The following is a 144,179-nucleotide window of genomic DNA, read 5'->3' on the forward strand; positions in this document are numbered from 1 at the left end:
CCTAATTTTTAGTTATTGCAAACTAGTTTGAGGAAACCAGATAGTCTTCTTTTAAGGCAAGAGAGGTAAGTCTTTCTAACCATGGTATGGAGAATTGGAAATGTGATGTCTGTGCCTGGTATTATAATGCACTACATTCACTGTTCTGAAATGTATTAAATCAAAATAGATCCCTAGGGGTTGATTGGTTTATTTTGACTTTAGATAGGCTAGAGCAGATAACTTTGATGTTCCAGTAGGTCAAGTCAGTGAAGTCAGTGCAACCATGAAAGATCAACAGTGAAAGGAACAGTTGCCAGCACAGCAATGTCAACTGAGTAACAATCCAAGAAGATGAATTTTTAAAAAATAATTACAAGAAAAGATAACATCCAGCTCATAGCAATGACAATTTTTTATATACGTCTCTCCTAAAATGGTGTTTGTCCTGAATTATAACCTTATTATTCAAAAAATTATGAGTAAAGATTTCATATATTAGTCTAGCTTTTTACCAAATATCTACTCACTTTAAATAATGTATATAAAATAAGACTTCTAGTGAAATTTTGAGGATTCTGCTTCTTTCTCCTTTTTATTTTTAATTCTTCGCTTGTAAAACTGTTATTGCTTCATTCTGTTCAACTTAACTGCAATTGGTAGCTGTATGTACATTTGAATGTGTACATTTTATTCCTGGTAAAGGATAGGCTAAAGAACTATATAATGCCGTGGGAGAACTAGATGGATTATTGTGAATGTGAAGCACACAGTGTTTACAACTGGGGAGACTTTTGGCAACATCTGTCATTAGACTCTCTTTATATTTCAGAACAGCAGCCATCTAGATTTTTCAAATATTACGGTGGACAAGTGCTGAATACAGCCGTTCCCTCTTTGATATTTACCCACAGTTCATATGTTTAAAAGTTCATGCAATCAGACATTAAAGGGTACCAGCATGTTGATGCAACCATAGTATTACAGGCACCAGTTGCACTGAACCAGAACTTCCTAAGGGAATCAACAGTCACTTGAACCAACATTTCCCTAAGAAGGCTGCCCATGTGTCCCTTGCCTTTCATGTATTATGGATGCATGAGCAAGGGAAGACTCTTGTAGTCATATGAATTGTGGATGCCTTGTCGACAGTGGCCATGTAAAAATGCTAGTCATAAATTGATGCCACTGGGCCATAAGCCTGACACAGTTTTGCAAACCATGCAGAGGTTTTAAAGAAACTGAAGACCATTTGCAGAAAGGTTTTTAATCAAAATTTAATTTATCTCTTAAATTGTGTTACAGATTTGCTGCATCTGGTGATGTCCAGCGCCACATTATTATTCACACTGGTGAAAAACCACATCTGTGTGATATTTGTGGTCGAGGTAGGTTGGAGATAAACTCTCTTAATGATTTAGGAACAGACTAAAGGCAGTCCTGATCAACAGTCCCACAGCCTGACAGCATAGGTACTTGTCTCTAGTCTAATTTTGCTCAGCCTAAACATACTGTAGCTAAATCTTGAAATTGGAACATAGAATGGAAATACTGTTTGGTAGCAGTAGGTAATGTGTGTGTGACTGGAAGGAAAAGATTTATCAACCCAAAGTGAATCATTGCAGAATTGAGATATCTAGTTCACTGGCTGAAAACATTAGCAAAAGCAGTTTGTTACAGGATAAGTGCACCATCTACGGTTTGTACCTTGTAAACAGTCATCTTGATCCTTTTTCTATTACATCATTTCAGGTTTTAGTAACTTCAGTAATTTAAAGGAACATAAGAAGAACCATACAATAGAAAAAGTTTTCACCTGTGATGAATGTGGAAAGTCATTTAACTTGCCACGAAAGTTAGTAAAGCACAGGATCAGACACACTGGAGACAGACCATATAGTTGCTCGGCTTGTGGTAAGTCTGTGCTTTAAGAAAAACCCTAAATCATTTATTGTCGTTGTTTTGCTTGCTCTTGTGACTTTCTGGACAGTGGAATAATAGTAACTGGATCCAACAGCTCAGCAGCATTTCCTCTTCCTGTGATGATGAAGTTGTCGCATTGGACATTTAAAACAATAACCTCTTCATTCTTCATGTTTTCAAAACATACCATTAAAGCAATGAAAATAATGAAAGTATAGGGGGCATGCTTATCAAATTTGTGAATGACACAAATTTAGGAGGAATACCTAATACCCCAGATGACAGGATGAAAATTCAAAGTGACTTAGGCCCCTTACAGACAGGCCAAAATAAAGCTGCTTCGGGTCACTTTGGAAGTATGCTGTTTCAATGATGCAGTCATACTAAGAGTCCGGTAGCCTCGCCAAAGCCATGATCCAGCCCTAAGGACTAGAGCGCAGCTTTAGCGTGGCTTCCAGACTCTTAGTATGCATGCATCATTGAAACAGCATACCTCCAAAGTGACCTGAAGCAGCTTTATTTTGGCAGTCTGTAAAGGGCCTTAAATAGATTAGAAAAGCTGGGCCAAAGCTAACAAAATGAATTTTAACATGGAGAAATAATATAATGTACTGCACTTAGATGTAGGATGGGAGGCACCTGGTTTAGTGAGACTACATTGGAATTTCAACTTTTTTATTATTTTCAAGCTGTGGATGCTTGAATCCATGGATAAAAAAATCTATGGATAAGGAGGGTTGACTTTAATAGTGTCACTCTATTCCACTTTGGTCAGGGCTCAGCTGGAATACTGAATAATGGATGCAAGCTACAGGAAAAGAGATTCCAGCTCAACATTAGGAGGAACTTCCAGACAGTAAGGGCTGTCTTGGAGAGTGGGGGAGTCTCCTTCTTTGGAGGTCTTTAAACAGAGGCTGGATGGCTATCTGTCGGGGATGCTTTGATTGTGAGTTCTTGCATGGCAGGGGGTTGGACTGGATGGCCCTTGTGGTCTCTTCCAACTCTATGATTTCCTAGTCAGTAGCATATGTTCTGTCCCAACATGGTGTTTCGGTTATAGTCTGATGCCCTAAGTGTAGTTATGAATTTGTTCTTTATAGAACTGCTATCAACTGATCAATCCTAATTCCTTGTATCTGTGTTTGATTTGTTGTCATTTATAGATCTCTTCCCTCTGGCTTTGTTCTCTTCAGTTTTAGTGACTTTCTGGTGTTTGAAGGGCCTTGTACACACATCTCTTTTTTGCTTCATCCTGCCACTCATCCTGCCATTCTATGTTTCCCTTTTTTTTACTAAGTTCCACAATACAGTTTAGTTTTTGTTTATATCAGCAGTTGGATGTGAGTTAACTATCTGGATAGACATACTGCTAAACACAATGTATGTTGAGGTCAGAACAGTAAAAAGAGATAGGAGGACAGGCACAGAATCTGTGCTGGTCATATCTGTTCAGTGTTCCACTAGCAGAAGAAAAAAGGAGGGCATTCTGACAGGCCCTAAGCAGTAATTCAGAAGAAAAATATCTAAAAGGTTTCAACAAACTGAGAATTGACTCATAATTTAAAAAAAACCCCTCAAGGTTCTATAGCCCATATTATTAATTGAGCCACCTTTAAATTTATGAATGATTATACAAATAGTGATTTAAATGTAAAATTCCAGCTTAATTTTTGCCACAGCAATTTATTATATGAATCAAGGGTTTATTAAGTGTACCTTGTTTTCCTGGTTCATTATCTGTCATAGTTGAATGAAATACTAGAAACTGTAATCAGCGGACTAAATCTGGTATTACCCTTGTAGCCCTCCACACTATCTGAAAACTGGCTCTGAATATTTTTCCAGCCCCCCCCCCCAAAAACCATTTTATGAACACACCTTGGAAAGGGTGTCCTTTCCTATCCAATTCAACTGGAATCTGCTGATTTGTTGAGAGAAATCCAGATTCTGTCCAGTGAATTTGTTTATTTTTTTTATGATCGTACTGAATTATTGGTTTTGATCTTTGCACTCTTTGTTTTTAACTAATTCAAAATTAAATTCTATGGAAAATTCCTATTATATCAAAGTACTTGAACTGTTTGCAAAAGGATTTGAGTCTGTCAGAAAAATTTTACAAACTGAAGGTACCATTACTATCTAAGTTAAGGTACAAGGTAACATACAGCATACATAGTTGATGCTATTTTGCCTGCCTTCTTTTGTAGGAAAATGCTTTGCAGGATCTGGTGACTTACGAAGACACATTCGAATACATACTGGGGAAAGGCCATATAACTGTGAGACCTGTAATAAATGTTTCAGTCGTTCAGCTGTTTTACGTCGACACAAAAAAATTCATTGTAAAGATGATGATGGAAGTCCAAATACTCTAGATGATTTTACTCAAGCAATGGAAATCTCTGATCTTGAGAAATCCCAGAGCTCAGACTCTTTTACACAAGAACTATCAGTAACTTTATTACCAATGTCAGTGAAGTTTCCTGTCCAGCCAAGTGGAAGTTCATCTAGTGAATTGAACAATTTCCGCAAGGTGCAGCCCCTAGTACAACAGAATGATTGTACAAATCAACAGAAACTGAATTTGGATCTTGTTAAGCTCAGCAAGTCTCAGCAAAGACCTAATCGGACATGCTCTTATAAAGAAATAGACCCATCAACTGAGGAAGAACCTTTGCAGTCTGATGGAATTCCCTTGCTTCGTTCCTCTGTGAGCACTGTGGGTGGCAACTGTAGTAGTGAACTGAATAATCATATGTCTTCTATTGAATGCAGAAATAATGAAGGCCCATTCTTCTCTAGTGTAACCCTCTGGGGTTTAGCAATGAAGACTTTACAGAATGAGAGTGAATTAGGTCAGTAAAGGGTAGTGAAAACTTTGTGTGTTTTGTACTTAACGAGAGATATGGCTACAACTATTACCTTTGTTGATATATAGTACTTCAGCCCTTATATAGTACTTCAGCGTAGCCAATGTGTTTGACATATACACCTTTTAATTCTTACTGATCATACCTTGACTGGCCTACCTTTATAGGATTGTTGTATAATATCTGTATTAGAGATAGAGGGCAAAAGAGAAGAAGAACAGCTCACCCATGGTCAGTTTCTGATAGATGAGCTGTTTCTTAATTTTGGTTCATTTCAGTGAGGTTTGCCAGAAGAACATCTGTTTGGAGTTGCACCTGTATGCATCAGAAAAGCAGCATTTGCATTTTCTGTATCAAGTGTTATATAAAGAAAATGTATCTTCTTCAGGTGGACCTGTCCCCCTTTTTGGAGCCTAGGCCACATAAAAAACTTAGGTGAAAAATTGCCCCTCATATGTCCAAAAATGCTTTCCAGAACAGTGGTAACACTTTAAAAACATCCCCAAACTCCTAAAATAAGCTTACAATTCAGGGCATAAAAAAACGGGTGTGATCCTGGGGCTAATTTTTATGCAGGTACAATTTTGGGCTGAAAATCCCAAGGAGTGGCCCACCACAGGGGAGCCCAGGCAAAAATTAGCTCTCTCTGTACTAACCCACCCCTGCCATAATGTCTTAAGTCCAAAACACACTTCAGAAATAATCCAGTTTGAGACCGCTTTAAATGCCCTGGCTCAATGCTAGGGAATTCTGGGAACTGTAGTTTTGTGAGACATTTAGTCTCTAAATGTCAGGGCAGTTAAAAGTGCTCTCAAACAGGATTATTTCTGCAGTGTGTTTTAAACCTTAGATTACCCCAGCTACTGGTAACTGGCTAATTCCCTGAGAATCCAGCTGTTTCACAGTGACAGATAACCATGTCTAAACATCCCTCTGGTTGTTGTGAAGCTCTTGTGAGAAATTTGAAGAGAATTACACAGTTCTGGTTTTGTCCCTGATTCTCCCCAACTTAACACCTAAAGAGAAAGAAACATATAAGAGGAGAGAAAAAACATCCGGCTTCCTTTTTCTTAGAGAACCTTCATAGAATCATAGAATTGGTAGAGACCGCAAGGGCCATCTAGTCCAACCCCCTGCCATGCAGGAAATCCAAATCAAATCATCCCCGACAGATGGCCATCTAGCCTCTGTTTAAAGACCTCTAAGGAAGGAGACTCCACTACACTCCAAGGGAGTGTGTTCCACTGTCGGACAGCCCTTACTGTCAGGATGTTCTCAGAATGCTCAGTTGTCAAAGTCTGGTTTGCTTGAGCTCAGAGCAATTGGTAGGCATTTGACAGATGTGAGCCCAGGCCAGAAGAACATAAATCTACATAAAATGTGCATATTTTTACACTTACACAAACACGTACACACATGCATATTTAGAAAGAATTACTAGGCTCCAATTAAATTTTACAGAAGGTGATATCATCCGGTTAGTTTCTCATCCAAATTGCCCAAAATAAATTATTTCATTACTTTGCTCTCCATCCCCTGATAAGTAATATCTCTTCAGTTACAATTAATGTGCAAGAGTGAGAAAGGAAGAAAATGAGTTGTTTGGTAGGATTTTCAGCAGATTCCCACTCTGTGACACGTGTGTGTGTGTGTGGTGTTCCTCAAGTTGTTTCTGACTTAAGGTGGCCCTAAGGTGAGCTATCATGGGGTTTTCTTGGCAAGATTTATTCAGAGGAGGTTTTCCTCTGCCTTTCCCTGAGACAGACCATGTGAAGGTTACCAGTGGGCTTCATGGTCATGATGGGAAGTGAACCCTGGTTTCCAGAGTCGTAGGCCAACCCTCAAACCACTGCACCATGCTGGCTCACCTGTCTAAAGTTAATCATTGTTTGCACCAAAATGAAGTTTAAAAAAATTGACAGAATGTTAATCCAAAAGCAGGCCTCATTTATTGGCCATAAATTCATATTATGGATTATATAAATTAAATTCAAAATTAGATAAAGAGGTATAAAATTTATTTGGAAGTGGGATTGAAAATGCTGGGTCGGAGGGCAAGAAGATGGAGTAAAGGAGATAAAATGAAAGAAGGAAGATTTGGGAGGGGGATAGAGGGGAAAGCTGGAAGAAAGAAAAGGAATGATTTGAGAGACAGTTGGAGGGAAAGAAGGATTGGGCTCCATGGAGGAGACAGAGGGAACCTGGAAACAGGAAAAGCCGGAAGAAACAAGGAGTGTTTGTGTGCTTAGAATATAATTATTTTCCTTTCTTTGGCAGTTACTGGAATGGTTGTAACTTCGAACTTTTCTATCTCACATATTTAGACAAGAGAAGGATAAAAGGATCAGAATTGAAAGTGCACTTAGGGTATTGGGGAAGCATGTCCTAACAAGATTTATATTCTTTTAGAAAGGCAAGGTAGCTTCTTCAATTCCCACCCGCCCCTGCTCTTGACCAGCTACTGCAAAGGAGTAGCTTTGCCATCTTATTCTTCCATTGGTTCCCCACTTCCCCTGACAGACCCAGAAGTTGAGAAAGGAAAGGAGGCAAGCAGAGATGGCCTTGTGTTGTGGTTGTGTTGTAGGCTTCAGCCTAGGGCTAGGTGGCACTGTGGAACTTTACTTCCAGACAGCCTCAAAAGAGTAAACGGAGTATCTCCATTCTGTAGGGATGCTTGGAAGCCTCCATCTCTTCACACCGGCTGGGAGAAAAAGAAGAAAAAAGAGCTCTTAGCTTGGTACGGGTTGAAACATAATGGTAGAAAAAGTGCAATTATAACAATTTGGATAATATGCAAATTAGATGCCCAGATATGAGGGACTAGAATATGTCAACCTTACACAAGAAGAGCTGCCAGACTGATGTTTATTTTCTTTTCATCCTGACTTCATTTGATACAATTCCGTGTAAGGGGTGAGTGCCAGGTTTAAAGGTTACACCTTCATTTCAGAGAACTTGTCTTGCCCTGGCAGGCTGAAGAAACTGCTCACAGGAATACAGTAAGGATCGTGAGAAGTGGTCCAGATAAGGTAGTTATTCTTACCTTTTAGGACAAGATGGAGTAGTCTGGGATCGGCAACTGGGAAATCCATCCCTTTTCTTCTTCAGGATGTCAGCAGGCCACACTTGCCCCTCTTGATGAAACTGAAAGAACATACCCAGTTTTTTAAAACATTTTATGGCCTGAACAGGCTGTCGAGGTACTATTATTAAGATTAGTAGGAAAGTTGTACTCTCTCCATTTTTTATTGAATTTCCCTCTTATAGTCTTGAAGTTCAAGTCACACAGTCCCCACTCCTGCAATACACAGAGAACCTGTTCCTCCTCCTTCCCATGGCAGCATCAGTGTAGATCCCTTGCGCTCTCTCCCTGACACTGCAGAAATGCTTCTGGTGATCATGCCAAGGCTTGTCTCTCAGTATGTGCAGCTTTGAGATACCATAGCTTAAGGAGAGGGAGCCAAGAAGAGCCTTCCCTGCCTGGCTTTGGAGCCCCCTGTGCATGATATGGATTAGTTGAAAGCATAAAATGTTAAGGATTTTGGGTGCTTCAGATGGTACTTTGCTACTTCTTCACACATATCACAATCAAAATTGGGGCATACATTGAAGGGTAGGTTGAAAAGTGCTAAAGGACAAAAATCTCTCCCTGCTCCCATAACATCCAAAGCTCTTCAGGTGGTAGGTTAAAACTGAAGTTCATTTTCTGTTCTGTCCCTGCTAAGTCATGTTTGGTGTGGAGGAGCCAAGAAGAATGCATGAAGGGATGGGACAAAGTTGCAAAGGAGCTAGGCTGTCTTGGTACTTCCAGCCTGTAAGGCAAAGCTGGTCAGACGAATTGTGGGACCCTTCTCTCAGCAAATCAGTTATGGTACCTTCATTTGGAGAATGTGTGTTCTTATGCACCCCTACTTAAGACTACTTATTTTAGATCAGGAACTTTAGAGGAAGGTCCCTCTTCTTAGAAGAGGCTTTTAGCCATGCCTTCCAGTACTAGAAGACACAGGACCTAATGTACACAATGTACTCTTATTGATGAGAGCAGAAATTTATTTTTCCTTTCATAACTGGGTATTCACAAAGGTGAGTAATAGCAAGCTAAAAAGGAAGCACATTTAATAAAGAAGCTAAAAATAAATGCCAAAAAGCATTTCTGGAAGTTGTCCCTATGAATTCCCAGAATGATATCTGTGTTAAATATTGGGTAAATTTGTCAATAGTGCAATAGATACAGGTCTATTTTTGTATAAATGATATGTTTTATATTTTGCACCACTTATTTTGAATAAAGGTTTTTTGTTTTTTTAAAATATGTTACCTGAATACATTAGCTAAGTTGGAAAAGTGCAGCGGTTTGTAAACAATTTCAGTATTTAACTTGCAGAGTTTTCTTTCTATGGACCTTCTTTGCATCATATTAATTTTTCAAATGTTTGTTTTATATTTCAAAATTTCAAATGTTTGTTTTATATTGCAAACTTGCTGGATTTAGACAAGTGATACAGTGGACCCTATATATATATATATATATATATATATATATATATATATATATAAAAAGATCCCCCGTGCATAATAAAATCCATGGATGCTCAAGTCCCATTAAATATAATGACATAGCAAAATGGTGTCCTTTATAAAAAATGGAAAATCAAGCTTTGATATTTGAAATTTATACTTTTTTTGAACATTTTCAAACTGTGTATGCTTGAATCGCTGTATAAAAATCTGTGTATAAGAAGGGCCGACTATATATATCTTTCAGAGACTTGGGATAGCTAGCTGTCTTGATCCTTTCTAGGTAGCGTTTCTTTCCTTCTTCAAGAGACATTCACAACTTTGAATTGGTACACTCCTCCAGTGCTTATGCTGCTAAAACATAACCATGGATGGAAGTAGGCTTTTGGACATACTGGTTTTGCTGGGTTCTTGGCTAGCCTTGTGCAGCTCATCCTTGTTTCCTTAGGTCTTGATGCTCCATTTTGGAAACATGGTTACAGGATTGCAATGTGCAGTCAGTGCCCTTTTAAAATACCTTGAATAAAAATGTATCAGCACACTGTTTTCAATAATAATAATAATAATAATAATAATAATAATAATAATAATAATAATATTTATAATCCGCCCCTCTATGAAACGCAATCGGGCCAGCTTAGAGCATTAAAATATACATTCCCAAACCATAATTCCCACCCCCCTTAAAATACAATTAAACAGATTAAAATTAAAACATACTTTAAATTCACAAATAATGATAAGCAGTTGCTATAGCGAGGTCAGGTCAGAAGCTGGATTTCCTTATTTTGGTGGCCGGGAATTTTTTTAGGAAAGGCCTGCTGGAAGAGATCCGTCTTAAGGGCTTTCTTAAAGCCGTTTAGGGTGGTAATATGATGGCTCTCATTTAGCAAGCCATTCCATAATCGAACTGATCACAAAGACTGACAAAAATACTAACAAAGTGCTCAGAATTTTACTTCTGATTTTGAAAAATAGGCATTTTGTAAGTTAAACAGTGCAGGGGCTCCCTGAAAGCAATTAAAAACGTGTTTGCTGTTCCTAGCAGGTTCCAAGAAACGCAACTCACATTTTCAAAAAATCTGTGAACATCTTGTTTTTTGCTAGCCCAAGGATTCAAGGCAGCTAACAAAAATGAGATACAGAGAAAAGTTTGCATTATTAAAAGTATGCAAAAGTGAGAAGGGGCCTCTCTGGAGATCTCAAAACCTTGGCAGGTTCTTAGAGGCGGTCTTTCAGATAGTTTGGATCCAAGCCATATAGAGCTCTATAGGTAATAAACTACACTCAGACATATTATCAGAAACAGACTAGTAGTCAACAGAACTGTTGTAACAAGAGGATTATACTGTATGTTCCCTTTAACTAGCCATGGCCAGAAATCTGGTGGCAACTCTTTGAACCAGCAGAAGTTTTCAAATACTTAAAGGCATTCCCACTTAGAGCAAGTTACAGTAATCCAGACTGGCCAATAAAGGTATCACTGATGGAATTTTGTTTGTATTTGCTAAATGGCCAACACAGCTACCCTTGCATGTTTTTTGTATTGTGAGATACCGCATTGTAGCTACAACAGGGGAACCATAAGAGTAGCCTGTGGACTGGGACTTGAACCAAGGTAAAACAATTTTTTTCTTCTTAAATTTGGACCGAATTCATATGTTTTACCTCTACACCACCAAAATGTTTCTGATGCAAAATCATGGAGACTTCTTGAGGAATCCCTTGTCCTCTGCTTACAAAGAGGCCTGTGACCTTACTGGAATGAAGACATATTGGATTGGCAAAGAGGGGTCCCTGCTCATATCCTAATGGACTTTAAATTTCCTGGACTTTGAAAAACTTCCTATTGCTGCATGACCAGAAGGAGGAAGAGGAGCGTGCTTGCAAAAGATATCCTCCCTATTATAACATCTTTACTAAGGACTGAAACAACATGCAGGCATCTGACTAACACCTCCAATTGCTTTTTGCTCCTGTTTGGCTTGTAACATCTTGCCTGATGAAGAAGCCCATGGAGCTTCGAAAGCTTGCAACAAGTATATTGTGCATTTCGGTTGTCCAGTAAAGGTATCACTGATGGAATTTTGTTTGAACAAATATGTTCTTTTATCATTAGTAATAGTTAAGGGAGTCTTCCTTAACTACCAAGCTCTCAATAGCTTTTTGCTTTAAACCAGATCTCATTATATTCTGTCCCAGGCAACACCTTGCAGCCAGGAATGGATGCTGTGCAGCAGTCATCTTCTGCCTCCAGATGTCCTTTGTTGCCAGTGGTATGACTGTGTTGCGCAGGCTACTTTCTGAAGTTTCCCCATGTCAGATACCTGCCTGTAATGTTTTGGTGCATGGTTGTCCTGCCTGCTTGAAGCTTCAACACAACCTTACAGCTTTCTTCTCATCAGACATCATCTCATCTGATCATTTGAAAAGATCTTTCAGTAGGATCCTCTCAAACTCTGAAGACTGTTCCTTTTCCCCCAGTATGAAAAAAGTCCCTAGTAATGCTCCTGTATTGATTCCACCACTTACAGAACCACAGTAAGACCTCACCCACCCCACCCCACCTGCTTGGAATGGAGGCAATTGCAGAACATCTCTTGGCAGCTTTCATAAGGCTTCAAGTGGTTTCTTAAAATGGTATCCCTCCATTGTTTTTGGTTGAAGAAAGGCTACAGTCAGTAGAGTTCATGGGGAACCTTACATGTTCTTGGTAATATTGATCACCTGCATTTGGATCAATCTTGCCAAGCCCAGCTGCATTTTCCTGAAACTAGTGTTGCTGGATGTAACCTGGCCTGACGTGACCTTAACAGGAAGGGACTTGACCTAATGGGACCTTAGCTAAGCAAGTCTGATGTCACTTTTCTCAGTGAGCACAAGCTCTGGCTAAGCAGAATGTTAGAACTAAATGGATGTTTGATCTGATTCAAGGCAATTCTTGATTCAGGGCTCCTTTTTAATATGATAAAATAACCTTCAGAAGTATGTGGATGACAAAAGATAGCAGTGAGGAAAGCTCATGTTTATAATATAGTGGATCCAAAGTCTTAACATGTGAAGGTTTTTGGAAAAATTGTCCTTATAGTTAGATTAGGAACAATTGTTTGAAATTCTACCGGTTCCCATTGGTGGATATGTTCCACACATAATACACATGTTGTTATTGTAGATAATGGTTACAAGCATGCCTAAAATAAATAACTTTCTACAGAGTAGGCAATTCTCTTTCTCATGGTACTCATAAAATACACGACGTACTGCAAGTATGGAAAAATACACCAACTTTCTGCAAAAAAAGACTAGAAGCAGGGGTGTTGCTGAATCCAAGAGCTCCCAACTAAGAAGAACCCATTTCCTAAGCAGGCCTAAAAGCACATTCAAAACAGGCTCTGCCCAGGTTCACCAGACTCTCCACCAAGAGTAGTCCAACTCGTGGCAGTCTGGTTTTTTAAATATATATATAATTTATTTCTCTTTTATTATTATTATTTAAAAAAAAACCAAGACCCCAGAACATTGTTGCTGGTCTGCTCTGAAGGATTCGTTACTGGTGTTTAAAATAAAATAACAGATCTTAGCTGGATTAATTATGTTTGTTCACCCACAGCTATTCCATCACTGAGTTCAGAACGTCTACCACCTCTTTAGGAGTCAAAGGAAAGGATGGTAAAATGATGATATCACAGCCCAAGTCTCCAGATAATCTCATCCAGAGGTTTTATACAGATGTTTGCACATTGGGATAGATCAGCATGCCCTTACCATATACCGCCAGCCATACAGTGGAGAAGTAGTGTTCCAGCATTTCCTTTGGGGGGGTCTGTTAGCCTGAAACATTCTGCTTCCAGGCATATACTAATGGTCAAGAATGTCAAAATCCTTTGAATGAACTAGAAGAATAAGTGGCATTACTTATTCTCTTATCCATCTCTTATCTCTTATCCTTATCCATCTTGTAACACAGATAATCAGTAGCATGACTGATAGTTTAACGCCAAAAATATCTGAAACCAAACTTCCAGATAATTACTACCTCCAGTAAAATTGAGAGTTTGGCTGTTGCAATACATACAAGCATCTTGTTGAGAAGCAATATGTTTGCAGGAATCCAGTACGTTTGACTCAGAGGGGTTTACTGATTATTACTTAAAGGAGCTTTATTGAATCCTTTGTATAGGCCTAATTCTAATCACTCTGATTAATTTAGGTGGGAAGGAGCAAAACAATCACATGTTAGGCCTCGCTTATATTCAAATATTCTCAGGTCGTGCAAACTACAAAATATCCATATAAATGTGACAGGAAGGAACTATAAAGATTTTGAGGCAAAAATGGACCCCCCCCCCCAAAAAAAAAAAAAACCCAAACCCAACTACTTGCAAGACAAGGGAGGATATGATTTTTATCAGGATCAAAGCTAGGGAGGCAAAGATTGAGGACTATATCCAGTTGCTGGTTCCAGTGGAAGGAGACCCATTAGATCAACTGCTTAATGATAAGACGACATGGATGTAAATCCCATTGATTCAGTGGGTCATCTCTTGTTGGAGCTCACAATTGGATTTAGATCTGTATTTTCACTTGCTGTACACTGTGGTCATGATGAAGACTGGACCCTTCAATGCTTCGTCATTGTTATTGACTGCCCTCAAATCGATCCTGATTCATGGCAACCCTGTGGATGAGACACCTCTAAGCCCCCCCCCCCCCCCATCCTTCACTGCTATGCACAGTTCCTGCAAATCCAGGCCCATGACCTCCTTGACTGCATCCATCCATCCATCTGGCATGTGATCATCCTTTCTTTTTATTTCCCTCTACCTTTCTTAACATTACAGTCAGCCCTTGGTATCTATTCCAGACACCACCCATGAATACCAAAGTCCATGGATGTTCAAGTTCCATTGTCCCCAGTGTGGCTGCACCGCCATTAGGGGCAACAGGACTTCAATGACAGCATGTGCACATGACTGTGCCACCATTAGGAACAGCCTCCGTTGTCCCCAGTGGTGCAGTCGTGCTGCAATTGGGCGCAATAGGGGCTGTTCGTAATGGCGGTGCAGCCATGTGCACATGCCACCGTTGGGGACAATGTCTTGCCTTCTAGAGATACTCAAATCCGCAGATGGCAGGTCCACTTATAGCAAGGGCTGACTGTATTGTTGTGGCTCATTCTCTCATAGGATGTCTTTTGTGAAGTGATAAACCCTGCATTGAATTGGCTGCTTTGTTGAAGGCACATTTCTGCCAAAGGTCTTCTGTTACCTCATGCAGGTTTCCCTTTGAAAGCCTGGCCAGCAAGTCAGTATAATTTTAGCTGCTTATGTAACATAGTTATGTTGTCTTGGTGAATTTTGTGAAAGTGTGAATTGCTAATTAGCCTGTTATGTGATTGCCACGTTTGCAGAGTTGAAAATAAAGCCAATACCATATTCTTTCTGAATCAACCCTGACTTTTGTTATTTCACAGCAGTGAGCATTAGCCACCAATGCACTTTCTTGCAACTTCAAACAGATTTGCCATGTGCACCTCTCTGATGTTCATACTTTCTGAGAAGACTAAGAACCTGACGATCAGCAAATTCTAAGAATCATGCTTTCATTAACAAGATTACATAAACCAAGTGATAACAAACATGCTTAAGTTGTGGGGCATAGATGAAATGAATGCCTACTTAGAAATGCGAAGTGTCATGACTGTAAGAAAAAAGGTCTGGGAGAAAAAGTAATCCATCTCAATCCACTCTATATGGGCAAAACAAAATACAGATTTAGAAGTTGGTTGTGTTCTCTTAGTTCTACATTTTTGTATTTGATGTCTCATTTAAGCAAAGCCTCTTTAACTCAGGGGTTGAGATTCTAGCAGCTGCACATAATTCTCACTGGACCCCAGGATGCTACACCCTATTTTTTGTTTTATTTTAATTTTTAATCAACTGCCATCTGGACTACTTTAGATGTGTGAGTGTGAAACAGGGGGTGGAGAATGTTTTGCCATGATTCCCTGGGTGGGTTTGCAGCACCTGAGAAGCACCTGAGCACAGCAGTGGAGGACAGGGCATCTTGGAGATGTCTCATCCACAGGATCACCATTAGTTGGGGTTGACTCCAGGGCAGTTAACAACAGTTAACAACAACCACCCCCACCTTCCCTCCAAAGTAGATTCAAGGCATCAGACAATTAAAAAAAAAAATCTAGTGCAAACATTAATTTGTTGTATTTGAAAGTGCCTTCAAACGGTTTCTGTTTTATGGTAATCCTAAAGCGAACTGAACCCTTTCACTGGGTTTTCTTGGCAAATTTCTTCAAAACAGATTTTTGCCACTGCCATCCCCAGAGAGTGTGACTCGACCAAGATCACCCAGCGGGCACCCATGCCGAGCAGGGAGTCAAACCCTTTTCTCCATAGTCCAACGCTCAGATCACTAAGCCACAAAAAATTACTGTTATTAAAAACATGATTAAAAGCAGTTAAAAACTCTCAAGCCTATTTAAAACATTGTTTCAATAAAAAGAAATAAAAATAAAGAAGGGGACAAGATAGGGTTGTCCCCTTTCCCCCCCTCCTCTTTGTATTAATAATAGAAATTTTGAATGACAACATCAGGAAAAACCCTAAAATCTGTGGACCCAAAATAAAAGGACAAAGTTACAAGCTAGGTGCGTATGCAGATGATGTAGTTATTTATTTGGAAGACCCACTAAAAGGTGTAGAAGAATTAATAAAAGAAATTAGAGACTTTGGCCTATTAGCAGGATTTAAATTAAATATGGAAAAAACGATGGTAATAACTAAAAATCTTAACAAGACGGAAGAATGTGAATTACAAAAAAAATCGGGTTTTATGATAAAAAATAAAGTAAAGTACTTGGGTATAGTAATATATAAAAAATGTAAATTTATTTGAAGATAATTATAACCAGATGTGGAAAGAAGTAAAGAAAGACCTTGCAAATTGGATGAAACTTAGACTTTCATGGTCCTGAAGGACAGCGGCAATTAAAATGAACATATTGCCCAGATTTTTATTTTTATTTCAGAGCGTGCCAATTGTAATTAGTGATAATTGTTTTATGGAATGGAAAAGAGAATTGACAAAGTTTATTTGGGCAGGTAGAAAACCCAGGATCAAGTGGAACATACTAATAGATTGTAAAAACAGAGGAGGATTGGGAGTACCTGATTTAAAATTATATTATTACGCCATTACAGAATGGTGTACAATACAGCATGAGAGAATATTAAATTTAGAACATGATAATCTCAAATTTGGATGGCATGGTTATATTTGGTTTAACAAAGCAAATGAGAATAAGGAGTTAAATATTCATTATATCAGGAAAAGCTTGATGAAAATTTGGTCAAAATGTAAACTAAGATTTTATCAGAAAATACCCTTTTGGGTATCACCGGAAGAAGCTCTATTGGGAAAACGTAGCTCAACAGAGGGATAAAGACAGTGGGTTACGTATAAGGACTTAGTGAAGATAACAAAAGAAGGTAAGGATGGAATGAAGTTAAGATCAAAAGAGGAATTAGAAAAGTTAGGAATAAAAGTACATTGATTTAGATATGAACCATTAATGGGAATAACAAAAAAGAGCTAAAAAATATAGGTAGGGAAGAGAGTGCAAAAAAACTAGAAAATATAATTTGGGGAGAATCAAAGAAAAATATTTCAAAGTTTTATGAACTATTGTTAGAAAGAGAGCTTGAACAAGAAGCAGTGAAAGAAACGATGATAAAGTGGAGCCAAGATATAAACTGTAATATAGATTTAGAAACCTTTTAGAGAACATGGAGAATAACAAGTAAATTTACAATGTGTCAAAACTTAAAGGAAAACTATTATAAGATGTTGTGTATGTGGCATTTAACCCCACTCAAGCTTGCAAAGATGAATAAAAATAAGAACTTTAACCCAAAATGTTGGAAATGTAAGATAAAGGAAGGTTCTTACATATACATGTGGTGGAACTGCAGGAAAGCTAAGGAGTATTGGAAAATGATATTCACAGCGTGTATGGAAATTTTGGGAACTTTTTTTAATATGAAACCAGAAATGTATTTATTAAATGTGACTTCAGTAATTGAGAAAGAAATAGAAAACAAGTATTGGAAAATAATATTGTATATGGTAACATCGGCCAGATTACTCTATGGGCAAAAATGGAAGTCATCAGAGATACCAACAGAAGATTGGATGGAAGAATTGTTAGACATGAAAGATTTAGATTTACTTACTAGAAAATTAAGAGGGGAAGATGATGGAGAGACCCAGAAAGGCTGGAATTTAATATTGAATTATTGGGAGAATAAACTAAAGAAAAACGAGGATGGAAAATAGATAAGAAAGAATATAATACGTTGTAGAAGAGATATTTAGACAAAAATGGAAATAAAAAGGAAATAAGGTTGTGATCTGATATGTGGATTGAAGAGTTAGAATAAAGTCAATAGTTACTTATATTCGTTGTGATATAATTATATAATAATTGTGAGAAATAAAGCAGCATAACTAAAATTAAAAGATAGAAGGAAAGACCCAAAGTTGGAGGGAAAGAGGGAAAAAAATGGGGAATGATAAGTAATTTGAAATATGGTGACTATATAATCCAGGACATAACTGCGGAAAACTCATTCGGATCAGAAGAAATGAAGTAAAGATAATCATACTTTAGTAAGAAATCTTTTAAATTTCAGTAGTTGAAGATGCTCTCTTTTTAGAAATAAAAATGATAATATCTAGAATGAATGCTACATGGTATGGGATGTAAGAAGGTAAAGGTTGTTTAGTTGATGTTTAAGTATGTGTTATGTGTGGTATGTATGATTGTATTTGTATTTATACATTAATTTTAAAAAATTTAAAAAATAAAACATTGTTTCAATAAAAGGGGTTTTATACGCGTGCACATGAACACACACACACACATAGTCTTCCTTTCCCATTTGTGGCTTTGACTTTTGCAGCTTTGCTTATTCACGGATTTGACTCTCTAGGAATCTCTAGGTCTCTTGGAATCTCTAGCATGATTCTATGGTCAACATTGGCCAGATGTCACACTTGAGGACCGAAGAGATTCTTAGAGAGACCAATTCAGTCTAGGCATTTGTAGGTCCTCCTACAATTCAAGAAGCATGTTGAGATGCTGGACTGTGTCCAGAGGAGGATGGCCAAAATGGTGAAGGGTCTGGAAACTATGATGTATGAGGAAAGACCTAGGATGCTGGGTATGTTTAGCCTGGAGAAGAGACAGTTAAGAGGTGATATGATATCCCTGTTTAAATATTTCAAGGGGTGTCATATTGAGGATGGAGCAAGCTTATTTTCTGCTGCTCCAGAGAATACTACACAGAACAATGGATGCAAACTACAGAAAAAGAGATCCCACGTAACATTAGGAGGAACGTCCTGACAGCAAGAACTGTTCAACAGTGGAACAGTCCCCTTCTTTGGAGGTCTTTAAACAGAGGCTGGATGTCCATCTGTCAGGGATGCTTTGATTGTGAGTTCCTGCATGGCAGGAGTTGGACTGGATGGCCCTTGTGGTCTCTTCCAACTCTATGATTCTATGACTCCAGTGCAATTCTGTGCTCAACTTCCAGCAGATGTCGACCTTAGAGTTGCACTGGAGGATCTAGAGATTTCTAGAGAGGTGCTCTTTCAGGTTTTAATATTTTTTATTTTCACTTTTGCACTTTCATGGGGGTCCTGCACCTTTAACCTCAGCGAATGTTGAGGGCCCAGTGTATACACACATACACAGAGCACATCATGTTAATAATAATGTATACATGTACCCTTCAGAAACCATAGGCAATAGCAAATAAAGACCAATGTCTGCCTGTGTTAAAGATTGAGGGCAGTTGCTCCAAGATGGGCCCTTGCCAGACCAAAGGAAGCCCACTGCCCTCCTTGCCCCATCTGACACCATTCTCTAAACAGGATGAAGGAAAGGCCACCCCAGCTCCGGTGTACATGGGGTTAGGAGAGAGGCATTTTCTCACAGGCAAGTGTTCATTCCTTCCTAAGTGCAATACGCAATGATGAGTGCTACCTATGAGTGGATTATAAAAGGTTCATATTTGCCCACATTGTTTCAGCTGTTTCACAAAACTCCACTGTTATGATTCCACTGTAACTGCAACTGCGGCGCCCCATTGGATGCTGGGGCTTGTAGGCGACTCACTGGGACTCTCCGGCTGAGAGTTCTACATTCACCCTCCCTAAACTACAAATCCCAAGAGTCCATAGGATTTATATTTTATATCTATATTTTTTATGAATTGTGTTTACATTTATATTCATATTTTACTGCTGTCCATAGGTGTATGTACCTTACCAATGATTATGGTATGTATGCCCATTCTCTGCTGGCCTTTCGCTAACAAGCAAAAACATTTGTATTCCAGCAAGCTTTCTAAAACCATGCAGGCCTGGTTTTATTGGTTTAGATTATTTTTAACCTTTGTATGTTTTTAATTTTGTATGTTTAAATTTTTAACTTTTTAGTGTTAAATTAGGATATTTTAATTGTTTTTTTTAAAAATGTTGTTTTAATGTTTTTATATTGGGAGCTGCCTTGGATCCCTTTTTGGGAGAAAGGCGGGATAAAAATAAAACAAACAAATAAATAAATGAATTTGAGGTCATTTAATACGGTCACTGACCGCAATAAACCGATTGGCTGATTGATTGAAGGTTCCCTAGGAGGCAGCCATGGGAGTTTAAAGTGGAATCAGACTATACTGGCATATAAAAAGGTCTTCACACAGGTTTCATTTCAATCCACAACTGCTTACAGATGTGTGGCTCAAAGGTATCTACAAAAATTCCATCAGTGATACCTTTATAGGCCAACTGAAATGCACAATACTCTTGTTGCAAGCTTTTGAAGCTCCAGGGGCTCTTCATCAGGCAAGATGTTGCAAACCACACAGGAGAGGAAAAACCAATTGGAGATGTTAGTCAGATGGCTGCATGTTGTTTCAGTGCTTAGTAAAGATGTTATGCTAGGGAGGATTTTTGTTTGCATTTATTAAATGGCCAACACAGCTACCCTGAATGTTTTCTGTATTGTAGCTGCAACAGGAGAACCATGTGGTCTGGGACTTCAACTGAGGTAAAACTATTTTTTCCTTAAATTTGGACTGAATTTGCATGAATCATAGCATTGTAGAGTTGGAAGAGACCACAAGGGCCATCCAGTCCAACCCCTTGCCATGCAGGAACTCTCAATCAAAGCATCCCTGACAGATAGCCATCAAGCCTCTGTTTGAAGACTTCTAAGGAGACTCCATTACACTCAGAGGGAGTGTGTTCCACTGATGAACAGTCCTTACTGTCAGGAAGTTCCTCCTAATGTTGAGGTGGAATCTCTTTTCCTGTAGTTTGCATCCATTGCTCTGGGTCCTGTTCTCTGGAGCAGCAGAAAACAAGCTTGCTCCCTCCTCAATATGACATCCCTTCAAATATTTAAATAGAGCTATCATATCACTTCTTAACCTTCTCTTCTCCAGGCTAAACATCCCCAGCTCCTTAAGTCGTTCCTCATAGGGCATGGTTTCCAGACCTTTCACCATTTTAGTTGCCCTCCTTTGGACACGCTCCAGTTTCTCAATGTCCTTTTTGAATTGTGGCGCCCAGAACTGGACACAATATTCCAGATGTTTTACCTCTCCATCACCAAAATGTTCCTGATGCAAAAACATGGGAGACTTCTTAAGGAATCCATTGTTCTCTGCCAACAAAGAGGTCTGTGACCTTACTGGAATGAAGACATATTGGATTGAAAAAGAGGGGTCCCTGTTGACATGTCAATGGACTTTACATTCCCTGGACTTTGGAAACCTCCCTATTGTCGCATGGCCAGAAGGAGAAGGACGCTGCTTGCAAAAGATATCCTGCCTATCATAACATCTTTACTAAGGACTGAAACAACATGCAGGCATCTGACTAACATCTCCAATTGTTTTTGGTTTGTAACATCTTCCCTGATGAAGAACCCCATGGAGCTTCGAAAGCTTGCAACAAGTATATTGTGCATTTTGGTTGGCCAATAACAGTATCACTGATGTTTGTTAAATGGCCAACACAGCTCCCCCTGAATGCTTTCACAAGTATCTGGATGTTGATGAAGATTATTCTGGATGGGAGGCTGCTGTCCTTTCCCCACAGAAGGACATTCCTCTGACAGAGGGGCACTATGTTTGGAGCCAAGGCCTAGGAGGAGCACCAGGGTTAGGCCTCATGGACCACTCTCCCTGAGGAGCCCTTCCCTGAGGCTCCTGCTCCTCCATGAGGGGCAGCAGAAAGAAGGGGCTGCGCTGCGGCTGCGTCACGCCGCCCATCTTCCCTCCTCCTCCTCCTTCCCTCCTTCTCTCCTCCTCCTCCTCTGCCCTTCCATCAGCACCACCATCATCTTCGCCAGGGAGGAGCGAGAGAGAGGGCCCCTCAGAAGGCACCCTTGAAGGGAAGAAGGCGGCTGGGACCCCGGGAGGGAGAGAGAGAGGAAGAGAGCAGACAGCCAGTGGAGGTATGGCTTCCCTGGCGCTGCCTGCGGAAAGGAGGAGGAGAGGGAAGGGGAGATGGAGGAGGAGGAGGACAAAGGGGCAGCCAGGGTCCCACAGAGGCCCCCAAGGGGCACCTCAGGAGGGGCACTTGGGGGCTGCACTTCCCCAGAGGAGGAGGACCACCAACCCCTTTGTCTCCCTCAACCCACTCCACTGCATCCTTTTAGGAGGCTGCTGCCTGGGTGACCATTTTGTCCATCTGGGTTTAATTTGCCCATTTGGGTTTTGGTGCAGTTTTTGTGTGTGTGCCCATAGTGGTGCAGGGGGTGAGGACCACGCTGTGTGACACCCCAGAATTGGGGTGACACCCCACAGTTGTGTCCTCCTCCCTCTTCGGCACACAGTGCCCTTCGCCGGTGACCCATTCCCCACTGGAGGACACCCCACAATGGGGGTGACACCCAGTTGGGTCCTCTTCATCCTTCGGCACAAGAGAGAGGGGAACGCATGCTCTTCCCCGGTGACAACCTCCACACTGCATGACACCCCACAGTCGTGTCCTCCTCCCTCTTCGGCACACAATGCCTTTCCCCAGTGACCCATTCTGCACTGTGGGACACCCCACAGTTGAGGTGACACCCAGTTGGGTCCACTTCCTTCTTCCTCGCAAGAGAGAGGGGAACGCGTGCCCTTCCCCGGTGACACCCTCCACACGGTGACACCCCACAGTTGAGTCCTCCTCCCCCTTCGGCGCACAATGGGGGGATGTGCGCCCTTCCCTGGTGACATACTTCACACTGGGTGACACCCCACAATTGGGGTGACACCCAGTTGGGTCCTCCTCCCTCTTCAGACAAGAGAGAGGGGAACTGGTGCTCTTCCCCTGTGACACCCTCTGCATCGGGTGACACCCCACAATTGGGTCCTCCTCCCTCTTTGGCACACAATGAAGGGGGAATGTGTGCCCTTCCTTGGTGACACCCTCCACACCCCACATTTGGGGTGACACTCAATTGAACCCTCTTCTTTATTCAGCACAAGAGAAGCAGCAATGTGTGCTCTTCCCCAGTGTCAACCTCTGCACCGGGTGACACCTTGAATAGTGACGCCACTGGCTTTGGCATTGTCTGCACATGTGCATATACTGTATATATATATATATATATATATTGCTTCCCCTCCCAGGGCTCCCTTTCGTTTCTTGGAAAGAAAATGGTGAAGCTGGGAAATAATTTTGGTGAGAAGACAACCAAGCAACCCCTCTTGGAGGATGGCTTTGACACCATCCCCTTGATCACGCCTCTGGACGTCAATCAGCTCCAGTTTCCTCCGCCTGATAAGGTAGGGCAGGTTTTAAGTCGCCATGGGGGCCGTTTGCACCCCAAGATGATGGGTGTTGTCCCTGGCAGAGGTCTGGTGAAGCAGGGTTTGAAAACAGTTTTAAATGATCAAACACCAGTGTGTTTGCTTAATGATTTTAAATGATAATGAGATTTGTTTGTATTTCCAGTGAATCATCTAAACTGTGTATTTGTCTCGAATGTATAATTTTTCTGTTCATCTAGCTGCACCTTCAGATCCTGCCATTGTCTAAATTTACTGTGGCCTGCAGTCAGTCTAATCCCTATGTGTATGAACAAGGAGGCTAAGCTGAATAATGAGGCTGCGCTCCTCTTTTCCGGTTGCTTAAGGCAGCTTGAGAGCTATCCTTGGACAAAGCAAGCAAACAAAGAAACCCCTTCTCATTAGATTTCCCCAGTGTAAAGAGCTTAGCGCAAAGAACGGTCCCACAAGGGATTTCCACATCTCTTGCCTGGGATGAATTTGAAGGTTTCTTATACAAGTGATGCAACCTGTGTTGGTGAAAGGGCCAGAGAGCTGCATTGATTGCGGCGTATGAATTCATTTTCAGTGCTTCATTTCTAGTGTTCTGGAGTGACACATTTCCTAGCATCTAAAAGGTGTTCTTAGAGCATACTTGTGTGAATTACACTGACAGATTGGACCTGATTTCATATTCATTCCCTCTCCCCTAGGAACTGCAGCTTATTCAGCAGATTTGGGTGGAGGAATAACTAATAGATAATTTCTAGCACCATCACCAGACTACAATTCCCAGAATTTTGCAGGTTATTCATGATGGTTGTGTTGGCTTAACATTAATGCACCCTGTGTGCAGAATCTCTTCCCAAAGGTGTTGTTAAGTTTTTGGATATCAGACAAATTCTCAGCTTTTTAAGTTCAATGGTTTTGAACTGTTCTGTCCTTTTATTACAGTGCCAGAATAAGTGTCCTGTGAGGAAGCTCAAAGGATAGAGAAAATATATGTCAATTGGGAGAAACTCTAGAGTCTGTACTGGCCCATTTTAAGCACCCTGTTATGGAAAGCTGCTGACTGCCCAGAGGAGGACTTTGGGTGTAATGGCACACTCACTTAGGGGCATGGAAAGTCTGGATAGCAGGTCTGAATAGCTCTTCCAACATAGCACACACCAAGTCTTTGTTGCAGCTGCTCTGCATGCTTTTGTTCACCGATGGGTGTGGCTTTTATTCAACAGACACCTACTTTTTAACACATGTACATCCTAAGCTTAGCTACTTAGTCGCTGTTGCAGAATGACGAAGACAAAAAGCTCTTCAATTTTATTAATAATAGCTTTTTCAAATAAGGAGTTTGATAAGCCATCTCAGCAGAGTTGGATATGTGCCTTGTTCCTTGTGAAATAGTATTTTGCTTGAATAGCCTGTAAAGCTCATTGCTTTGGATAAGTACCGCCCTCTCTTTTTATTGGCAGAGTGACCTCAAATATATCGTGGTAGCTGTGCTCTGAGCTGATTTTATTTCTTAAAATTATTGTAAAAGCTCTGTTCTGAAGTTAGTTCATTGATGAAACTTGACAAAAATAACATGATTTTAAATCTATAGTCCAAGAAAGGAAGGTTTTTAAAATGACCCTACTAGTCCAGGTAAGAAATGAAACACACACACATGTTCCAGCCTCCTTTGGTATAATTTCGGATCACTCTTCATACTGATAACCAAACTGAATTACCTATCCACGTTAGGAGCCCTTGAGTCATAAGCTTTTCAGTCCTTCCTTCAGTTCTAACAGTTCTTTTACAGCTGACTATAGAACTGGGCCTTTTGTCTTTACAGCTATAGTTACTACATGAATTTTTTCCCTTCCCATTCACATTTGCCAATACATTTTTCTCCCACTGACTAAAAGACTGTATCCAGTTACTAAGTGAGAATCATGATGCCCAGGATGAAATATTTCCTGCTGCTATACGAGGAAGCCAATACTGCAGGAGTGGTTTGCTACAACAGTGGCTCTTTCCCTTAATATGTGAGTGGTCTTTGCTTCTGGGTCCCACCTGCTCCCTCCTGAAAGCCCCTATGCTGCTTATTGGTTGCACTCTGACAAGACTAGATTTTCTGAAGCAAAAAAATAACAGTTCTCTAGTCATCCACCCAATGCATCTACAGATTTATTGTTCAACCTTTTACTCAGCCTGTACAGGTTCCTATAAGATATTCTGAACCTCCATCTGCCTGTCTAATCTACAAAATAGTTGTCTTCAGCACCAGTTTCCTGAACTTTTAAATGCAACATTTAATGTGTGCTGCATTTAAGGATGACTTTAAATCTTGAGCATATTTAGATGCAGTGGGCAAGACTGAACTCGCTGTAGGCAATTAACAGTACAAAGTCCCATTGTTTTCAGTGGGACTTGCTCTGAAAAGAGTGGGTTCCAGGAGTTCAGATGAAGTATGTCTACTCATAAGATCCAAACAGTTTGATTGTTCATGAAATTACCTAAATCAGAAATTTGAATAGTGGCTTAAACTCCACATCAGACTAAGGCTGGGACATCATGAACATTTTTTTAAGGCTCACCCTCACCATTTTAGATGACCAGAAAAATGAGGGGAGCACTTGTGGCACAATCATTAAATTGTCTGAGAAAAGTGAGATGTCTTGAAGACATCAGAGACATTCAGGAAGAGCTCTTTTCATGCAGACCTGCTTGGGCTTTTCTGATTGGCTGAAGTACAGCCTGTGGGACTGCAAGATGCAGCACAAGGGAATGAAACATCTTCACCAAAGAACCCCGCATGTTTTCTTGAAGACTTACTGTTTAAGAAAGTACCTGGGTTAATTTACATTGCTGCTGTAAAGTCTTTATATATTGTCAATCTTTTTGTTGGGTTTTTCTTTTATTGATTCAGTGCTTTTTATTGATTTAATGCTTTAAGATGCTTTGAGAAAGTTTGATGGAAAGTTGGCTTATAAAATTACCATCATTCATAGGGACTTCTCATGCTCAATTGAAATGAGCTGGAGTCATCTTCTTGTGTATTTCCTATTCATTTCAGCTGGGCACATGCAGGAGAGTTTCCTGATAGATTGTGGTGCTAGCTTTCATGTCCCTAAGGGTTGAATAAGGATTTTGGTAACTTCCCAGATGTTGTGGTATATGAATTGACAAGAGACATGGATTAGGTTAATTAGGCTTGCTTTACAGCATTTGACTACATTTTAATCTATAGTTAATTATACAAATACACGTGCAAAGGGGGAGTTTTATGTATTTTGCATGTTTAAGACTCTGGCTGCACTGACTGAGCAAGTATGATAACTTGCCATTTTTTGTGATAAGGTGGTGGTCAAGACAAAAACAGAATATGAACCTGACCGGAAGAAAGGGAAATTCCGTACACCCAAAATAGCTGAGTTCACAGTAAGCATCACTGAAGGTGTCTCAGAACGATTTAAGGTAAGTAACATCACATCTTTTTTCTAAAACAGCAAAAGAGATGTCAAATTTATTGTATTGCATTTATTATATTGCCTAGTCCAGTGGTTCTCAGACTGTGAGGCGGGACCGTCAGGGGTGGCCGTGACAGTTGCCCAAGAAGCGGTCTATGTGTGCAAGACTTGGAGGCTCTGATTCCTCTTCCTCCTCCCAAACCTTTTCTGTCCTGGAAGATATGGATATACATGAGTGTGTGAATGCAAATACATACTCTGTACAGACAAAGTATTTTTATTTATATACCCTGTCCGGGGGGGGGGGGGGGGGCATGATGTCTGGATGTATATGTAAAGGGGTTTATATGGGTAAATAGTCTTGAGAACCACTGGCCTAGTCATCCGGGTTGGTAGGTTTTACTCTAAATTTAGTCTAGATTTCACTGGAAGACATTTTAACTGTGAATATTTAAAACGTGGTTTCAAGTCACAGACAATAGCACTGTTGCACCTAGTTCTGCCAATTTAATTTTTTTTTTACTTGTTTAGTCTATTGCTATACATCTCACAGACATGACCTGGTCCTTGCCCAGTGAATTGTCTGCGTTCGGTGTATGTCATAGCTCAAGTAGTGAAGACAATAATTCAGATGATACCTATGGAAACACAAATCAGAAACAGTAGTTATGGTCCTTTCATATCGCCTTGGACTTTCCAGGTGGACAGAAGATGAAAGCAGCTCTCATAAGTGATTCCTAATTTAAGAACTCAAAGCAAGAAATGGATGCATCAAACATGAGCATTTCTGGATTTTTTTTCCAGCAGTGGAGGAAGTTGCACAATAGATGGGCAAAAAATGCTGGCTTCAGGGTGGCATGGGGGTGTGGCGTACAAACAGCACATGCCCCGACAACACTCCCAAGCTGGCGTCACACATCCCTGCTGACCACACAGCAGGTGGCATCATGGTGTTTATATGGTGTGGCATTTACATGTGTCGCACCACAGAAATGCTGAAAAGCCGTGATTATGGCAGAAGGGGTGCCTTTTTTCTGCCTCAAAAAGGAGCAGCATTTGGGCTGGAAAAACGCTGGATTGGATCCGCAGCATGCAGTTGCTGCAGCTCTAATCTGGTGCTCAAAAGGGTGGCATAGAGCCCCCCTTTTACAGCTGTCTGTTTTGGCCCTACAATTACTTTTTTCTCAACAGCACACACATGCATTTTCCTTGTGTGTTTGTGTGTGGCCTTTTTTTTTTTGCTTAGAGTTATGACAGTTAGAAGTTTATACACTGGCAGAAAACTGAGAAGACTGTCACATTCAGGATTCAGAAGAAGCATCATGAACTCCAACAAAATTTTATTTGAAGTGACAATCAAAAATGTGATAAGATACCAATAACAACAGATGTGCGTGTGCACATGTAAATACCCTCCCTCATTTTATGTAAGTAATATTTTCTGGCATCACCACTATTGTAATGTTTACAACTTCACATTGTCAGGAATGGGGTCCCCATCTTGTTAAAAGGGTGGGCAGCTTCCTAGAGAGCAGAAGGCCACAGTGAATCCCTGCAACCTATGCAAGGTCACATCCTGCTGCCACACTGTTTTTTAGTTTTTTAATTGCTTAAAAATGGCTGCTGTTGATTCCAGAAAAAAAGGCCACATTTTGATTTAAGAGCAAGGGATATTTGTTTTAAATCAGAGCCTTGCTTATGGGAGTGTGATTCTGCTTCCTCTGCACCTTGTCTTTCTTTTAAAAAAAAAACCCATTAGTTTTGCCCCCACACTGCTGAATTTAGTCTCACCACATTTGGTAATGGCTTGGGGAGTTGCAAAAATACTGGGGAATTGTATCGCTGTTTAGGAGCCTGCCTAAAAAGGCTTTAAGAGGGTCCTGTACTGTTCTGATTGTTCTAAAGACAGCCCCCTCAGACTTACCTGGGGGATTGTTTGCAGGTTGTAACAATGGTACAGGCATCAAGAAGTCGCCATTTCCCCTGTCCATCTTGGCATCTTCTTCCCAAGGTCCCTTGCACCATTTCTACACCTTGGAAGAGGTGGCCACTCAGCATGCTAGCGGAGGGTAAGGTCATATCCCAGGGACCTATCTTAAAAGCTGCAGTTTCCTCTCAGGTCTTCCTGAAAGGATTTATATAAGAGTGCACTGCTCATCCAGGCACTTCTGTTTCTGTTGCCTTCCCCTCTCCCACCCTGTTTGGATGATACATTTGAACAGAGGTTATCGATGGGTGGATACCTTGGTTAACACTGATTTTCTATTGTTAACACATGCTCAATAGTTTGGAACTTGAGCCTGTTATCCTGTGTCACAATTGGGGTGATGTGGCATGGGGAAAGATTCAGATGCTGGAGAAGTCAGGTCTTGTAGCCCATTCTACATCAGGCCATAGGAGTCCCATTAAGGGACTTTTAGGGAGGGGCTTATAAATGGCATGCACCCAGGAAAGGACCTGCCTCTCCCTCAGATGGTGAAGAATTACACAGTGGCAGTATGCCTGAGTAGTTTCTCCATCTCATTAGCTGGAGTCCAGTTCACAGCAAATGCTTGAGTCATTTAGTTATCTAGACACAGGATCTGTACCTCATGCCATGCCCCACCTATCCAGCTGTAACAATAAAGTTGCGCTCACTTTTTGCCAAACCTGTGTAATATGTTTGTTAGGCTCAGATTCCATCAGCTGGCACCAGCTTCTTGCCAGCTGTCATGTAGTTCTGTTTTTTAGTGTTTTTATCATTTTAAGTGTTTGCTTTAAATTGTTGTTCATAGTTGTCCATTTTAGTGTTAATCCTTTGCATGATTTGGGGATGCTTTGATCTGGATTTCCTGCATGGCAGGGGGTTGGACTGGATGGCCCTTGCGGTCTCTTCCAACTCTATGATTCTATGATTTTAACTATATAGTACTCATTTTAATTTATAATCTGTCTTGAGCCAGTTTTGGGGAAAGGGGGGGATTTAAATAAAAATAATAAAAATAATCTTAATTATACTAATATAGAATTTGTACTTCATACATACTTCAATGATGAAGATGTTTGATGAGAGACATGGAAAGTTGCAGAGCAAGATATACACATTAAAATAACACAAAAGATTAACAAAAGTTGCCTTTAAAAGACGAGGCTTGTTGTATACTTTTTGTACATCTTCCTATGCACCTTTTTTGGGCTACCACCCCCTTTCCTCTTGGGTGACAACACTAGTGCCCTTCACCCCTATTTCATATGCAGGCTGGTGAAGAGTGGGAGACACCACCACACAAAGTGACCAGCAAGTCTTCACAGTGGTTTTAAGGGACCCTGAAAAGAGAAATTTAATGTAACCCTAATCCCCACCATGTTTACCCTTGTCTTTCTTCATACCAGTACTTTGAATGAAGGCCCCATTGCTGCCCATTTTTACCTCATTGCCCCTCTGGATCTTCCCACTGGCCACTTTGGGATCACTGATCCAGGGTGAGAGCCTGCATGAGAGATGTATCTATGATGACATAGCTATAATCCATAAATCCATAAACCTACTTTTACACTTGCACCAACCAAAGGAATTCTGTGGCACTGAAAAGAGGGGCACTGAAGGATGACATTTCCAGGCCCCTCCCACCAGCAAGCCATGGTGCCAATACTGTAAATGGAAATAACAAAATTTATGAGGTCATAGGTTTAACTTATGACATAGCAAATGCTGAACAGGGAGTTGGCCCCAATGTTTAAAAAGCACATTTAAAATTTCTCTCATTTTTTGGCATTAAAATTAGTCAAGAGGTTAATTCATAAAGAAGGTTTCATTAATGTTCTGTACAGCCAGTTTAAAAATAAGATTTAGCATGGCCAGTCTGAGGCCAGGGTTTGGAGATGCTATAGATGCATGCAAGGCCAGTCTCTCCATGGCTTCTTGGTTGCTTTTAAACCTCTACATAGATGCTAGGGTCAAGAATTTATATGGGGGCGAGGTCTTAACTCCTTATATTCAGGTTGTTTATCTTAAAATGTTTGTAGCTTTTGCAGTCGAGGAGAAAAAAAGGCAGCATATATAGTGATTCTTGTAGGAAGTAGGTAACTTGAAGGATGATGTAACATGAGGGTAAAACCCGTATCATAAGCTTTGAGTCCCATTTTGGGGGGAAAGCAGAATGTAAATTAAATATATAAATAAAATGAATAATAAAATAAATATTACATTCAGTAAGCTGAACTGTATTTTGCTTTTATATGTTCAAAGTCTCAAAACATGGGTTAGACATAACATCTGAATCACCTAATATTACGGGGGGGTGGGGGTCAATAAAGAATTTAGTGTCAGGGTTTCTAAAATGTTTTCTGCTTCTTTGGGGGTATTATGATAATATAGAGAAAATGCTAAGCCGTTTAAAATTTTAATGAGTATGAAAATAGTCTGTGGATTATATACTTCCAGGGTATGTTGTGAAAGGTAATCTAAAGACTAAATCAAGATGCTTATGAAGTCAGAGGCAGGAATGAATTGTCTTGTGTAGGCACAAAATAGGGAAATAAACTACCTTAGCAGTCATAAATGAGAGAACTGATGAAATGTTTGCAATAGTATATATTGTTGAAGAAACAAAATATAACTTAGGTATTACTTTATTATTATCACTCTGGGATTGCTCTCAGGCTCTTGAGTTGTTCATTTTTGCTGCCAAGTAACAGGCCCATAGGAGAGAGGTTTCTGTAGGATTTTTCACCTCTAGGGAAGAATGGATAAATATTGTTCTGGTTATGACTCCTGAAGGAAAGAGGGTGGGAAGGAAATTTGCAATTTTACTAAATTGAAGGCTTTTTCACTCTAATACATAAATATCTTAAGATTTCCTCATTATGGGCCTTATGAGTCAGTTATACTGCAAATAGCATTTAAGATAGGCTGCACATTCTCAGTAAACTGTGTACTAAATATGGAATAATTTTCAATAAGAGGGAAGCCAATACTACATGGATCCCCCCCTGGATACTTATTAATCAGGAGGTGTTGTTTATTGGCTACATTAGAAAATTAAACATTTGTAGTGACAGGAACTAATAAATTAAATGTAGTTGTCAATTAAGGTGGAGGTTTTCTTACACAAAAAAGAACAATGCTGTTAAATCTGCTTTTAACTATAAAGTGATTGACTAGTAATTTTTGTATGAACGTGACTCCATAATTAAGTTATGTATCAAATTATTAATCAATTAAAACTGAGACATTAAACAAGCTGAACAACATCAGAGTTGGGGGACTACAATGTTTCGATCACAAGATTCAAAACATTTACTTAAGAGTAATTCCAGTGGTCTTTTGAAGCTAGTAATCTCAGTAATTGATTCTTCCCAACCTCAATTCCATTACTGAAAATAATAAATCACCCATATAAATAAAACCAGACATTTCTTTATATTTATAAAAATCCAGAAGATTCCAGAAAGTTGTAGAAACACTTGGAATTTTGGGAAGACAAAAACAGGGGGCAATATTTTAGGAATATACGTTTGGGCAATGCTTTCTTCTATTTTACAAAACTCCTTTTGGTCTAAATGCAACTGCTAGTCCCAGCTGAAACTGACCCATTCAATCAATTGTTGAGTGTGTTGAATAGAAGTCAGCACTTCTGTAAGTTCTATTGATTCAGTGGGTTTCCTTTGGCTAGAACTAGCAATTGGATTTAGCTTATAGGCCCGAAGCAAATATGGGATCTCTACGGGGACATGGCATTTATATGACACATTCCCCCCCAAGCAACTGGAAACCGCTCTGAGGCCGGCTAATACAGCAAAGCAGTTGACCTGTCTAGGATTGCAGCAACAGCCAGCTTTGGGATTATAGTGTCTGGTCAATGGAGTCCTGGAGCAATTGGGGCCGGATCGGCCTCTGGCTTCTCCTCTTGCCCCGTCTGTTTCTCAAAGACACATCGGAATCCTTAAATTCCATTTCACAGATAACTAAAATTTTCTAGGTTTTACCAAAGTTCAGGTGACTATTCATTGTCTATGGCTGCATATGCACTGCAGAAATAATGTAGTTTGACACCACTTTAATTGCTATGGCCCAATGCTATAGAATTCCAGGAGTTGAAGTTTTGTGAGACATTTAGCCTTCTCTGTCAGAGAGTCCTGATGCCACAACAAACTACAATTATCAGAGTACCATAGCATTGAGCCATGACAGTTAAAAGGAGTATCAACCAGAATTATTTCTGCAATATGGATACAGACATTATTAATTTAATTTTGTTTTTTAGAATCCCTTGCAGTTCATCCGCCGTTCCATCTAGATTAGTGACAAAGAAGTTAGGAGGATCTGGGGAGCAGTTTTGCCCTCACTGTGTGCCACACCATCCCTCCCAACAAAGCTGGAGGTGGCCCAAAGTTTTTACCTTTATAAAAACATGGAGGAGAGTATGCAAAGTTTGTTAGAGTGGTAGAACTGCTTGGAGGACTTTGTATTGTTTCATAAGGGGTGTCCTGGTGTTACAAAAACAGAGGACACTTGGAGGTTGCCAACCCCTAGTTTGGACCTCAACTTTACTGGCACTGTTCTTACAGGTTTGGTGTACAACATACCTTGGTTATGTCCCCTTCTCATTTCTTATGCATGTCTATTTTCAGTTTTAATTCCATAGAGAGCCCCATGTGAAGCCAGCCCTGATTTCTTTAGATGCCCCCAATTTTTCTAATGAAAATATCATTGTGCTATCAGTATTTCTATTTTCAAGATCCCCTGTCACACTAGTACTATGTCTTCCTTCAGAATTCCTAGCTAAGGGCCCCCACCCTACGAGCTTTTTATAATCCTAGGTAAACTTTTAACTATGCTGTCTTTACAGCCCTTGTTATGAACTGTAAGATGATGTGGTCATTTTACTGTTCTATAAGGCTCCTGCCACTTTCACTTTATTTTCCCTGTTGGTCGCCATTAAAGTTGTAATAGCAGAGCCTTTTGGTCTTTCTTCCACCTTATCAGATATGGTATTATCAGCACACTATGTGAACAAACATTGACTGTTCCATTCCAGCACATATCATAAGCATGATGTCTATGCAGGGTCCATATGTTTATATTTAAATTTATGTCATTTATTATTATTTTGCACATGTCATTTATTAGGAAAAAATATTTTGTTTAATGCAACAAGCTATGACTAGAACGGATGTCATAGTGCTCTTTTTGGCACTGTGACTGTTCAATGAATGCATGAACTTGTCATGGGCAAATATCATGGGCTAATTCAAACAAGCTTAAGAACTCCTTCATTTCAGTGAAATCTCTGGAACTAGAGGGCTGAGGCTTCATCATTTCTTCCTTGGATTGCTTGGAAGCCACATTCCTACCCAGCATACATAATAAGCACAAATACTTCCTTTTTTCTATGTTTCTTCTCAAAATTGCAACTAGAAATTACATTGCATCACTTCCTATTACCATTTTGAAAGGGATGTCGGAGGAAACAGGGAGTGGTTTTGTATATTTTCACATTTTCTGGCAAGGATTTCTTGAAAATCATGACAATTTTTTTAAATGGGGGGGGGGGGTGAGGAGCTTAAACTATATGAACACAAACAATATTAGCTCAGTGTGGCAACTGTATTGCCACTGCAGTCAACCTGAATCTGTTACTTGTGGGGGTGTACTACAGATTGCCAAGCCACACTGCATACTTGGATGATGCCTTGTTGTTTTTTTAAATGGGGGCTGGATGACTATCTATTATGAGTGCTTTGATTGTATATTGCTGCATGGCAGGGGGTGGACTGATGGCCCTTGTAGTTTCTTCCAACTCTGATTTTATGACCCAGTACACATAAAAAATCAGGTACAAAAATTCCTCTCTTCCAACACACCCAAAGTAAAGAGTATGCAGAAGCCTATAGACACAAAGACCTACTTCACTGTGTCTTTCAGTGCTTCTTTTGAGCAGGAAGAATTGCATGAAATAGCTCACAATATTAATGGCACTGTGCCACATGTTAACTTTAGGTGCCTGGTGCTTCATATGAATTGATGTGCCAACCTGGTGCCTTAAGTTTCTGAGTCTTGGTCACAGTGCCTTCATTTTCTGAAGGTATTGATAATTTGTAGCCAGCAGTATATAATTAATGGAAAATTGCATTATTATTATCATTATTTTTTTGGTCTGGTTTCAGGTAACTGTTTTGGTCCTGTTCGCCCTTGCATTCCTCACATGCATTGTATTTCTGGTAGTGTACAAGGTTTACAAGTATGACCATACCTGTCCAGAAGGCTTCATATACAAGGTAAAGTAGAGCAAAAACTGGAGAGGACTCCTGAATCTTTCATGGTTAGGTAGAAATTCCCTCTACAACACAACCGTTAAAGATAAAGGAACCCTCAGGTTTCCACCCTGGCACCCCTACAAAATACTGACAGATGTTTTGTGAGCTTGTTGAGGGGACTGGAGTTTTGTGTATTTTGGGGGGGTAGTGCCCCAATTGTAGAGATATAAAATTTCCAGAAACTTTGAAGCCATAGAAAAAATGGAAAGCTGTGGCGGGATACAGACGGGCAAAAAGGGGTGTATTCATGACGTCATGAAGGTAGAGCCTTCAGACGGGCCTTACCTGAATGCCGCCATGAACACGCCCCCCGCACGCCCCAAGCGGGAAGAAGCGGCATTAAAAAGGTGCTGCTTTTCTCCACTTCTTTTCCGTTTGATGCGCAGCTGCGCAGCTCCGTCTGTAAGCTGCTGCACCGGTACGCCAGAATTGCTACGCTGCTAATTTAAGTTGCCCATTTAAAGGCTCTGTGTCTGCTGCGTCGCATAATGAGTCGGGGTCCTGGAACATGCGCAGTTTGCAGTCAGGCTTTAATTGCAGCGTCAGCTGCCATGCAGGTGTGGAAGCTGCAGCGCATTTTAAGACTCGTAACCCTAACCCTAACCCTAACCCTAACCCTAACCCTAGAGCAACATGTACGCATGCGCTGCTTGGAAAGTTTGGACTTTAAAGTGAGCCCCTGCACACATTCCTGTGCCATTTTCACCTAACAATAAAAAACGCTAAAACTGTAAATATTTACATATATACAAGGGAGGTGATGGGGGATGGCAGGGGGACAGTGGTGGCAGCGGAGACAGCTGTAGCTGTGCATTGCAGATTCAGCAGGAGCGCGGGGACCAAAGGAGAGGAGGCATCTATGATGCTGGTGACACTGGCGAAGTGCAAGCGGACAAGGATGCCAACACCAGCTGATCACCAGCTGGCAGGAGACCACCATTGTTCTTGGGCAGAGCGGGGGAAAAAGTTTTAAAGGGGCTTGGGCACTTTAAATGTGCCCATAGGCTTTCTGCCGCCGCTGCTTAGCGCTGCAGCTGCGCAGCTGCGCATCCGCCAGCCGGCAAAAGAAAAAAAAAGCCCCGTTTTTGGCCGCCCATGAGGAAGCTGCCTCTCTCTTTGCAGCATCCTCCGAGGCGGCGGTTTGGAAACTCCGGGTCTGAAACGGCCCCAGGTGAGGCATCTTCACTGCCCCCCATGTGGAAGCCCCATCTCCTGAGCCACGCCCCCGGGGCGGGTGGTCTGGAGGCGCCGTATTCAGCAGAATACACCTCCAAGACGTCTTCCCCTGCCCGTCTGTATCCCGCCTTTGTAAAAAATTGAAAGAATATAATTGTGGCATCCTTTATTAAGAGTCATTTCGTTATTTTAGGAACACAAAATGGGTTCTGTATACCTTCAGCGGGCATAATGTTATCATGTTTGTTATATTAAAAGTACAGTTTATTGACAAAATAATTCCAACTCTACACCATTAGAACTTGTGCAATCCAAATTTCTAAGATCAGCTTTCTGAGCTCCAAAATGTGACTCTAATGCAACACTGAGACTGGAGTCAGGCATTATAAAAATGGAGGCCAGAGTGTAGATGACTATACTCAACTACTGGCTCAGACTATCCTTCTTTCCCACCGGCCTTAGTCCACTTACCCTGACTGATGAATTCCAGTCTACATGTAAACAGATGGTGATGACTAAAAATTTTTCATTGGGCTTCTCTCCAGATCTTTTGCTCAGCATAGGATATGAAAAGGCAAAAGCAACCATCAAACAATGGGTGATATATATAGAGCGACAGCTAGACATAGCTAGTGCCCCAGCTTTTATTGGATACTTAGCATCACCTATGGCATACTTAGCAAAACTTGAAGTACCGAAACACAGGAGCTCTGCCATGCCCTTCCTTCAGCTGTCCTTGAAGGCCGATACAAGAAGATCCCCTTCTCAGACAGATTGTGCTCCTGTGACTCTGGCCAAATAGAGACAACAGAGCATGTATTACTTCAGTGCTTATACTACATGGACATCCGCCAGCCTTATTTCACTTTTATTGTATAAACATCAAGGACACACCACTTAATTTGACACTTCTTTGTTGCTTTCGGACACCAACCCTGATATAACATAGAATGTTGCCATAATGTAGGTTTTCCCCTGTATATTTCCAGGATTTTACCATGTCTTTGCATCTTTACCTAGTTGTGATGAAACCGAGGACAGTCTGTTTAGCTGATTACTCTTTTGTCTTTTCAACTACTGTTTTTTTTTTTAAATGAAACTATTATTTAGGCTGCTAACCTGTCAACAGCTAACCTTGCAAAGGCAGGTACAGACTGCCAGAAAGAGGTGGCTGGCAGCCGCCTCTTTTTTGCGTAGCCGCACTGCAGCAACCAAATTGCGCGGCACAGCTGCACGAGAAAAAAAGGACCACTAAGAAGCGGCTCCTTTTTGCAGTGCCGCAAACAGCTGGCGGCAGCGTGACCACGTCGCTGCTGCACATCTCCATCTGGAGGCGACGCAGCAGTGATATCATCACTACATGCACCGTCTATTCGGCGCTGTGCAGCAAGAATGCCCGCATCATGTGCGAGGGGAGTGTGGGCAGGGCGCCCCTTGCATGTGACAAGGGTGTCCTTTTTGGCCCATCTGTACTGGGCCAAAGTTAATGATATCTGTATCTACAAAAGTCAATGTAGTGATTATCCAAACGATGTAAAAATGAGGCTTTTAGGTCTAATTAGATTTTATTAAATTAATTCATTTAAAAAGAGCCAATCTGTTGCAAAGCCCAGTCCTATTCACCTTTACTCATACATTTTATTTATAAATGAAGGACTTCATTTCTTCTGGGCTGGCTATCCTCACAGTATAGACACTTGTCCAATTGCCCACCTCCCATCTTATGTTTCTCTTTACATTATCCCAGTGACCAACCTTCCTTGATACTATCTGTCACTACTAATATGTGTCATTATCTTTGGTTCAAATGAAGGTATAGGAGGAATGTCACCAGTGTGTCCTGAGCCTTTCACAGGAGGACTGAGTAAGAAAAGAGAGTTTAAAAGGGCACGGAGGCTAAGTTTTAAGTGCCCACAATATATAGAACATTACTTACATGGCATGAAAGTTTGACATGCGTTTTCTATGCTTTTTGGTGTTGAGTGCATATGCAAGAATCATTGTTGTCTTGACCTAGAGGAAGTAAACATACAGCCCAATGATGGACTGTAATTCCCAGAATTACTCACTATTAGCTATGCAGACTGGCAACATCTGGAAGGACTCACAATTCCCACATTTGCCTTAAACAGAAGGTTTTGATTTGAGATTTTTTTAATGCTTTGCTTTTAAATAATTTGTTCATTTCTGTTTAATTTTTCCATTACGAATTGTTACTGTTTTATTCTTGTTAATATGCTGTGTTATATATATTTAAATGGTGGGTTATCTTTCAGAACAATCAATGCATTCCAGCTGGATTAGAGAACTACTACTCTGAACAAGACTCAAATGCCAGAGGGAAATTTTATACAGTTATAAACCACTACAACCTGGCCAAACAAACCATCACACGGTCTGTGTCCCCATGGATGACAGTGCTGTCGGAAGAGAAACTTTCTGAGCAGGAGACTGAAACAGCTGAGAAGTCAGCTTAGAATGATTAATCTTGTTGATTGGAAGATTTCAAGGGGGCTTTAATGGATGTCTTATTATTAATGATAATTTAGAGGTTAACCTATATTTATGGTGTAATTGCTTTGGTTTGCTGATAACTGCTTTGCAAAAAGGAAAATAAGAAAATGAAAATCTAAGACCATTAATGGTCAAGTGCATATCAGCCTTGCTCTACAGCTTTAACACCAGTTTCTCTTTTAATAAAACAAATGTAGGTAAATTGTTGCAATTTAGAGATTTCATTGAGCCATTCGGAGAGGGTCGACAAGGCAAATTTTTGCATTTAACTATGTGTACTGGTGTTTTGTTTGTTTTAAAACTTGTTTTATTATCTAAATTACTACAGCCCATGTCTATATATGATATTGAATAAGCTATGAGCTGTATCTAAAAATGGCTTGCAACCCCAAAATGAGTATCAAGAAAAAAGACTGGCCCGTTTTTGCTCACTATATAAGGTATGTTATAGGTTTTTTAAAAGGCATGCTTGATTGTTGATTTGTTATACCTGTGGACATTTCACTGTGTTTCCACTATGTGTAGGGAGGAGTCTTATATATGGACATGCACTGAAACACAAAATAGACACTAGGGAGCTGTACATTTTAATGACCAATGATGATGTTTTAATTAATGTGCAGACTGTAAAGCAGAAAATATTCTGAGAAATAGTGCAGCCCTATGAAATAAATAGAAAGAAAATCTTTCACTGTAGATGTAACCACAGCGTAATTTGTGCAATGGCAGGAGGAGTAATTTTGTTAGGATTTTCTCTTTTTGTAAAACATTAAAATGTTTCTCTTTTCCTACATTGCAAAATTTTGTTTTGTTTGCAGCATCCTTTGGCATTTTCTAATGTTTAAATATTAAGATTGCAATCTTAAGCATACACATCAGGAAGTAGGTTTCATTGAACTCAGTGGGATTTTCACATAAACATTTATTGAATTAGTTGTAAGGAATAAAGTGCATTGAATTCATTAACTCTTCCCACTCCCTTGCATTTTGATTGTTAGGGTGGAGGCTTCCTTTTGGGGGTAAATGAGGTAGAAGGAAGCCTAAAATTGTAGTTGATATTTTATTGTGTTGACATATTCCTAAATCATTAGATGTTTATTATTTTTAAATATTTCAAAATATATGTTATTAACTTTATAGATGGGTAAGCAGCTTTTAAATATTGGTGGCCAACCTGAAGCCCAAGCAGCAGAAACCGAAAAAACAGAATAATTGTGTTTCTGGCTGTAGCTTAAGAGTTGGCCCTAGGCATTCACCAACTTCTCCAGTGCTGTGCTATGTATGTACTGCAGTGACAACACTAGAGCCATGCTTTTCAATCAGTGGTACTTCATAGGATGTCAATTTGTACCAGTTTGAAAGATACTACTCTGGAATCACATTCTTGCAAACTGTGGATTGTACTGAACTTGGCCAGTGTCACTAGACTAAATTATTCAGCTAACTACAGCTGGCATTTTTGTTCATGTTCTGAATGTGCTTCTTCTTGGTGGACATGTCAAAAGTTTCATTATTTTTGTAGAAACACACTTTAAAAACCCAGGGTTGTCTCTTTCCCCCCTGCTTTTAGTAGAACAAACATGGTCAGTTCTACGTCTGTGTCATATTTCTTTCCAATAAATTTAAAGGATCAAAGTTCACTTAGAAAATGCCAATTGCTTTTCCAGTTAAATTTTTAAAATACTGAACATAGTTATGCATTGTAAAATTATTTTTTAGTATATCATCATTGCTGTATGGAATGCATAAAAGCAATAAATTATGTGCCAAATCTTTCTTTGCATTTTAAAAAAAAGTTCAATCCCATATAAACTTATTAAACTATACCATGTTTGTATTTCCAAGTAGTCAGTACTTTATTGAATGTAAATTTACATGTAACTTTTGACATTTTCACTCTGTGTAAAATAAAAGAAATATGATCACCACTCTCAAACTCAGTATGTTTACATACATGTATACTGCATTTAACAGATATCAAACATGTAGGATTCTGGTTATTGTACTTGCAAAGCATACTCGCTCCTCTTTTCTAAGACTAATGTATATCACTCATGTGACTTGAATACGACTCTGGTACATGGCAATTCAGGAATCTGGATTACTTGCTCTTTATTAGTGAATATTTAACAAAAGGACAAGAAAATACTTTTGCTTTAATTTGAAATGACAGCTGTGACCAACGAGTCTCAACTCCTCTACAATACAGAGCAACTTTATTAAACAGACAGCCCAAATACGTCCATTTTAGGGCATGCGGTGTTTAGGCGCACACATTGCGATGATGTCTTGAAGCCCCCTGGCTTCTGGGCAGCTGCCCACATGTGAGCACCCACATGTGCTTTAGGCAGTCTGGCAGTGCAGCGTTTAGATGCCTTACGCCACTGAAGTAGCCTGAAGCTGGTTTCCAACCGTGGCCAGGGGGGCAAAGCCAGCTCTTTACTGCTCTTTTTTCGCCCAGCTTTTTTCGGGGCCATGGCATGAGTTCGTTGCAGCCCCAATCCATCTTCGGAAGGGGTGGCTTCAAGCTGCCATTCCTGCTGGTCTGTTTTGCCCCTTTATTATACCTGGAAGTAGGCCAATTTTGACTATCAATTTAAGGGTTGTAACTGAATATTGACTTTTGTTTTTAAAATTCTGGAACCTTAACATGCTACCTATTTCACTACACAGGAACATTAGGGATATGTTGCACCTGAAACAAATTTAAAACTGAAACAAGTAAAAATTGTGTAATGGTGGCTAAACGAAATTCATAGACTTGCTATCAATTTCAGTGGGATTCACTGACTTGGCTTCAGAACTATAAACAATAAGTAGAAAATAATTTTTATTTAGTGGGAGTCCATGAGTTTAAAATTAATGTTGGATAGATGTCTGTAAGCCACATCTGTTCATGAAGTACAGTAGTTTCCACTGTAAACATGTCACCGAATCTAGCTTCATGATGGACCACGACTTCTTCAAGGACTGGTGTTACACTTTTATTCAGGATTTCATGCCACTTTCTGAGTTTCAATCCGCTAGTGGTTTAAAGCTTTCCCTTGTTCTAGCAAATTCCTGAGTAGTGGTACAATAAACGTGACCAGAATATTTGCCTCAAGAATAACGATATTTCCACCATGATGATAAATGAAATGCAACAAGGCTTTCATCTTCAGCCAATATTGGTCAAAGGTGGGTTCATCAGTCTTGATTCAGGTTTATACAAAGGCCAAGGTTAACTACCATACCAGTCCAAAAATAATAAAGAAAAGGAGCACATCACAAGGAAGAAGAGGATCCATACACGAAATCCAGCATTGTTCTTTATTGCCTGTAGGAGAGGAGGGAAAATTACTCTCTTATTCTTAATTTCCTTTAAAAAGGTTGGATTGCAGTATCTTATATAGGAACAGGCAAATGTTTTCAGTCTGAACCCTAATCTTTATAGGAAAAAATGGTTAAAGTTGGATCTTCAATTCTCTTGTTTACACATTAATGCTTTTAAGAACAGAAGATGCTAGAATTAATGGAGGGTACAAACAGCTGATCCCAAAATTTGAGAGTGGCGTAACATTTTAAGGGGGGATAATTTGAAACTGTCTGTGCCCTCTGTGACACAAAAGGCACTCTTTCTTCATGGTTTATGTGCACAGCATATATGGGTCTAAACCTGTAGTCATTCTTTGGAATCTTCTAAATAGCCTCTCACTCACCTCTGTATACTTTTAGCACAGTTCACTCAGACCTAGGAAAAAGCCAGCTGTGGACACTTGCTTGTGTCTGTAATGCCATCATTATACACTAGTTGTATCAATTTTGCAAGTGTAATGGGACTGGTGGAAGTGAACTTTCCTGCAATCTCATGACAACCTCCTGAAAAAGCTATTCAGTAATTTCAGGGGAGGTTGCCAAATATGGTGCACTGTGGTGTGATGGAGAAGGGGGATAAGCCTTTGAAAATCATGTAAAAATAACTTCCTCCAGTGGGAGGAAGAAGCAGAGAAGGAAGAATCATTCAGGGAGATGCATCAAAATGGCATGCTAAGGAGACTTCCATGTTGACCCCAAGGATGACTAGACAGTGCTCAGTTATGGATGGCTTCAGAATCTAATTATATTCATTCTTAAAAGTAATTCTCTCAGCTTTGTCATGAGCTGCAATCAATTCTTGACATAACTCTGTCAATGACCGAAGTTCCATCAAGCTCTGTTTGAGGGAACTATGTTTGGCTTCTTCACTCCATCATCTTTCCAGGGCACAATGGCATAAAGGTCTCTGTCTCTGTATCACTGCAATCAGATTTCCACATCCCTCCCCTCCCCCAAGTTGTTGCAGCATGGAAAGGCATTTAAATCGTCTTCAAATGGGCTTGTTTAAATTTCTTAAGGTGAGTGTATCTTTATGTATACATCCTGCTTCACAGTACTACAGGAACACAGAATTACCTGAGGTGCCCAACCTCTTCCCTCTTCCCCTTTCTTTTTGTAGCAGGAAGGGCTGCTACTTTAGCAACAGCACCACAACCAAAATCTCATGGTCATCTTGTATCATGCTCTGTGGAAACGGTCTTTCCTCAGATCAAGGCACTGTTAACAAGTGAACCCTGAAGAAGGATTCATAGAAGGCAAATGCTGTTTTAGTTTTACACTTAAACTTTACATATTTTTCCTTAACCTCCAATAACTGCCTCTCTTGATCTTGATCCTAACTTCATCTTACTCTAATACAGAAATTATTAATTGACATGACTCTGAAATAACAGAGCCCATACCGACAGGCCAAAATAAAGCTACTTTGGGTCACTTTGGAGGTATGCTGTTTGAATGATGCATGCGTCATAATTAGCCAGAAACCGTGTCAAAGCCATGCACCAGTCCTGCAGCGTAACTTTCGCGCAGCTTCTGGCCCCTTAAGATGTGTGTGTCATTTAAACAGCATACCTCCAAAGTGACCCAAAGCAGCTTTATTTTGGCATGTCTGTACATGCCCAGTCTCCAAACCATAAACTGAGATTTTATGCAGTATTTGCTGAAACAGGACAGTTGAGGGGGCATGTCTTTGTAGAAAATACTACAAATAATGCTTCACAAAATACACCGCACGCAGGTTAATAAGGTGAGGCATGTCATACTTCAGTTAAGTGGTATTTGATAAAAAGTAAGAAATTCATTAAAGAGATTACCTCTCTTATATCTTCATTGCCTTCTTTGATGTTCTCAGTTGCACCCACAACTATCTGGTGGATATTATCAATTTCAACTTCCTGTTAAATAAATTAAAACATGTATGGTGAAAAGCAGACCACTACTGCTATAGTAACGGAGATGTATGAACAGGATGAAAATCTATGTATGTAAGTGGCTGCTGTTAGTGTGTGCTCACATTAAGCTAAAGGCCAAAATTAGGAAATAAATACAGTGGGATTTGCAGCTGTGCTACCATTAGGGACAATGTGACTGAAGTCTCCCCTCTCTTTCCTTCCCTCCTTCCCCCATCCTTCCATTCTCCTCAACAGTTCCCAAATGATGTTTCAAAACAACATAGGAATATGCAGACACAAGTATGTCGTGCAAAGGAACAGTTTCAAGTGACATTCAGTACTTTTAAATACATATTTACCTTAACAATGAGCATTCACCTTTAATTAGTTGCTCTTTTCTTACAGTACATTTGAACAGTCTCAAAAAGTCGGTAGAGAACTTCAGGTCAACTGGGGGGGGGGGGGGCAAAACTTTTACAAAGGCGAGGTGTGCTAAACATTTTGGTGGGGCTCATCATCAGCTGTGGTTACTTCTTTCTTCCTCTATCCTGAGCTTGGCACCATTATGATTCCCCTGAATGCCTTGGGCATAGCATTGTTCAGCAAAAGCATAGGGTTGGTGGGTAAATGCTGCTTACTAAAAATGTTCAAGCTGCTGTTCCCCCACTTTCCCATGCTTCAGATACCATGCCTCGGAAACATGTAACATCGAGGGTGTGCTCTTGAACCTTATTTGAATTATACAAGTCCTTTCTGGATGCAGTCAAGTCCCAGTCCCTATGCGACTGCCACTTTATTCCCCCTAAACCTTACTTATCTGTCTCTTTGGAGTCCGTTGCTAGATCAGGGTGAGCAAAGTGTTTCCCTCCAAATGTGGGACTGCAATTCACACCAGCCTTGCAAAACTAGACAATGGTGAAGAATGCTGGCAGCTGCAGTCCAACAACATCTGGACAACTTCAAGCTGCCAACATCTGATGTAAACTCTCTTACATTTACCCTTTGCTTTTAACCCCATTTTGAATTTTTAAAATAATCACATTCAAAAGGTATCACAGCTACATACAATAAACGTTCCAGTATAATAAAAGCAAGAAAATAAAAACACAAAAGGAGGAAAAACAGCCCCATTAGTTACAGGTTTCTATAAAAGCTGATAAAATGTCCAAATATAAGTCCATTTGTAAATTTTATCTATACATCATTCTTCAAATGTTGCTATCAGATCTTCTATCAGATCTTCTATCCATTGGATCACAGGCAGTTTATTATCTTTCCAGTAATAAAGCATCAATCTTTTAGCAGTCAAAAGGGCACTTCCATTGGCTGTTTGTTAATTTCCAAGAAAAAGATAAATAATTCAAAAGATCATGCATGTCCTGAATATCAAGGAATGTTCCAAATCCAAACTTACTCATGTGATTATTTTCTCCCAAATTTAGCTACTATGGGACAACTCCAAAATACAGACATTAAGGAAGCATTTACAGCATTATATCTCCAACAATTTGCTGATTTAGAAAGCCATTTCTTAAATAGAAATTGTGGCAACCAGTATACATGAATAAGTAATTTCTGCTGTATAAGACGTAGTCAAAGATCTATAGCCATACTAGTTACAGATGGTAAAACTGATGACCACTGATGAGTCAGAATTGAATATTCAAAAATAGTAGACTTATAACAATGGGCAATGTATATTAACTGTTGTTTTCATCCTTGGTAGCTGAAATAATACTACATTGCGGTTTATGCTTAAGACCATACAGCAGAATCTTGTTGAGACATTCCCCAAATGTCCCCTCTGTTTCATATCGCTCTGTGATAAATTCATATAGTGGAAAGGGAGTAGAGTACAAAAGCCAAACTGCTGTTTTACCTGTTGTAAGACTTTTTCTGTGAATATCTCCTGCAGTCTAGATATTTCAACCACCTTCCCTTCAATTTGTCTAAAAAAAACCAATAAAACAACACAATGTAAGAACAATCATTCATCACTGTATAGACTAAAATACATATAATGTGGTACTCCCATAGAGACTAAAGAATTAGAAACCAAGAAATGCAGATGAGCAAAAACATGCTTTAACTCAGCAGGTCAACAATTAATGGATTTTGTTGTAATGGGCAAAATATAAAAGAGGACATAGAAGGAAAGAACAAGAGAAAGGAGGTTATATAATTAAGACATGAATACTGAAAAGACTGACAAATGATAGAACAGACTGAGCCAATGATCTAACTTCGTATAAACTGCCATCGGTCAGACAACTGATTGCTGTAATTAGCAACCAACCAGCAAAAAGAGCAATGCAGTAAATATGGAATTTTACAAAGGCATATAAAAACTAAGAGGTTATATCAGTTCTACTTATTCAGGTGGAGAGGCTACTGTATGGATATTGGACATGTTTAATACCTAGACATGCTGGGGAAAAGAGCACTCTACAGCTCTCCACTATATAATGCCACATTTAATTGTACATTTAGTGTATATGCTCAGTTAAAAAAGAAATTGAGACTATTCCGCTACATAAATAAAGTGTATTGGAAAGCAATTTATATGATTTTAGAGGGTGTTTGGTTCCTAACAACATACAAAAGAGCAGCACACAGGGGGAAAAATATACCTCACTTCATCAAACAGGCTGTTCATTTCACCAACAAGGCGCTGGTTTTCTTGTTCAAACTGGGAACAGAAATAAAAAACAATATAAGATTTCATGATTATAAATATTCTTGTAGCAAAATGTACAAAAGAGAAAATACTCAGTGTTATTAATATCTCTGCATGGGTTTACATATCATCACATTTTACTGACTACCACCTTTCAGGATTTCCCATGTTGTTCTTGCAACCACCTTGTAAGGTAGGATTGAGGCTGATATTCATTGAGTTCAATGGCTGAACAAGAATTTAAACCCAGGTTTCCACAGTCAGTCCAACACTCTAGCAGAAAAACAACATTAAATGTTGTACTGACGCAGGCTGCATCCTCACTGCAGAATTAATCAATGCTATGGAATTCTGGGATTTGTAGTCTGTTGGGGGGGCACCAGAGTGGAGCCACAGAAGCATATGAGCTTACTTAGCCATGAAAGATTCAAGTTGTGTCTCTTAACTCAACAACAACAGAAGAGCACTTTCTGATTTCAACTGATGTTGTTCAGCTGTGCATCAATCTGAAAAATGTCTCTATGCCCAAAAAAGCAGGGCAAGACTGTTTCTAATGTAGCAGAAATGTTGGACCTGGAAAGCAACTGCTGCTTAAGATTTTTTTTTTTTTTTTTACAAAATGTATTGATTAAAAGAAACCTTCTAAATGTGACACCTACTGAAATCTAATTCCACTTAAATAGAAATAAAAACAAAGGTCAAGGCAACTACAAGCTTGCTAGCCTTCTTAATTATGTTGTTTTAAATAATAAGGCTTTAATGTCAGGCAGGATGGCATTTAACCATTACCCATAATTTTCCACTGGAACAATAGAAGGCATGCTTCTTTTGCAAAGACATATTGCTGAAAAATGCCATACTTTCCACATCTCTCATGATTTTGCAATATCAAACAGCATAATGTACACACAAATATAGGCACAATCTCAAAATTGCAAGCATCTGTCAATAATAACATAAATTTAGAAAAGCTTATTTTTCCCCCCCAACACTGAACAGAATGGCAAGCTAAATCCTTTCCTGTAACCCTGCCCTGTGTGCCACCACTGTTTCCTATCAGCAGCCATCTCTTGGATCAGGGACAGACTGCACTACAATATGACATGTTGCCACACCAAACTGTCAGTGCACTGAGAATATCTGGTGGTGCTTCTCTTAAGTCTCTGGACCAAACGTGATGTAAATGGCAAGTAGGGAGGGAACAGCTGGCTCTGGCATGTTCTCTCTACAACCCATCCTTCCAAGTCCCACTCCTGGGAGGTTTATCTCCTTATGAAAGAATTCCATATTCTTCCATGCTTTTAAAATTCTTTGAGTGATTTTAAAGTTAAGTTTAGTCATGGTTTTATAATAATGTTATTCTTTATTCTTGTGTTTATTTGTATTTGCAGTTTAGTAAGCTGTCTTGAAAAGTGACTCTGAAACACTGTGCAGAAGTGTCTTGATAAATAAATCATATCATGTAGAAATAATTCTTGAATGTACCAGGAAAGCGTGGGAATTTGCTATAAAGATGTTTTCAGTGGCAATCCATATAAAACATAATTTGCCATTCAATCCTGAAGCACAGCCCACACCACTGAAATATAAAGCTAGAACTATGACACTCAACTATCCTGAGATACAGTGGTACCCCGGGATACGAAAGCACCGCCTTACGAAATTCCCGGGATACGAAAAAATTCAAAAGAAAAAAACTGTTCCGGGTTAGGTTTTTTTTTTTCGGGTTACGAAAAAATTTTTTGGTGCTTTTCGGCGCGATTTCACACGAAATCGCGGCTTTCGCTATTAGCGCCTATGGGCTATTCGGCTAGCGAAAGTTTCCGGGTTACGAAAGCGGCAGCGGAACCAATTAATTTCGTAACCCGGGGGACCACTGTACATAAAAAGTTCACTTTGGAGAAACAAAAAAGTGGATGCCTGTGTCAAAGACAGGGAAACATGTACAAGCCCAAAGTCTGCTCCTGGACATTTAGCAAGCTAAACCAAAATGAGAGATAAAGAGACAATCCAGTCAGGCTGCGCAGCTGTACAAATAAACAAACTTCAGTACTGGTTTCTCTAATGCAGTTTCCTCTAGGACAGCGGAAAACCCAGGCAGGATCTACATTTTGATTTTTCCAACTATCCTGGAAGTAGGGAGAACCCCTCTAGCCTGGATGAACTAAAGTTTGTAACAAGCTAAAAAAGCTTTCCAAGGACAGTAGGAAAAGGGTGATTATCTTATAACTGAGCCAAAGATCTATGCTGCTGGTTGTATGAAATCCCCAGAATGGGTTGAGATTATTTGGATTTATAATACTCTGACTGAAATGTCAGTTTACAGAGTTAGACATGCTCTCTGTGCAATGATTAGAACTATGCTGAAAGAATATAATGTATTGAAATGCGTGTAAATACCTGTATCAGATGCGCTAATGTCCTCAATAGGTGCCACATGATGTGTATTGCTGTTATTTTACAAATATGCAAAATATAAGATGATGTTTCTGATCGCTGAGATATACATGCCCTTCCATATTCGCTGGGGTTAGGGACACAGGACCCCCGTGAATATGGAAAAACAGCAAATAACAAAAACACTATGTTTTTACCTGAAAGAACATATCTCTAGGAATCTCTAGGTCTTCCAGTGAACATATTTGTATGTTCATATATGAATCTCTTTAAAGACAGAACTCATGGCCTAATCGAGTCCTCTTTAATTATACTCCCAAATTAACATCTATTTGTGAACTGAAATAACAATTCAAATATATTTATTCTCTATTGTTTTAGTTGTTTTTATTTGTTCATCACCTCAGATGCCTTTGTGAGCTTGGAGGTGATAAATACTAAAAACAAACAAACAAACAAATATGTAAAGCAACCCACAGCCCAATATCTGGGGAGGGGATCCCTAATAATAGAAGAACTAAACAGCAGTCTCTTTAGTTAAAATTTAGAATCATCATTTTGCTACCTCAACACCCTAAAGGCACCAGATTCCATCTGCTCTTCAAAGCTAAGGAGGATTGGCTCTGGTTAGTACTTGCAATACTCAGTACTGCTGATGAAAACCAGATATTATAAGCTAGATTTCAGAGGAAGGAACTGGCAAAACCACCTGAGTATTCCTTGCCTAAGAAAACCTGATGAAATCCAGGTGGTTGCCATAAGTTGACAAGTGACTTGAAGGAACATAAACACACAGCAGCAGTAAGAATTGGAAGAGCAAACGGAACTGCCTTGCACAGGAAACTGTTAACAGAAAGACCATGAGATCCAGTGTGTGCATTGTGCTTATTATATATTCAGCAGTCAGGGGTGTGTTTAGCTAGTGGGCAAATCTACTAATTTAAAATAAATTTAAAAATACCATTTGGATTTCTTCAGGTGAAAGCTCGTCTTCTCCTTTGCCATCACCCCAAAGTCCAAAATTAGCATGTTCATCTATCACATTCTTATCTGTAAAGGAAAAGAGGAATATACTTTCAAGCGAAGGAAGCTATGACAATTTAAAACATGTCATGGTTACTACAGAACTCCCCATAGATATATATGTCTCATGTTAAAGAATGAGACTTTAATGCTTCGTACCACATTTTCACTTCTTAATGGACACCTAAAGAGGCTCAAATGCTCCTGCTTCTCTAGGCCTTGGATAAGGCAAGTAAACAAAGAAGGAGAAACACAAGTCACTCATTTTGCGTGCTACAAATCTGTGTGCTACCACCAGTAATTAATGAGAGTATCCAAAGCAGTTCAGCTTTTCTACAAGGCAGATTTGTCGCATAATTTGGAGTATATGCAGCCATAGTACACCACACCTATGTATCTATCTGTTTCTGGGTGACACAAAACCAAATAGGTTAAGGCTACATTTTATTCTGTGTCCTGTCATTAGTTTAAAAAATATATATATTTCAAGAGACCAAAAATAGTAATCCATACTGTAAATCCATCCCTCTGTTTTCATGGGGGATCCATTCCGCCCCCCCCCCCCCATGAAAACGGAGACTCGCCGATATTCAAGCCCCATGTTTTTGGGTGCATTACAAAAGCTCAATAAAAAGAATGTATCATTGTTCAGCAAATTTAAAAATTGATAGCACCGAGAAATAAAGCAGCACACATTTTTAATGTGTGGGAAGAAAGGAAGGAAATGGTACAGGTGCCAAGAGTTTCCTTGGAGGTGGCACTGGGATAGTGATGGTTCTTTCTCTTGAAGACACCTAACTTCAGAGGCATCAGAATGAGAGCATATAAGAGTCCAGGCAGGTGCATTCTTCATTACTTGTTCAGTTGTACTTGTTTATATCATTGTATGTGAGTGTTTTTAATTATACTGGCAATGTTGTCATATGAGTCAGATGCTAGTTTCTCTTGGGAAGCCTTTAAGTGTGTTTCTGTTTAAAAACAATTCTACCTGAGTAACTTCAGAGAGGGTTCCCTAGCCACACACTCTGTAACTTAGGCATAATGCCTGATATTTATGATCCACTTCCATATATAAACAAAGGCTTGAGACAGGGGAAACATTTAGGAATAATGCAAGCATTCACATAAAGGGCTGCCACTGTATTCAGTCCAAGGTATATTTCTTCTGCAACTTTGAGGCAAAGCCAGCTGTTTATGGAATCACCTGGTTGATACCTGTAATGCCACTGAGAAATCACTATGTACGGTTCTTGAAGCAGTTCTGAGCTTTTTTTTTAAGTTTTCTTTTAGATGTTATTAATAAGGTGAACTGATCAAGAAAAGTACATGTGGGAGAGTGGGGGAAAGCAAAGTTGAACCTGTTAATAATAATAATAATAATAAATTTTTATTTCTACCCCGCCCTTCCAAAAAATGATCAGGGCGGCTTACAAAGTTATAAAAACATTACAATACAAGTTAAAAATTCAATCAGCAGTTAAAAACCATTAATTACAAAAACAGGAACAGGAAACGATAAAATAAGAAATACATATATCAGGGGCAGAAGAAAAATGCAAAAACATTCATCAATCCAGGGTCAGAAGGGAAAAAAGGGGCAGGAAAAAAACAGACAAACAAATTAAGGTGGGAAGGCCAGCCGGAATAAATATGTTTTCAGCTGTTTTTTGAAAACATCTAATGAGGTGGCGGAGCGAAGCTCTGCAGGGAGCTTATTCCATAGTACAGGGGCAGCAATAGTAAAAGCTCTCTGCGAGGTCCGAATAAGGTTGGACCTAGGGACCTCCAACAATTTAGTCCCAGATGTTCTGAGTGTGCGGGGTGGATTATGTGGGGAGAGGCGGTCCTCCAAGTACCCTGGGCCCAAGCCATTTAGGGCTTTATAGGTCAAAACCAACACCTTGTATTGAGCCCGGAAGCGAATAGGCAGCCAGTGAAGATCTTTTAAGATAGGTGTTATGTGGTCCGACCTGGAGCTACCAGCGACCAATCTGGCTGCCATATTCTGCACTAATTGCAGCTTCCGAGTTTGGTACAAGGGTTGCCCCATGTAGAGCGCATTGCAGAAATCCAATCGAGAGGTTACCAAAGCATGTACGACAGATTCAAGGTCCTTACGGTCCAGGTAGGGACGCAGCTGGCGTATCAGCCGAAGCTGATAACAAGCACTCCTGACCGTCGCATCCACCTGAGAAGTCAGCTGGAGCGACGAGTCAAGGAGTACACCCAAGCTGCGCACCGAGTCCTTCAGGGGGAGCGTGACCCCGTTCAGGACCGGGTGACAGATCTCGCTACCCGAGACCGGGGAGCCTATCACCAGTACTTCCGTTTTCCCTGGATTCACACTGAGTTTGTTCTCCCTCATCCAGTCCATTACTGACGCCAAGCAGGCATCTAGAGGAGAGATGCCAGCCTTAGTTACTGCATCAGTCGGAGACATAGAGAAAATTATCTGGGTGTCATCAGCGTACTGATAACACCGCGCCCCATGTCTCCGGATGATCTCTCCCAGCGGCTTCATGTAAATGTTAAAAAGCATAGGGGACAAAATCGCTCCCTGAGGGACACCAGATGTCAGGGCCCTCCTATCGGAGCGACAGTCCCCCAGCTCCACCATCTGGGATCTGCCCGAGAGGTAGGAACGGAACCACTGCAGAGCAGTGCCCCCAATTCCCAACTCCCTCAGGCGTCCCAGAAGGATACCATGGTCAATGGTATCGAAGGCCGCTGAGATGTCCAAGAGCACTAACAGGGACACGCTCCCCCTGTCCATGCCCAGACGGAGATCATCAACTAAGGCGACCATGGCAGTCTCAACTCCATAGCCCGCCCGGAAGCCAGTTTGAAATGGATCCAGAAAATCGGTGTCGTCCAAGATCGACTGAAGCTGGAAGGCGACTGCTCTCTCGATCACCTTCCCTAAGAAAGGTAGCAGCGAGATGGGCCGATAATTATTATGGATCAGGGGGTCTAAGGAGGGCTTCTTTAGCAGGGGTTTAACCACTGCTAATTTTAATTTAGATGGAAACTGGCCCTCACTTAGAGATGTATTGATTATGTGATGCAACATTAGTCGCACCACATCTCCCCCCTGAGCTGCCAACCATGAGGGACAGGGATCAAGAGAGCAAGTCGTCCTCCTAACACTCCGGAGGATCTTGTCCACTTCATCGGTACTAACAAACTCAAAGTGATCCAGTATAACAGGGACCACGGACGCTTCGGACACCTCTCCTATAGGATCTGCACAAAGACTGGCGTCGAGATCAGCCCTTATCCGAGAGATTTTATCCGCAAAGAAGTTGTTAAAATCGTCACAGCAGGCTTTAGATGGCTCCAAGATAGGGCTCAAGGTGGGAGGGAGCCGAGTTAGCTCCCTCACAACCCTGAACAGCTCTGCCGGACGCGACTCTGCGGACGCAATACGTGCAGCATAGAAAGAATTCTTCGCTGCACGTATTGCCACTCCATAGGCTCTTAAATGAGAGCGAAGGAGTGTCCTGTCAGACAAGCGCTGATGTCTTCGCCATTTGTGCTCTAGTCGTTGCGCGGCCCGCTTCCTTGCCCTGAGATCTTCCGTGTACCAGGGTTGTTTATTGGAAGCAGGCCGGAAAGGACGCTTGGGAGCGATGCTGTGTATAGCCCTAGAGAGATTAGTATCCCAGATGTCGGTTAGGGCATCAACAGAATCGCCGTCAGAGCCAGTCGTATATCCCTCTAGGGCTTCTTGGAACCTTATGGGTTCCATCAGCCTTCGAGGGTGGACCATCCTAATAGGTCCGCCACCCCCGGGGGGGTTAATGGTAGAAGCCTTGATTCTAGCCTCAACCAGGAAATGATCCGTCCATGACAAGGGAGAGACACTAGAGATCTCAACCCACGGAGCCTCCATATCCGTACTAAAGATCACATCAAGAGTATTACCAGCACAATGTGTTGGCCCCGAAACTAATTGAGACAGGCCCATGGCTGTCATGGTAGTCATGAACTCCCGAGCTGCACCTGTTGGAATATCGCTGGCCTCGAAAGGGATGTTGAGGTCCCCCAGGACAAGAAGCCTAGGGGACTCCAACACCAGCTCCGAGACCAGCAGTGTCAGCTCGGCCAGGGAGTCTGTTAGCGCACGGGGTGGCCGGTAGACCAACAGAATCCCTAAACTGTCTCTAGCCTTCAGGGACAGGTAAATACATTCAATGTGATCTGTTTTCCGGACTGGGATCCTGGTTAAGGAAAGGGTGTTTTTATGTACCAAGGCAATACCGCCCCCCTGCCCACCTAACCTGATCTGGTCCTTAACTGAGTACCCGGCTGGAAGGGCCTGGGCCCACACTGCCTCACTCTCAGGCCCCAGCCAGGTCTCAGTGATGCACGCCAGGTCGCAGTTTTTATCCTGCAAAAGATCATACACAATGTGGGTCTTATTTTTTATAGACCTGGCGTTGCATAGGAGCAGAGACAGGGTTTGTGGTACGACTGGGCTGACCCTCAGGCCTCTTTGGTTAGGAAAGTGGAAGGAAGGAGAGATAGATATCACACATCGATCTCTCCTTCCATTTATACACCTATCCACATTCCTACCGCCATACCTCCCCATGCCCCGCACAATCTCAATTGGGGCTCCAATCACATATGCATCCGCCACCATAGCTGGCCACCCATATCCCATACCCACCCCCGACTCTAGTAGTAACAAAAAAACCCCGTAGCAGCAAAGGAAGACAGCAAAAGATGTCATTCCTAAAAATACAGACTAATCCAGAACAAGAAATTACCCCCTATTATAAAAACCTCAGCTCTAGCCATATAGCAATCTGGCGAGCTGATAGAATTCCTGTTCCTCCTATGCAAGGAATGCCAGTAATTCGCCAAAAAAAAAAAAAAAAAAAAAATTAATTATAGAAAGGAAGGGCAAAATCGACGAGGGAGTCAGCAACCACCTTAATAATAAACACACCTGCAATTTCACTTGTGAAGACCACAGGAACCTAAGAAATCTCCTGTGTGAGCTTTCTTATTATATCATTTTCATGACAACATGGTTCAGAATGTGGTATCTCTGTTTAAGCAACATATATATTTTTTAAAAAAATCAGAATTCAGAACCAAGATAACAGCACTTCTGTGCTATGAAAAGCTGAATTTAGTAACCTGCATAAAATGCATAAAGCCTAAAACTTTCTCATAGTTCTCCTTATTTTGGTTAATTAATTTTGCATAATTAACCATGGAAATGGAAATTGAAGACCTGTATTCTGTTTTAGCCACCTTTCTGCCTTTTGGTATTAAATGACCTTGCTTCATAGAGAAAACCAATCTCATTTTAATTTTGAAGTAGAAAATTTCACCTACAGCCTTACAGTTATTCATGATATTAAAAAGCAAACAAACTGGAAAGAGTCAACTTATATAGCATAATAAAGGAATGGTAAACACTCCCCTTACTATCCCATAGGAACCAATTATTTTTAAGACTACCAGTACTAATAACATGTTGCACTTATATTCAGTCCTCTCATTGCTAGGCAAATGTAAACCAGGACAAATATCAAATGAGGAAGAGACAGAAGAGCTCGCAGCAGTGGTTTCCATCCGCACCAACACAATTTCTGTTGCTATAGTACCATTTCTTCAATTTAGAACACAGATGAAGCAACAATTTGAAGTGCAAAGCATTTTAGTGGATGTATTAATTTTTGTAGAAATAGGTTCTGTGCTGCAGAAATGAAGCAGTTCTGCTGTCAGTGATTTCAGGAGGATTAGCCTGTTCTTTTAAATGGGTTCTTTCAAAGAGAGGGCCCATATGATGCAGAAAGCCCTCAGAGGAGAAGCAATATACTATGGAATAAAGAATGCATCCTCCACCCCCCACAAGGCAAGCAGGGTTTGTTTTCTCTCACATAACACCTCACGTTTTCTTACAGCAATTAGTGGCCTTCATTCACTTAAATGGGAGAAAATAACTAAACAGTACTGATCTGTTTCTGGTCATTCTGGTTGGGAGGGATGCAGGTTTGGCTCCTCCCTTACAACTAACCATGACAGTTTGCACTCCCTGTTTTGTTAGCACACTCTGCATACCCCATGGGGTTCCATATTTTCGTATTTCATAGCAGGACCCAGCATGTTCTTGAGATGTCCAGATGACTTTTAAGAACACTAGGTAAGGTTCCCAGGAGAAAAGCAGCAGAAACCCAAACCATGTGGACAATTCAGGTAATAATACCATCAAGGCTAAATGGGTGTAGTAAGTGCTCCCTCCTTCCCTCAAGTATTCTCCATTTCCTCTTGCACCAAGAGACAAAGAAAGTCTCATCAACCAGTCCAAAATCCCACTGCCAATTCCTGGGAAAGAACATTAAGCCTTTGCTAGCTTGCACGATAGCCCACCCCCAGAGGCTAGTTTTCCAGTAAATATTTGTCCCAAGGACATAGCCTCTGCATACATGGTACGCATACAGTTGTACCAGGATGTGGTTTTTGTATGTTCTACATCACCCTCAGACCTCAATCTAAACCACTCCTGCTTTCTGTGGTCTACTCTTTGGACAGAAAAATATCTCTGGGACAGAGCAGAGGAGCCTGAGAGTCCCACCCGAGGGAACAGTCGCTGCTAAGCCTCGGAGGAGGCGTGTGGTCGTAGTGGGGGACTCCTTGCTGAGGGGAACAGAAGCAGTGATTTGTAGGCCTGACAAGATGTCTCGAGAGGTGTGTTGTCTTCCAGGTGCAAAGATCCGTGATGTGACAGAGAGGCTGTCAAGACTGGTCAAGCCTACTGACCAATACCCCTTCCTTTTGGTCCACGTGGGAACTAATGATACTGCAAGACACAGCATTCAGAACATCAAAAGGGATTACGAGGCGCTTGGTAGGAAGCTGAAAGGAATGGATGTACAGGTTGTCATCTCGTCTCTTCTGCCAGTTGAAGGGCATGGTCCACGAAGGGAGAGGAAAATAGCAGATGTGAACAACTGGCTCCGCAGATGGTGCCGCCGAGAAGGATTTGGATTCTTCGATCATGGCCTGCGGTTCCATGAGGAGGGACTTCTTGCAACAGACGGGTTGCATCTCACGCCAGTTGGAAGAAATGTTTTTGCCAACAGTCTCAAGAACTTGATCAGGAGAGCTTTAAACTGAGTTCCGAGGGGAAGGGAGACAATATTAAGGAAGGCGAAAGGGATGGCGAAAATAGTCAAACTGACATAGAGGAAACAAGGCAAACAGTGCAAGGACCCAGCAGTGGGAGGCAAAAAAACTTGCACAGGCAGCAAGTAAAAGGGAACCATGGTCTGCGATGTCTCTACACCAATGCACAGAGCATGGGAAATAAGCAAGATGAACTCGAACTCCTAGTACAACAAAGCAAATATGATATAATAGGCATCACTGAAACCTGGTGGGATGAGTCTCATGATTGGAATGTGGAAATAGAGGGGTATAACCTTATTAAGAGAAATAGGCCAAACAGGAAAGGAGGAGGAATAGCACTATATGTCAGAGCTATTTACACCAGTGAAGAGATCCTGGACATCAATCATGGAAGCCAGGTGGAGAGCATCTGGATAAGAATCAAAGGGGAGGGAAACAACAAGGGTGTTACGGTGGGAGTCTACTACAGACCCCCAAGTCAGACTGAGGAATTGGATGATATCTTTCTAGAACAGATGTCCACACAGTCAGAAAAGAGAGATGTAGTAGTGATGGGCGACTTCAACTATCCTGATATTTGCTGGAAGTCAAACTCAGCAAAATCCTCAAGGTCTAGCAAATTCCTCACTTGCCTGGAAGACAATTTCATGGTCCAAAAGGTGGAAGAGGCAACAAGGGGGTCAGCTATTTTAGATCTGATCCTAACCAACAAGGATGACTTGGTTAATGGGGTGCAAGTGGTGGGATCATTAGGTGGAAGCGACCATGTTCTCCTGGAGTTTGTTATACAATGGAGAGGAGAAGCCAGGCAGAGTCAGACACGCATCCTAGACTTTAGGAGAGCGGATTTCAGTAAACTTAGAGAAGTACTGAGGGCGATTCCATGGTCAGAAATACTAAAAGATAAAGGAGTTCAGGACGGATGGGACTTTCTCAAAAGGGAGATACTGAAGGCACAATTTCAAACAGTTCCAGTGAGAAAGAAAAACGGGAGGTGTCTCAAGAAACCAGGATGGATGACTAAGGAACTTTCAATGGAGCTAAGTTTGAAACGGAACATGTATAAGAAATGGAAAAAGGGGGAAATCACGAAAAAGGAATTCAAAGAAATAGCAGGCATGTGTAGGGGTAAAGTCAGAAAAGCTAAAGCGCAGAATGAACTCAGGCTTGCTAGAGAGGTTAAGAACAATAAAAAGGGCTTTTTTGGATATGTCCGCAGCAAGAGGAAGAAGAAGGAAATGGTAGGGCCACTGCGTGGAGAAGATGGCAAAATGCTAACAGGAGATAGAGAAAAGGCAGAATTACTCAACACCTTCTTTGCCTCAGTCTTCTCAGAAAAGGGAAAGGGTGCTCAACCTGAGGATAATGGAGCAGAGGACAGAATAGGGGAATTTCAGCACAGAATAAGTAAAGAGATAGTAGAGGAACACCTTGTTAATCTAAATGAATTTAAGTCTCCGGGACCAGATGAACTCCATCCAAGGGTATCAAAAGAACTGGCAAAAGTAATATCGGAGCCATTGGCAATCATATTTGAAAACTCCTGGAGAACAGGAGAGATCCCAGCAGACTGGCGAAGGGCAAACGTTGTCCCCATCTTCAAAAAGGGGAAAAAAGAGGATCCCAACAATTATCGTCCAGTTAGTCTGACATCAGTTCTAGGAAAGATTCTGGAGCAGATCATTAAACAGAGAGTCTGTGAACATCTAGAAGGCAATGCCATAATCACAAAAAGTCAACATGGGTTTCAGAGAAACAAGTCATGCCAGACAAATCTAATCTCTTTCTTTGACAAAATTACCAGCTTGGTAGATGAAGGGAATGCTGTGGATATAGTATATCTTGATTTCAGTAAGGCCTTTGACAAGGTTTCCCATGACATTCTTGCAAACAAGCTTGTAAAATGTGGGCTAGACAAAGGAACTGTTAAATGGATCTGTAATTGGTTGACTGGCCGAACCCAAAGGGTGCTCAACAATGGCTCCTTTTCATCCTGGAGAGAAGTGACCAGTGGGGTCCCACAGGGCTCTGTCCTGGGCCCAGTGCTATTCAACATCTTTATCAATGACCTGGATGACAGAATTGGGAGCATACTTATCAAATTTGCAGATGACACCAAATTAGGGGGAATAGCTAATACCCCAGAGGACAGGACCAACATTCAAAATGATCTGAATAGACTAGAAAGCTGGGCCAAAGCTAACAAAATGAAATTCAACACAGAGAAATGTAAGGTATTGCACTTAGGGCGGAAAAATAAAATGCACAGATATAGGATGGGTGACACCTGGCTGAATGAAACTACGTGTGAAAGGGATCTAGGAGTCCAAGTAGACCACAAGTTGAACATGAGTGAACAGTGTGATGCGGCAGCTAAAAAGGCCAATGCTATTTTAGGCTGCATCAATAGAAGTATAGTGTCTAGATCAAGAGAAGTAATAGTGCCATTGTATTCGGCTTTGGTCAGGCCCCACCTAGAATATTGTGTCCAGTTCTGGGCGCCACAATTCAAAAAGGACATTGAGAAACTGGAGCGTGTCCAAAGGAGGGCGACAAAAATGGTAAAGGGTCTGGAAACCTTGCCCTATGAGGAACGACTTAGGGAGCTGGGGATGTTTAGCCTGGAGAAAAGAAGGTTAAGAGGTGATATGATAGCCCTGTTTAAATATTTGAAAGGATGTCATATTGAGGAGGGAGCAAGCTTGTTTTCTGCTGCTCCAGAGAACAGGACCCGGAACAATGGATGCAAGCTACAGGAAAAGAGATTCCACCTGAACATTAGGAGGAACTTCCTGACAGTAAGGGCTGTTCGGCAGTGGAATGCACTTCCTCGGAAGGTGATAGAGTCTCCTTCCTTGGAGGTCTTTAAACAGAGGCTGGATGGCCATCTGTCAGGGATGCTTTGATTTGGATTTCCTGCATGGCAGGGGGTTGGACTGGATGGCCCTGGTGGTCTCTTCCAACTCTACGATTCTATGATTCTATGATTCTATCTCGGCAACACTGAATAACTTCAGTTTTTTGCATTAAGTTTTCTGAACTGCTGAAGCTTGTGTTTCTGAGATGAGGTTAGCCATGACACCCATTTTTAGAAGAAAGATGCCTAACAGGAACCAAACGTTGGGCCAAGCAACCAGAGATTAAATTGGGATGTGTGGTGGTGGAGAGAACAGTAGTTCCATTTGAAGTTCTAATGATTTCTCCATTCAGAGGATATGCTCTTCATAAGAGTGGAAGTCCTGGGTTGGAGACCTAAGAATCTGGCCACCTTGATTTATTTCTAGAGAGGCCCGAGGGGCTTCTGATGGAGATTAGGAGTCAGCGTCATATGCACTCTCCAAGTCTGAAACTGGGACTTAATGCTTGTGGGCTCAGAAAACAGGTTTGGAGGGAATATTCAGGGGATGAAGGAACTTGAGGTAGTAAAGCCCAAGTGGTATGAAGAGCTCATGCCTGGAATGAACTGGCTGTGGGAGCTGTGGTTGTGGTGGTGGCCTTAGCAGAGTCCTAGTCTGGCCTCAACTGTGAATGTAGAGAGGGCCCCTTGGTTAGAGGGCAGGATAACGCTACTGTGCACTGAGGACGAGATTGAAAACATGAAGTGTGTCTCATTAGTTAAGAAACTGCATTGCAATCTGAATGTTGGAGATGGCCCCAAACATACTGGTGAGAATGGGTACAAAGAATTTGGGGTTGCCATAGAGACAAGTTTGAATCTGTTGTCAGGAGTGGATGCACAGGGTACTCATAAAATGTCACCCATGAGGCTGATGATACTGAATATGAAGCCAGTGAAGAACAGTATCTGGAGGCCTGATATCCATGGTGGTAGGGGCAGACCCAATGTGCAGGGATATAGATGCTCTCACCTTGTAACCACATTGGGGGATTGGTGATCGAGAGACCGTGTGAAGGCAATCAATTGCTGCATGCGCTACTTGGTCTGCAGCCGTGAAGACCTCTTCCTGAGATGGTACCTCAGGAATAGGTGTGAGCCTCAGAGATGATTCTGGTTAACTCCCCCTCCGAGAAGGTGCCCACCATCTGGACATTGGGTCTGAGTGAAACTTTCCTGGTACGATGGAAGGAATTGAATATCACTCTGTTATAAGATTCTCAATGTGGGAGAGAATAGGAATGGGAGAAGCATCTCCCTGTGGTAGAGAGACTATTTGAAAGTGTTCTCCTGAGTCTGTCAAGGGAGAGAAGAGAAAAGGAACTGGTTGGACTCCTGGATGAGTACTTATCCCTCTTTCTTTTCTTAATGCTGAAAGTGTAGGTTCTTGCAACTGTGTAGATGAGATGAGGGTCTTGCATCCAAGTGGGCCTCAGTGTCCACTGAAGGATTTAGAGTTGGATCCTGGGCTGGAATTGGAAGGAACTGAACAAAAAGGGAACAACAAGAGATATGTATAATAACTAGACTATGTCTATTCACAAGATATATATATCAAGATACATAATTACAAGAAACATCAATAATAGCCAATATATATCTGAAGAGTGAAGTGGTAACAGTCCAAGTACACAATGTTGCTGATTTTAGCAGTGAAAGAGGTTCTACTGCTGTAACATAATATTAGAGTCCAAAATCTAAAAAGCAATGATGATGGATGATGCTTGGAACAAATCAACATGAAGTTGGAACTAATAATATTGGCTGGTAGCAGGGTCCTTATAAGTAGAATTCAGATGGAACGGCTACCTCCGGAGTCCTGTGTGGCCGTTTCGACTCACCAAGGTCTTCATCAGCATATTAATTTCATAACCGGAATAATATAGTACATTGTGTGTTCCATACTTCTAAATACACAAGGTTGACAATCAAAGATATATTAATTACTATCAGCAACATAATACAAAATATAATATAATTAACAAACAAAATTGAATCATTATGTCTTACCCACAATATTAAACAGCTTGGCTTGACTGATAAAAAGGATGCTGGTACAAGTTCACAGGAATAGTAACTCATAATATACTTTGCCTCAACAATAGGCTGCAGGTGATAGAGTGATGCATTGAATTCTCTTAAAGGTATATCCTCTAGAGACATACTATCCTACATGTCCCATAAAGTAAGCCCAAACCATAGCTGAATGCATAATAACACTTATAATAATTGAAAGGTAACTAACAACTCCGACTCATTCTAAGTACATTATGAGCATTACATAGCTCTATGTAATCTGCCTGGCCTCCTTCCCATATCCATATCTGTCTCTGATTTGTACAATATTAACCAATGTATACAATTTCATAAAAAAGAACTTAAATCCAACCGATCATTTAAACCCTTGGGTATGTTTGATGACAACTTATGAATCCAAAATGATTCTCTTTGTAGGAGTTTAGTGTGTTTGTTGCCACTATAAAAAGTACCAAACTTGACTTGTTCAATAACAAAGAATTTTAAGGATTCTGGAGAGTGATGTAATTGTGACCAATGTGCGACAAGTGAAGTATCTAAACTTTTATTTCGAATGGTACTTTTATGTTCAGATATTCTAATTCTTAGAGGTCTTGAAGTTTGTCCCACATATATCTTCCGACAAGGGCATAAAATCACATAAATAACATTCAGGGAGTTACAATTAGTGAATGAGTTTAATTCATAACATTCCTTTGATATGGGATGGATAAAGGATTTTATGTTTAAAGATTGTTTGCAACAGCTGCAATGACCACATCTGTGATGTCCTCTTACATGAGAAAGCTCCTGAGCTCTGTATGCACTAAAGAGTCCTTGAGATTTCTAGTTCTCCGAAAAGTTATAATGGGTGCCTGTGTACAGCCTGGAATGTTCTGAACTATATGCCAATGTTTTTGTATAATATGTTTAATATGATGCGCAGCATGAGTGAAGGTGAAGGATCCTATAATCCTGTTCTCAGTTGTACTATTCGAAGGAAGAAATAGTGTGGAGCGATCTTTGAGGGAAGCTCTGTATCTAGCATGTTGGACTATATGAGGAGGAAAAGCTCTATCCTGTAATTCTAATTGATACTGATCAGCTGCCCTTTCATAATGAGTGTTAATGGAAGAATTTCTTTTTAATCTTAGGAATTGTGAATATGGTAAGTTTTTTTTCAGATGATAAGGGTGACAGCTAGAAAAATGTAGCATGGAATTACGGTCCGTAGGCTTGTGAAAATTACGAACTCCAATCTTATGATTATAAATATAAACTTCTACATCTAGAAAAGAAATATGCTGGGTGTTTGACTGGCATGAAAATTTGATATGTTGGCTTACAGAATTCATCCAGGTTCAGTTTGTCTAAGTGTAAGCCTGCTGCTCGTTGGTTGGTGTTTCTGGAATTGGAAGGGCCAAAATCGATAAGGATAGATCAGATATATTGTCAGATGTTTGTCTTGAAACTACAATGGCGTAGGTGGCTGATTTTAGGAATAAGGACTATATAGTCTCTTCTAGAGAATAAAAAGCCTGACAATGTCAGTAGTTTCCCACACGTAAAAAGGCAAAGTTGTGTCCATAGGTGATTAGGGATCTTGGACCTGCAGAGATTACACTTCTTGAAAAGGACTCCAGAGATCATAAAATGAGAGTAGAAACACAAAAGATAGATGGATGAAGGAGAGATGATGCTGATGCTGATGCAGAAGGGCTAGGTGAGACAAGAAGAAACAGTAAAGACAAAATAAGGACAGAATTATCTAAAGTACTAGGGTTCTGTGTTTTGTTTTTTCTGTTTTTTGTTTTTATAGGAAAGAAAAAACTGAAAGGAAAGCTGAAGGACAGAAGTTCCCAAAATTGCTGCCAACACTGCCGCAGTAAAAAAGCAGGTCTAGGTTTGAATGGTGCCATACATGTGCTCTGGGAAAGGGCATCCATTAAAAACCCTGCTGAAGAAAAAGGCTTGGTTCTGGTTCCTGCTGGGCACATGGAGAATACCCCATTTGTGTGAGTCAGAAACCAAGAAGAAGAACCAAAATTTCATTTAAACTAGCACTCTTCAAAAATTGCAGACGCTCTACATGCAGGACCCAAGCACTATTTTTGATAGCATAATACAAGTTTGTAAGAACTTTCTATACCTATGCTACAATCCCTCTGCTCATATTCCAATGAGCCACACAGAACATATGTTTAATTTGGAAATAAACTTTTGCCAGTTTTACATAATAATAACGCCCAGACATAGTCCTACAAGTTTATCCAATATTTTGTAACTTTTGATCATCAATAAAGGTATTATCCTGCATATCTCTTGATGTTTTAAAACTCTAATGAATCAACATGGTTGAAAACATCAGCTTTATTTTTCTGGCCTTTTTCATTATGAAGTCAGAAATTAGCCCTCCAAAATTTGATGCAAGTTCACAAGAGACCAGATTGGTGTAAGGTAACTCAACTATTCCTGTTGTGTTGCAGAATACCTGCAATTCTTTAAAAGCGTTAACTTGATGATTTCCTCCCTCCTTCTGCCACTTTGACTGGCAGAATGCAAACATTCCATATGTCCATGCACACTTTACCAAGAATCTGTTGTATTTGTAAACCTCATTTAATAATATATACAGAAGTAGTTCTCTCCAATAGACATGGATATTTTTTCACAAGTGAAACACATCACAAGTGAAGATGACACTTAGAAGCTTTTTTCAGCTCCCAAGGCACTATGTCATATATTTTAGGACTGAATAAAAGTAAAACAAAACAAAACAAAAATTACCTGTTGCTTTGTTCTGTTGTCTAGTAAGTAGATAATATAGTTGCTAAAAAACTGTGAGTATGAATACATCAGACACTTACTGGGGCCTGCAAACACTACCAAAAGCAGCAGCAGCATTTGCTGCTACTCTTTTATAATGCTTTGCTCTGCCTTTCCCACCAGGTGTCCCTTTGTTATTATTGTTGTTAAAGTCCTTTGAGACAACTTCAATTTATGGCAACCCTAGGGATGAGACATCTCCAAGACCTTTACCTCTCTGATAAGGTCCTGCAGGCTCAGGCCTGTGGTCTTTTTGATTGAATCTAACCATGTGGCATGTTTCTCTCTTTCTACTTCCTTCTACTTTCCTAGCATCATTGTCATCTCTAGTGATTACTTTTTCCTCTTTGTGTAGCCAAAGTATTACAGCCTCTTCTGCCAATAAACATCAAATGCTGGAACTTGTACTTCTTGATAGAAAGTGAAGTGCACAAAACCTTAAAACATAAAGCATGATGACAGTGTGGACAAATATGTCACCTTTGCTGATTTCACAAATGGATTTTTCCTCCAGTTCTCCTGAAGATGTCTGAACAGTTATTTCAGGAGAAGTTGTTGTTTTGGATTTATTGCTCTGTTCAGGCTCAAGCCTGGATCTAAAGGAAGAAAAGATTCAGTCAAATGAAGTGTTGATGACCACTTGCAGCTACCTGTTACACAGTTGGCCCTTCTTATACACAGATTTTTTATACACGGATTCAAGCATCCACAGTGTGAAAATGTTCAAGAAAAGTACAAATTTCAAATATCAAACCTTGGTTTTCCATTTTTTATAAGGGACACCATTTTGCTATGTCATTATATTTAATGGGACTTGAGCATACACGGATTTTGTTATACACGGGAGATCTTGGAACTAAACCCCAGCATATAACAATGGCCCACTGCACTCATAACCTTACTACAATTCTCACTGTATCCTCTTCTGCCCTGCCGCTGGGTAAAAGATGGACCATGTTTATATATTACAAGGCAACTGTAATGTAGCCACATCTTTCTTTGTGTGGCTGTGACATATACATTGCTTTTCAGTAAACAGATTTAACAGATACTTGTATGCTCTCATCTTGAAATTTCTCATCATTAGCTACCTCAAGCCAATGTTTGTTTAAAAAAGGAGAGTTAGATTATATGTGTTTGGAAATATATCAACTGCTAAAATAATCTGTTAATAGTGTTTTTTAGGGGTCTGTGAGTGTCACAGAGGCAGGGATGTTGAGGACATTAAATAAGGATCACCAAGTAGCACTGCAAACAAACAGTCTCTTTTCACAATGGTTGAATCCAAAGGGTGCTCAACAATGGCTCCTTTTCATCCTGGAGAGAAGTGACCAGTGGGGTCCCACAGGGATCTGTCCTGGGGCCAGAGCTATTCAACATCTTTGCTGCATCAATAGAAGTATGTCTAGATCAAGGGAAGTAATAGTTCCACTCTGTTCTGCTCTGGTCAGGCCCCCACCTGGAATATTGTGTCCAATTCTGGGCACCACAATTCAAAGAGGATGTTGAAAAACTGGACCGTGTCCAAAGGAGAGCGACTAAAATGGTGAAGGGTCTGGAAACTATGACCTATGAGGAACGACTGAGGGAGCTGGGGATGTTTAGCCTGGAGAAGAGAAGTTTAAAAGGTGAAATGATAGCCCTGTTTAAATACTTGAAGGGATGTTATATTGAGAAGGGAGCAAGCTTGTTTAAGGGTTGTTCGACAGTGGAACAAACTCCCTCAGAGTGTAGTGGAGTCTCCTTTCTTAGAGGTCTTTAAACAGAGGCTGGATGGCCACCTGTTGGGGATGCTTCGATTGAGAGTTCCTGCATGGCAGGGGGTTGGACTGGATGGCCTTTGTGGTCTCTTCCAACTCTGTGATTCTATGATTCTATTCTGGAAAAATACTAATACTAAACAGTAACACATGAAATAAAAATGAACTATAAAAACTGTTTTAATACTGTTTGGTTGAATGTTTCTGCCCTCCTCTGTAACTTAGGTGCGTTACAGACGCGCGTAAAGTACGTGCTCGGCACGTACTAGAGTTGGAAAAGAGCGTCCTTTCCAGATTACCCCAACCCCAGTACGTGCCTAATACAACCGTTCTACACGGGCGCTGCCATCTTGACGTCGTGGATGCCTAGCATCTGCATGTCGCGCGGCGTAAATGATGCCATGAGTGCGCCATTAGCAACTTGCAGCACCATTTCCGTGCCGCAAGAAGAAGCCCCATTTTGGGGCTTCTTTTTTGTTGCATCTGGGAATCATGTGGTTTGTGCACTGCGGTTCCCAGACGCAGCAACCAGCAGCGCCAGCAGACCGCCCTTTTTGGGCCGTCTGTAAAGCGCCTAAGTAAATAACACAGAAATGAGTTTTGACAAAAGGTTTTAGGCTGCAATAAGCATTAAAGTGGCGAATGCTAGAGGGTGTTTTTTTTAAAATAAAACCAAAAATTACCGTACTCTTTTGAGATGAAATCTGGAATCTTAAGGTTTAAGTCTACATGTTTTTTCCTCTTTATATACTCTTGGATTTGACTGTTGCACTGTAGCAGACACTACAGTGTCAAAATATAGCCCTTCAGATGTCTTTTGACTGCAACTCCTCCTCCATGAGCGTGCCAGCTAGAGTTGCTAGCAAGTTCAATCCAGTAACATCTGAAAGACATATACTGACCATCCCTGCTCTAGAGCAATCTTTCCTAATTTAATGCTCTCCAGCCAACATGGCCAATATATCAACTGGTAAAATGGCCAATTTTGGCTGGGGACGATAACTTGTAAAACAGCAGACTGGGGGAAACTTACTCTCTTTCAAAGTCAGAGAGGTTGGACCACTAGAAATCAGCCCCCTCAAACCATTAACTGAGGAAGTGGAGACATAATTTCTCTTTCTCACACCAAATCTAATAGTAGCTTCAGTAAAAGAGAAGGAAAGCAAAAGCTGCTGAGAATTCAAGTGCATGTATATCCCGACTTTAGTGCTGGATTAACAGTGTACATGCAGGCATCTCTACTAGCGGGAAATCTCACTGAAATCCACAGGACTTGCTTCCTGGAGACTGCAGCCCTTAACCTGCCAAAATGGGGAATAAAAATAGGGAAAGCAATGGAAAAACAAACCCCTTGGATGTCTGTTGTAACCTAACTACATAAGTAAAGCAAAGAAAACTATTAAATCCATGTTATAGTTTAAATTCCAAAATATAGCTGGGCATGAGGTAGCTATATTTTCAGAAATAAAAGAGAGATAACTAGTGTGCATACAAATTTGATTAGAGCTTCCAACACAACAAAATCAAAATCTTTTATTTAAAAGGAATTTAAAAGGAATATTACTTACAATCTTTTCTTATCAACTACTCGCTTAACCCGGATAGCTCTTTGTTCTGAATAAAGCTTACACACTCCTGTGAAATTTGAAAAGAGCCATGTAAGCAAGACAGAAAACATTATGCATGAAGATAAAAAACTATATTGCTGGATTGGTTTTACTTCAGTACTCTGACTATAGATGCACCTCACAAGCTGGGCATAATACTTGTTTGTTGTCACAGCAACTGATAAAAAGAGGCTGCATTCGTCCTGCAGAAATTATCTAGTTTGACACTACTTTAACTGCCATGGCTCCATGCTATGGAATTCTAGGAACTATAGTTTGTTGTTGCACCAGAGCTTTCTGACAGAGAAGGTTGAATGTCTCCTCAAACTACAATTCCCAGGATTCTATAGCATGGAGCTATGGCAGTTAAAGTGGGTTCAAACTGGATTATTTCTGCAGTGTAGGTGGAGCCGTAGATACACTGCCTCTGGACATGGAAGAGCAATCTTTATTTACCATCACATGATCATGAGAAATCTCCTTTGTTGCCACAGCTCCACTGACTGCCGATCTGTTTTTAAGGACAATTCAAATACCCTTCTACTGGAGGCCTGATTGATACCAATGCTGGGTTTGTTTAGACACCAAGAAAAATATGGATATTTATTATTATTCATGTGTGAGAGAGTGTGTGTGTGTGTGTGTGTGTGTGTGTGTCTCATTTATTTTCACACATGGTTTTAAACTTTTAATCTTGCTTTAACTAATTAATGTCCTTACTATGTCTTAGTCTATTTAAATTCATTTTACTGTTTTAAATTCTTTTAATCTATTTGTACTGATTTTACTTGTTCACTGCCCTGAGATCTTTTGATAAAGGGCAGGACAGAAATGTTGTAATATACATCTTTTAAAAATTACATTACAGGGTAACAAATATCTGACTGTTACTAACTGTATGTCAACAATAAACTTTTTTTTCCATTACAGAGAAAACTGGATACGTAATACTTTTTTTTACTAACGGAGATAGAAGCAATATATTATTCCATTTGAATTTTGAATGTTTTTATTTCAGCCAAATGACTATCATCTGCACTCTTCCAACAGGATTTTTTAATTTTTTCAGTGGCTTGCTTGAAGTTACAGGGCAGCTAAACAAGTTGCCCATGCTGGACAATTCTCAATTTTCCTACTAAAGTCAATTTAAAAGCTGCTCCGTGTAGCTTTCCAATTTTAAGTACCAAAGGATACGCATACAAATTCAAGGCATCATATTGCACTGGCTTATCTATGCAGTGAAATCCTGCAACTCAGTTTTTATGGTGGGAGAACACAGAAACAATTTTAAAAATATTGCCACAATTGTGGCAACAGCAACACATTTTTAGTTTTAAGCTGGAATTAGTTCTGGAAAGATAATATAGACACAAACATCATCATATCAAGGAAAAAAACCCAAAATACTTTTTAAATAGTCTCCAATGAAATCCAAGACAGCCTCTCGGTGTTGCTTCACTTGTGGGGAATGAATGTCCTTGTGAGCTAAAATGAAAAATACAAAACATTACTCTTCTCAGACTTCCTTAACTAACTTGCTAAAACTATTACCACACCTTGCATACCTGGCATTATTTTGGGGTACAAATATTTTGCAATGTTTTGTTATAATAGTAGGTACAGACAGTCCAAAAAGCATGAACCTGGAAAGATCATGATGATCTTTAAGTGAACCTCTAATGTTGCTTCCCAACCCCCTGCCATGTGCATTTCCTCTTGACAGTTAAGGACAGAGATCTGTCAGTATAAAAAGCATTGATGCAATCTTCCTGCTAGCCCCAATGGTATTTTACCACACCCCATCCAATCCCAAACTCCCTAGGGATGTCCTGATCTTATCACTGTTTGATCAAATCAGTATCATTATTATCAACCAAAACTATCCTTTTGTAATCTGAAAATAAAACCAGCAACCAGATGGGAATCCCATTGTTTCTGAGATTCCTGGAAAATCAATTCCAATTGCCCTAAGACAAGTTTGACCCATAAATACCTCTGATTGGGCACTCCTATTTTGGTCCAGTTTGGAATAAGGTAGAAACTCTATCAGATTCAAACGTGGCTCCTCAGTACTACTATCTGTGCCACATAGCAAGCAGACTGAGTCACATTCAGATCCTAATTTTTTCTCAGATTGGAGCCTCACATCTAGAAATGGTAAGCACTGTCCACTGCAATGCTTTAATTTGCTACCCATTACTTTTATATCTTAGTCCATATGCGTGTGTAAGTGCTCTGTGTGAATGTTGACCTCTCTCGTTGTTCAAATAATAAAACTGAGTTGTACTTCGTACTCTGGAATTCTAGTTTTTTTGGAACTAGTAAAAAATAGGCTTGTGTCCAGCTAGTGTTATCCTGGCCGTCTTGCTCCTAAATTAATTATCTTAATTAATTTCCCCATTGAATACAATTTGTGGGTGCCCTCTTGGGACTCCTTGCAATTCAGGTAACATTGTGTATTATTTGAATCTGTTTACCTTCTGTTCTAAGTTGCTGAATGGCATCAGCACATGTTCTCATAAATATTTGGGCATCTTGGTCAATCTGATCTCGCTCGGTGTCAGTCATTCGCACATATTCAGTCATGGCATGGCTGGAAAAAAACAACCCAACATGTTAATTTTATTTTATAAAAGCATCTATGCAGGAAATTCAATTTTTAAATTGTCTTAGTCAATTTTTAATAAGGAAAATAGCTTAATTTACTTGGTACTACATCAAACATAATTTCTCATTTAAAATCAAGAACAACTTTTCAGTCTCTTTCCTTTATGAGGTGCTTCATATGGTTCCAAAGTCAACAATTTTTGTAGGATACACTCTCATAACACCTACTGAACTGTAATTACAAAATGATAGCCAGCTAACATTTTAACTTGCTCTTTATCAAGCATGTGACACCATATGTTTGAAATATGAACATTTCTTGAACCAATTTTCTATTAAAAAGAAATTGTGAAAATTATGAAATTATCATAATCAGAATCTTCATAAGCTGATAAACCAGACCTTTCTTTAAATTGCTTGTAGCCTACTCCATATTCTTGATCTCAGTATAGACATCAAAGAAATAAATTCTGTATCTCCTAGAAAGCAGAGTCAATCATGCTAATTCTTTTGCAACAAGAGACTATCTTGTGGAGATGTATGGAATAATAAATATATCACAGCATTGTGACTGCAGAAGCTTATGACGTGATACAGTGCTGCTATATGACATCTATTTCTTGTTTCCTTCAGCCAGATAAAGCTAACATAACTTATTCAAGAAGTCTCATTAATTTCTAGCAGATGAATACTGCCACTTAGTGGCAAAAGGAAATCTGCATGTGCTGTGTCCAAAAAGTGTGTCGGGGGGGGGGGGATTTCATCTTTGAGTAGCTGTTCTGACATCTTCTTGTGAGAAACTGAACTTAAGATGTGCCTTCATATAATTTTTAAACAAATTATTTTAGAAATATATCTTTGATTTGCTATCCCCCAGTCTTTGATTCTAATAGGCCTTTCATTATAGCAAAGGTGGGCAACTGTGGAAGGTTAGAGAAAGCATTGCCCCCCTAGGAGACTTTGCAGGACCCTATGTTCTCTAACCCACTCCAAAACTTTTTTGCAAAAATTGTTTTTTTACCCCGGGGGGGAGGCAGGGAATGCTAAACATGGTGAAAATGCCCCCCATGCCCCAAAAAACGCATTTGGGTAGATTCTGGAAATGGGGGAAATCCAAAATTGGGAAAAAAATTGGTACAAGAGGGTGGGTGGGTTTAGGGACTAGTTGCAACTCACAGGCCAAACTTTGCCCATCCTTGTTTCATAGTGATCACAGATTTTGAAAAACCTGCCTTTAAACCTTAAGGAACAACTTCTCATGAGTCATGCTACACACTATAGCATGTAGAAGATGGGGGAAAGCTGAAAACTCTGTCAGCAAAAACATGCATATGTGCTTGTGTTGGACTAGTTGTTCCTGTGTCTCTTGAACAGACTTTAACTCACACACACACACCCCACCAAGAGTTTCAGCATTCTGGCTTCTCAAGGGCTGAAAAGACTGACGAAAGGGACCGGCGTCGGTATGAAGTGGGGTTTTGGCGGCTGCATGCCCCAACTCTGCCCCCATGCTGCTGTCACAATGCCTGCTTGATCAGACAGCGGGCAGCGTTGCAGTGTAGCAACTACATGCCACATGCCAAAAGGAGTGCTAAAAAGTGCAGCTTCTTTTTGGAGTGGAAAAACGCCAGAATGGGGCAGCGGTGTGTGGTTGCTGTGGCTCCGATCTGGCGAGCAAAGAAGCAGCACAAAGCTACTCCTTCATGGCGGTCTGTTGCGCCCATCAGTTTCAGATACAGCTGGTGGTTGTAACTTCACAGTATAATGGCAGAGGCCTAGAACTAGAACTAATAATCCATATGTCAATGGCTACTTCATTCTGCCACAATATATATAATTTGAAAACACTCTGCAATAACCAAACATACCTTTTCAAAACTGTAACCATTGTTTATCCTGTTCAGGGGAAAACCAATTTAGTATTCTTACATGAACACATGTTCACCATGTTGAATAATCAGATTAGAAATTTGGCATGGGGAGTGTTAAAAAGAAAAGTTACTTTTTGGACCACTGCTCTCAGAATTATATAGGCAGAATCTATTGCAGGGGCATGTATCCAGTTTCCTCTTTCAGCAAAGTGACTATTCTGTCATTCCTATTATAGTACTTACCTGTAGGCATTAATGTAATCTTTCCTATGCTGCAGGAGAAAATCTTTCAGCTTCCCAATATTATTGACCTAAACAAAAAAGTTATTAAATGTAAATATTAAATTCACAGATTTAATGGACAAATAACATTTTTCTGTGCCTAAGTTATAATGGCTGGATATGTAAGCAACATTAGCGCTATTTAAAAAGAGCACCCAATTCTAACTAGTTTCACTGCTTGAAAATATTTTAAAATATTTAATTCCAAAAACCAATCCTTGAATGATATAGGGGACATCATTTTACTATGCCACTATATTTAATGCGACTTGATTTTGATATCAACAGGGGGGTGTTAAAACCAAACCTTCAATGAGTGTCCAAGGCCTGTTACAGACAGCCAAAATAAAGCTGCTTCGAGTCACTTTGGAGGTATGGTATTTCAATGATGCATGAATCCTAAGAGTCTGGAAGCTTCACCAAAGCTGCACTCTAGTCCTTAGGACTGGAGCGTGGCTTTGGTGCGGCCTTTGGACTCTTAGGAAGCATGTATCATTGAAATAGCATACCTCCAAAGTGACTCGAAGCAGCTTTATTTTGGCTGTCTGTAACAGGCCCTAGTATTCCTGGCAAGTTTCTTCCTCAAGGGTCATTGTGTGACAACTTAATTGAACAGACAGTGTTCAAAGGCCAAAAAGAAGACGTTGCAAGTGAAGACTAGAGAGCCACTGATTTAAGAGGTTCACCACACAATCTAATGATATCATCAGCAAGCAGGTACAGCTGTTCCTATTTCCTCGGATAAGAAGAAGCTGCCTCCATCCTGTTAGAATCCTGTTAGTATTCTACCAGATAGTGTTTGTAGTGTAGTATAGTAGTTGGGGGATAATGGGGCTTTAGCTGCAGTAGAAGAGTAGATAGTGATGGTAGTGCATACCAGGGCCAGGTGTCTTATCTAGTGGCCTTGAAAGCCTGGCTCTCCGAGCGCTCAGAGCTGGGGAATGTGCTTTCACTTTTGTGGGAACCAGGAGGGGCTTCGCTTGGCGGGTTTCTGCTTGGGAGGGGATTTGGCTTTTGGGAATTCTGTTCCTTTGTCTTTGGGGAGGGTGTGGTCAGTCTCAGCTAAGAAGCTGAGTGAGGCACATGTCTGATTCTGGATCTATCAATAAAGTGCTGTTGATTATATCAATCAAGCTGACTGGTTGATTGTCTGGAATTCTGGGTGCTAACTCTGACACATCCCCACCATAAGTCTTCTTTCTCACATGTGTGAGGCTAGCTGGAACACCCCTGGCAAATCTTGGTCATGTTGTTGTGCATCCTGGAAAATGTTTTGTAACATCCCAACAAATACACACAGGGGTTATGCATGTCAGAAAACTGTACCAGCTGGGTTAGAGGCCCAGGCCTGTTTCCAAATTCCACAGAAAGGATCTAGGCAATATGCTTTATATATAGTATATGCTTTATATACTCACTTTTAAACAACTATGCCATGAGCTCCATCTGGAGCTAGCATTTGGCACTAGAAAAGTCATATTTTTAGTTATAGAACTGTGTGAGCTTAGACAGGTATCTATGCTGTTTTGATTCTGGCCTTTTGAAGATCATTCTTTTCAGAAAATCATTTCCTGGCTGAGAAATCTTGCCAGTTTTGTTAATACATATTTATTTTTAATGAAACTCTGTTTTGCTTTCAGTAGTATTTATATGTTAATGTTAATGCAAATCACACACACACACTCACAAAAACAAAACTATATTACTTTTGTATGACTTCTACTCTTGTGTTTTTATGTGACAGAAGTATCTCATTTGCAGGACACCTGTTGAGCAAAGAACCTTATATACAAGCATCCACAATCTATTTGATATGGCCTGTAAATATGCCGAATTTCAGACCGATAAAATGCCATTTGCAAGAGGTACATCATGTTAAAAATGTTGACAATCAACATTTATCTCTTGTCCTTAATTTTCAGAAAGGAATATTACTGTATATCTTTCTGTCCAATTCTGGTGAACATTATTAGTATATTTGATTCAAGCTTACTACGAAGGAAGGAAATCTTTCTTTGGGTCAGGAAAGTGCTGAGCAGCACTAACTTCTGACCCTAGAGTAGATTAGCTACTGCTAAACCTGCTAGAGAAAACTAGTTGTACAGATTCCAAGGACCCAATCCCTGTCTCAGCTCAGGTGTTGCGAGTGAGAAGTGACAGGAAACTGAAGTTAAGCAAGATACAGACTAAGCAAGATACAATGCTAACAGTCTAATATGATGTTTGAAGTCTTGACTAAAGCAGGTCTGACAGCTTCAGTTTAGAGGGGCTACCAACCTTTCTCCTTGGTGAATTTTAAAGGCAACTGTTTCTGAACCCAAGAGCTCTGAGCTCATAGACAAAATAGTCACTGAAAATACAACACCTCCTTTTGGTAAGAAAAAAATAGTGAAAAAAAGAAGAAAAAATAAAGGTGAAAAGACAATAAAATGGCATTTGCACCCCTAACTCATATCTAATTCATTATTAATATCTAAATTATTGTTAACATTGTTATTATTAAATAAATGTGTAACAGATACCAGCTACAACATTTATAAACCAGAATGCAGTGCAACAACATCCTGCATACAAAAGTATTATCCACTAGATGGCAACAAAGATTTCACTATTATGCTAATATGCAAGTTTCTTGGGAGACAGTTGATTCTGCGTCTCCTACATTGTACACTACCATTTATTAATGTTTAAAACTTAGATTTTCTGTCAACATCAGTATTTAAGTTTAATAATTAAATGCTTGGAATTGGCTATAGTCACATGAAGCAAGCAAAATATCTTCACATAGGGGTGGGTTTCTCTATTATTCAGTAGGTCATAATTTTAAAATTAAACAGATGTAATCAAAACAGAAAGACACAAGAAGCAATGTATTTCATTAAATTCTATACCTTGCCAAATACATTGTTGGTGAGCAGTTTAACTTCTAGTACTAGGATATTAAATTCTTTGATAACCACACTCACTTCAGCCTGTCTTCAAAGCCTGTTGCACTGTAATAAATGGAGCTTTCATATGTTCTACAGCTGTATACAGTATATATTTAAATTTTGTTGATCAGTATGAAACCATCTTCTGCCTATTAGTCATTTATAAATGTTAGGACAACAAAACCACCATTACACAGTCCTCTTTGTATGTGCCATAAAAGTGCTTGGTAGTTTCAGATATATTCATATGAATGCAAGTCTCCAGGGCCAAATGAACAACATCTAAGAGTACTAAAAGAACTGGCAGATGTAATCTCAGAATCACTGGCAAAAATCTTAGAGAACTCCTGAAGAACAGAAGTCCCAGCGGACTGGAAGACACCAAATGTCTTCCTGTCTTAGGAAAGAGGACCCAAACAATACCTGCACAGTATGTCATCAACACCAGAAAAGATTCTAGAGCAATTCATTAAACAGACAGTCTGTAAGCACTTGGAAAGGAATGCTGTGACCACTAATATAATATAATATATACATAACAATTTAATAGTAATATAATAGTACAGTCAGCCCCCCATATCGGCACGGGTTCAGTTCCAAACCTATGTTTGTCATAAGTTTCAATACAAATTTCCATTCACATATATTTATGCTATTATTTTTGTTTGTGATCACTAAAAGACAACATGGGTTTCTCAAGAACAAGTCATACCAGACTAATCTTATCTCTCTTTTGATTGAGTTACAAGCATGGTACATGAAAGGAATGTAGCTTATCTAGATTTCAGTAAGGCCTTCAACATGGTCCCCCATGATTTCTTGCAAAAAAACCTAGTAAAACATGAGCTAAACAATGCTAGTTAGGTGGATTTGTAATTGGTTGACCAGCCAAACCAAAGAGTGTTCATCAATGGCTCCTCTTAAATCTTGGTGAGAAGTGACTAGCGGAGTGGGGTGCCTGCCATATAGGGTCCTTCTGTCTTGGACTCAGGACTCCACATCTTCATCAATAGTTCAGATGATGGAATACAGAGCACGCCTATCAAATCTGCAGATGACACCAAATTAGAAGAGGTATCCAATATCTCAGAGGACAGGATTAGAATTCAAAATAACTTTAACAGATTAAGCAGCTGGGCCAAAACGAATAAAATGAATTTCAACAGGGAGAAATCTAAGTTCTGCTTAACTACATCCTATATCTGTACATTTCATTTTTTCTAACTACAGATATAGAATGGGTTAACAGTTGGCTTGACAATAGTACATGTGAAAGGAATTTAGGAGACTTAGTACACCACAAGCTGAATGTGACTCAGCAGTATGATGCATCAAATAAAAAAGTCAGTATGATCCTAGACTGCATCAGTAAGAGTGTAGTATCTACATTAAAAAAGTAATAGTACCATACTATTTATTCTGCTTTGGTCAAACCTCACTCAGAATATAGTGTCCAGTTCTGGACACCACAATTCAAGAGGGATATTGACAAGCTGGACCTTGTTCAAATGAGGACAACCAAAATGGTGAATGGTCTGTAAACCATGCCCTATGAGTTTAGGGAACTGGATATGTTTAGTCTAGAGAAGAGAAGGTTGAGGGGTGACATGATAGCCATATTCAAATATTTGAAAAGAAGTCATATTGAAGAAGGAACAAACTTGTTTTCTGCTGCTTTAGAGACTTAGGAACAATAGATTCAAACATTATGAAGTATGATTGTATGATTCTGCAATTTACTATGCTATACTGCATTAGAAGGAGGCATTACTGCAGTTACCTTAATTTAGCCCTTCCAAAAGTGTATTTGTAATTGTAGAGATTTTAGTGTGGAGATTTTAGTGTAAACTGATATATCTAAAAGGTTGCAATTAATATAAATGTGACACCATATGTGACATTTTACATATATAGGCACATGCATGTAAATAAGGAACAAAAAAGCATATACAGATATTATATAAACTCATGTATAAGTCTGGAAATTTTAGTCAAAGAACCTGGGTCAACATATTCACAGGTCAATGTACTATATTTAATGCAACAAAACCACCATTCTAATCTTATACTATAAGAACTCTTATCTTATAAGACTCTGATCAAAAAAAGGAAACATCCCTTCTCTGAGCAGTTTACAAAAAGCAAGAGTTTAGTCTGTCTTGGGAGAACCTAAAAGAAACACTGATCCCTGCCAGCATTGTGTAAGTTCTTTGGCATCTTTTGTTGTTGTTGTTGTTGTTGTTGTTATTATTATTATTTGCCCCTAAGTTTTACCCTTGACTTATCCACAGGTCATATCAAAATCTATCATTTTGGCCTCCAAACCTGCCCTCAACTTATACATGAGGTCAATAAATTTATTTTCCTATGTGTACACTCTGATACAGTGTGTTGCTATCTACAGATATCCAGTGCATAGTCTTACAGTAGATCTGGCATATGTTCTCTATATGCTCGTTTACATTTCCTCTCTCACACACACATGTACATACATATCATGTAAAAAGTGACAAATGAAAAATGGGTTTTAGATAAATAGAATAAATAGATAAGGCTCCCTAATGCATTGCAGTATTATTTATAATTAGCACCAGAGGTTCTTTGCTGTTAAAAAAATATTTTTCAGATGAAAAACGTTACTATATGAGCAAAGCATTCTGTTAGGCTCTGCAAAGCTCAGTTAAGACATTATTAAGGCTTCTTATTCTCTGATTAATGGGAAAAAATAATGGAATAAATTAAGTCTTGAAGGCTTGTAGCTGGTCAACAACAGAATTAAATATGCAAATCAACCAAACAACCAAAATAGAATATATCTTGCCAAAAGTAGTGCAAATCTAATTAAATAACATGTAGTAGAAGTCTCTATTGTATTATTGTAATTAGTGATTGCTTCTCTTGGGAGGGCGTATCCTGAAAGATCTGTAAAATAATTTAAAGCGTAAAACTTCTAATCTGACATAAAATTGGCATAAAGCAATGTGGATGAAATCTTTTCTTTTTGTAATTAAAAAAACGGCTAAATGATATTGGTAACACTAGTTGAAATCTCAGAAACTAAAGAGCTGGCTAAGTAAGTTTCTGAAGTGTTTTCATCCTTGTCACTATTAGCAATGCCAGGACACATTATACATTATTGTTAAAAATATAAACAAATGAGAAAGCATGGAATTATGCAAAGTAATAATTGTGCACACTTGCTAAATTTACGTAATTTATGGAAGCCAAAGAATTCAACATTCCTTGAATTATAATTGTTTTAGAACAGAATATACACACTCCTTCAGCAACCTGAATTGCATGTGAAGACCCTATTTAAATTGGTGAATGAATTTAGGCCTGTTACAGACTGCCAAAATAAAGCTGCTTCGGGTCTCTTTGGAGGTATGCTATTTAAATGATGCATGGGTCCTAAGAGTCCGGAGGTCGCTCCAAAGCCACACTCCATTCCTAAGCACTGGAGGGCAGCTTTGGTGCAGCTTCCGGATTCTTAGGACGCATGCATCATTTAAACAGCATACCTCCAAAGAGACCCGAAGCAGCTTTATTTTGGCAGTCTGTAACAGGCCTTAGTTTTTAAAGCAGTGGTGAGATCATCCTCCAAATACTGCAAAACTACAAGTCCCAGAAGCTTTTAATCCTGTGTAGGCAACTGTGAGGATTGCTGGGAATTGAAGTCTAAGAACATCTGGATTAGGGAAGCAATGTACTGTACGCTTACAATGCAATCCTATCTTTGTTTATGCAGAAGTAAATACCAGCATATTTAATAAAGTTTAGTCTTGGGCAATTGTGGTCAGGATTCTCACCTTATGGTCAGATATACAAATTCAAGATTGTAGTTTGTTACTCAAAAGTGTCCCATTAAAAAAAAGAGTTTCTCCAGTTTTCCACCAGACAGAAACACAACCTATTCATAAAACCACATACAACCTGAAATTCTACAAGTAACAACGATTCGACAAGTAAACAAAGCTGAAATTATTGTGCTACATAAGGAATACGTACATAGAGGGATCTTGTAGAACCATTGAGACTAACTAAAAGAAAGAAGTTGGCAGCATGAGCTTTCATAGATTTAAAGTCTACTTCTTCAGGTGCATTTGGTGAAATATGTAATGATTTCTTGATTTCTGCTGGGGAAATGTTTTTTGAAAGTACTCACTGCAAGTAATCCAACCCTGTATACCAAGTGTGGAAAGATCATATTTTCTCGGAACTCAAACTGTTTATTTTGCCACTAGGTAAAACGGGATTTTTCTTTTCTGCATTGGCTAGGGATCTCCTGTTAGACTGACTGACTGACTTTTCTGCATTTTCGTAGCCTTCTGAAATGGCATGTAGAATATGACTGTGCAAATAATTTGTTAGTTAATGTGTGCAACACAGGTGATAACTAAGAAAATAGTTGCCTGGGTTGCCTAATCCAAAATTCTCTGCCTAATCCCAAATTTGCCTAATCCAAAATTCTTGCCTCTAAAAAAAAGATTAAACACATTTTTATATTTTTATCCACTGAACATCCCTCCCTTTTATTTTGCTGTCCTGAAAATTAAACTTTCTACTCTTCAATATCAGTGGTCTTGTGGGAGCGCAATTCTGCCTTATTTAAGAAAGAACAAGGAATAAAGGGAAAGCTACTTGGAATCATTTGGGGATTCTACTCATCACCTTATTTCTGTAACTCAGGCAACTACTGATACACTGGTTTACATGGGTTCCTATTGCACTAGCTTCATAATAAACAAAAATATTGATCCCTAACACCCACAGTATAGCTCAATAGTTTAACCACTGTCTATTGGATTATTGAGAGGAATACAATTGACTTGGCCTACTTGCCAGCTGTTATTTTTTACTGTAAAATGGAGCATTATTATCTGGGTACAGTGGAAGATTTGTTCTGGTATCACTTTTCAGATCATGAGATTCTGGACACTGTGCACATTCTTCTCACAAATAGTTATCCAGGAACATAGTAGCTGCTGAGAACCAATATCAATAATGGTGTACAAAATTACCAAAAAACATTCACTTTGAGAGAAAAAGGCAACACAATGCATGCCCAGTAACTGTTGTTTGTCATCTTTCAATTTGCTAGGGCCCATGGGAACCTTTGTGTGTCTTCAAGTCATTTCTGACTTATGGCGGCCCTAAAGCCCTATCATAAGGTTTTCTTAGCAAGATTTGTTCATTAAAAAAAATAAATTTTATTCACACATATATTTAAAAAATACACTCATCTACAAATATTACAACATCTAACATAACGCAAAACATACCAAGATAAATCCTCAGCAGGATTTGTTCAGAGGAGGTTTTCCATTGCCTTCCCCTGAGGCATAGAGTGTGAGACATGGGTATCTACTGGCATATAAATACAATCAATACAGAAAATGAATAAATATGATTCAATTTCTTCAGGCATATGGATCTAAAGAGACTTCCTTGCTTACATATAGTTGGCTTCTCTGCTTATGCTCACAATTGGCCAGAGCTGGACAGCAGTGTGTAGGCAGAATCCTTATTTAACAAATTTCAATGGCCATGGTTTTTCCAAATCAACCAACAAATTAATTACAAGCAAATTACCTTTTATTAATGAAAGGAAGACAAGGCACTTAAAACAGGACCTTGGGTTTGTTCATTCAGACACAGAGACAATAGCAGGTTTGCAGCCACAAAATAGTTCGCAGCCACAAAATCCAAGTTCTCTAAGGCGCGTTACAGACGCTCCTATAGTACGTCCCCAGGATGTACCAGGGTTAGGAAGGGGCGTCACTTCCTGACGCCCCTAACCCTAGTACCTTTTGGGTACGTACAAAATGGCAGCACCCTTCCACACGGTGGATGCATAGTGTCCGCACGTCATGTCCCGGAAGTGACGCCGCGAGTGCATGACTAGCGCATCATGGCCCCACTTCCGGGGCACAAAAAGAAGCGCCATTTTTGGGCTTCTTTTTGCTGCGTCCAGAAACCGCGCGGTTTGGCCGCTGCGGTTCCTGGACGCGGCAACTGGCAGCGCAGGCAGACTGCCACTTTCAGGCGGTCTGTAACGCGCCTAAGATAAATAAAATAAACTACTTGGCCAAGAAAAAGACTTCCCCATTTATCCAAATCTGCCCATGGTTATTGTTTGGATTTTAAAATGCTAGTTTTAGTTTTATACTGTTTAATCTTCTTTTAAGGGGGGGGGGGGGTTACTATGTATATATGGATATATTTTAGTCTGTTGTACGCCGCTTTGATTGCTTGGAAAAAAGCAGGATAAAAATTTAAAAAATATTATTATTTATAAGATATTGTCCAGTTAAGTTTGTTGATTTCAGAAAAAACAAATAGTTTGCTGTTGCATAATTTGGAAATTAAAGATTCATTGTCCTTAATTACATATTGGTAAGGACGGTTAACCTCATGGAAAATGACAAGACAAGTCTGTGGTGTCAGAAAGCATTTCACTTAGAATAAAACTATTTCTTTTACCAGTATTTATGTCTGAGAAGGTTTTATTGCTTGTTATATCAGATATAATTATGCCTTTTAACCACTAATTTTACTAACCACAATTCAGGCATTGTTAATGTATTGTCATTCAAATACTATGTAGCAAATTTCCCCCAATCTTGTGCAAATTAAAAATGATGCAGTGGTGGTGAATGTGTGATTTATTATGCTTATTGACAAATGTGTTTCTTTTTAAAATCTATCAAATGCAGTAAAATCCACCAACTACAGTTAGATATATTAAATGTTAGAATAAATACTTTAATTATGAAAATTATTTTTTGTATGTGACATCATCGTTTGAATGATGTTAAAATGTTACAGGCTTTTAACCTTGTTCCCAGACATATTTACTGAAAACTATGTCCCACTGAGTCACCTAAATTTAGGGTACAATCCTCTACCTCAGAGTCTTCCAAATGTTGTTGGCACTGTTAACAAAACTGTACATAAAACTACAGTATTTAAAAACTATGCCTGGAGCGACTTAGGGATCTGGGTATGTTTAGCCTGGAGAAGAGAAGGTTAAGGGGTGATGTGATAGCCCTGTTTAAATATTTGAAGGGATGTCATACTGAGAAGGGAGCAAGCTTGTTTTCCGCTGCTCCAGAGAACAGGACCCGGAGCAATGGATGCAAGCTACAGGAAGAGAGATTTCACCTCAACATTAGGAGGAACTTCCTGACAGTAAGGGCTGTTCGACAGTGGAGCACACTTCCACAGAGAGTAGTGGAGTCTCCTCCTTTGGAGGTCTTTAAACAGAGGCTGGATGGCCATATGTTGGGAGTGCTTTGATTGTGAGTTCCTGCATGGCAGAGGGTTGGATTGCACGACTCTTGTGGTCTCTTCCAACTCTATGATTCTATGGTTCTATCTTCATACTTGAATAGACCTCTGGAGGCTAGTAATTAATTTGTTTGTATATCAGCGCTGTGTAAATTTACAGCGCTTTATAAATAAAGGTTAATAATAATAATAATAATAATAATAATAATAATAATAATAATAATATCAGGTAGACTGTGTTTCACATACATATAAATCTTGAACCAAGTCAGGCTGATTCAAACAAATTTGTCAGATGTCTTAATATGAATATATCTACTCCTGAAAGATTTTAAAAACTGATACATTTATCTTCAAGCACTGCATATAAGGAAAATATAAGGGTTAGAAGATGGAGGAAGGAGAGGGGTATAGTTTTGTGACTGGCAACTGTAGCTTCTGATCACAGTGAATGCTTTTACTAGGGCTGAAATAATATATTGGAAGACACTCTCTCCCAAAATGAGAATTGTGCATATTTGTCTAAAATGTAATCTCCTTCCAAGAGGCAACTAAGTCTGCACATTTAATCCAATACTGATAAACAGATATAAACTAATATTCATTCATTGATAGTCACTTGGAAGTAGAGAAATTTAGATTTTTGAAACTGTAATTTAGATTCAGGCCCAAATTGAAGAGAGCTGAACTGGACTATTTTCTAAAACACCAAACTGGGATTTAAACTAATCTGATAGTTGCTGCAAGGCCTCATATTAAGCACGTGCCTCTGAATTTTATAGTTACTCATATGCAGTAATAATTATACATTTAAAATCCTCAGTAGAATAATTCAAGTGTTCAAGTATATGTTCAATTATCACCTTTCTCCTAAATACGTAGTCACAAGTTCCAAGGTATATAGTTTAAATATCTATCAAGTAAATTAAACAAAATATAACACATTCTATATCTTTTCAGACACCGCAGGTGTGAAAAGTTTGGGCACCTTGTCCCAAATCTTCCTTTAATCCTCCAGGAGCAGGCAAGTGTAGACTACAAATCCCATCAGATCTAGTTGACACAGCCAATGATGAGGGATGATGGAATTAACAAGGGATAGAGATCCAGGTATTACCCCAGCTCTACTCTTAAGGCTTGAACTGCTGTACTTCTAAGAGTAAATGTAAGCTTTATTTCACAAATCCTGTAAGCAACTGATGTCTTTGAGCACTATACTAGAAAGGCTCCAGTGAGAAAGTACAGTATGTCATAATGACCAGTTTTTCAGATGATTTGTCTCTTGAGGATATACATTTGGTTTAAATTTCAACTGCCATGTTAAAGTTCTTAAGATAGGTCACTTAGATTAACTGCACTTGTAACATGAAACTCTGAAAAGCAAGCAATATCTAAACAGAAGATAGGGGTGGGCATGCCTTTAAGAAGGAGGGGAGGAGAGCCAGGAGACAGTCAGCCTGGCTGCCTCTAATCTCATGAAAATGGTTACCTTTTCCAGCTTCTGGTTTACATCAACAAATGGAGAACAAAAAAGAAATGCAAAAGTTAAAGGTAATTTGGGATCGGTATCACTTTTACCAAGAGGTATGGTTTGCACATTTTATTTAGAGGCATTTCCCCCTAACAAGTGTTATTGTATTTATCTATCATTTAAATAGCACAAACACAAACTCAAAAAATGAAGTCCAGAGTAGAGGGTAGGAAAGAAAGATGACAAATTTCCTATTTAAGAAAAAATAAATATGGAAACACGTTCACAATGTGTTCTGTTACTCAAGCCTGGTTCTTCACATCAATGCAGGAATAAAAACAACCAACAGAAAATTAGCTTACATTTCTTTCTTTTTAAGTACCTTGTGATATGTTTGATGCTGTTCCATTAAACAGAGGGGTATCTTTACTGCCTTTAGGTTAGTAATGCCTTTGGAATAAGTGGCAAAACTAAACAAACAAACTTGAGTGATTTATTGATTGGAGGGATAGCATGGAGCTATGTTGATTCAGCAAACTGCACAGTAAAAAATAAATTCAACTACAATAAGTTAATCTTGACTGCCTTGAGAGACAACAAATTAACAGGAAGCTTTTATTTCATTCTGTAATGACAAGCTGATTCAAAAAATCAAAGTACATGCAAAAGGCATCAGAAGTTTATTTTCAATACTTAGATTACTTTACTAAGCACATATTCCAATGAGATAGTTTTGGGAAGGAAGACACTTTACATTCATTCTCATAATGGTGGTTTTAAATTGAATTACCGATCCTCGTGTTCTGTTTTCAAAATACTCCTTTCTTCCCATCTCCCCAACCCAGGTACAAAAATATATATCAAGCAGTGCTGGCTGGAGCAAATGATTAGAAACTGAATGATTAGACAGGAAAACAAGACTGAAACTATGGTTTACTTGTACATCACACACAAGGAACATGTGGAAACTCTTGTCTTGACTACTGCATTGATATATGAAGGTTTAAAAGTACAATCATAGAATCATAGAGTTGGAAGAGACCATAAGGGCTATCCAGTCCAACCTCTTGTCATGCAGGAACTCAAGTACAGGACATGTCTCCTGTAAAGGGCATTTCCCTTCAGGAACTAAGGGAGACTTCTTCAAATAATGATACTGTGAAACTGTATCTGTGAGGAAAAAGTAATAAACCCTCTCTGTTCATTTTAAAGTGTCACAACTATGAATAGTACTATTCTGCAATTGCAGGTTTTTTCATCTTTTGGTAGTCGCCCAGTGTCATATTTTACAAAATGAAAAGTGATATATTTTTTTACAATTAAAAAAAAGGAGCAGGTATTTAAATTATGTTTATTCTGGAGGTATGAAAAGAATATATTGCCCAACTCAAATATTTTTAAAAGACTGCATTAAATAGCATCTTTTCCCCCCCTTACGATTTAGAAAGAGAACAAATACAGTGAGACCTTGGTCTCTCGATGGGTTTGGTTCCAGGCGCCCCGCATGGATACCAAAATCCATGGATCAAGTCCTATTAAATACAATGAAGTAATAAAATGTTCTTTCATTAAAATGACAAAATCTAGCTTTGCTTTTTTGAATTTGTATTTCCTATCCAAGCCGTTGATTGTTGAATCTGCGGATAAAGAATCCGTGAATACAGAGGGCCGACTGTACTAAGATCAAGTGCTAGAATGATTCTTGCTATTGGTTACAGGAAATCATTGCATAATTTTTGTGGAAAGGAACCATTTGATGATTTGTAACATTGCTGTTTAATGTTTAGCATTATAAGTAGGATCTAATAACCCCAATGGGTAAGTGGAAAGCATTTTGCTCATGTGTTGGAAGAACAATTGGTTTTTCTCTCCCTGAAAACTTGCTCTGTCTGAAGAAACCCCGGCATTTCTTTTCAGGCAATGGCTGATCCCTGACAACTGGGGAAGTGGCAGAGAGCAGAGACTTGAATATGCAGAAATATCATGCAATCCAAACTCCAGATAAACATATATACTCTTCAAACAGCATTTCCAAACGTTCACTGACTTTTTGATTCCATGCAAATGAAACTGAAATCAGGCCCTGTTAGGAAGTACCAAACAGGCAGACTTGCTCTTCTCTTAACTTTACAGGTAAGTTCTGTACGTAGATATAAATATCACTTTATCATATTGTGTTGCAATGCTGCATAATTATAGTGAAGTACTAACATTAATTAATGTAAAAAATAATACAGCAATGCTTTCAAACACCTTGCTCAAAAAAAAAAAGTTTCACCGGTTAAGGTTATGATCATATACCACCTATTTTAGAGTAAGCCCTGTTGAACTAAGAGGGATTTGCTTCCCTCTGTTAATGAATTCATTATCAACACGAATATTTTCATGCGTTCTGGAAAAATGAAAAGAGGTTTGCTTGTTTTTAAATCAAGCTGAAAAGGAAAACTGGACTCCACAATATTAACTGCTGAACTGAAAAGGGAAATCTACCTCATGCCAAGCCTGACCCAATTCCAATTCTTCAACTGTAATTTTGTTTTGGTTTCTCTATGAAATGCAACATCTGACTTCAATAGGATTTTTCAATATTTTTTCCACATTTTATTGCCCAACTCTAATCAAAACTTTCTTTAATATTTAGATTTTCACACAACAATCCCAAACCTTAATATATGTAACTGAAAATCCACAACAGTTGTGAGGAATGTTTCAGCTGGGAATAAAAGCAAAAGCTCAGAATATATGTTTACTGGAGCTGACCTTTACTTTTGCTGATTAAAAACACTCAGTTTACAATAATTCCGAATAACTGCATAAAACTTTGTTATGTAAAATTTACAGTATTTTCTTCCATTTTTCATTTTTTGCTCTCAAATTATGCACATGCATATGCTTCTCCTTCTCCTCTAAATTCATTTTTGACCCTTATTAAGCACACACAAAACAAAACAACTAAACTAAACAACTAAAACAACTAATACAATTCTTCTCTATCATCTTTACAGAAACCACCTCAGTTTTTACAGGCTACCTTTACATGGGTGCAGTGTTAGTTGAAAGAGGCTTGCTGAAATAAGGTAGAGTTATATACAGCAGGACTAGAGCGGTCAACTTCAAAAACTTCCCATAAAATGGGGATACAAATATTACCAATACTTACTTAGAAGTAAGTTTCCACCAAGTTTAATGAATTTACTTTTACTTCCAAACAGACATGCACAGGACTGGTTGCTGATAAATGTAATCCAACTGAAGGCATGCCTAAACTCACAGATGTCAAAAATATTTAGTCATTGCTTTACTCTGCATTGAAATTTGCTGCAAGAATTCTTTTTCTGCATTATGTAAAATCTTATACCAGGCCTTACCAAAAGAGCATCATTCCTGCAATACACACTGCTTTATATCACAAATAAACTTAATAGGGGGCAGACCTACAGTTTTTCAGCAACATGAATATATTACCCCACATACAAGATCTGGTAAAATCTTAAAGATGTACACACAGTGGGCTCTTGCCATCCTCTGCGGTTTGGTTCCAGGACCCCCTGTGGATACCAAAATCCATGGATGCTGAAGTCCCATTAAATACAATGGCATAGTAAAATGGTGACCCTTATATAAAACGGAAAATCAAGGTTTGCTTTTCAGGATTATTCCATTTTTTTAATATTCTCAATCCGTGGATGGTTGAATCCACAGACATAGAGGGCTGACTGTACTTTCCTCTACCAAACCATAGTGATATAAGATGTATGTAAGAAATTATTAAGTATATGGACATAAAAAAACATAAGAAAAATTGGCATGGCTGTAAAACATCCGTAACTTTTTTTCACTCTGTCACTCACACAGGAACACATCTATGGGAACAGCACCAGAATGCTACTGTGGAGTGAGCCTCTTTAGTATTCTAGCCAATCAGCTATGTTTTCTTCCTGGAATCTCCATATACTTTTCCCCATCCTCTAGATCACTGATGATGAACCTTTTAGAGGCCAAGTGCCCAAAGTGTAATCCAAAACCCACTTATTTATTGCAAAGTGCCATGTCCCTCTGGCTTTCTAGTAACAAACTCTGGCAAACTGTGTTCTGGGGCGACGGTACATGTGCCCACAGAGAGGGCTCTGAGTGCCACCTCTGGCACGTGTGCCACAGGTTTGCCATCACTGCTCTAGATTTCTGTTCCCATCTCCAACAGCCAGCATTCTACATCCACTGAGCATGCTTAGACTGAACTGAGTGTATGCAGGGGATGATGTACACTTTTGGATTCTTTTGTCATCGAATACAGTTTTGTGTGTGTGTGAATGATGCACAAGGATTCACACTTGGAAATAGTTTTGTTACTAGTATTTAATTATGCACACTTTTTTTTCCATTCATAAAGTATTCCTTTTAAAAAATGGCAATACTTTGTATGACACCATCCCTTCCCTTACTTACAACTTCAGCTACTGTCCAAGACTTCTCTCTAGGTATTCTCAAATTTCAAGTTAATTTCCAATTCATCTTCCTGACTGAGATTTTATAGCCTACTACAGAACTGCCATCAACTTTTCCTTGGAATACAATGGTACAGATAATTTCTGAGATAACAGCAATAATTTATTCAGCATATACAGCAATTATTCAAACAAACAATTCTTTTTTAAAAATAAAACCCACTCACCAACCTTATTCCTAGTTAAGCAGAAAGATAAACAGAATAATACCATTGACCATGGTGTAAAATAGTAAACCTGGTTGATTCTAGATTTATTTAGACTCCAACCTCTACAAAGCCAATTATCAAGGTTCAAAGAGGGGTAATCTAAACATCAAGGAACACCAGGTTAGGTACCCTTAAGTCACATTAACAGTTCACCCCCTCATTGGTCTCCTACATTAAAATGAATGGTAAATGTACATAAGAACATCTTGATAGCCAAAAGTTGTTTAGATCTATAGAACAAAATTATCCCTTCTTTTCCCTCAATGCAAAAAATGTTCAAGGACGTTAAAAGAATTGTTGTGTTTACCTATTTATTTGAAATGAGAACCAGTGTTACTCACCATTAAGTATGACTTGTGATTATTACTGTAAGTATAAGAATTGTTATTGTTAATTGCTGTCAAGTCAGCTCCTACTTATGTGAACCCTATGAATAAGAGATCTCCAGAATGCCTTGCCATCAGCAAATCCTGCACATTCAGGCCTGTGGCTCCTTTAACTGAGATTATCCACCTGTAATCTGGTCTTCCTTTTTCCTACTGCCTCCCACCTCCATAGAACTCTCCTCCAACAACACATTTCAAATGAGTTTATTCTCTTCCTGTCTTACTATCAGTATAAGAACACTTAATTAAAATTCTTGGCCTGCAGTAACAGGCATCAATCTCCCCACTTTAAAAGCGATGAATCCCACTTAGTATTTTTAATGTGTAACTCATGTAATTTTATTTCAAACTACTTTTTAACATTATTATGATGCCTCTAGAGTCATAGCTGAACTATGTCTACCCCAATTAAAGGGGAAGGGCACTTAAAGCAATAGTTTTCTTACAAGGAGGCTGCGTCTTGTTATGAACAAACGTTATTGTTTTTAAAAGCTACAGATTTATATCCACCCGTAACCATAGAAATTAATCTGGAGCTTAGACAAAATACCATTATTTGATGAAAATCAGAGTTCTGTTACTGCAAATTAACCTTATTTTCTTGAACAGTGTCTTTTTGTATGCAGCCACAGGATTTTAGTTGATGGGCCACTTCTTACAACATAATTATATCCATTTAGCCAATCTCTTGTTTTTAAAAAACTCAAGTTTTCTATAAAGTATAATTTTATATAAAAGGGTTCCAAATGGAAAGGCACATATCATGCAGTGAAAATAAATGCCATACTGCTCAGAACATTCCTTAACAATCTCAAGTATCCCTATATTTTCTTTTTCAGTGTTGGTAAAGCAACCTCAACTGAGAGTAAATCCTTTTGGATTAACTGAAGCTTACTTTTGAGTAAATATGTTTAGGATTGCTGTATTAGAATGTAAAACACCAAAGGGAGACATTTCCTTTTGCAGAGTCTGCATGGAAGCATACTTCAAATAGTTAAGAGCAGCATGAAGGTATCAAATGGGAACATCTAATCCCACCTACTGCTTAGTTGCCATTTAGAAACATCTTCCTCCTCACCATTAAAGAATACAATCAAAAACATACAAAAAGAGAGCATTAAAATAGATTTAAACTATTTACAGTATTCAAAGAAATGAACTTCATTAAAGGAATAAAATGCAATTAAGAAACTAAAAAAGCAGCTCTTTAAAATATTTTAGTTAAAACAGTACAGTACCCTCTAGCTCAGTCTTCAAAAAAAATTTGTTTGAAAAGCCTGTCTGAATAAAAATGTCTTAGCTGCCACCGGAAGCACAAGGCAGTGATCATTCTGGCCTCCCTGGGCAGGGAGTTCCGTAGTATACTAAGTACAGCCATCAATAAGGCCCTCTCTGGTGTCCCCAATAACCATGCATCTAGTGGTGGTGGGACTAAGAAATGGGCCTCTATTAATGATCTCAGACAGCACATAAAGGGAGACAGGGGTCCAAAACACACGTCATAGAAATAATCCAGACAGATTGAACTGACCTGGCTCAATGTGAGACATCTAGCCTTCTCTGCCAGAGTGTTCTGGTGCCACAAGAAACTACAGTTCCCAGAATTCCTTAGCACCGAGCCAGGGAAGTTAAAGTGCTCTGAAACTGGATTATTTCCGCAGTGTGTTTTGGACCAGGATTTGCCAACTTTCTAAGCTGATAGACGTATGACAGAAGTATCTACTTTCTATCTTCTGTATAGCTCAGTGGTTCCCAACCTGTGGGTCGGGACCTCTTTGGGGGTCAAATGACCCTTTCATAGGGGTCACCTAAGACCATTGGAAAACACCTATTTAATTACAATGATGAAGTAGGAACGAAAATAATTTCATGTGTTTGGGTCACCACAACATGAGGAACTGTATTAAAGGGTCGCGGCATTAGGAAGGTTGAGAACCACTGGTATAGCTGAAGATATAGATACCAAGGATTACTATCTAAGATAATTTTTGCCGTTCAATGTGCATCCCTTTCACAATGTGCATTCACAACCACATGCACATATATTCTGCAAGGCTTCTCAAAGTTCTCAGGATCTACTCCTCCCCTTGGTTTGGCACAATGTCATCACTGAGCCTGTGGGCAACTGCAGCACCTAGCATTGTGAGCATATAAGCTTGCAGCTTTTAGTGGGAATCTGCAGCTCTGTCCAAGTTGCCTGCAGCTCTGCCCATGTGGTTGTAGCTAACATGGGGAAGCTTGGGCTTTATATACAATGACCCTTGTTATATGCTGGGGTTTGGTTCCAGGATGCCCCGTGTATAACAAAATCCGTGTATGCTCAAGTCCCATTAAATATAATGACATAGCAAAATGATGTCCCTTGTAAAAAATGGAAAATGAAGGTTTGATATTTGAAATTTATACTTTTTTGGAACATTTTCAAATCATGGATGCTTGAATCTGTGTATAAAAAATCCGTGTATAAGAAGGGCCGACTGTACTTCCACTATGAAACACAAGGAGGTATAGATATACCCCTTTTCATAGTAGGGTTAGGTAACACATCATGATGAATCCCAGGGTAAAAAAAACAAAACCACAACACAATCCCCCCCCCCCCCCAACACATGAGTGAGGACCGGAATTTGGGATCCAGGAAGGGTTATCTGATCAAACTCAGGACTGCAATAGTAAGGTTGTGTGGCTCAATAAATTTATGGACTATGCCAGTGATTCTCAGATTGTGGGGTGGGGTCTGTAGGGGAGTACAAGAGCTGCAGCTCTTAATGCCTCCCCTTCCTCCTCCTCCACTTCCTAAACCTTTTCTGTCCTGGAGGGGAAGAGAAAGGTGCTGAGTGTGCTTCCTCTACCTGGGGGAAGAGAATGAGGAAGCTTTCTGGATCCTGGCTTCTGGCAAGGCCCATTCCTAGTCACCACTACTTCTTCTCCCACCTGTCACTGCCTGGGTTCTTGGGGTAAATCATTGCTGCAGCCTGAACATGCATGCCCACTTAGTCTAGTGCACCCTTTGGTCCATTTGGAATCAGAAGTGAAGCGGCTTTCGTGGCTCCATACCAGAACAAATAGCACATCTAACTAGCTGGCTGAGGAGGAGCAGTACAAATGCAACACTTTCTGTGATCTGCTGGAGCAAAGTGTGTGCCTTGGCTTGCCACTGTCCTATGTGGCCACCCCCACCCTCCTAGCTGGACAGCCAGATAGCCCCATTCAAAGGCAGAGGCTAGTAAGATAGGTGCGTGGGTGGCCAGGGCAGGGAATGGAGGACCCAACCAAGGAGAAATGAACAGAGAGGCCTTTGGGGAGCAGTTGGAGGCATCAGGAGTGGTGTAGGCCCAGCTTCCAAGAGACCCTGTTTCTTCCCCACCCACCACGCATTCTCACATATACACTTGTTCTCTCACACTTTTTCTTTCACATGCTCACTCTCGCAGGGGTTTGTTCACACTAATTCTCTGACCCGCTGCCCTGTTTCTCTGAGAGGACTATCTTTCAGTCCTAAAAGGTGCTATAAAGGATTTCTTTGTCTCTTTGTGACATGCAGAAGCCTCTCTCATTCGCACGCATGCTCAGCTGCATACTTTTTCTTGCTTGCTTTCTCCTTTGCATCTTTTTAGTCAGCCAATTCCTACATATACTTTCTAAAGTTGTGATCTCCCACCCTCCCTCACAGACACTGATTCATACACATTCTCAGACTGTCTCACATTCACAATGTGACACTCTTTCTCTCACACAGTCACACACACATTAATTCTCTCATAAACACTCTGTACATCCCTTGGTGTATGAGTGACTTTCTCTCACACATGAATTCTCTCTCACACACACTTCTCTACGTATTTGTAGGTCCTCCAGCATGATTCTATGATCAACGTCTGGCAGATGTTGACCACAGACTTGCATTGAAGGACCTGGAGATTCCTATAGTTCTTCTCTTGGCAGAATAGTTTTTTTATTTGCAGTTTTTCTACATTCACAGGAGTCCTTTACGCCTAATCTCAGCGAATGTGGAGGGACCACTGTAGATGTAAAGGGGGTTATATGAGGGTAAAAGGTCTGAGCATCACACTAGACTGTGCTGATCACAATTAGAGGCCTGTTACAGACAGCCAAAATAAAGCTGCTTCGAGTCACAGTGGAGGTATGGTGTTTCAATGATGCATACGTCCTAAGAGTCCAGAAACCACACCAAAGCCACACTCCAGTCCTTAGGGCTGGAGCGTGGCTTTGGTGCGACTTCTGGACTCTTAGGACGCATGCATCATTGAAACACCATACCTCCACTGTGACTCGAAGAAGCTTTATTTTGGCTGTCTGTAACAGGCCAGAGATTTCTATCACCACTCTTGTGTCTGGGAGCAGATTTTTACTCTGGGTCTAATCCTGGTGTGGTATTTAACTCTCTCAATGTAATGGGATTAGAAAGGACCAAGCAGCTATTTGACACATATTTTGACAACAAATATGAACAACCTTGAACCATTTATAGTCCACGTGGTCAACAATGTTCTACTGACTTCATTTTAAAAAAACGTTTCCTATGCTATTGGGTATCTAATTTATTCTACTAAAACAGAGTATATTCTTATATTTCATTCTAGTGCACAAAACACTACAAAACTGGTACCAGAGACACTAAATGCTATTTTGTACAACCACAGAGAACAACACAGAAAGTGACAGACAGCCTCATCAGGAAACTGTAGATATGCTGGCACCGTCCCGGAGGCATGAGGACCAAACCATAACAAAATGTATGTAATGGGAAAGTCATTACAAAATCTGGTGATAAAAAACAGTGCTTTCTAGATGCCAGTCATCACTACAGTCATGGTCCAAAATGAGTGCTGGGTGCAGCAGACAATGCATGCATTCTTTATCTTTCACTAACCTATTTGTTTCAGGAAATAATCTTGTTCCTGATTAAAGCCCATTTTGGCAACTGCAGAATTTAAAACCCATGTTTCCTGCTGAACATTTTATTTTTCTACAGCACAAAATGTGTCCAGCTGCACATATAATAATACCTGCATTGAAATAAATGCAAAAACAAACAAAATTCAACCCCCCAAAAAAACACCAACTTAAGCGGACCATGGTACATTTTGCTCAACTTCTATAAATAGGGTGGAAAATGACACAACTATTTGTCTTTATTATAAAACTTCTATTTTCTTTTTCATTCAAAGTTACTGGAGATTTTACTTTCCCTTTTTTCTAGTAATCAATCAATCAATCAATCAATCAATCATCTATTCCTCTTTAACTCTATCACAAACTATTACAAAGCATTCTTAAAACACATTTGGAAATGTTACATCTGATACTTTATCCTGTTCCCAATTGGCTTTGTCCATCTCAGTGCTGCAAACCAGCAACAATGACTCTTACTAGTAAATATTCTTTGCTAACAAGTTCCATCTTCCTATCAGACTCCACAAGCCCAGTTATTTACCACAAGCCCACCCCCCTTGTCTGTATTCACATTCTGGCCTTCCCCATAGTTTAGTGATGAAGGCCTGACTGTGGGTTGCTATCTTTTGCCCAAGCATTCTGGCTTCTGCTCTCTGTACATGCCTTTTGTTTTCCAAAACGTCTACAATGTGAGTGCCTGAATGGTATAGTGCTTTGAGTGTTGAACTATGACTCTGGAGACCAGGGTTCAAATCACTACTCAGTCATGGAAACCCACTATGTGACCATGGGCAAGTCACACTCTCTCAGCCTCAGAAGAAGGCAAAGGCACCCCCACTCCAAATAAATCTTGCACACAAAAAAAATGCCATGACAGGTTTGCCTTAAGTTTGCCATAAGTCAGAAATGATTTGAAATCACTCAACAACAACCTCTACAATGTGGGATCCAATGTACACATTAGTTTTAAGGTTAAAAGTATGTTTTTAGAATGCAAGTCCAATTACATTCATTTCTTCATTAAACTGAAACAATTTTGCAATTAAACCAATACCTGTATTTTATGTCAGACTTTTTAATGCGTTCACCAGATTCCAATTGTAGACTGATCCTGGCAAAGCAAGTGTAAGAGGTAAAGAAAGGAAATGGTAACTTTTAGACGCATTTTAAAGAACAAAGATCTCCAGTGTACAGTTGACCCTCTGTTTTCATGGGGGATCCCCCCCCCCCGAAAACAGAGGCTCTCGCATATTCAAGTCCCATAGGCTTGAATGGGGCACACTCCTATGTGCATGGGCCGGGTGTGCGCACCATTAAAAATAGTGGAGGTCGCCCCTCCGTGAATATTCAAGGTCGCGGATCTCAGATCTGTGAGTTAGGAGAGGCAACTGTATATATCAGTGATGGTGAACCTTTTAGAGGCCAAGTGCCCAAACTGCAACCCAAAACCCACTTATTTATTGAAAATGCCGTGTCCCTCTGGCTTTCTAGTAACAAACTCTGGCAAACTCTGTGCTGGGGTGACGGCACATGTGCCCATAGAGAGGGCTCTGAGTGCCACCTCTGGCATGCATGCCATAGATTCGCCATCACCGGTATATATGTATGTGTCTTCAAGTCACCTGTTGACTTATGCTGACCCCAAGCATTTCATTGGGTTCTCTTAGGCAAGGGATATTGAGAGGTGGTTTTGCCAGTTCCTTCTTCAGTAATATAGTCTGCTGTGCTTGGTATTTGTTGGTGATCTCCCATCCAAGTACTAACCAGGGCTGACCCTGCTTAGCTTTCAAGATCAGATGTGATCTAGTGGCTTTAGGGTATTTAGGCCTGAAGTGTTCCAGAGGCGTCTCAAAATTGCTTGATTTTTTAAAAAATGTGACCCCTACCTTAAACTGGCACCAGAGGATAGAACTCACTTCATTAACCCATTTATACCAGTATGCAGAGATCTTGCAGCACCTTTGAGACTAATGGAAAGAGAGCAATTCGTAGCATGAACTTTAGGAGACTTGAGGCCTGTTACAGACTGCCAAAACAAAGCTGCTTTGGGTCTCTTTGGAGGTATGCTGTTTAAATGATGCATGGGTCGTAAGAATCCAGAAACTGCACCAAAGCTGCACTCTAGTGCTTAGGAATGGAGTGTGGCTTTGGCACAACCTCCAGACTCTTAGGACCCATGCATCATTTAAATGGTGCATGCATCATTTAAACAGCATACCTCCAAAGAGACCCGAAGCAGCTTTATTTTGGCAGTCTGTAACAGGCCTTGAGTTTACTTTCTCTGCATGCATCTGAGGAAGCAGGCTTAAGTCTACAAAAGCTCACGCTAAAATCTATACAGGGGGCCAATTTTAACTTGAGCACATGTTATCCATTCTACCTCATTTTGCCACTGAAAGCCCCACACTTCTGAGGAGGAGCAGGAACAATGAGCAACAGCTCTGTACTCGGCAATATTTCAATACCTTAAAATGAAATCCCCTATAATTTATTTAAATGTTTACATCCCGCCCTTTATCTGAAGATCTCAGGGTGGCTTACAATAAAATCAAGATAAAAATTAAATAATGTCAAAAATATAAAAGATTAAAAAATATATTAAATAGCTTTCAGTTTAAAAACAGAGCATTTAATACTGTTTGAGTAATATTAATATAAAACATGTGAAGCCTGGGTAAAATCAGTCTGGCCCAAAAGCTTTAATTAAAAGCCTGGTTGGTGCCAATTGGGCCTCCAGTGGCTGGGCTTCCAGTGACAAGGAAGGCTCTAGAAATACTCCCAGGTTAAACCACTGCTCTTTCAGAGGGAGTGCAACCCTATCCAGGGCAGACAACCTACCCAATTCCTGAACCACCAATCCATACAGCCTTCATCTAACCTGAGTGCAGCTTCAGTTCATTGACCCTCATCCAGTCTAATACAGCATCCAGCCACTACTCTAGCATAGGGCTGCCATAAGTCAGGAGCTCCAAACTGGGACAAATGGAGGACAAGATTTACAAACGTGGGACACATTTTTTAAAAATGGCAAAAAAAATAATGATTTTTTTAAAAAAAAATTTTTTTTAAATGTTAATATAAATGCATGTTTCTTAGACATGGTCAAAATGGAGGACACTTTGTTATGTAATAACAAAAATAAAATAAAATAACCAAGGCTGGGTTGTATATATTTAATAAAATAATAAAATAAAATAAAAATCCAAGGCTGGGTTGTATATATTTTAAAAAAAAAACTTTTCCCTCCCCCTGGCCCAGAGGCCTATCCTCCTCCTTTGCCTCCTCCTCCTTTGCCTCCTCTTCCTCCTCCTCCTCCTCTGCCTCCTCCTCCAAGGCTCCTGACACTGGCCAATGGCAGACTGGGGCTGGAAACTAGGCCAGCCCCTGCTCGTCTGCCATTGGCCAGAAGACTTAGGAGGCAAGCGCTGCCTGTTAATCCCCATGCGCGAGCGCGCAAAAGGGGCGAGCGCGCGCTGCTGCCGGCTGTGGCCCAGGCAAGCGCCGCGGGCTGCGCAGCAGCTGCGCTGAGGGGAAGTGGAGGAGGAGCGGTGGAGGCGGAGGGCAGCGCGGCGTGGCCATGGAGGAGGAAGAGGAGGTGGGTGGCCGACCAGCTGCGTCAGTGGCCGCGGTAATGGCCGCATGAGTATGCCCAGCCTGGAGGCTGGGCCCGGGACAAAGGCCGGAATTGGGAGGGCAACCAGGGCGGAGCAGGCAGGGCCCCTCCAAAAGCGGGTTTGTCCTGGGGGCCGCCGGGATATGGCATCCCTACTCTAGCATCTCCACAGCCCTAGCCAACTCTGATGACAAGGAGAAGTAGAACTGGCTATCATCAGCATACTCATGTCATCCAACCTCAAAACTCCTAATGATCTCTCCCAGCAGCCTTTATACAGATGTGAAATAGCATGGGAGACAAGATTGAACCCTATGGCACCCCATCACACAATACGTAGTAATAGAAAGCAATTGAAGCTAGTCAGATGCTGTCTTTGAATATACAGTAATAACCTGTAGAATAATTCAAGGAGTGCTTGTAACAAAGTCTCCTGTTGTTTTAAAATAAATGCATTTAAAAACTATTGGAAAGAATTATTTCAAACTGTTATTCACTATATAACACATATTGTAGACCACAGTATGACCAAATAACAGTGGAAAACCTGGAGGAGGTTGCTTTGAAAAGATGCATTAAAAAAGATGAATATCTCCTAAAATCATTACTCTGTCCACTCCAGCTACTATTCTCAGTAACTTGCATTTTAAATATGTGATTTCACACAGGTCCAGAAAAATGTATGTATCCACTGGGCCCATGCTTTCAGGATCTGATAACTAAGTAACAAAATGAATCTTAAGCGCTACCAAACTGAACAAAATAAAATAAAATTAGATATAAATTCCTGTTTTAGACTGTGGTCAACTGAGGTCTAGACAAAACCCCATGCGCATTCACTGCTTAGTCTCCAGTCTGCTCAAAGTTTGAAAAGGTAATTGAACTCAGTCTGTAATTACTGGATTAGACACAGATGGGCTCTATACATTTCAGGGGGAGAAGTACTGTTTGCATTCATTTTATGATTGCCTGTAAGGTCAAACTTTTCAAAATGTACTTTCATCTGTTAAATGGTTTCTTAAATTCCCCAGGGTAGATCTTCAATAACTGATGTTTTAAGCAATTTGAGCCTATCAGATTCTGTCTTTGAATGTAATAGGTTGCCCATTTTCTAGTATTATATACGTACATGTAGGTTAATTGCTACATCTCACATATTTTCAAAATTGCTTTTTAAATAAAAACTCTGAAATTTTCTTTCAATCCCCTCTCCAGGGCTATTGCTTTAGCATGAGGACCATGAATTTAATGAATTAGTGCAACCACACCTAATTTCACAATTAAATATAAAAACAATATTTTGTTGTTGGTAATCACTAACTCAGCATCATTGTATTGCATATAAGTGCTGGTATACAGAAAAGCTACCTACAAAATATAAGTAGAAATATTCCTTAATCAAAACTATAGATTTTTGCTCTTTATCAAAAATACTTTCAAATAAAACTGTGCCAAAATGATATGGTGACCAAAGGATTAAACTAGGATCAGAGAGCTGTGAGATCTAGATTCAATATCCTGTCTGATGATGAAGTTAATTCAGTAACTACACTCATCCCTCCATATTTGCGGCTTTGATATTTATGGCTTTGATTATTCACGGATTTGATTAATATGTTCTCTCTAGGAATATCTAGGTGCAGTGCAACTCTATGGTCAACTTTAACTAAACGTTGCACTGAAAGACCTAGAGATTCCTAGACAGAACCCTTTACTAGGCCTTTGTGGCTCCTCCGGTGCAACTCTATGGTCAGTGTCTGTCAGACGCTGACCACAGAGTTGCCCTGGAGGACCTAGAGATTCCTAGAGATGTGTCCTCTCTGGTAGAAATGTAGTGTTTTTGTTATTTGTGAGTTTTCCATATTCATAGGAGTCCTGTGCCCCTAGGCCTAGCAAATATGGAAGGACAAGAGTATGGACTGATTAGTCAATCTGAGGCCTAACCTACCTCCTGAGATGGATGGACAGATACACATGAACATTCTTCCACACACCAATGTATGCTGCAGGACTTTGTTCTATGAAGTTATCTAGAAACACAGAGCATTACAGATCTTAACTGATGTTTAGTGTATGGGCCAAATTCTCAAGGACATCAAATGTCACTACATACCGTATATACTTGATTATAAGTCGACCTCATGCATAAGTCAAGGGCAGGTTTGGGGGGCAAAATTATGGATTTTGATATGACCTGTAGAGAAGTCGAGGGTAAAACTTAGCAGCATGGAACAAAGGATGTAAAGGCTGAAGTAAAGGAACATGATGCTAAAGATCTTTAAAAGTTTTGACAGGCACGGGTATTTGTGCTCATCCTAAAGACTGGATGAATGAGATAGTAGAGAGGGTTGATACTTTTTAGGTGCTCCGAAAAGAGATTAAGCTCTCACCTTTCACCAGGGCACGGTTCCTGTTTTGATAAGAATTAAAGTATAGTACTTACATTGACCCAGGGATAAGTCGATCCAGGTTTTTTTGGGGTCATTTTTGACTAAAATTTCTAGACTTATACATGAGTATATACAGTAAGTAAAATAAAATATTTAGTTTCTGTACAGATATTAAAAGCTACAGATGCTTCTCTTTCTTTCTTTCTTTCTTTCTTTCTTTCTTTCTTTCTTTCCTTGCATATGACCATTCTATACATGGGTAAACCTGTATCACTTCAGGCTGCAGACATAATATTCCCAAAAGGGATGAAAAAGATTCCTACACAAACAAAATCAGCATATGAAGTCTATGTTCAGTTCCAACATCTAGCATTCTATAAATAGGGATTCTTTTTGAGTTATATAGATTTATAGGAACAGTCAAACAATCAGTATTCTTAAATAGCATACCCAATGTCTTGTAAATGTATAATGCAAAATAATGTTAACTTGCAGCATTCCTCTTAGTCTACATAATGCAGTAGGCAAATCAACTGAAAAAAGAGGAAATATGGATTCATACACAAAGAAGTTAAAGCCCTATATATGTCATCTTAGGGGCAAAAATTAAATATCTGCAGTTTTTCTGTATTCCTTCACTTCAACTGAAAACACTTGCCTACAATTCGCAGTCGTCAAATTTCAAATTCAGATAAAATGGTTTTTAATATTCTGCACAATTCATCATTAGAATATAGCTTTTTAAAGAAGTGTTGCTTATATTCTAAAACAGTTATATTAAAATAATCGTCAAGAATATTGTTAACTCACAGAGTGTTCCAAGAAGCTACAGCAAACGTTCAGGTCAAATAATTTCATTAACCATAACTATATATGGGCAGGGCATACTGTTTTCAAACTATCTGAAGATAAGAAGAACAAATATTACAGGAATAATCTGAAGATAAGAAGAACAAATATTACAGGAATAAGGTGACATTTCATCCAAATCACTGAAAGTGCAAGGGTTGTTTATTCTCAGTTTATTTTAAGCAACTGAAATTAGTATCGGGAGAGGGAGATGATTGGCCAAATATATATTGATGTTTAGCACCTAAGTTTTGGTCTTGAAAAGCTTTCTACATATATACATACTGATGGTAAGTGACAAAGTAGTAACTTAGGCTGACACGCATGTAGCCATGAAATGTTCACTAATTTTAATGCCCACCTAGCTATTTAGCATAATTTTATTGATGTAGCTTTTATAGATGTACAGATTTTAATTGTAGCCAGTTAGAAATGTGGGGTTATGGGGGTATAGCAAGATTACTCAATTTACTAAATACAAAATAAAACACAACTCCAACAAATTATGTTAAGCTACTATTTGGGAGATGTTTGTCTATAATTATCCACAGCTGTCACATTTAGGTCAGGAATTAAGAATGTGAAATCAGCTCTGTAATTCTATGAGGGCTTTACTATAAGAAAAAACACTTTTGTTCAGTGCTTGGGAAAGCTAGTGGATTCTGTGGGTTACTCAAAAGATAACTTTCACAAGGTCTTCCTTTCTTAAACCAAGGGAAGGAGTTTAAAAAAATAATTTTTGGCATGGCATAAGATCGCTTAGTTGTTGCACTGGCAACCTCCTCTAGGTAGCTTTTTGGATCCCAACCTTACTCTAAGGGCAAATATTTTACAGTCCTGCAAATTTAAATTCATGGTTTGTATCTATCATTGGAGACATAAGATAGTAATCATTTGAAAAACATGGTGAGGATAGGTACAATTTAAAGAGAGCCTGTAAACATCTGAGGAATCACAAAATGGGAAAATGAAAGAAGTTCAGAAAATAATAATTTAATTACTAGCCTTCTTGATATACAAATACTACCCATTTTTCACCCAAGGAACCCCCCCAGCAATTATTACTTCAGTATCTCTTCATGTTTATGCAAAAGAAGCCATATTAACAATGTAATACTGAAAACCAATAGCAAATCTGATTTTGACAAAAGTTGGTCCAAAAGAACTAGCACTGGCTGCATCTCCCTACCACCAAGATTTAAAAAGAACCTGCTTTATAACGCTACATGTCCAATCAGGAAAACCTAATGATTTTCTGTCAGTTGTTTTGAACCATCTCTAACTATCATCCGTATGGCACTAAGTAAGTCAAATCCTTCTTCCACATACATTGGCCCAATACAGACAGGCCAAAATAAAGCTGCTTCGGGTCTCTTTGGAGGTATGATGTTTAAATGATGCATGGGTCCTAAGAGTCCAGAGGTCGCGCCAAAGCCACACTCCAATCCTAAACACTGGAGCGCAGCTTCCGGACTCTTAGGACCCATGCATCACTTAAACAGCATACCTCCAAAGAGACCCGAAGCAGCTTTATTTTGGCCTGTCTGTATCAGGCCATGGTGATTACACAAACCAATATTTAGGATGCACAGCAGAAGTCAAAATATTATCTATGATATGTAAACTGGATGCTACAGATAACCTAGTTTACATTTAGCCAGAAGACCCAATAGACATTTGGAGAGTAGGATTTTTTTTTAATTTTATTTTACTGACTGAATTCAATAACAGTCTTATTTATACCTCAGGCCTAAATCAATTGCCAGGCCAAAATTTAGAGTAGATCCGGTGAAATAGTGGAACATATAAGTAATGATTTAGCAAATTCCCACTGAATCGGTGGGAAAATTATTGTTGGGGCTGACAAGTGGATTTAGGCTTCAGGATTCAATGGGACCCAGTTTGAATAAGAGTCTAAAGTAAAAGGGAGCTGAATGCTAATAAAAAATCATGTAACCCTTTTTTGTTCAAAACCCTGGCAACAAAGTTTTGAAAGAAGACTATCCCAAGAACATGCACATCTGTTTAATATTACAAGCCAACTGTCAACATCCTAACTGAAGTTTTAATTTAATATTTTTCCTTTCTTGATGTTTTACCTTTAATCAATGCCTTCTGAGAGTATCATCTTTCTATACGAAACTGTTAAATATAAAGAAATGTTATTGCAGCATGTTTATAAAATCATAGTTCGAGAACTTTGTATTTTTCTAAAGCCTGACCACAACTTAATTATCTGCAGGACATTCCAAGCTTGCAAATGTAAGCTCCAGTTCCCAAGCAATTTGGAATATCTACTGTACAGGACATCAGGGTTTCCAAATACCACAGTATTGCTTCAGTTTCCAAAAGTCAGCATTAGGAATTTTAGATATGGCTTTTATTTAAATTAATTTAAATACATTTAAATTATTTAAATAAATTAAATATTTGTTTTGATGCTAGGCATTAAATTGTTTTCATGCTTCTCTTTCACATTACTTTGCTGTCCTCCGTTGCTTGTTATTACCACAAGTGTAAAGGATCTATTATGAAGAAGGGAACTACAAATCTCATGTCCAATAATCTGAGCTTATTTTGTTTCCATCACAAACCAAGATGCACTTCATTCAAGAAATACATTGAAATTCCCCGAAAATCTATTAACTAACAGTTAAGGGTAACAGATTCTAGCATTTGGTCTTAATCTTGCACCTCAGTCTTAATATACAATAAAATTAATTTAGCAAACAACAGCTTTGAAATTCCAAGCAAATCATTTTAGTATGTACAAACTCCCCAGTTGCATGATTGCTCTGAAATAACTGTACAATAATGAAACAAAATAAACACAATGAGACCAGATTTTTTTGTTGCTGTTGTTGCGTGCCTTCAAGTTGTTTCCAACTTATTGCAACCCTAAGGCGAACCTTTGGCGCGACTTCTGGACTCTTAGGACCCATGCATCATTTAAAGGAATACAGTAAGGAACAAAGTACGGTAATTATTCTAGGACACATACTAGGAAAGGGACATGAAGCCAAAGGGAAACCCCAAAAAGGGGTGAAACAGACGGGCAGGAAGAAGCAAATACATGCACCAGTCCCATATGAAGAAAATATCAGCTCCTTTTGAGCCTGTCTAAACACACACACACCCCAGAGGAGCCAGAAGCCGCCCCCATCTGCCTGTCTGCTTCAGGCCAAAGAAGACCTAGTCCTAGGCGCCATACAGACTGCCAAAATAAAGCTGCTTCGGGTCACTTTGGAGGTATGCTGTTTAAATGATGCATGCATTCTAAGAGGCCAGAATAGGTCGTGGCTTTGGAGCAGCTTCTGGGCTCTTAGGACACACGCATCAATTAAACAGCATACCTCCAAAGTGACCTGAAGCAACTTTATTTTGGCCTGTCTGTATGGGGCCCTACTTTCTTGGTCATTGGTTTCTGGGCATAATTCTGGCTCTTATGCTGTGTTGTTACATGTCAGCATAAAAAGCTGCACAAAATTGGCATTTAATAACAATATCCTGGCTCAAAATTCACTGATCTCAAGTTATGAACCATGGGGTTTGAAATCACTCAGCCAATGCCTGAAAAAAGCTTCAGTGCTCTGTCCATTTCCCAGGCCTGTGGACAATCACCCCTCCTGATATAGCCTGGCAGGCCACATCTCTCCTTTTGTAATTTCTTTTTATTATTATTACTATTTTAAAAACTAAGATTAAAAAGAAACCCAAGTTGTGCAAACATCCAAGGAACACATCCAGAGCAATGCAAGAATTTAGGGACAAACGCAGAACTTATGTGCAGAATTGATTTCAGGCACCAAAGAGATTACATCTTTTGTGGTACAATTTGTCTTTCCCTGGAACAGAATTTTCTACATTTTAGGACATTCTGTAAATCAGTGGTCCCCAAACTGTGCCCTTTAAGAGATTTTGGACTTCAGCTTCCAGAAGCCTCAGGCATGTTGGCCAATAGTCTGGGATTCTGGGAGCTGAAGTGCAAAATCCTTTTAAAAGTACAGTTTGGGGACCACTGCTCTAAACTGTCCTTATATATATATTTTTAATGAAAAGATTATCTTGTTTGCAGTTCCAAAAATCTCTGCTTTAATGGTTTTAATATCTAAGCACTCTTTTTAAAGGGCCGAGCCCACATTTTAAAATTTACTCAATGAGAGAAATGTATATGTAAATAATATGGTACACATTTAGTACAGCACAATTTCACTTTTCTAAGTGCTCCTCCTTGATTTACTTCTAAACCTCCTGCTGCCAACATTTTTTTTTCCATAACTGTTGCAGAGACAGACCAAATCAATCATGGCGCCTGGGGGTTGAAGGAGGACTGGGAATGCAGTTTGCTTCTCTGGCATCATCCTAGAATATAGATGTAGCTTTAGCTTTGCAATTTAAAGAAAGACACAATCTTTGGAAGAAGAAGTCAATCGTCAAAGTCAACATGTTGCCACAATGCAACTTTGAGACTTTTGTGGTGTTCGTTCAAAAGAAAGGATATCAACTTATTTCTCCTTGGGACAAACGTTAGTAATACAACAATACAGAGGAGACTGAATGTGTGAGGGTTTTCCAAGGAATCTTCATATTCATGGGAACATCAATTACATAGGCGAATTCAATGGAATTGGCCACATCTATGCAGTTGTTCTATGCAGAAGTGCAACTCTATGGGTTCACATCATTCTTCCTATTGCAGAAGCATGCTTAGGTAGGGGCCTCAAAGTTGTCTTAAGGATGTCTGCAATCAGCACCCATCTGAAAAATGTGAAGAGGCAGAATGTTTAACAACAGCTTTGGAGGTAGCAAGAGGACCTTGAAAGTGCAGCAATGAATTGCTCCACCGAAGCAACAACCCAGATAAAAGGGCTCAAGTCTATGATCCTCACTAAAAAGAGAAGGAATGGAACAAGTACACTTGTGGACCTATGCAAGCCATTAACTATCAATAAAAATAGTTGTATTGTAGTGAGGGGGAAGGAATACTGTTTCTTGTAAAAATGTGAACACTGCAAGAAGATGAGCAAGCTATTAACTGGTGTTTAATTATAATTGGCTTGTTTATTTTTAAATGAAATTTTCCTTTGGGCAAAGGGCCGGATATTCCTACTTTTCTCTGAAACAAACAGTTGACTGTTCCTCATCTGAAAGGACCAGTAAAACCAAAGATTAGACGACTGGCTGAAAATCATTATGTGCTTTCTTGTGGAGAAATCAATCAACATTTCAGTTACACATGACAATACAATTAATGCCTTAGCAGTTTAAAAGAACATTAGAAAGCCTTTAAAAGTTGTTTTGTTTCTGGCTAGCCTTCTTTTCACAAGTACAGTACTGTTTTGGACTGAAAGTGCTAAAACACCCCCACCCCTGAGAGACAGCTAAAAACGAGTAAGGCCGGCTAGTCACAAAATAGAAATCAAAAGGCGGAACTACACTCCGAAGTGTGGCATGTGGAGGTTGAATTTGGCATACTAGCTGGCTAAAAATTACCAATATCATTTTACGCTGACAGCCAAACCCTACTTTGAAATTCATAAATATTATGCTTAAGCAGTTTTGTTATAACAGAAAGTACCACAGTTCATCTTTCTTCAAGAGAATTATAGAGACTGACTTGAGATATCATGGCTCAGCCACACAATCTGCTGATCAAGGCGTTCCAAGTGGAAAAAACAACTGGGGCAACTGGTTCTATTGCCAAACCGCTCTTACTATCAAGAGGTTTCTTCTAATGTTCAATGGATGCCTACCCTCCTGTAACTTAAAACCGCTGGACTTACTTGATATTATGAACGTTTTAGCCATTCACAGGCCTGTTACAGACTGCCAAAATAAAGCTGCTTCGGGTCTCTTTGGAGGTATGCTGTTTAAATGATGCATGCATCCTAAGAATCCGGAAGCTGCACCAAAGCTGCACTCCGGTGCTTAGGAATGGAGTGTGGCTTTGGTGCGACCTCCAGACTCTTAGGACCCATGCATCATTTAAATAGCATACCTCCAAAGAGACCCGAAGCAGCTTTATTTTGGCAGTCTGTAACAGGCCACAGTATCCATAGAACTCTTTTCCAGCACCACATTTCAAATTAGTTGATTTTCTCTCTGCTTTCTTCATTGTCCAGTTTTCACAACCATGCATGAAAATAGGAAATATAATGGCATGTAAAATTCTAACTTTAGTATTCAATTATCTATCTTGATGCTTCAGGATCTAGTCTAAATCCTTCATAGCTACCCTTCCAAGCCCTAGCCTTCTGACTTCTTGACAGCATTCGGATTAATAACTGAGTCAAGGTATGAAAAATCTTGAATTATTTCAGTGTCTTCATTGTCTACTTTAAAGTGATGTAAATCATCTGTCGTCATTATTTTGGGGTTTTTTAATGTCCTTTTTAAAAAAATGTCTTTCTTCAGTAACCGTTCCAAGTCTCATTATAGGGTTTTCATGGTAAAAAAAAACATTTAAAAGGAATTTTCCATGCCTCCCTCTGTGCAATACTAGCAAGCGTTAGCTATGATGTTCCTACTGTTATCTCGGATAGATTCTCCACCTGTGCCACCCCCTACTCCTGCTGATGATCTGTATCTGTTTAGGATGTTTGGTTCCTCAACAAAAGCTTATCTGACATGGAAGATGCTACCAGCAGCACCACGTACCTCACAGGCACACAAAATCCCACCACCAAGGAACGGTAGTCCATGGTGGAAAAACTTTAAATACAACTTATTAAATAAAATATACAGCCAACATGCAGATTTGGGTGTGGTTTATACTGTGCTTAAACGCAGCTGTTAATTGGGAATAATTCCCAAATAATGCATTTAAACTGTACAGCAAAATGCTCTTTCTAATAAAATCATTATAGAGTAAAATTTCTGAAGATCTTTGTTTCTATTGAGAGGAATTGTTCCAAAAACTAATTCAGAAATAAAGGAGATGCTTGATTTAATCGCAGAGACTTTCCAGACCATTTAATAGCCTCTTGTGGTATACTTCTGAAGTCTTCCAAAGTAAATGTGATTTATAGAGGACAAGTACCTGGAAAAACTAAGTAGGTTTTTTTTAAAAAAGCAGTTTTGATATATTAAAGGTGAAATTTGAATAAGCAGTGGAGATTACAGTATAACACGGGGAATGCAATGTCATTGTCCCGTCCTTCCCACGTGATCACAGGAAGGACTTTCAGATAACATCACACTTATCTGGACATTATCCCATCCAGAAAGTACGAGTGACAGTGATCAAATGAAAGATTTTCATACAACATTGTGCTGGTCCTGTCACTGTCCCGTCATTGAAGTGGCATTGCCTGGCATTTTGCATTAACTGGAGTTTGCGTTAATGCAATGCAGCTTCAATAACAGGATAAGGACAGGATCGGTGCTACTTTATGAAAGGCTTTCGTGCGATCACTGTCATAGATGGGATAAGGACGGGGGAGTGATATCATGAGGGTACGGACATCCTGTATTTCTCCATTCTAAAGTATCTGCAGTGTAAGCAGAATTTTACTGGCTTACTTTATTATACCCCAAAGTATTGTATTGTATACTACATCTACATTAAAAACAGTTTTAACTCTTAACTGTTACAACTCCCAAACAAACATCACTGTTTGATCCATAGGGCTGCCTCTTTAAAACAGCCACTGTTCCTATTTATTTAACAGCAGTCTGCCTTGTAAAGTTTACAGGTTAGTTTTCATGGCATGAATATGAAATGGTAGAAAAAAGTTTATTAACAGGTATTGTCTGTGCCACCAGAGAGTAGCCAGGTTTCTATTGGAGAGGATTTATTGCCATGACTATGGCATAATTTAGGCTACATCCACACTGCAGAAATAATCCAGTTTGACACCACTTTAATTGCCATGGCTCAATGCTATGGAATTCCAGGAACTGTATTTTTATTATAGATCCAGTTTCTCTGTCAGAGAGCTCTGGTGCTACAACAAACTACAATTTCCGGAATTCCACAGCACTGAGAAACAACAGTCAAAGAATTGTCAAACTGGATTATTTCTGTAGTGTGGATGCAGTCAGTCTCCACTTTTTAGCTTTTATGTACTATTTTATTTTGGGTTTTATTAGTTCATTCTACTGACCTCATTTGTTTTTTGTTTTATTTGCTGAATTGGATGGTTGTTGTATTTTTGTGTTTTTACATTACATGTTGAGTAACCCTTATCTGGAAATCTGAAATCTGAAATACTCCAAAATACAAAATTGTCCACATGGGTAGCTGAGATAGTGACACTTTTGCTTTCAGATGATTCACTGTATGCAAACTTTGTTTCATGCACAACATTAATAAAAATATTATACATAAAATTACCTTCAGGCTATGTTTATAAGGTGTATACAAAACACTAATGAATTTCATGTTTAAACTTTGGTCCCATCTCCAAGATATCTCAGTATGTATGTGCAAATATTCCAAAATCAGGAAAAATAATCCCAAATCCAAAACACATCCTGTCCCAAACATTTTGGATCAGGGATCCTCAATTTGTAATGGGTTTTGCAAAATACTGCAAAATATTATAAACCAAAATAAACCATTTGTAAAGGTGCTCTTGCTTCTAAATGAAAATGGCTGTTCTAATTGGGAGATATGAAGTAGGCATTATCAAGAGAAGATGCTTACATAGGAATCTAACACGGTAAACACTGTTTATAGACAGCCCAATAACTCAAACATGCAATCACAATAAAATTCAGCAACAAAATATGTTTTCCAAAACAAACTAAAATAACCAGGCAGCAAATACAAGAAAGCTAAAACAACATCTCAAACTGAGCGCCAGAACTCACTAGAGGGTATCAGTCAGTACTCTCAATGCTGCAGCTGGCCCAGAAGCTCTGTGCTTGACTGTCCCACATCCCTGCAGAGCCAAACTGCATATGGGAGTTGGAATGATGCCTAGTAGGGACAGCAGCTTCTCTTATGCAAAGTGCATATGCGGTATTTAGTAGAGAGCAAGGCTATAGCAATGCAAAGTTGGAGGGAAGGCATGAAACAGAAATGGATGGGAGAGGCTAGCTGAGTGAGAGTCAACATGAGTGGAAAGGAAACTGGATTGGGTTGGTGGTGTCAGTATGGGGATGCATAGGGTACACAATGGGTGACATCCTACAAAAGGGGTATCATCCGGCTGAATGCACCCCCCATCCCTGCTGTGCACCATTTTACTCATGAGTAAGCTGGCATCCAACAGAAAGGTGAGGGGGTATGCCTTTTTGGCCCTGCCCCCTGAAGCCCTGCTCCGCACACCAGGTGACACCCCAGTCAGTAACACCACTGGACTGGTTGAAGAAGCAGGATTTTGAGCCAGTGGACCAGGAGGCAGAGCTCTGGAAAGAAGAGCCACTTACTGTATCTGTATCTCTTTCCCAGCAGCCTTTGCTAACACCATCATGAGTAGAAAGGAAGCCGGATTGGGTGAGGAAGCAAGCCTTTGAGCTAACGGACGATGAGCTAGAGCTCTGGGAAGACAAGCAGTTCATCTATATATCTTTCCCAGGAGAAAGCCATCATGAATGGAAAAGATGCTGGATTGGGTGAGGCCAAGTTTTTGAGCCAGCAGTGCGCACCTTGTGACATGTGTAGTTATATTTCAAAGAGTCTAAAATGGGGGAACAATTAATTGCAGAGATAGGGGCAAAAGAATCTCTAGTCATCTGCTGCAAAGTGTTTGCAGTGTTTGTTTTCTTGTTGGAAAAGCAAGGGCAAATGGATGACTCTCTTGGAAGAGAAAGTCAACAGACTTCAGTAACATATTGACACTCTCAATGCATCAGAGAACATGAGGACTTTCTGGATAGAATAGAGGGAGAACTGATTTTACAGAATCAACAAGGAGAAACTGTCGAGGAAAATGAAGAGGCTTGTAACACTGAGCAAGCACCCTGGAGAATACTGTCAGGAGCAGACCATACACAAGGGATTCAGAATCACTCCAACTAAGCATCACTTCCTACATCTTCCTGAAGATAACTGTGATGAGGATCCCCAAACAGAAGACCAGCAGCAAGAGGAAGGTGTCAACTTAATCACTAACCGCAGCAAGAAGAAAAGAAACATCCTTTTGATAGAGGCTTTAGATGTATATTCAAATGCACAGAATTTGGGATGCAAATAAGACTAACTTGAAGTCCTAGAGCAGGAAGGTAAATATAACTTTATTATAGGTATCACTTGCTACAAAAATCCACATGAAATATCAAATTGAACCAAATGAGAGCATTTGGGTAAAAGTAAATGGAGGAAGAAGTAAAAACAACATTGTGGTAGGCGTTTACTACAGGCCACCAAAGCAAGACAAGGTGGTGGAAGATTCTTTTCTGAAACAAATCTCATAAATTTCCAAGATGCAATAACAAGTAGCTATGGGGAACTTCAGTTATCCTAATATCTGTTGGGAGACTAACTCAGCTAAGCATGATGTGCTATGCAGATAATTTTCTTTTACAAAAAGCGGAGGAAGGAACAAGGGAATCAGCAATCTTGGACTTGATCTTAACCAACAGGGAAGAGTTAGTCAGTGGAATCAAAGCAGTTGGTACTTTAGGGGGAAATGGCCATCTAATACTAGAATTCATGAATGTGTGACAGGCCAAAGAAGAGTACAAGTCAAATATGAACCTTGGATTTCCAGAAAGCTGATTTTATGAAGCTTAAGTAAATATTGGGTAGAGACTCATGGCTTGAGATGCTAAAGGAAAAAGACATCCAGCATTGGTGGGATTTTAAAAGGGAGGAGCCGGCCTTACTAAAAGTCTGTAATCATAGTTCCAGACATAACAAAGCTATAGAGTACAAAAATACAGAAATATATACTATTTAATTAGATCAAACCATTCAAACATACAGGTAAAAGTGTCTGAAAACATGATTTGGTAGCAGCATGGCATGCCTCTAAACACAGACCAGAAAGTAAGACCCCTTGGACTCAATGGAGCTTACATCTGAGGACACATGCCTATAAATTGCATTCTTTGGCTGTAATCCTATGTTTACCCAGGAGCAAGGCTCGCTGAATGTGTATACAACTTTTCTGTTATTTTTCATTTTTAAAGGCCAGGAACTATCTTTAAAACAGAGAATAGGTTTCAAGGTTTTTAAAGCTGAGTTCAAATATACAAATTATAGAAGTGGAAATAGAAGCAACGGCACATATAACCACAAAGGCAGACTAACGCTTCAAAGATAATTTCTTGTCTAAATAATCAAGGTGAATGCATACCTGCAGCAAATATTTCAGTTACACGGTAATTTATTTTATTGCAAAGTGTCAATTCAACATTCAGTGACACAGTTACTTCCCCCTTAATCAAAAACAACTACAGTTTATAAGACTGTATTTACAAAATAACTTAGAAAACATGAAACAGGTCTAAGATACTACAATCTACTTCCACTGGCATCAGCTCTCCTCACTTTCAGATAAAAGGTATTACAAGATGCCTTTTCACTTGAAATGCCAGTGACTGAACTGCACTAGTTTTGTATGCAAAATGTATTGCCCCACCACTACATTTCACCCCATCTGGAAAGAGGTGACCAATGCATTTGAAAGCCCTGAAAAAAGAAAGAAAGGAAGGAAGAAGGAAGGAAGGTTTTGGGGGATTTTTTGGAGCTCAGACCCGGGGTGACTGCGGGTCGACAATGTGAATTCACATCATAACGTGAATGTGTTATCAGACGAGATTCCTTTCTATGGGCGCTCCTTTCGTGGGGCTTCCACAGTGATTCCAAAGTGGCCTCTCATTTTGGTAAGATCAGAAACAAACGAATTCACCAAAATCTGCTTCTAAGCTCACTTCGATTTAACTTCGAATTGGTCTGGTGTGGAAGATCACTCCGATGTTGCCCCTCCCGGCCCCCTGCGTCCTGCTCCTTCATCACCCTCCTCCTTCATGCTAACTCTTCCTCTCTGCCACCCTGCAACCTATCTCATCTTCCCCTGACTGCTCCTACATCCGAATCCTGGCCCCAGTGCCCCCTACGACCTATCCCATCATCTCCTGACTGCTCCTGCATCCGAATCCTGGACCCAGTGACCCCCTGCAAACTATCCCATCATCCCCTGACTGCTCGTGCATCTGAATCCTGGCTCCAGTGACCCCCTGCGACCTATCCCATCATCCCGACTGCTCCTGCATCTGAATCCTGGCTCCAGTGACTCCCTACAACCTATCCCATCATCTCCTGACTGCTCCTGCATCCGAATCCTGGCCCCAGTGACCCCCTGCAAACTATCCCATCATCCCCTGACTGCTCGTGCATCTGAATCCTGGCTCCAGTGACCCCCTGCGACCTATCCCATCATCCTGACTGCTCCTGCATCTGAATCCTGGCTCCAGTGACTCCCTACGACCTATCCCATCATCCCAACTGCTCCTGCATCCGAATCCTGGCCCCAGTGACCCCCCTGTGACCTATCCCATCATCCCGACTGCTCCTGCATCTGAATCCTGGCTCCAGTGACCCCCTGCGACCTATCCTATTATCCCCCGACTGCTCTTGCATCCGAATCCTGGCTCCAGTGACCCCCTGAGACCTATACCATCATCCCCTGCCTGCTCTTGCATCCGAATCCTGGTCCCAGTGACCCCCTACGACCTACCCCATCATCCCCTGACTTCTCCTGCATCTGAATCGTGGCCCATGACCCCCTGAGAACTATCCCATCATCCCCTGACTGCTCCTGCATCCAAATCCTGGCCCCAGTGACCCCTGTGACCTATCCATTCATCCCCTGACTGCTCCTGCATCCGAATCCTGGCCCCAGTGACCCCCTGCAACCTATCCCACTATCCCCACTGCTCCTGCACCTGAATCCTGGCTCCAGTGACCCCCTGCAACCTATCCCACTATCCCCACTGCTCCTGCACCTGAATCCTGGCTCCAGTGACCCCCTGCAACCTATCCCACTATCCCCACTGCTCCTGCACCTGAATCCTGGCTCCAGTGACCCCCTGCAACCTATCCCATCATCCCCTTCCTGCTCTTGCATCCGAATCCTGGCCCCAGTGACCCCCTGCGACCTATCCCATGACTGCTCCTTCATTCCGATGAAGGATGACAGCTAAGGAGGGGGCAGGGAAGGAAGACAGAGTCCAGACCCCCACTGAGCATGCACAAGGGTACCAATTCGAATCGCTGAATCTGCAGGGTATGCACCAGTGTGGAAATACAATGTGCACTCACTCCGCTTTGCATGAATCAGCATCACGTGACTTGCCTTGGATTCGATTTCCCCTCGATTCGGAAGGGCAACGGAAGGGCAACCAGGTGTGATAAAACATTTGTGTTACGACATGAATTCGCATTGCTGAACCAGGAGTCACCCAGGATCTGAGCTGTGATATACTCCAAAGAGAGAAAGAAGCCTCACCAGCATTTTAGATATAAGGCTAATAATGAACTACACTTCTTGTGCAAATCCCAATGTGACATATGGGGAAAGGGGAATTTATAAAACGGGTTGGTGTCAAGAACCACGTTTGAGTTCTGTGCAGAAATAGATTTCCAGTTATTAGAAGAAAGAAGATTCCCTATGAGCAAACATCCCCCAATGCTTCCCTATGGGCCAATATTCCCAATGCTTCCCTATGGGCCAATATCCCCAATGCTTCCCTGTGGGCCAATATCCCCAATGCTTCCCTATAGGCCAATATTCCCAATGATCCTCTATGCGCCAGTATTCCCAATGCTTTCCTATGGGCCAATATTCCCAATGCTTTCCTATGGGCAAGTATTCCCAATGATCCTCTATGGGCCAATATTCCCAATGATCCTCTATGGGCAAACATCCCCCAATGCTTCCCTATGGGCAAACATCCCTCAATGCTTCCCTATGGGCAAACATCCCCCAATGCTCCCCAAGTGGGCAAACATTCCCAATGCTTTCCTATGGGCAAACATTCCCCAATGCTTCCCTATGGGCAAACATTCCTAATGCTTCCCTATGGGCCTATATTCCCAATGCTTCTCTATGGGCAAACATCCCCCAATGCTTCCCTATGGGCCAATATTCCCAATGCTTCCCTACGGGCCAATATCCCCAATGCTTCCCTGTGGGCCAATATCCCCAATGCTTCCCTATAGGCCAATATTCCCAATGATCCTCTATGCGCCAATATTCCCAATGCTTTCCTATGGGCCAATATTCCCAATGCTTTCCTATGGGCAAGTATTCCCAATGATCCTCTATGGGCCAATATTCCCAATGATCCTCTATGGGCAAACATCCCCCAATGCTTCCCTATGGGCAAACATCCCTCAATGCTTCCCTATGGGCAAACATCCCCCAATGCTCCCCAAGTGGGCAAACATTCCCAATGCTTTCCTATGGGCAAACATTCCCCAATGCTTCCCTATGGGCAAACATTCCTAATGCTTCCCTATGGGCAAATGTTCCCAATGCTTCTCTATGGGCAAACATCCCCCAATGCTTCCCTATGGGCCAATATTCCCAATGCTTCCCTACGGGCCAATATTCCCAATGCTTCTCTACGGGCAAACATCCCCCAATGCTTCCCTATGGGCCAATATCCCCCAATGCTTCCCTATGGGCCAATATTCCCAATGCTTCCCTATGGGCCAATATTCCCAATGCTTCCCTATGGGCCCATATTCCCAATGCTTCCCTATGGGCCCATATTCCCAATGCTCTCCTATGGGCCAATATTCCCAATGCTTCCCTATGGGCCAATATTCCCAATGCTTCCCTATGGGCCCGTATTCCCAATGCTTCCCTATGGGCCCATATTCCCAATGATTCCCTATGGGCCCATATTCCCAATGCTTCCCTATGGGCCCATATTCCCAATGCTTCCCTATGGGCCAATATCCCCCAATGCTTCCCTATGGGCCAATATTCCCAATGCTTCCCTATGGGCCTATATTCCCAATGCTCCCCTATGGGCCAATATTCCCAATGCTCTCCTATGGGCCAATATTCCCAATGCTTCCCTATGGGCCAGTATTCCCAATGCTTCCCTATGGGCCAATATTCCCAATGCTTCCCTATGGGCCAATATTCCCAATGCTCTCCTATGGGCCAATATTCCCAATGCTCTCCTATGGGCCAATATTCCCAATGCTTCCTTATGGGCCAGTATTCCCAATGCTTCCCTATGGGCCAGTATTCCCAATGCTTCCCTATGGGCCAGTATTCCCAATGCTTCCCTATGGGCCTATATTCCCAATGCTTCCCTATGGGCCAATATTCCCAATGCTTCCCTATGGGCCTATATTCCCAATGCTTCCCTATGGGCCGATATCCCCCAATGCTTCCCTATGGGCCGATATCCCCCAATGCTTCCCTATGGGCCGATATCCCCCAATGCTTCCCTATGGGCCAATATTCCCAATGCTTCCCTATGGGCCAATATCCCCAATGCTTCCCTATGGGCCAGTATTCCCAATGCTTCCCTATGAGCCAATATTCCCAATGCTTCCCTATGGGCCAATATCCCCAATGCTTCCCTATGGGCCAATATTCCCAATGCTTCCCTATGGGCAAATATCCCCAATGCTTCCCTATGGGCCAATATCCCCAATGCTTCCCTATGGGCCAATATCCCCAATGCTTCCCTATGGGCCAATATTCCCAATGCTTCCCTGTGAGCCAATATCCCCAATGCTTCTCTATGGGCCAATATCCCCAATGCTTCCCTATGGGCCAATATTCCCAATGCTTCTCTATGGGCAAACATTCCCAATGCTTCCCTATGGGCCAATATTCCCAATGCTTCCCTATGGGCCAATATCCCCAATGCTTCCCTATGGGCCAATATCCCCAATGCTTCCCTATGGGCCAATATCCCCAATGCTTCCCTATGGGCCAATATTCCCAATGATCCTCTATGGGCCAATATCCCCAATGCCTCCCTGTGGGCCAATATCCCCAATGCTTCCCTATGGGCCAATATCCCTAATGCTTCCCTATGGGCCAATATTCCCAATGCTTCCCTATGGGCCAATATCCCCAATGCTTCCCTGTGGGCCAATATCCCCAATGCTTCCCTATAGGCCAATATTCCCAATGATCCTCTATGCGCCAATATTCCCAATGCTTTCCTATGGGCCAATATTCCCAATGCTTTCCTATGGGCAAGTATTCCCAATGATCCTCTATGGGCCAATATTCCCAATGATCCTCTATGGGCAAACATCCCTCAATGCTTCCCTATGGGCAAACATCCCCCAATGCTCCCCAAGTGGGCAAACATTCCCAATGCTTTCCTATGGGCAAACATTCCCCAATGCTTCCCTATGGGCAAATGTTCTCAATGCTTCTCTATGGGCAAACATCCCCCAATGCTTCCCTATGGGCCAATATCCCCCAATGCTTCCCTATGGGCCAATATCCCCAATGCTTCCCTATGGGCCAATATTCCCAATGATCCTCTATGGGCCAATATCCCCAATGCCTCCCTGTGGGCCAATATCCCCAATGCTTCCCTATGGGCCAATATCCCTAATGCTTCCCTATGGGCCAATATACCCAATGCTTCCCTATGGGCCAATATCCCCAATGCTTCCCTGTGGGCCAATATCCCCAATGCTTCCCTATAGGCCAATATTCCCAATGATCCTCTATGCGCCAATATTCCCAATGCTTTCCTATGGGCAAGTATTCCCAATGATCCTCTATGGGCCAATATTCCCAATGATCCTCTATGGGCAAACATCCCTCAATGCTTCCCTATGGGCAAACATCCCCCAATGCTCCCCAAGTGGGCAAACATTCCCAATGCTTTCCTATGGGCAAACATTCCCCAATGCTTGCCTATGGGCAAACATTCCTAATGCTTCCCTATGGGCAAATGTTCTCAATGCTTCTCTATGGGCAAACATCCCCCAATGCTTCCCTATGGGCCAATATCCCCCAATGCTTCCCTATGGGCCAATATCCCCCAATGCTTCCCTATGGGCCAATATTCCCAATGCTTCCCTATGGGCCCATATTCCCAATGCTCCCCTATGGGCCCATATTCCCAATGCTCCCCTATGGGCCCATATTCCCAATGCTTCCCTATGGGCCAATATTCCCAATGCTTTCCTATGGGCCCGTATTCCCAATGCTTCCCTATGGGCCCGTATTCCCAATGCTTCCCTATGGGCCCATATTCCCAATGCTTCCCTATGGGCCCATATTCCCAATGCTTCCCTATGGGCCCATATTCCCAATGCTTCCCTATGGGCCAATATCCCCCAATGCTTCCCTATGGGCCAATATTCCCAATGCTTCCCTATGGGCCAATATTCCCAATGCTCTCCTATGGGCCAATATTCCCAATGCTTCCCTATGGGCCAGTATTCCCAATGCTTCCCTATGGGCCAGTATTCCCAATGCTTCCCTATGGGCCAATATTCCCAATGCTTCCCTATGGGCCAATATTCCCAATGCTCTCCTATGGGCCAATATTCCCAATGCTCTCCTATGGGCCAATATTCCCAATGCTCTCCTATGGGCCAGTATTCCCAATGCTTCCCTATGGGCCAGTATTCCCAATGCTTCCCTATGGGCCAATATTCCCAATGCTTCCCTATGGGCCAGTATTCCCAATGCTTCCCTATGGGCAAATATCCCCAATGCTTCCCTATGGGCCAATATCCCCAATGCTTCCCTATGGGCCAATATCCCCAATGCTTCCCTATGGGCCAATATCCCCAATGCTTCCCTATGGGCCAGTATTCCCAATGCTTCCCTATGGGCCCATATTCCCAATGCTTCCCTATGAGCCCATATTCCCAATGCTTCCCTATGGGCCAATATTCCCAATGCTTCCCTATGGGCCTATATTCCCAATGCTCTCCTATGGGCCAATATTCCCAATGCTTCCCTATGGGCCAGTATTCCCAATGCTTCCCTATGGGCCAATATTCCCAATGCTTCCCTATGGGCCCGTATTCCCAATGCTTCCCTATGGGCCCGTATTCCCAATGATTCCCTATGGGCCCATATTCCCAATGCTTCCCTATGGGCCCATATTCCCAATGCTTCCCTATGGGCCAGTATTCCCAATGATTCCCTATGGGCCCGTATTCCCAATGCTCTCCTATGGGCCAATATTCCCAATGCTCTCCTATGGGCCAATATTCCCAATGCTCTCCTATGGGCCAATATTCCCAATGCTCCCCTATGGGCCAGTATTCCCAATGCTTCCCTATGGGCCAATATTCCCAATGCTTCCCTATGGGCCAATATTCCCAATGCTTCCCTATGGGCCAATATTCCCAATGCTTCCCTATGGGCCAGTATTCCCAATGCTTCCCTATGGGCTGATATCCCCCAATGCTTCCCTATGGGCCAATATTCCCAATGCTTCCCTATGGGCCAATATCCCCAATGCTTCCCTATGGGCACATATTCCCAATGCTTCCCTATGGGCCCATATTCCCAATGCTCTCCTATGGGCCAATATTCCCAATGCTTCCCTATGGGCCCATATTCCCAATGCTTCCCTATGGGCCAATATTCCCAATGCTTCCCTATGGGCCAATATTCCCAATGCTCTCTTATGGGCCAATATTCCCAATGCTCTCCTATGGGCCAATATTCCCAATGCTCAATGCTTCCCTATGGGCCAATATCCCTGCCACGTAGGTCCCCTGCTGCTACTCACCACCTCGCGAGCCCTGCCAGAGAAGTCACTCCTGGGCCTGCCTCCGCGCTTGAGCAGCAGGGCATCGTCGCTGCTTCCTCCTCCTCCTCCTCCTCCCAGAGGGACCCCCAGCGCCTTGTTCCGGGTCTTCACTGTCTTCACGCTGGCCTTGAACAGGAGCGTGATGTCCACCGCCATGACTGAGGGAAGCCCCGCCCACTACTGGGGCCCGCCCCTTACTCAGCCACGCCCCGCGTCCGTCCCCGAAAGTGTTCCCCCTCAGAACAGAGCCGCGCGCTAAGGTTCCGTCCCTCCACACTGGAGAAATAATCCAGTTTGGTATCGGTTTAATTCTTTTTTTGGCTCAAGGCTATGGAATTCTGGGAGTTGGAGTTCGTTGTGGGCCCAGAGCGGAGCAGAGCGGTGCTCTGGGCCCACAACGAACTCCAACTCCCAGAATTCCATAGCCTTGAGCCAAAATTGAGTTAAAGCGGTACCAAACCGGGTTATTTCTTCAGTGTGGATGCAGCCTGGGTCCCTTCCTTCATGATCTCTTAACCACCAGCCCCTCCATATAACATATAATTGTCAAATTACAATACAATACAATAAAAAATAACTAGAAAGGTTCCTTGGAGCCCATATTCTTCTCCCACTGCCTGGAATAGCTGGAAGGAGAGGCACCCAGAAGCCCCTCCTTAGCCTTCCTTCCCTTTCTGTTGCTGTTGTTTTTGTTCTTGTGTGCCTTCCCAAGTCCTTAATTCCAGACCTATGGCAACCCTGAAGTGAACCTACCATGGGTTTTCCCTTGGAAAGCTTTGTTCAGTGGAGGTTTGGCATTGCCTTCCTCTGATGAGGCTGAGAGAGTGTGACTTGCCCAAGGACACCCAGTGGGTTGCCATGGCTGAGCTGGGAAGGATTCAAACCCTAGACTCCAGTCCAACACTCAAACCACTGAGGCTAGAGTCTATGAAAGCTCATGCTGCCAATTTCTTTCAGTTAATCTCAGAGGTGCTACAAGATCTCTCTACATTATCATCATCATCATCATCATCATCATCTCAAAATAAACCAAATACATCTGAGGAAGTAGACTGAAGTCTAGGAAAGCTCCCGCTGCCAATTCCTTTCTTTTCGGTAGTCTCAAAGGGGCTACAAGATCTCTCTGTGTACTGATTCTACAGACTAACACGGCTATATCTTTGAACTCAAACCTCTAGGCCATGCTGGCTCTCCAGGAAATATGTCAATTGGTGGTTATTGTGTGTGTTCAGGTCATTTCTGACTTATGCTAAAGTGACCCCATCCTGGGGTTTTCTTATCAAGATTTCTTCAGAGAAGGGTTGCCATTGCCTTCCTCCGTGGCTGAGAGTATGTGACTTGCCCAAGTTCGCTCAGATGCAAATAGTCCCTCTCCTAGGCCACCAGGTGCATTGGGACGACACCTCCTCCCTGCCCAGGTCCAAGGATGGCATTGCCTGATCTCTGAGAGGGTCATGTCCTACATTTTTCTCAAATGTCCTAAATTTCATGGTGTCTTGTCCTCCTTTGCAGTTAGGACATCTGGTCACACCCACACCGTGTGTGTCTATATACTGTATGTATGTATTTGTGTGTGCAGTGGGAGAGGGAAGAGGACTCTCTTCTCTCCAGACTATTTTGTGCTTCTTCTCCATGTACACCACAGCATGTTATCTGTTTCAAACTTGGCATGTTTCTAGATTGGGATCTCTGCTGTGCTTCACTTTCAAGTGTGTCCATTTTTAAAAGACATTCCTCATAGAAAAGATGGTGTTGTACAAAGGTCCCTGCACTTATCCATCTCAATGAAAGTTGGTACCCTCAGTGCCACCAGAAGAGGCAACTACTTGCAAATTTCAAATTGTGCCACCAGAAGAAGCAGCAAATTGCAAATTTCTTCCAGTTCAGCTGACAAAAACATTCTTGTCAACTCTTTAAAAAAAGTCTTAAAGGCATGTCACACCTATTTGACAGCAGTTTAGTAAGCCAAATGCCCTGATTCTTTTTGATGTTATCTAGAAAGAGTTACCATAGCATTTTTGTATTTTCCATTGCCGTTGGGGATGAGGTGGGCATTAATTTCTAGATTACTGCATCAAGATTCAGAACCAGGTCCCAAGTCAAGTTGTGGTGGTGGTAGTATCCCTTCAACTTGTTTCAGACTTATCACAGGGTTTTTCTTGGGCTGAGAGTTTGTGACTTGCTCAAGGTCACCCAATGGATTTCCAAGGCAGAGCAGGAAATTATTTGGTTGAATAATAACAGGTCATTTTCTGAAGCATCAGACCTGAACTAACTCTAGATGTCTGTGCATATCTTTAAATACAATTGGCTTGTACTCAGTTCCGCATTGGGATCCATTTCTTTCTACACTGTGAAAAGTGGGAGATTCAAAATACCATTAAATATAGTTTACGAACATGAATACTTATATATAAGACATTAAGACACTGTGTAAATAATGTGAAATTCAGTTTTCTTGATGTCCTGTAGAACAACAGTTCAATGTATGTTTAACAGAGCTGTTGCAAGTCTGCCTCACCTGCACCTGTGACCCAGATGGGATGCATTTTCTTTAGATATATATATATCTATATTTTCTAGTTAAAGGAAAATTACTTTTTCACAGAAAAGTAAGTATCTAGTTTTGCTCTTTGGCTTCTCAAGAACATGTTTTGAGCCAACTCATAAATCTTGACACACAGCATTATAGTTGCCTTGCAGCTGTATAGCTTGTTGAGTCTTCACTTTTTTCAGATTCTTTTGTTTTCAATTTATTTTGCACAGTCTTAGTTGCTTCATTGCACAGAGCTTGAGAAGATGCATAATTAATGTTGTCCTGTAAACAAATACATTACCGGTAGCTAAGATAGTTGTTTAATTTGCCATAAATTTTAATTATAAGCATAAATTGGAAATCATAAGAAGTGCGTATGGCAAGTGCGGGCAACTACATCCCCCTAAGTGTGCCTCTCCCAAAACTGGAGAAACACCCCCTCCCCAATACTTTAAACAGCTAATAATGCTTGCTGGGCCTTGGTTTGTTTTATTTATTTATTTATTTATTTATTTATTTATTTATTAATTAATTAATTATAGACAAGGCTTGGCTTGCTGTGGCAGTCAAATGTTGTCCAAATCTCCCTCATTTAATCCCTCCTTTCTCAAATTTACATAGGTTATGAGGGGAGGTGGGATTGCTGCTTAACAGCTGAGATTAGCAGAGATGCCAATTTTGAATGTTCAAAATGGAACATTCAATAGCAAATAATAGCAAATAATATTCCTCTGTTAACCAATCATGTTACTGACAATTCGCATTGTAAAAACAACTTTTATGGCAGAACTTACTGTATCCTATGTTCCCTTTTCCTTTCCTTTCCCTGCTTCCTTTTCTTCTGTAGCACTGTTGCTGTTGTGAGCCTCAAGTCATTTTTTACTTATGGCCATCCTATGGCAAACCTATGATAGGGTTTTCTTGGCAAGTTTCTTCAGATGGAGTTTGCCGCTGCCATCCCGTTTAAGCTGTGAGAGTGTAACTTGCCCAAGATCACATAGTTGGTTTTTATGCTCAGGTAGGTAATCAAACCTCAGAGTCTCCAGAGTCATAGTCCAATGCTCAAATCACTACACCACACTGGCTCTCTTCTGTAGCTATAGCTGTCTTTTTCTAATTGAGTAGTAAGGCCCTATGTCTTAAGGCTAAACGGGGACCATTTTAGAGAGAAAGTTGAATAGCACAGAACCATGGAAACTGGCTTTTCCCCCTTGTGTCCTCCTGTAACACCAACTGAAATGTAATATTAATCATAAGCAAAACATTTTATGTAAATTTGATGTCATTGCATGCACTGGTACATACGTACAGATGCACTGCTAGCATGCCAGGGCATGTCTGTATAGACTAGACATCATTGGATGGAATGATAATGATTAAAATGTATATATCACTTTTATTTTCATAGAAAATCCCAAAGCAGTTTATACAGTACAATAATAACATTATACAATAATATCCATCATTTAAAAGAATAAAAATAACCAGCAAATCAATGTCACAATTGCTCATATTAAGAATTACTATTGGCCTGTTACAGACTGCCAAAATAAAGCTGCTTCAGGTCTCTTTGGAGGTATGCTGTTTAAGTGATGCATGCATCCTAAGAATTCGGAAGTTGCACCAAAGCTGCACTCCAGTGCTTAGGAATGGAGTGTGGCTTTGGCATGACCTCCTGACTCTTAGGACCCATGCATCATTTAAATAGCATACCTCCAAAGGGACCCGAAGCAGCTTTATTTTGGCAGTCTGTAACAGGCCATTGAATCATGTCCTGGGATTAGTGTGGTGTAGTCAGTGATTCAAGTCTCGGACTAGGGCTCTGGGTAACCAAAGAAATCTGCACTTTGCAACAGTGGTGTCACTAAGGGGAGTGCAGACTGCACCAGGGGACACCCTAAGTGACAGTGACACCACTCCTTCTCAAACATCTACTGTATCTTTTGGCAGAGATGTGGCATTCACCTGGTTCCCTTTAAAATACTTTAAGAGATGGTGGGAGCAAGATGAAGCTCAGTGGGAGGAGAAAAGAGAGGCCCCAGAATTTTTTTAAAGTTAGAATTTCAAATTTCAAAAATTTAATTTTTTAAAAAAATAAATTTTGAATTTTAAAAAAATATTAATTTAAAAGTTTCTTTAAAACATCACATTTTAACCAAATCTTCACTATACATATGTAAATACATTTAGGTTGTGCTTATGATATTGTAATTTGAAAGTATAATTTTAATTTTGCTTGTTGATTATGTCACAGCTATTCACATTACATTCAGTGGTATATGGGAATTGGTATATGACTAACATTAGTGCAAAAAAGCTGTAGTAAGGATTCTGTATGGTGAGAAATAAGAGGAGGTCAATGAGGTGTGTGTGTGACACCATGAGTTACCACACTGGGTGACACCAACTGTAATGACACCACTGCCTTTCCAGTCTGAGAAAAGATGAAAGAATCACAGGGGAAATACATGAGGACAGTATAGGATAATATTGCTGTATGTGTGCTTCATTAAAAATAAGTACACAAAGCATGTAGTCTGCTCTAACCACTTATTTTAGAGACACCCCTATAGTCTGGGAACACCAGAACTACCATAAAATAATATCTTAAATATTCATCTCATTTAGGCAGTTTATAAATGATACTATGGTTAGTGATTCAATCAATAGTGATTCATATCAATAGCGCAGATCTAAGAAGAATTAACTTCCCAAGACTTCCATTATTATGATATAATGAAGATTGAACAAAAGGGGTGGCCATGTTGTGTGGCATCTTTAATGATTAACGTATTTATTGTAGCATGTATTATGCTGCTGTTCTAAGGGTGCACTAGTTCATCTTTAGGAACTTGTGAAACATCTGAAGATTCATTCAAACAGACAAATAATACTCAGACATATTACAAGATCATACATTTTACATTCATTAATTACATAAAAATAACCACACACCCCCTTTTAAAAGCATGCATCTAGAATATAGCAGTTTTTAGTAGCAGGGCAGACAGTGCTAAAATCCTATCCACGTTATTATAGAAACCAGAAATACACTGAACTCTCAAAAATGTTTTGTTTTCTTTCTGAACCAGTCTTCAGAGGAAACTGCTGAAACAGTATAAGTCATTAGGTACATAATACTTTTAGCTCCCCCAACCCCCAGAGAGATAGATAGCTTTGAAGAACGTAACAGCTTTAAAAGGGGCTTATTAAAACTGGTGCCCAGATGCACTTGAACCTGATCTTAGCTTCCTGTGTACAGTAGCTGCATTTACTCAGGGGTGATTTACACTTCTGCAGCCACCTTGTTTTGAAAGTTTAAAGCTTAGTTTTGAGGAAAGAGATAGATTCCAGAAGAACATACTATAGCTTCCTTTATAATGGCTTTTTAAAAAGGCTAACCTTGAAATTTAAGATTTTCAGTCTGGACTATATTTCTACAACACATACGCACACAAAGAACTACATTCTTTTAGTTAAATGTATAATATGTATCCCCAGAGAATTCTGCTACAATACTGTAGTGACAACCCCAGATGTTCAAAAGTCATGTGTCAGATCAGCTGAAGCTGGTTTCCTTTTGTATATTCCTAGTGGAACAAGCATAATTTGGTCTGGTTCTGTAATAAAATTATATCCTGTATATTTTATTTATTCCATACTTCTCTGGCATGAGAAGAAGAGCAGCTTGCATGTGTTGAATGTTAATGCTGAAAACCTCTTTTAGAGGCTGTTTGCTTACTATTCATTGGCAACCCAGGGATGTGAACACAAAAAGGCATATTTGAACATTCTTGGGTTATTGACTAAGCAATATCAGGCACATTTTTCTGGCCCTGATTCAAAATAAACTCAGTAACTTTTATGGATGTGGAAAAGGAATCCTGTTTAAATCTGGGAAGAGTTGGCAAACTTTGTGCTAATCAACCTGCCCAAGAGCTCTGATTCATTTCAGAGTGGCTTTTGCATTATTCTTGCTCACAACCCTTGTTTATAGTACAAAAGCTTGCATGTACCATCACAGTGTCCATTGTTTTTCTGTGGTAAAATAGAACATTCAGGAATCATTGCCATTAAATTGTACAGAGCACCTAAAATTTACTAAGATCACTTTCACACTACAGTATACAATTACATAATTTTGAAACCACTTTAACTGACAGCACCATCCTATAGAATCCTGGGGTATGTCATTTAGTATGGCATTTAGATTTCTCTGTAGAGAGCTCTTGTGCCTTGCAAAACTGCAAATCCCAGCATTCTGTAGAATGCAGCCATGGAAATGGAAGTGATGTCAAAGTGTGTAGTGTGAAAGGCCTGAGTACTGTACACAGATTAAATCCAAAACTGCCTTGAGATTTGCTGTCGAAAAGGTGTAACATTTACAAACTAGTTCAAGCTGTAAAGTTGTTCTTTAAATAACTAAGTTACATGGAAACAGTTTGGGGAGAAGCCATAGGGCAGATAGTCTCTTGTCCAAGAAAAAAAGTATCCCAGTTTCCAACTCTCTCTCTGCTGCAGGTAGGTGGAATGGGAATAGATGGCAATTGCCTGCAAGGAGCTGGCTTCTAAGTAGATCCAATAGAATGGTCTACTCTGTCTCCTTTCTGCCTCTCCTGCTGCCAGGTGGTGGGGCAGCTGTCTCTGACTATTAAGGGTATGGAGAACCAAATGGCAACTGAACAGATGAGATGGGCCAATCCATGACTTCAAAGTGCTTGCAACTAATGAATCAGGTGGGTTAATTTTAATGCATGCATCTAATCACGAGATAATGTATTGCTGCTGGGAGAATTGTGTGACGTCTCAAAAGAAATTAAATATTGGAAAAAGATTTGAGGAGGTCCTGATTTGAGCATGATTTGGTTCTTAATGTTTTAAATGATCATATGCTACCCTTCTCCTGGAAATCTCACAGTATTTCACATGGGATCAGAGGAGATGGGTCATGGGTTCCCCTCCCATCCAGGTTTTTCCTCCACCAGCAATCCAGCCTGGCTAGCATATGACTTTTGTGGGCTGAAGCACACAAACAACTGTGGCGAATGCACAGCCTGCTACTGCTGTGGTCCCAGACTGGCACCACCAGGAGTTGGATTTAATGTGCTCATTTTTGATCCAGTCCAAGGACTGGATTGCAGTGCTGACAGACCAAAGGTGGTGAGTGCAGGAGACACAGGCCTAAAACACATGGGCCAAATAAGTCAGCTTCTGGCCACTTTGAGGGCATGGCGTTCAAACGATTGCAGCAGTGTTTGAATGCCATGCCCCACAGTGGCCAGAAGCTGCCATATTTGGCCTGTGCATTTCGGACCTGCACCCACCACCTTTGTTTTATCGATAGCCCCACAGTCTGCCAATCAGAGTGACTATGAAGGAGAGCAGCTGAAAGGACTGCTCTCATTTGCTCCTATATTTGAGCCTGATTCAATTCTGTAGAGCCAATTAGGGGCACATATTTAGCATAAAAAGTGGGCAGTGGAGATGGGTGAGTCTTAGATAGTTACACTGTAGGTCAAAACTAGGAAGTTCTTTCTCTTCACTGTGTTGCCCAGAGAAGGGAGGGAGCAGGAGGAAAAGAGGAAACCAGGTGCATGAGAAATGTGCCATAAGAAACATTTCTGAATGAGGCATTGATTGAAATATACTACCAGGTACCAGGTTCTATGAACTCCCGCCAGAACAGAGCCTTTGGTCATTACTGCCAACACACACATCACTCTGGGCTTAACAACATTATGACCTGCTTGGTTAACCACTGTACTAATAGCATAGATTAGGGGAGTCAGCACATAGGAGAGAGAACATCATCACCTCCATCACTCCAGGAAAGAGGTCTGCTGCCTGCCCCTTTGCAACAACCCTGGAGGATTGCTGCCTGCTCCAGACATCTGCAATCCTTGCAGAACCAGGCCCCAAGTACTCAGCTAGCTCCAAACTAATAAGCCAGAGGATCACCTCTGGGTTGGGTTGACTCTGAAAGGAGGATGACACCAAAGGGGGTCACTCCTTGGGGGAGCTGCTTTGGGCATAGGGTGAGGGGCTGGTGATTTCCGTCAAAGTCTTGGCTGATCCGTGGAAGATGGAAATGGTTAGAGCGGTGCACATGATTGCTCCTAAGCATCCTTTCACACAAAGTGGAGCCAAGTGGGCCCCCTGCTTCACCAGGGAGCTAGCGGTGATGAAACAAGTGGAATGGAGACTAGAGTGACCGAGTGGAAGACTCGGAGTGAGTCTGACTGAATATGGGCTAGAGCTCATTGGAAGACCCATGTCATGGTGATAGTGGCAACCAAGAAATTATACTTCTCTGCCACCGTTGTGTCTGCACAGTGTCATCCAGCAGAGCTATCTTGGGTGGTCACGGGCCTTTTACACTCTGGCCCACAAGAAGGAAATAGTCCACTCGACAGCCCACTGTAACGAATTTGCAAGACACATACATTGCAGACAAATCCATTGCTATGGGTCCTACTCTCTGGAGCTGCAATAAACAAGCTTGCTCCATCCTCAATATGACACCCCTTCAAGTATTTAGCCCTGTTTAAATATTTGAAGGAGTGTCATATAGAGGATGGAGCAATTTGGTTTTCTGCAATTCCCGAGAGTAGGACTCATAGCAATGGAGACAAAGTAGAGGAAAAGATTTTCCACCCCAACATTAGGAAGAACTTCCTGACAGTAAGAGTTGTTTGACAGCAGATCACATTCCCTTGGAAGGTGGTTGAATCCCCTTCTTTGGAAGTTTTTAAACAGAGGCTGGAAGGCCATCTACCAGGGCTGTTCATGACCTATACGTTTTAGGTCCAGATTACCTCTATATCTCGCCATACTATATGTCTCCATATGAATCTGCCAGAGTTCTAAGATCTACAGAAGAAGGCTGTCTCTTGGTCCCACCACGATCACAGGCTTTCTCCATGGGAAAACAAGGGAGAGCCTTCTCAGTGGCTGCTCCCACCTTCTGGAACTCCCTTCTGTGGGAGGCTAAGTTTCCTGCCCTCTTTCTGATTTGCTATTGCTGGTAAGCAAAAAACTTTTTGCTTAAGCAGGATTTTAATGCATAGGCAGGGGAGTTTTTTTGTGGGATGTTTTATTTAACTTTAATTTTATGTATGTCTTCTAAATAATTGTATATTGTTTTATATGATAATTTTAATTATTTTAGAAATTTTATTATAAAGCTTTTTTACTGACTGTCTGGGAGCTGCCTTGGGTTCCATTCTGGAATGAAATAAATAAATAAGTATATAACTAGATAACAACCACAACAATATATTAATTCCTATAATCACAGTGGAGGGTGAAAATTTGGGATGCCCTCATCTAATTGATGGGGCAATGGGCTCTCTTGATAGAAGTGATAATTAATATTTCATATATTTGATTTTTAAGATGAAAATTGAAAAATTATTCAGGTCCAAACAATTTAGAGGCAGATTCTCTAGCTTCAGGGATAGTTCTGCCAGAATAAAAATCAGATCAGGCCATTCTTCAAGCATCAATAGAAAAATTTAATTACAGTTCCTCTAAATTTTGGCAGTCTTACTAGGGGTAAAACTTAAGCTTTTAAAAGTTGGTCTTTTGCAAAACTTAGATTGCATTTATTATCAAAGCAGTTTGGGTTTTACCAAAATGTGTGCCATATTGTCTTATAAATAAAATGAACAAAGGACTTTCCTTGTTTATTTTTTTAAAAGTGCCCCCTCAGTTCATTTTGTACAGAACTAGAGGTATCTTAAATTTCACGTGTCTAGATGGCCTTTTGTAGGCTGATGTCTGTGATAGAAGATGTGAGATTAACGGGGGGGGGGGGGGGGAAGAAACATTTTAAAAAAAGAAACATAAGAACAGAAGTGAAGAAAGTGATGAAAGGGTTAGATTGTACACAGGTCAAATTATACTTTAAATGCCATTGATGATGAAATAAGCAGAAGAGTGAGATCAAAAGGGAAAGCAAAACTCGATTAAACAGGTGATAACCTCCTGTGGCTAGAAGAGAACTAGAACCCTGGATGAACAGTTTAGAACAGAAGTTTATTACTGGCCTTTTGAATTTCTTCCCACAAGTGTGAGTGAATAAAAGCAGAGAAGCAGCAGAGACATCTATCAAAACAGATTTATCTGGACTACTGGTCTCCACAGTTAATACAACACAGACCCTTGGCTTGTTGCTGAGAACTGTGCCTTATTCAAAAAGGAAAGAAAGAAACGCAAGAGTAAATTTGCTGTCATTTTATGCCTGTAACATTTGTGCTGAATATATGGCTTTAGAACTGGCCTGCAAACCAATCAAGCTAAATAGAGCCCACAGACCATGAATGGCAGACGGTCAGGAGCTGCCTCGGATTACAAAAACAACATTGCCAAGAACAATACAGTCAGTCCTCCGTATCCACAGATTCTGCATCCATAGATTTGATCATCCATGGCTTGAAAATATATATATATATATATATATATATATTAAAAAATTTAAAAATCAAAAAAGTAAAACCCTTGATTTCAGCATTTTATATGAGGGACAGCATTTTACTATGTCACTGTGTATGATGGGACTTGAATGCACACAGATTTTGGTACCCACAGGGATGGGGTCTTGGAACCAAGGACTCACTGTACACACCTAGGAGGCTTTATTTGGCTTAGGGAGTACAAGATTCTTTGAATTCATTATTTGTTTGTTGTGGACTAGACATGTTTTTGAAGGCAGCACAACTGTATATGCTATATACGGGAGCAAGTGTAGGAGATGCTCCTATATATGGGAGCAAATGTAGGGAGATGTTCCTGACTCTTGAATTCTCACTCTGGGGAGGCTAGACTGGTCCCTTCCTCACTATAATTCTATCAGCAAACAAAGACATTTTTATTCTGACAGGCTTTCTGGAACAATGTAGACAGTATGCTGTATTGCCAATTCAAACAACATTTTTTAAAATTTTAAATAGGCATCTGATATTGTTTTTAATGTTATAGTTTATTTTATACCATTTATTTTCTGGTTTAAGAATTGCTAAAATCTACTGTGTGTGCTCACTGTCCCCTTAGTGTGGCTTTCATTTTCTTCCACTCCTTCATGAAATTACTTATTTATTTGCACTCATAAATATATCTTTATCGCTATAAGTATACAGACAAGGCACGTATTACTGTAAAAGCATTTTCATAATCTCATCAGTAAAATGGTGTGTAATGCACAGGATTTAATATGTAGAAAGAAAAAAGTTATTCTAGTTTTCATATCCTGCTGTCATTGCAGTTTTCCTTTTACTAGCATTTTGTAAGCTTCAAATTTCAAACCGCTGTTTGAATTTTAAAACGTCAGGACAGGGCATCCATTGAGAAGTGTACTTGAATGCACATTTTAATGTGGGTCTGCCTAGAATTGATATGCTCATTATCTTAGAAAACCTGCTTTTCTGAGTTTGTTTTGTGTTTTTAATACATACAAATGTCTAATTTCAACAATATTTGCAAACTGAAATAAAAAAAGAGGTGGGCTAACAACATGGCCCTTGTTGGAGAATTAAAATATTGGTGTTTTAATGAGCGCATTCATTCATACACATGGCTAGCTGAAAATGGGGACTCAATGAATTCAAAGAATAAAATGCTGCAGCGCAAGAAAACACACACACACAAAATACACTGTAAACAACTGTAGAAATTCTCAGTGAACATTTCGAAGCCTAGTGAAGTTGGATGCATCAAGCTACAGGAGATTTCCAAAATGAACTGATTTGACTCCTGCTGTGACAGAAAGCAGAAGTGAAGGACAGGCATCTTTTATCCTGCTATCATCCTTTGTCAAACAGATTTTACAAGGATCCCCCCCCCAGCATATAAACACCAATAACATCTGTGAACAATCATTGTGGCAACATGGTGCACACCATTGGTAAATGGTGCCTGTGCAGCATTACTTTTCAGGAGTATTAAAATCTGCTGCTTGCTCTTCCAGTTGATTCTAAAACAACTAATGTATCACAACCCTGATTTCTTAAATTTGAATTGATTTTTATTATTTTTGTCTCATGCACTGTCAGGATATATCCAGACTGATTGAAATGTAATAGATTTTGTTGCAGTTCTTTTTGATTTTATCCTGGGTTAAAATAAGCTGAACTGGGGAGCTGAAATAAAAAGTCTCGGAACATACAAGGAACGGTCAGAAAATATCACGGGATAAAGAAAATGTGTATAGATCTCCAAAATAAAATCGGAAAGGACATGAACAAAATCCAGGGCTGTCTATTTTTTTTCCATCAGTTTGGGTGCACCCGAAATCTCACTAGTGACTTTAACTAACACTGCATTTCCAAAGGAAGAATTGAGCTGGGCTAGATTTTTCACTGGAACCCTAATAAAAATGCATGAAAAATGCAAGTTTACTGTTTGCTTCAACCTTAAATACTTTGTCAGTATAAAAACATTAAAAAAAATTATACTGAGATGTTCTGATGATGCTTCTAAAGGAAAAGACCTAAATGTTAGATCCTGTTTCTGTAATACAAATGGGAAGAAATGCAATCCCTGTTAATCCTGATTACTTTGTTTAGATGAATAAACAGAAGTTACATCACATTTCTATTTATATTTTTCCCTGTCTATATGACAGCAACAGATTCTTAAAATTCAGATGATCATATATTCCATATATAATTTATAAATTCACATCTTGCAATATGATTTTGATTTGTGACTTTACCTGTTACATTGTCTTTATATACTATACACTTTATATACTACTATATACTTACATTTGCATTTATATAAACTCAGTCCTTTCTCTTCAGGCATCAATCCGGTTACCAACTTCATGCATCTGAAGAAGGAAACTATTACACAAATGCTTATGCCTAAATGAATGGTGTTTGTCTATAATGTGATATAAAAACACTCTTTTGCAGTGATTTATTGGGTAACAGAAGTAATTCATTTTTCTATGGATCTCATAAAAAAATTAAGACCAAATAGCTTATATACCTCACAATAACTAGAACAGAATAACACAGATAATCTTTTTTTTTTGCTTCTGCTCTCTTTATATTTAATGAACCAGTTTAATCCAATAATGTTGTATTGCACCTTAAATAACACATTAGTTGTAGTATTTAATCCATACATTCAAATTGTAGCTAATACCATTTCTATGGGTCATTTGCCTTTATATAAACTCTGTTCTTTCTCTTCAGGCAACAATTTATCCCAATGTGAGCTTCTTTCAGGACAAGCATAGAGGCGTACATAAAGTAAGAAATTCTCCATACAAACAGTCTAATATGATAGTAACAGACCATCTAACCAACTTTTACTTTAGTATTTAAAGGGTTTATTTACCATTAAGAAAATATGTTAAATATTACAGTAAAAATTAGCATCAGTGTACGTATACTAGATTAAAGATGATATTTCTAATTCATAGTCCATGAAAATATTAGGTTCTTTGTGATGTGCATTTCCTTCGGTTCAGGGAGGAAAACCAACCCAATGAGTCTTTTTCTTTTCTCTTTTTAATATCAGAATTTTTTCCTTCTGTATCAAATTGTTTTGATCCTGTCAAAGCACCAGAGAAATCACTCCCTTCCTCTTCCCGGCTTCAGGCAGAAAGTTGTCTTGAAAAACTTCCCCATTATTTACCTCTGAAGTAGACTCTCCTTGGCAGCTCCCTCCAGAATGTCTCCCTTGTAGAGGACAACTTACTGGTAGATTGTGCCTTTACTTTCTTGAAATAAATCTGGAATTCCCAAGGTCCTTTCAAAAACTTTGCAAGCCCTACAAAAGTCTTGGGGGAAGGAAGGGGGGGTGCTCTTAAGTAATTGAATAAAGCTGAAAGGAAACCATCAGTACATTGGCGAAATCACTAGAGGGAGCTCAAAGTAAATGAACATTTAAAAACAAACACATGGGCAAATACATTTTGGCCAACCTCCAGAAATGTCTTGATATTATTAGTGCCTTCTTCAATATGGCAGATATTTGAGTGGCGGGGTTTCTCAGAGCAAAATAAGCGTGTTTTAAAGTTTATTTTTATAAATAGAATTGCAGCTGGATCCTGCAACGAGACACTTGCAGGAAACAAACACATGGCTAGCACTGAAAAGAGCATCCCATTATTTCTTTTCCTGCTTTAGTTGTCTTTTTTTTTTGGGGGGGGGGGGGGGCAGTACAGTAAAGTAACATATTGTGCCATATTTTTGTACTATTAGGCAATAGACTGTTGTTTTTTGGGGGGGATAGTCATGCACCTCTTGCAATGTTTAATGGTGGCCTAAGCAACATACCAAAAAAAAAAAAAAAAGCTGGTTGTAATTTTATTTAATTTCTATTCTAAAATGGATGGAGTTGAAAGCACTGATAGCACGGCCTTAATTTTTTAAACATTGGCCTGTTACAGACTGCCAAAATAAAGCTGCTTCGGGTCTCTTTGGAGGTATGCTGTTTAAATGATGCATGCATCCTAAGAATCCGGAAGCTGCACCAAAGCTGCACTCCAGTGCTTAGGAATGGAGTGTGGCTTTGGAGCGACCTCCAGACTCTTAGGACCTATGCATCATTTAAATAGCATACCTCCAAAGAGACCCGAAGCAGCTTTATTTTGGCAGTCTGTAACAGGCCATAGGTAAGAAAATCTTTTCTGTTTGTTTCTTTGCTTATATAGCCTCCAAAATGAGAAAGCAAGATACATCCTGCATACATGATTTCTTATTAGTAAGAAATGTCTTTTTTCACTTAAATTGTTGTTTATTTTAATTCTTTTGTTACTGGTTATTTGGCTTTATTCTCTGAAGTATGATACCTCGTCTAAAATATTGGAAGAAGACAGTGAGAGGATTTTGGCAAACTGCACTTATGCACCCCTAGCAAAATACAATCATCTTTGGTGGATGTAATGAGGAGGTTTCTGATTACATAATTGAGGAGACAATGTCTTTTATATGTATTTCAGTTCGCTTTTCACACTAAATTAATCATAATAAGCATCTGCCTTGAATAAAGAGAGTTTTGTGATAATTCAACCATGACCTCTCTGGAAGCCCAAATGATTTTGCTCCGCTTTCTCAGACTGGATTACTCTTTTGAAATGTTCCCCCTTTGCTTTATGATAATCGCTGTGTTAACATGAACTGATTAATCCCATCAGCCTAACATTGATATTATGGCTCAAGTGGACTTTTTCCAGGAGGCCCCTGGCGATGACACCAGTGGTTTCATCACCCACAGCTGAAGAAATTCAGTGGTGTTTACAGTGTCAGTTGGTTTGAAGGATGAACAGAAAACCATAAGAAATAATATATGACATTCCTTCCCCTCATGGAAAGAATGAATGGCGAAACCATTATCAAGAATGGGTTCCACATGGAACTAGACTAAGCTCCTTCCTGAAAAATAAAAAGAGTTGTCAGACTCAGCATAATTTTTAGGCTGAATTCCTAGAGAGTGAGTCCCATGAAGCTCCATAGGGCTCACTTCTGAGTAAAGGACTTGAGGGTTTCCCAACTTATTTTTACCTTAGTCCATGATGAATTGGTGACTTAAAGCCCAAGGCCATCCCAGGCTGTTTGGTAACTGTGACAGAAACAGAAATGCCTTCCCTTCTTTCACTAATAAACATTGGGAACATGATCCACTAGCAAATTCTCCTGTATGGACTTCAACAAAATAGTTATGTAGAGAGATCTTGTAGGACCTTTGAGACTCACTGAAAGAAAGAAGTTGGCTGCATGAGCTTTGGTAGACTTCAGTCTACTTCCTCGGATGCAAGTAGATGTAAGTCTAGGACAGTTCACGCAGCCAACTTCTTTCTTTCAGTGAGTCTCAAAGGTGTTACAAGATCTCTCTACTTACTGATTCTACAGACTAACACAGCTATATTTTTAAATCCCAACAAAATAAGCTATGCAAGATGAAAACATTTTATTCCATCCTCTGCCTGTTTGCTCTTAATGGACAACTTTCCTGTCTGAATCAGAGGCAACAAATTGGCATTTTGGTCTGGGCTAGTGCTTTCTTGTTTCAATAACATCCAAAGAGTAAAACATTTAGTGGTAAAGGGATGGAGGGAAAACTGGGATCTATAAATAAATAATAAAGTAATACAAATACAACAAAATCCACAAAAAAGTGACACTTCTAATGCACCCACAAAAAAGCATAAAATGCAGGCTTTTGAAGCTTCACTAGCTTCTTCGTCAACAAGATGTCAAAAATTGTTACATTCATTGTTAACACAGTGCCTTTCAACCTCTATTTTGCTTCTTTTTTCAGCTTTCCAAATTTTTGGAGTAATCTTTCCTAAGCTTCTTCCCTTCACCCACTTTGAACCTAGAAGCAACTGAAAGGAAAGGAAAGTATGGCCCACTGAATGAAGTCAGATCTCAAACATTTGTGACACAAACCCCCTCAAGCCTCTTATTAGCAAACCAAACACAACCTTTGTTTTTTGGTGCTGATGTTGGTTTTCACTGCTATCTGAATGACCTTTTATTGTCTTCCCTCTTGGGGTATGGCTGCCCAGCTTCTCTGCAGCATTTAAGGACAGCAGTGTTAGTTAGGCTTCCTAATGTTGCCCATCAAGTCCAATCACTGCTTAAATCAATTTTTTCCCAAAGAGTAGGACTTAGCTATCAAGTAAACAGTTGTGATGAAAACATTCAGTGTTAAGCTGCCACTGTGAGATGCAAGAGAGCTTGTTCTGGCTGGGCTGATTAAAAGGCAAAGAGCAAGATGGATGGAGTCAGTTGTGATCAGCAGGCTGCAATGTCCTGCTGTGGGCCAGTCTCTGTCATTGTGCAGGCCTCTGGGTACCAGACTTGCCAGGGTCCTCTCAGCTCTTAAAGGAAAGTGGGCTTTGTTTGCCTATAAGCATCTGCAAACTCTACTGACACATGATCTGCCCTCTCAGCAAGACCACTCATTAGACTGATTATCACTTCAAAGTTTTCATTATCATTCATCTCTAAAGGCAATTAGGAATGGGTGGCTTTGAGTATCAGACACTAGGTGACACTATGTGACTCATCTTTATTGATTCTTTTGTGTTCAGAGACAGTGATTGAGATGATAGGATTGCAGCCTACCTGCCCCTTTGACTGGTAAAAGCTGAAGGGAAAAAAATGGTGTATAATTAACTGACAGTTAATATAGGCTCTGTTTAGTGTTCCAGGGACACAATAGGGGAGGTTGCCCAAAAGGAACGAAGTAATGAAAACTCCTTTGACAAGTTAAACTCTAAAGGCAACTGTGTAATTATCTGACAGTTTTTAAAAGGCAGGGGGTAAGGAGACATTTTGTATTAATGAGACACACAAAAAAATTCCTGGGTGTGGACAATAAGGAGTCACAAATAACAAGAAAGGGTGTGTGTGTATATATATATATGTGTGTGTGTGTGTGTGTGTGTGTGTCTTTACATAGTGAAGGGTGATTTTAATCAGATAAACAATTGAAAAGATAGTCTAAAAGGAAAAAGTCTAATATATTTCCTGAAGGAGTCTAACCGAATTCCAATATTTACATTTTTAATTTATCTGCACAAAATAGACCAATTACACGAATCCATTATTACAGAAGGTAAAACAGTGTGAAAGAGAAATGGGCCAAGACACTTCAGTCCTCTGTCAAAAACTGCAACAAAACAATCTTAAGGCCTGCATGTGGCAAAGCAAAAAACTGATCCCAAGAAGCACAAGACCTAAGGATCTTCCTAGGTTCTATGGAGAGTTTTGAACCTTATATTAGGTGGAACAACTTTTTCTCATGCAGCTACTTGGCCTTGCAAGAGTGCAGTCGTCTGCCAAACACACCAAAACCATACACACAAATTAGCCTATTAATGATGTAAAAAGAATCACAAACAAAAAGGAACTTTAAACGAATAACAATAAGAATACATACATTCCCTGACTTTTCACAAAAATTGAGACTTTACATATGCCTTGATCCAATCTAAAGACTATAAAGGCATAGGTTTTTGTGGGTTCCCACACACTAATGTGGATAAAGTCTATGAAAGCTTGTGCCAAATACATTTGTCTTTTTGGCTGCATCCTCACTACAGAAATAATCCAATCTGACATGATTTTAAGTGCCATGGTTCAATGCTGTGGAATTCTGGGAACTGTAATTTGTGAGACATTTAGCCTCTTCTGTCAGAGAGCTCTGGTGTAACAACAACCCAAAAATCCTAGAATTCTATAGCACTGTGCTATGGAAGTTAAAGAGGTGTCAAACTGGATTATTTCTCCAGTGCGGATGCAGCCTAAGTCATCTACTTCTTTTTTTTTCTTTTGCCGGAAAGCACCTCTGCCCCTCTTCAAAATTATTAAATACAGTCAGCCCTTCTTATACACAGATTTTTTTATATACGGATTCAAGCATCCACAGTTTGAAAATGTTCAAAAAAGGTATACATTTCAAATATCAAACCTTGATTTTCCATTTTTTATAAGGGACACCATTTTGCTATGTCATTATATTTAATGGGACTTGAGCATCCACGGATTTTGTTATCTACGGGGGATCTTGGAACCAAACCCCAGCGTCTAACAAGGGTCCACTGTACTTTCTCTTTTTTGTCTTTATTGGAAGTCCAACAAACTTGTTTTAGAGGAAGCTGATCTACCTGGATGAATTGTTTTCTACTGTTTCTGTTTAGTTGAGAATAATACTAGAACAGAGCTTGAAAGTTACTTTTTTAAACTATAATTCTACAATCCCCTTGCAAGAAACTGCAGTCAAAAATAAAACTTTGAAAACACTGAGCTAGAGAATTTAGGAGCTTAATGCTCTGTTTCTATTTACCTGAAATCTGCATTTGATACAATACTTCACCAAAATGAATGGGATAAACTGGTAGTTTCCATAGTCAGATTAGCCCATGGACACAGTAAGGTATAGTTCCAGGTCATCTTGTCAGGAGTCCCATTAATGTGCTCAGATTGCATGTGTGTGTCTTCTGTGCTAATCAGTCATTTTAAACTTATGGCAACTCTTATATACCACCATCAATGTGCTCAGTTCTTCATAAAGAATGAAGGCAAACATGGCTGCCCAAATAATTATACAAAACAAAATTTGATGCGAAGTGGTACAGTGGCGCAGTGATTAAATGCCTGTACTGCAGCCACTCACTCAAAACCATAAGGTTGCGAGTTCAATACCAGTGAAAGAGCTCAAGCTTGACTCAGGCTTGCATCCTTCCAAGGTCGCTATAATTAGTACCCAGATTTTGGGGGGCAATTAGCTTACAGTTGTAAACTGCTTAGACACAATTAGTTCAGTATGAAGCAGTATATAAATGAAGCTGTTTGATTTTTGAACAGGTGGCAAAGGGAGTAGGAAAATGGGGACTAAATGTGTACATTTACAGTGCTTTATAAATAAAGGTTAATAATAATAAGAGAACATGAGCATCTGTTTCAGTTGCACATGCTTTGGTTTAATTTCAGCAGGGAATGGAATTCAGGAGATGGTGGCAATAGTAGGAAACATGGCTTTTGATGTCAAAGAAGAAAGTACTGAAACAAGTATGAGTTCTGAGTTGCAAGAATATTGAGAGATGGTTATTGCATACTCCCCGACTGTCCCAATTTGACAGGGATAGTTCCAGTTAAAATAGCCTGACATCCCACTTATTAGCTGCTTTTAAAATGTCTCAGTTTTTCTCTCCTCCTCCCACATTTCCTCTTTATGCTCACCTTACTCGGTTGCAGCAAACTGAGTTCCAACATTTGCACTCAACTGACTCAGCAGGGAGGAGCGAAGAGAATAGGAAGGGGAGGAATCTTGCCCTTTCCAGTAGGCTCAGACAAAAGCAAACTGCAGCATCTTCTTCTAGTTTAAGGGCTCTTTCTCATTAGTAACTTTTGCACCTTGACCATACTCTGATCTTGCTTGGTCATATGTATCCAGCGCTGCCAATTTCTGGGGAATTCCCCAGAATCTGGGGGATTTAATTAATTTCTTTCTGGGGATTTTGACAGAATATTCAGGTAAATATTGGGGAATTCTGGGAATTTTCGATTTTGGTAAAACATTCCAGGGAATATCTTCGAGGCTTGTTGGCAATACTGTATATATCTCAACTCTTTTCTCTGAAATATTAGAGAGTATATTATAACTGTAAAGGACATCAAGGGGAAAGGGTGGGATCGACTGAGGGGGGAAAACCCAGATTTTTGACACCTGAAGGGGATATAATTGGAGGAAAAGATATAGGTTGGGGAGTGAGAGTGTGGCCCGTTCCGCATGGGCGTAAAGTACGTCCCCAGGACATACTAGGGTTAGGAAAGGGTGTGCTTTATGCACGCTCCCAACCCTAGTACGTCCTGGGGATGTACAAAATGGCGGTGCCCATTCTACACGGGCGCCACCATCTTGACGTTGCGGACACTTAGCGTCTGCATGTCACGTGGCGCAAATTACGTTGCTAGTGCACCATTGGTGCCTCCCAACATCATTAGCGCACTGCAATAAGAAGCAGGGGAGGGGGTTCTTTTTTGTGGCTCAGAGGGGCCACGCGGTTTGGCTGCTGGGGCTCCTCCGTGCCGCAAATGACAGCGCCGGCAGACCACCGATTTCAGGCAGTCTGTAACGCACCAAAGAAACTCTTACAGATACAGGAGTGTAAGTCACTAAAGGTATTTAAGGAGGAATGCCATGTAATATAGAAAAGATGAAAGATTATGTGGACTATCAGTTACTTTGGTGCTGCAATTCTGGAGGCATAAGCCTAACACAAAACCAGATATGTGAATTTTTGGCATAGAAAAGGAGAAGTCAAGTCTGTGAAACAAAATCTTAAGTGATGAACATGTTTCTACGTAATTATAAATGAACACAAGTTTCAAAATTAGCAATAGGCTAAAGGCAAAGGAGAGAGCCAAAGCTTGTGGGTATGAAGATTATGCCAGGAGGTCTTAGAAGAAATTATGAGAAATGCAGTTATTGCATGCATTCAGTTAGCTAGAAATTTGTCCTGAAGAAGATGTGATAGAGAGAAAGAGGTGGAATTAGAAAGTGAGAGGAGGAAAAGAAGTGGATGGAGTTGTTAACATTTAATAAACATCTTCCTCACCAATAATCCAATGTCTTACATTTCTTAAGTAAGAAAGATACAAAATACATCTTTAATATGCTTTATCTTGAGTCAACAATGAAATATCCACACAGCAAGATGTTGGAGATGTGGATTTATACTGAAAGAGAAGGTAGAGTTGGGTTAATCAGCATATTAGTGGTATGGAAAGCCATAGGATTTGGTGAAGTTGCTCAGGGACAGTACATAGAGAGAATAATTAGAAGACAAAAAGCAGATCCCTAAGGTTTAGCAACAGAGAAGGGAGGAAAAGTTTCCACCTGTGGAAAATGCAAAATGTGATTAGATGACTGGGAGAACTAGTTTGGAATAGAATTAAATGTACTTAAGCATGAGACAGAGATTAACTGTACTGGAGGCATAAAAGAACAAAAGGAACGATGAGGACAGAGTAGAAGCCTCAATTTAAGAGTGAGGAAATCATCAGTGAATTTGTTGGATGCAGTTTTACTGGAGAGGAAAGGAAACTATATTAGGGAGTTAAGAGAGAAGTTCAAGGAAAAGCAGTTGATAAATTTACAAAAAGCTCAGCTTGAACCAATTGTGAGCCTACCTGGGAACAATTAATACAAATAAGTGCTTTCCTTGTTAAGTAGAACAGAAGGTCTTGTGAAAGTCCTGAGTCTGCTTGAGATATACTGCAGCAACACTATAAATAAAACAACAGGACAATCTTGAAGAATTATATAAAATATTACAAGAAGAGAAATCCATGGAAATGAGACTTGTATGACAGCCAAGAGAACACTGAAATGATTACAAATGAAATTAAGAAGAGAAAAGAAATCTCCATCAAATACAAAAGTAAATAATCAGATTAAGGTGTTTCAGACTGTTCATAGAATCATTGAGTTGGAGGAGACCACAAGGCCCAACCAGTCCAACCCCATTCTTCCATGCAGGAACTCACAATCAAAGCATCCCCGACAGATGGTCATCCAGCCTCTGCTTAAAGACCTCCAAGGAAGGAGACTCCACCACACTCTGAGGGAATGTCTTCCACTGTTGAACTGCTCTTACTGTAAGGAAGTTCCTCCTAATGTTGAGGTGGAATCTCTTTTCTGGTAGCTTGCATCCATTGTTTTGTGTTGTAGTCTCTGGAGCAGCAAAAAACAAGCTTGTTCCATCCTCAATGTGACACCCCTTCAAATACTTAAACAGGGCTGTCATATAATAAAAAATAAAAATAAAATCTTTATTTATAGCCCGCCTTTCCATAGATCAAGGTGGGTTACAGTCACATAATACACATAATACGATACACAATAAAAACAGCAATAAAATACGTTAAAACTACAGATAACAGATATCTCCTCTTAACTGTATCTTTTCCAAGCTAAACATATCCAGCTCCCTAAGTCTCTCCTCATAAGGCATGGTTTCCAGACCTTTCACCATTTTGGCGGCCCTCCTCTGAAAACGCTCCAGCTTGTCAACGCGCTTTTTGAACTGTGGTGAACAAAACTGGACACAGTATTCCAGGTGAGGCCTGACCAAAGCAGATTAAAGTGGCACTATTGCTTCCTTTGATTTACATACTATACTTCTATGGATGCAGCCTAGAATCACATTGGTCCGTTTTAGCTGTCAGTCACACTGTTCACTCATTTTCAACTTGTGATCTACTAGGACTTCGATCCCTTTCACACATGGGCGGGTTACAGACCGCCCATTTGGGGTGGTCTGCACCCGCCCCTTTCCCCGGAGTATCGGGGCTTCAGTGGCTACACCGGCAGCCGCTGAGGCCCCGATCCGCCGCTTTTCAGGCTGCGGGGAAGCGGCAAAAGGCCCCTTCCCCGCAGCCTGAAAAGGGGTGTCCCTGGGGCTTCAAGCCCCAAGGACACCCCGCGGCGGCGGGAAGGAGGAGAAAGGGGCTGTTTGGCCCCTTTCTCCTTTGGTCCGCTGGGCGCAGCCGTCTGAAAGCTGCGCCCAGCGGACCAAACCAGGAAGGAGCTCCGTTTCAGAGCTCCTTCCTGCTCCGTGCTCAGGGCGCGCTATGCGCCCTGGCGCAGAGTGAGGACGTCACGTCCGCGCCACTCCGTATAGAGGCAGCGCAGCCGTGACGTCCTCATGGCAGCCCCCGTGTAGATGGGGCGCCGCCATTTTGTACGGAGTCAGTCCGTACTTTAGTGCCCGTCTGTAACGGGCCCTAGTCTCATTAAGTGAAATGCTTCTCATCTTGTATTTATACATTTCATTTTTATTTTATTTTTTGCCCTAAGTACAGTATCTTACTGTATTTATTTTGTTAGTTTTGGCTCAGTTTTCTAATTTCTTCAGGTCATTATGAATTTTGATCCTGTCCTCTGGGGTATTAGCTACTCCTCTTAATTTGGTGTTATCTGCAAATTTGATAAGCATGCCCTCTATTCTTTCATCCAAGATAAAGA

General features: G+C 40.2%; 3 protein-coding genes across 9 annotated transcripts in view; 2 read left to right on the forward strand and 1 right to left on the reverse strand.

Annotated features, from left to right (window-relative positions):
- The window catches only part of ZBTB49 (zinc finger and BTB domain containing 49), a 14,645-nt gene extending 9,499 nt beyond the window's left edge, over positions 1 to 5,146 (forward strand). For both annotated transcript variants that reach the window (XM_089526901.1, XM_089526902.1), the window contains exons 6-8: positions 1,285 to 1,367; positions 1,732 to 1,893; positions 4,110 to 5,146. In XM_089526901.1, the coding sequence (XP_089383027.1) occupies positions 1,285 to 1,367; positions 1,732 to 1,893; positions 4,110 to 4,765 (901 nt within the window). In that variant the 3' untranslated portion in view covers positions 4,766 to 5,146. The remainder of the gene's footprint in view (positions 1 to 1,284; positions 1,368 to 1,731; positions 1,894 to 4,109) is intronic.
- A 16,509-nt stretch (positions 5,147 to 21,655) lies between these two features.
- On the forward strand, positions 21,656 to 40,473 carry NSG1 (neuronal vesicle trafficking associated 1). 2 transcript variants are annotated; one of them, XM_089524800.1, is made up of 5 exons: positions 21,661 to 21,834; positions 22,997 to 23,152; positions 26,477 to 26,593; positions 34,735 to 34,845; positions 38,337 to 40,469. In XM_089524800.1, exons 2-5 carry the CDS (start codon positions 23,024 to 23,026, stop codon positions 38,535 to 38,537), a joined length of 558 nt encoding a protein of 185 aa, XP_089380926.1. In that variant the 5' UTR covers positions 21,661 to 21,834; positions 22,997 to 23,023; the 3' UTR covers positions 38,538 to 40,469. The 2 variants fall into 2 exon arrangements, with proteins under 2 accessions (XP_089380927.1, XP_089380926.1); XM_089524801.1 differs by lacking the exon at positions 34,735 to 34,845 and having other exon boundaries at positions 21,656 to 21,834; positions 38,337 to 40,473.
- Positions 40,474 to 40,651: 178 nt separating this feature from the next.
- STX18 (syntaxin 18) lies at positions 40,652 to 121,208 on the reverse strand. 5 transcript variants are annotated; one of them, XM_089524799.1, is made up of 11 exons: positions 121,189 to 121,208; positions 72,890 to 72,957; positions 70,646 to 70,761; positions 69,576 to 69,653; positions 68,130 to 68,196; positions 65,282 to 65,397; positions 49,856 to 49,944; positions 46,451 to 46,509; positions 45,700 to 45,769; positions 43,743 to 43,823; positions 40,652 to 41,890 (listed from the first exon to the last, which is right to left on the reverse strand). In XM_089524799.1, the coding sequence occupies exons 3-11, from the start codon at positions 70,752 to 70,754 to the stop codon at positions 41,795 to 41,797; spliced, it is 765 nt and encodes a 254-aa protein (XP_089380925.1). In that variant the 5' UTR covers positions 70,755 to 70,761; positions 72,890 to 72,957; positions 121,189 to 121,208; the 3' UTR covers positions 40,652 to 41,794. The 5 variants fall into 5 exon arrangements, with proteins under 5 accessions (XP_089380925.1, XP_089380920.1, XP_089380922.1 ...); XM_089524794.1 differs by lacking the exon at positions 121,189 to 121,208 and adding an exon at positions 120,131 to 120,317; XM_089524796.1 differs by lacking the exon at positions 121,189 to 121,208 and adding an exon at positions 91,251 to 91,272.
- Between the last annotated feature and the right edge of the window lie 22,971 nt (positions 121,209 to 144,179).

Source organism: Sceloporus occidentalis, unplaced genomic scaffold (assembly GCF_023333645.1).
Source record: "Sceloporus occidentalis isolate IW3139 unplaced genomic scaffold, rSceOcc1.0.p SCAF_5, whole genome shotgun sequence".
NCBI classification, from domain to species: Eukaryota; Metazoa; Chordata; class Lepidosauria; order Squamata; family Phrynosomatidae; genus Sceloporus; species Sceloporus occidentalis.

Coding starts and splice junctions, on each gene's coding strand:
- NSG1 (XM_089524800.1), top strand. CDS start 23,024: ATGGTGAAGCTGGGAAATAATTTTGGTGAGAAGACAACCAAGCAACCC. Junction 23,153..26,476: donor AGTTTCCTCCGCCTGATAAG/GTAGGGCAGGTT, acceptor TTTTGTGATAAG/GTGGTGGTCAAGACAAAAAC. Junction 26,594..34,734: donor GTGTCTCAGAACGATTTAAG/GTAAGTAACATC, acceptor GTCTGGTTTCAG/GTAACTGTTTTGGTCCTGTT.
- STX18 (XM_089524794.1), bottom strand. CDS start 120,307: ATGGCGGTGGACATCACGCTCCTGTTCAAGGCCAGCGTGAAGACAGTG. Junction 45,770..46,450: donor AGCCTGTTTGATGAAGTGAG/GTATATTTTTCC, acceptor GGTTTTTTTTAG/ACAAATTGAAGGGAAGGTGG. Junction 41,891..43,742: donor GCAATGAAGATATAAGAGAG/GTAATCTCTTTA, acceptor CCTCTCCTACAG/GCAATAAAGAACAATGCTGG.